General features: G+C 34.6%; 8 protein-coding genes and 1 long non-coding RNA gene across 9 annotated transcripts; 3 read left to right on the plus strand and 6 right to left on the minus strand.

The window, feature by feature from the left end:
- Window positions 1-7,096: 7,096 nt before the first annotated feature.
- LOC129003312 (uncharacterized protein K02A2.6-like) lies at window positions 7,097-11,029 on the minus strand. The gene has a single exon (XM_054431605.1). It carries the CDS (start codon window positions 11,027-11,029, stop codon window positions 7,097-7,099), a length of 3,933 nt encoding a protein of 1,310 aa, XP_054287580.1.
- An 8,258-nt stretch (window positions 11,030-19,287) lies between these two features.
- LOC129003783 (MYCBP-associated protein-like) lies at window positions 19,288-21,604 on the minus strand. Its single transcript, XM_054432082.1, has one exon. It carries the CDS (start codon window positions 21,549-21,551, stop codon window positions 19,530-19,532), a length of 2,022 nt encoding a protein of 673 aa, XP_054288057.1. The 5' UTR covers window positions 21,552-21,604; the 3' UTR covers window positions 19,288-19,529.
- A 4,099-nt stretch (window positions 21,605-25,703) lies between these two features.
- LOC129003784 (uncharacterized) lies at window positions 25,704-26,836 on the minus strand. Its single transcript, XM_054432083.1, has one exon. It carries the CDS (start codon window positions 26,686-26,688, stop codon window positions 25,801-25,803), a length of 888 nt encoding a protein of 295 aa, XP_054288058.1. The 5' UTR covers window positions 26,689-26,836; the 3' UTR covers window positions 25,704-25,800.
- Window positions 26,837-33,836: 7,000 nt separating this feature from the next.
- Window positions 33,837-34,629, minus strand: LOC129004135 (sperm flagellar protein 1-like). The gene has a single exon (XM_054432568.1). It carries the CDS (start codon window positions 34,476-34,478, stop codon window positions 33,864-33,866), a length of 615 nt encoding a protein of 204 aa, XP_054288543.1. The 5' UTR covers window positions 34,479-34,629; the 3' UTR covers window positions 33,837-33,863.
- Window positions 34,630-35,032: 403 nt separating this feature from the next.
- On the plus strand, window positions 35,033-48,808 carry LOC129004089 (dynein regulatory complex protein 11). The gene is made up of 13 exons (XM_054432482.1): window positions 35,033-35,154; window positions 36,146-36,374; window positions 37,333-37,517; window positions 38,200-38,378; window positions 39,319-39,449; window positions 40,037-40,241; window positions 41,338-41,483; window positions 43,570-43,671; window positions 44,417-44,743; window positions 45,496-45,734; window positions 46,732-46,873; window positions 47,780-48,010; window positions 48,570-48,808. The coding sequence occupies exons 1-13, from the start codon at window positions 35,033-35,035 to the stop codon at window positions 48,792-48,794; spliced, it is 2,463 nt and encodes an 820-aa protein (XP_054288457.1). The 3' UTR covers window positions 48,795-48,808.
- A 512-nt stretch (window positions 48,809-49,320) lies between these two features.
- Window positions 49,321-65,535, minus strand: LOC129003043 (cytosolic Fe-S cluster assembly factor NUBP1 homolog). Its single transcript, XM_054431248.1, has 10 exons — window positions 65,320-65,535; window positions 63,256-63,360; window positions 62,045-62,181; window positions 56,377-56,445; window positions 55,425-55,457; window positions 53,146-53,236; window positions 52,464-52,624; window positions 51,660-51,767; window positions 50,907-51,093; window positions 49,321-49,467 (listed from the first exon to the last, which is right to left on the minus strand). The coding sequence occupies exons 1-10, from the start codon at window positions 65,357-65,359 to the stop codon at window positions 49,424-49,426; spliced, it is 975 nt and encodes a 324-aa protein (XP_054287223.1). The 5' UTR covers window positions 65,360-65,535; the 3' UTR covers window positions 49,321-49,423.
- A 263-nt stretch (window positions 65,536-65,798) lies between these two features.
- Window positions 65,799-78,416, plus strand: LOC129003042 (tektin-3-like). Its single transcript, XM_054431247.1, has 9 exons — window positions 65,799-65,983; window positions 67,627-67,781; window positions 68,110-68,361; window positions 70,852-71,084; window positions 71,857-71,966; window positions 72,470-72,618; window positions 73,821-74,043; window positions 74,679-74,833; window positions 76,393-78,416. The coding sequence occupies exons 1-9, from the start codon at window positions 65,960-65,962 to the stop codon at window positions 76,601-76,603; spliced, it is 1,512 nt and encodes a 503-aa protein (XP_054287222.1). The 5' UTR covers window positions 65,799-65,959; the 3' UTR covers window positions 76,604-78,416.
- A 2,612-nt stretch (window positions 78,417-81,028) lies between these two features.
- Window positions 81,029-95,604, minus strand: LOC129004160 (ribosomal RNA-processing protein 7 homolog A). Its single transcript, XM_054432603.1, has 7 exons — window positions 95,457-95,604; window positions 94,250-94,389; window positions 92,839-92,964; window positions 86,794-86,917; window positions 84,208-84,364; window positions 81,929-82,059; window positions 81,029-81,157 (listed from the first exon to the last, which is right to left on the minus strand). Exons 1-7 carry the CDS (start codon window positions 95,485-95,487, stop codon window positions 81,072-81,074), a joined length of 795 nt encoding a protein of 264 aa, XP_054288578.1. The 5' UTR covers window positions 95,488-95,604; the 3' UTR covers window positions 81,029-81,071.
- Window positions 95,605-98,689: 3,085 nt separating this feature from the next.
- On the plus strand, window positions 98,690-103,977 carry LOC129003972 (uncharacterized). Its single transcript, XR_008491664.1, has 3 exons — window positions 98,690-100,256; window positions 101,875-102,134; window positions 103,777-103,977. It is a non-coding gene; the product is annotated as an uncharacterized LOC129003972 (long non-coding RNA).
- The last annotated feature ends 26,208 nt before the right edge of the window (window positions 103,978-130,185 follow it).

The raw sequence follows: 130,185 nt of genomic DNA on the forward strand, positions 1-130,185 counted from the left end.
TATTTATATGGTTTTGGCAGAATTATGGTTAAAATTTGTTATACTGTGTTGTATATGTTTTGAAAATATAGTTTTATAACAATAAAATATGCTATATAAACCCTATAAAACATATTTAAATAATTAATTTATTGTTAACACAAAACAATTTTGTCAGACATTTTGGTCAAAGTATCTAAAAAGTAACAGGAGATTTAAAACGAAACACATATTAGATTGCTACCGTTTGTCAAACTCTTTTCCCTCGTATTAATTTTCCCTTCTTCTCCTCCTTTACATGTCTTTGGACACATTTTACGTTGCTATTTTAATTATTACAAGGAAAGAATTCCCATAAGCATAGGTTTATTACTAACTTGTTTATCAAACAGAATCAATTTAAGAAATATTTATTTATCGTATAAAGTTAAAATTGACAACCTATAAGTAGGCCCTATTATAGATTTAATTTATGACTGCTGCAAACTGTTCCTAATAGGGAAGGTCTAATGAATGCAATCAAATTTCAGTGTTGATAATTTAAACTTGGAGCAAAGATAACACAAGCAATTTAAATTCAATTTGTAAAGGTCGTCTTCCTGTAGGCTGCAGTATGTTATTATCTTATGTTCATATGTATGTGCATAGTTCTGTTTAAGACTGTTACGAACCTCTAACTTCATACCCTGTCCAATCTTCTTAATACGAGTATCTCAACAACTAAATCCATGGCAATAATTACTATAATTCAATTTTTTATAACAAATAAATGTGATATAAATTTTATTTAAATATGTTACGGGACGAGTGTGGTTGTTCCCACAACCGAATATGTGATTATTATTTATACACGAGTACACATATTTAATAACTATTATTTTTGCTACTCTTTGCTCTGTGACTGAACTGGGACGGAGTCGACGTCCTGTAATCCAACTACTAGGGAGGTCACGAATTGTGGATATTTATAGGCATGCACTGTGGATGGGATACTCCCTGGTGTAGATTAACGTCCGCACTAGCGAGTACTACAACTATCCGCAGTACTATCCTGATAATTAGACCAATTCGTTAATACCAAGGCAAAAATGTGGTTCGAATTCCACTATAAAATGTAGGTCCATTAGTTGCCATTAGCTGTATGGGCTATTAATTAATAGCTGTGTCAAAGGAATATGTCGGCCTTAGTCACTAACAAGACTACAAGATTACTAATACTATATTCAAAGTATTACCATTGTAAGACCCTTTCACCTGTAGTGGATGATTTAATAAAAAAACAAACAACGGTAATATTTTTTTTAGTTAAGGAATACAAGGGTAATTTGTTAGAAAAAGTATTTTTTTTATTAAATTGAAAACTACTCATGTTGATTGTTGAACAATATGAGTCGCAACTATATTTCATTTTTCAGTCATTCATTATTTGATGACAAGCCTACGTGTACCTTTTTGTATTAAAGAGTTTGATATAAATATTCATTGTGTTAAACCTGCAGACAAATTTTATTCATTGTCCGACTGTTCCCTTCCAATTCCAACCTTTACATCAGAAGCTAATGTTTACGTTGTGGTTGATTTGTGTTTTTTGTTTTATTAAAGATAAAACAAGAAGATATTATACTAAGCTCTATGATATAGGAGAACCGTAAACTTTTACTTTATTACTTTGAAATGGCGGCCATTTAACCTCATGTTATAATAATAACTAACTAGAGGACCCATGCTGCTCCGCAGCGTTAAAATAATTATAATATCCGTGAAATAATCTAATTTAAGATTTTTAATTGAGTCATCTTAATCACTTAAATAAAAGCCGATATTTCTCTGAAAGTTCTTAGACCAAAATATATAGGATTATATAATAATTATAACTGGTGAAATACATCTTAAATTGATGTAAAAATTCGAAAATTAATCAAATTGTTTTTTAGTCGAGTAATACAGTAGGTAAGTATTCGCTGATATTTGATGTGAAATCTTTGCGTGCATGACTTCAATTTGAGACCTAAATCATGAAAATTGATCAGGTAGAAGAGCCAAACGAACTTGGAAAAGAAAAACAAAATTTAACTCCCATAAGAAATACATGGTCAGCAAAATTCGTTTACGTATAACCAGAGTTGGATCATCGATAAATTTATGCCGATGCTTGATGGCAAATCCGTGCGTACATACCTTCAATTTGAGACCTCAATCGGGAAAATCGGCCGGGTAGAAGAGCCAAACGAACTCGGCAAAGAAAAACCAAATTTAACTCCCATAACAATGCATGGGGAGCAAATTTCGTTTAAGTATAAGCAGAGTGGGATTATAGATAAATTTATGCCGATGCTTGATGGCAAATCTGTGCGTGCATACCTTCAATTTGAGACCTCAATCATGAAAATCGGTCAGGTAGAAGAGCCAATCGAACTCGGCAAAGATAAACCAAATTTAACTCCCATAAGAAATGCATGGGGAGAAAATTTCGTTTAAGTACAAGTAGAGTGGGGTTATTAATAAATATATGCCGATGCTTGATGGCAAATCTGTGCGTGGATACCTTCAATTTGAGACCTCAATCATGAAATTCGGTCTGGTAGAAGAGCCAATCGAACTCGGCAAAGTAAAACCAAATTTAACTCCCATAAGAAATGCATGGGGAGAAAATTTCGTGTGCGTATAAGCAGAGTGGGATTATAGATAAATATATGCCGATGCTTGATGGCAAATATGTGCGTGCATACCTTCAATTTGAGACCTCATTCATGAAAATCGGTCGGGTAGAAGAGCCAAACGAACTCGGAAAAGAAAACCCCAATTTTTTTAATATATAAGATGAGTTTTTTATATGAACTTTAATCCCCGTAAACAGTTGTATGTTACGACAAATTAAGTTATGTGCTGGAAGAATTTAGCTCTGCTTAAATTATTCTAGGCATTATAAGAAAAATGTGTAATTTTGTAAAGACCGAACAAACAGGTTTGTTGGTTTTATCAGGACTGCAAATATCGAGTTAAGACAAATTCATTCTTTGCCATTTTAAAGACATAACATTAAACTGTAAATCACTTAATAACTCTGTTTTAGCATTTCTTATGTAACAACAGTTGAACTAATCATATTATAAAGCAGTAATGTGAACAGGATAACAATAAAATGGAAAATGTACATTCTTATACTGTGGTTTTCCTTAAATTAATTATTCTTACACATAGGGATATAGGATAGGGACATTAAACTCTGTGATCCAGGATAATAGGTTCCGTTATTGCATTTGTTGACATTTGCATTTTTTATAATCACCTAATTGTAGTAACCGTAAATTGAATATCTCCGCCAAATAAAACTCGCAGACTTGGACTAAAAAAAAAATGAACCAAATGTAAATAGCTATGGCATGTAGTATAAGGAATTTTGTATATGTTTTATGTCACTTACTATAATTGACATAACCAATGCATGTAAACTATGTAAATCTGGTTGAATAAATGACTTATGACGAAATGGAGTTTTACTAAATATAAACTATTCCCTTAAACTTGTCAGAATTAATCCCTATTTAAATCTCACTAGATTTATGAACAGCTAGTTTGCTGCTATCATCGCAAATACTGTTCACATATGCTACAACTGTAAGTAATGATAGGATTCTTACTATTTTATCCAGGGACTGTGTGAGTTTTCATGTCCCCTGATGGTGAACTGTCAGTGTTTTAACCAGTGACATGTTTTTGTGTTTGCTATAACCACGACAGGATGACAAATGTCTTGCAAACAACCAGAGGTCCACTGAGGTGTGAATTGACCTAAGGGATCTGAGCTACTGTCACTTGACCATATTTTATATATCCACTCTTACTTCAAACGTAAACATATGTATGTACTTATGTTATTTATATATTATGTAAAATATTTTGAGTTTTAAGAAAACTTAAAACAAACGGTCTATAATTGAATATATACTATATGAATGCACTTCAGTTTCTGAAGAACATGTTTTCCAATAGACTTATCTAATACTGAAGGTTTTATTTTAGACACAAAATATGAGCCTTTGTGTCAGAAAACGAGATGATTTTTTGGTAAAAGTTATTTGTGTCAATACACTGAATACTCTTTTCAAACTTTGCACAGTAATTTAGAGACAATCTATATAAAGAAATAAAAAGAAATTAATTAGGATATTATAAAGTTATTAAATTATATTTATTAAAAATAGTACATAATACTAAAAAATATACGCAGAAAACCCCATAAAATATATTCTTTATAATCTTCTGTACATGCTGTAATGAAATATCCCCATCACATTAAATTTTATCCATCCTAGAATATAAAAGGGTTTTCTTGTTGTAAAAAAGTAAAAAGCATGAAATATTCTAACTCATCATTAATTTTCTCAAATTTGCTATAATATTTTAAAATCCTAAAATATTAGTTAAATAGAGATAGTATATAAAAAGTAAATAAGTACGTTTAATTCAGATGTTTTAAAAACTTTGAATTCTAAACAATGATTTTTTTTAAGATGGTTATGAACTAATTAGAGTAAAACAAGGTAAAATGTAAAAACTTTAATTATAGGAAATCTCAGCAGTACAGTGCTGTATTTGTGTGCTTAACTTTCAAAAGGAAGCACTGCAAACCCATTTAGAATTACCAGTTTGCAGGATCATTTTAGTAGGATTGCTTTTATATTGAGCACCAGCCCTAATGTTGACTTGTGAAGGGGGGGGGGAGAAAGACTGAAATAGAACTAGCTATTTAATTAGCTATCAAATCCCTATCATCTATGGCTGCTTTGCCGTTTATGATACAATTAATAACCTTACATTAGAGTACATTAGAGGTGATTTGTTATTCAGGCAAAAGATTTTATTATTTTTACACTTTTCATTAAAACCTCCAGGGACTTTAGTTTTTATGAATATTACGACTATTGCAGAGGATATTTAAACTAACGAGATACAATTGCCAATATTTTTTTCTAAAGGTAGGAGATTAAGAGCTTTGAAATTGTAGTAGATATAAATGTTTTTATTACTACATCCCTACACAACGTTATAATTAAAATTTTATTAAATATGGGATTGGTTTGGTGCTATAGGAGGCTTTGCAACTTTGTGGTTGAATTGGTTGAATTATCTCACTAATACAACACAATGCCAATAACAAATTCTAATAATTGTTATGTAAATCTTACTAATATTATAAATGTGAAAGTTTGTGTGTTTGTTTGTTTGTTTGTTTGTTTGAAGTTCAATCACGCCTTAACTACTGGACGGATTGGGCTGAAATTTGGCATGATGATAGCTCTCATTCCCGGTTAACATATAGGCATATTTTTATCTCCAAAATCCTTTCGGGCTCCGCCCCAGTGGCTCTGTAGTTACCCATGTTAACCTTATGAGTATTCATATTTAAAGGGAATTAAATAATTTAGTCAGCTGTTTCAACTTAAAAAGTTGGTTCTATGATATGCAAAATCATTAAAAAGTGATAAGATTTACCAACAGGGTGCAGCACTATATTGTAAAGCATTTATGAAAACAGCTAATTTGAACTAAGCAGCAACAAAAAACTGCTATACGCAATGAGAACTAACTGTCAAAGTATGATTGTTTACAGTTATATTTCTGTTGTTAATTTTATGAATAATTTTGAGTTTTTCTAATTTTTGATAATTTATTTATATACATTGTTTAGGTGAAGTGGTAGAGCATTATGGCCATGGTAGATGTGTAATACTATAGAATACTGTAAATTTAAAGAAGCAAATTTTATCAAACTGTGTCCACCCTCATTGCAATTTTATACTTATATGCCAACCCCGTACGAAGGACGGGTACTCTGCTAGTACTATATAATTGGTATAAAATATACCAACACCTTTATAAGGTAGGAAACAGGTGACCCTAAAGGGAGTGGTTATTAAAGGATCTTATTATTACACTATTTAGATATTTTAATTTTGTATACGATTTTACTATGGTAAAAACTGTTTTGATTCGAAATCATGAAAATTAATTAAATTAGCCAGTTTATGTAAAACTATAATATGCGACTTTTATGAGAACAACCTAAATGAAAAGAAACTTATAAAGCAAATAAATTTTATATTATTTATAGGCAGAATTCCTGGTGTAATTTTATGTTCCATCTTTCCACAAATATTTGTGTGTCAAAAAAATATTTTTGTTATAATTTTAAATTATAAATTCCATATTTTATATTTATGTTCTAAATGGCGAATCACACTTTCTGTTGAATAAAAACGCTTATAAATGTATTCTTCAAATCATAGTAATAAAGTTTGGTAGTAAGTATGTTTAATAGTTAAAGTTGAAAATAGTTAATCCTTTTAAACTTAAATTTTCATCCATAGTTACTTTCAGAAAACGTTTTTCCACCAGATAAACTATTTCAAAAGAGATAAAAATATGAATGAATAATGCGGTACAAGAGGGCGAGGTGGAGGATTGTTAACACATGAATAGCAGAGGGATGAGAGACTCTTGCAAATTGAATGTAAATTGCTCGTGTTTTTATTCTTTTATTTGTCTTTTCCCATTCCTAGGGCACTTGAACATTGGCTCTTCATTCAATTTGTTAGTTAAATCTTCCATTCATGAGATTTAGTAATTGTGAGTAATTAGTTTTATTTGATGCATATTTTACCTTACAATAATTATTAGGGATTGTGCCAATATATATAAAAAAAAATAAATAACTAGTTTTAACAAGGTGTATAAATGTTATTTTACGTTGTCACTTGTTAGTGTTTTTCGAATGAGATGTTACAGATATTTCGAGCACAAAATTGAATCCAAGCTGATGCTATTGAAGTATTTATCTTTTTTTATTAAACAACAACTGATATAATGTCTGTTTTGTTGTTTTAGAGGAGGAAAACTTCTGAGAAAATAATTTAAATTAATGCAGTCAAATTTTTTGTGGGAGATGCATCTGTATTATATCCTTGTTACACAGGTTTTGATATCAAAGAAAATCCCTACTGAAATAAAATCAAGAACTAAGTTAAACTCATTTAATCATAGAACAAAACATAACATTATTTGTTTACATGTTCATAATAAACATAAAACCAAATTATCAGCTGATTCCAATATATTACACTTTTCCCTCCTCATCGTCTACCGCACCTTCTCTTCTTCGCAGTTGATCCAAATGTTTTCTTTTTATCACTCCACCACACATGACTTCATACGAGTATAAGCCATTGCGTTTGACTATGGTTCCTGCTATCCAACCAGGGTTATTCTCTTTTTTAATCCATACTTCTTCCCCTTCACTGAATGCTCTTAAGGTTTTCTTTTGAGTTGGATTTTGTTGTTCCTTCCAAATTTTCAGATCTAATTGTTGTCTAAGGTTTGGTTTCATGTTGTCCAACATAGTTGGCATTCTTCGACCAAGAAACAACTCTGCAGGGGCTCGTCCTGTTGTTTTTTGTGGGGCATTTCTGTAACTGAACAACACATTTTGCAATGCCAATGAAGAATCATTAATTTCTTGTTTTGTTGTTCTGTAACGCCTTTTCAAAGTCCCTATTAGACGTTCAACTAAGCCATTACTTCTAGGATGATAAGGAGTAGTTCTTATATGTCGAATTGAATGTCTCTTGAAAAATGCTTCCATTTCAGTAGAGACAAACTGTGGCCCGTTGTCAGTTACTACTTGTGATGGTATCCCATACCTGCTCATCCACGATCTTAATCTTTGAATTATGGCAGTTGAAGTCGTTGTTCTTAAACATTCAACTTCTGCCCACTTAGATAGCGCGTCAATCCCTACTAACCACATTACTCCATCAACTGGTCCAGCTAAATCCAAATGAACTCTTTCCCACACTTTTTCAGGAATGTTCCATGGATAGACCGGGACTTCTTCAATGTTTCCTCTGTTTTCTTGACATGCTTCACAAGTCTTAACATGCATTTCAACGTCTTTGTCAATGTCAGGCCACCATACATAGTATCTGGTAATTGATCTCATAGCTGAAATTCCAGGATGGCCACAGTGCAAAATTCTCAAGATTTTCTTTCTCATATTTGTTGGCACAACAACTCTACCAAACCACATCAAAACACCATCTTCAACTGATAATTCTTCTTTCCTTTGTTTAAATGTTTTAATGTTATCTGGTACCTTCTCTGGCCATGCATTTAGCACATAACTTTGTACTAATTTTATCTCCTTGTCCAAACTGCTGTTATGTTTGAGTTCCTTATAGGACACCAATGTCTCAACTTTATCCATGTTTAAAAACTTTATGTCCCTTACATCGGTAGCTTCTTCTCTGATTCTGATGGGAAGACGGGATAGTGCATCAGCACAAACGTTTTCATCTCCTTTCCTGTACTTGATTTGAAAATTGTACTGATTAAGTTCTAGGGCCCATCTCACCAACCTATTGTTCATTACCTTTGGAAGATTCCGGTTTTCTCCAAATATTCTTTGAAGGGGTTTATGATCGGTGACAAGTGTGAAGCTTCGTCCATATACATATTGGTGAAACTTTCTTACAGCAAATAAAATTGCAAGTGCTTCTCGATCAATATTCGAGTATCTTTTCTCAGCATCTGAAAGAGTTCTGCTAGCATACGCGATTGGTTTTTCCAGACCATATTCACACTTGTGCATTAGGACACTCCCAAGACCGTCTTCTGACGCATCACACACCAACACTAGAGGTTTGGATTCATCATATGGAACAACTGTGTCTTCTTCCGAAAGAATCATTTTGACCTTTGTAAATACTTCATCTTCTTTCTCTGTCCAGATCCATTTCGATCTGTTGCTGGTAAGTCGATGTAACCTTGAGCACAGCGCATGCAACCTAGGGATAAACCTTTCATAATAGTTTATGGATCCTAAAAAAGACCTAAGCTGTTTGACATTTGTAGGTTTAGGTGCCTTTTGTATTGCTTCAATCTTCTCTTTTGTTGGATGGATACCCCGTTCATCGATAATGTGTCCAAGATAGGTGACTGAATTCTGCATGAATCTACATTTTTCTTTCTTCGCTTTTAGCCCTGCGTCACTCATTCGTTTTAATACTTCCTTTAAGTTCATGAGGTGTTCTTCTTTGTTTCGGCCCGTAATGATTACATCATCTAGAAGTACCCCCACTTGTGGTATCCCTTCAAGGAGCTTCTCCATGTATTCCTGAAAGATACCTGGGCTGGAGGTTATACCAAATGGTAGTCTCTTGTATCTATAGTATCCAACGTGCGTGGATATTACCAGATATTTTCTGTCTTCCTCCGATACTTCCATTTGGAGATATGCATCTCTCAAGTCGACAACTGAATACTGCTTCCCTCGAGATACTTTATTCGTCAGTTCCTCAAAAGTTGGCAAAAGTGTTGTATGGGTAATGATGTTTGGGTTTAAGGTTACCCGAAAATCTCCACATATTCTAATTGTGCCATTTTCCTTCTCAACATTTACTGTTGGTGTTGCCCATTCGATAGGAGTTTTGGAAGGATCTACCTTTTCTATAACACCATCACTTACCAGTCTGTTTAGTTCTTGCTCAACTCTACTTCTTAGTGGAAAAGGCACTCTGCGAGCAGGAAAACACCTAGGCTCTGAGTCACTCTTAACATGTATCTTCGCCTGATAGCCTTTAATTGTTCCCAATTCTTTCTTAAATACGTCACTAAACTCTGAAATAACTTGGTTAATTTCCTCTTCGGTTACTGTAGAAGCATTTTCATCTTTATTGGTGTTATCCAACTTACGAATCGTAACACTAGGTGGTAATTTCATGTTGAAGGCAAGCATCCATGGTAATCCAAACAAAGGAGATTCGTTTCCATTTACCACAGCCGCCTTAAGTTTCCTAATCTGTCCATCAACTTTAACATTAACTTCACACTCTCCTAAAACATCCAGGGTATTGTTTCCATAAGCGACAAATTTTGTTTTACATGCCCTCAAATTTGGTGATCCAATTTGTTTCCACAGGGGTGCATCAATCATTGATGCTCTAGCTCCTGAATCAAACTCCATGGTTGTTGGTACTTCATTTAGGGTAACATTAATTTGTGCTCTTGGGATCTTCCTATTAGGTTTAAGTTCAGAAATTCCTAACTGTACCTCTTCTTCCTCAGATTTTATGTCTGTGTCGTTGATTTGGTTCAAATAGGCCTTTTTTGAACGACAATGTCGCGGAAAATGACCCATCTTTCCACAGAAGTGACATTGTTTTGTCTTTTTGGTTCCACATTGTCGTGAGAAATGACCTTGCTTTCCACATGAAAAACACTTAGACTTTTGAGCTGGACAAAATTCTTCACTGTGTACTAGTCCACACTGATTACAATCTTCTGTAGAATGGCTGTATGTTTCTTTTGCCAAAGATCTATTTTTCTTATCATAGTTATGTACCTTGTTAATTACAGGCATAGCTTCTTCTAAAATATTCATTTCCCGCTTAGCTCTATCCATCGCTTCAGCTAAATCTACCAACTCATTTAAAGTTAAACGTGAACCATCTTTATTTATGCCTTCTGGCCACCTTTGCCTGATTTCAACTTCAAACTGTGGAAAGTTAACGCCACCAGCAAATCTATCCCTTACTCTTTCCTCAAAATACCTGTCGTATTTACAGTAGGAGGCTAACTCTTTTAAACGCAAGACGAAATTTGAAAAACTCTCATCATTTCCTCTCACACATTTTTCAAAGTCTAGTCTCGCTGCAAAGATTGTTTTACTAGGTTTATAAACACACCAAAATGTATCAATCAGTTCAGTCATTGGTATGTCATAAATTTGCCTAGGTAAAACGAAGTTAGATACCTTTTTGAGGGGTACAGGTCCAACATATGCTAGAAGAAGATCCCTTCTTGCCTCCTCAGTTTCATTACTGTCATCACCCAATCCCTTTACCTTGCACATCAATTGGAAGTGAGCTTCATAATCCTCCCAGTTCAATTTTTCATCATAGGGTTCTATTGAAAACTTTTCCATTCTCTTTCGCACCTCTTCTTTATTGTTCCAACCAATATCTTCACATCTTTGGGTTCGTTTTTTATTCATCGTCGCCAGTGAAATAAAATCAAGAACTAAGTTAAACTCATTTAATCATAGAACAAAACATAACATTATTTGTTTACATGTTCATAATAAACATAAAACCAAATTATCAGCTGATTCCAATATATTACACCTACAGAGCACGTTTCCTTTCAACTTCTGTGGCACTGTATCACATGAATACATTTGTTGATGAACAGATCTATAAGAAATCATTCTGAAAAAAAAAAAGAATTAAAACTCTATACACAGTTTTGAACTCATAAAGAAAATCAATCAACATTTTAAATGGACTTTTTATAATATTGACTATTTTCTTTATGAATAACTAAACAAAATACGTTGTCTTACCTCTTCCATCTTAAGTAAATATTCTATATTCAAACGTTTTATATAGTTTTGTAAACGTTTAAGCTCACAACAAGTCAAAACGTCAAAATAAACAATTAACCTAAAAATAACATCGCAAAACAAGATGAAATAATACAAATAATGACAGCTGCTATAACCCTATATTATTTGTATGTTTTAGCCTATGTGGTGCAAGCATTTATAATGATGAGCTTACAAATAAGCTAATCAGCACTTAGTTGATGAAATTTTGACAGACGAAATAAGATGATTTTATTATACGTAGTCCAGGTAATGTGGAATGGATTGTATGCGGAAATTATATATCTGTACTTTGTAGTGTATTACAATAATAATGATAAGTATTTATTAATTAAAATTAGATTATTAACAAAAGATGAATATTATTTTGTATTACGTGTATGAGATATCAAGTACTATTAGAAGTATAATATTACAAACCCCGCCAACATTCGCAATGTTCACATACAGATAAAAGGTGTTGAGACACTACAAACAGTTCACGATCTGTTCGTGTAGTGCGGCCATCTGGTTATATTTATGGCAATTGTTTTACATATAAATGACATCAAACTGCCTTGCATGCTACTTTTACAATATGTATTATTACCATTGTAAAATGGTTGTCTAGTTTGTATTGTTAGATGGGAAAGCAAAATACGTTTCAAGTTTTAGTTGCTGTATGCAGTTGTATTCTATGGTTCTTATAGGTAGGTGTTTTGAGTTTTTTAGGATAAAAAATTTAATTTAAGAAATTAAGTTACCTCTTTTTTACAAATAAGTATTTATTCTAATGAAATTTTTTGCTAATTGATTATAAGGCCATGTTATTTTAAAATGAATAATGGAGAAAAAATACCGTTGCTGAATACAGTGTGTAAATTAAATCTTGAAACAAATCTGTATTTTTAAAATCGTAATAGATAGAAATATTATGTTTGTAGCATTGATTCTTAACTGAGATTCCGCAATTTTTTACACCAAAAAATTGTTTAACCCCTTTAACAGGGTAGGAGGTTGGGGTGACTTATTATTTTCAAATATCAACCCCTATTGGGTGACCCCTCATTTTGAAGGGCTTGTCAAAAGAAACACAATGACGCAAACCCGAGTTGAATATCTCACCCTTAGCCAAAAGGGCATGTAGCCTATTCCAAAATGGGTGCTTTTTCACATAAACCAAATTTTGGAATACCCGCCACTTAGGCTAGGGATGAAATATCTACCTCGGGTTTGCGTCGTTGTATTTCTTTTGACACATCCTTCAAAATGAGGAATCACTCAATAGGGGTTGTTATTAAAAAAAAAAATCACCCCCACCCCCTACCCTGTTTGAGGGGTTAAAAAATATTGTTGATGTAAAAAATTGTGGAACCTATGTTAACAATCAATTCCACAAACAGAATATTTCTATCTACTTCGGTTTTAAAAATACAGATTTGTCTACATTTTTGTGAAATTGGTATTGGGGCTTTTTCACATACAGTAAATCAAATTTTGGAATACCTGACATTTTGGCTAGGGGTGAGATATCCACCTTGGGTTTGCGTCATTGTGTTTTTTTTGACAAGCCCTTCAAAATGAGGGGTCACTCAATAGGGGTTGCTATTTTAAAAAAATAAGTCACCCCCTACCCCCTACCCTATTAGGGGGGTTAAAAAATATGTTCATGTACAAAATAACGGAATCTTTGTTAACAATCAATGCCACAAACAGAATATTTCTATATATTTCAGTTTAAAAAATACAGATTTGTTTTAATACTTAATTTAGACACTGTAGGCTATATTAATAATCTTTTTTATACACAAATGTTTTGTTTACTAATAAACAAATTATTTTTGATAATTTTTCTTAAATAAAATTAACATAACAAAACAATTCAATGTAAAATCCATTTAACATTGAACAAATATTCCTTGCAGAGCAGAAAACAATAGCATAATCCATATAATAATAGGCAAGCATGTTTCTTTAAAACATTTTTTCTCAGTTCGTGTACATGGCAGGGAAAATCTACGCATACTGTTGGAAAGATATTTTCCTGTAGATGTGCAGAATCCCTTTGTGAATTAAAATAGGCTCAAAAATAAGCACAAAAAAGGAATTTAAAATTTAAAAAAATATTAACATGGTTCTTATGGGTTGCCATGCTGGTGACGAAATAACAATGAAATATAAACAGAAAATCAAAACAAATGGAGAAAATTCCAATCACATGTTAGTTTACAGCGTGGGGTGAAAATAGAGAAGTTTGCACAATAGATATTTTTGGTCGAGTTTTCAACCACGGGACGACCTCTAGTATAATATTAAAAGGCGCTAATTAAGTCTTGGTTGAAAAGTAGTGACATAGATACTGTAATAAGATCATTTGCTCACAAAAGTATATTAATTAACTGGGAAAATAATAAAGTACCCATGTACATATAATATTTGGACTAGTCTTACGTTTCCACAATATTTACTATCCATTCTTATCAATATGCCACACAGCTTTTTTATAAACAGCCTTCTGAAAAACTTGAACTTGAATATGTTACATTGTTACATATTATAAGTAATAAAATTATCGGAAAAAACACTGCATACATTTATTTTATTTTTATTTAAGAGGCAACCAGGATCTTTTTAGAAACCTTGCTGAAGAAACAGTGGTTTTGTAAGTGAATCCTTGCGAAAGGGCATATTTAATTTACAAAGGCCCAGAATATTCAGTAAACCTATCCTCTTCCTTTGAGCTACATTACACACAGTTGAGCTTTATGGCTTTACTCATCAACCAGTGGATTGTGCGGCTTACTTTTAGATCAAATTGTAATGTTTGCTGAATATTATTACACAATTTTCCAGGTAAGTGGGTTAGTAGGTTAGAAGGTTGAAAGAGTTGTTATAACCCTTTTAGTATAATCCGGTACAGTATAGTATAGTATAGAATAGTTTAGCAGGCAAAATACTGTAGTTCTTTGTTACTACAAGAGAAAGGTACATTTGCTTGCTTGTTTGGTTCTATTATACTGTCTTCTTACAAACACTGGTATGATTCCATTTAAATTTTCTTGACTCTAAAATAAGTTGTTGAGACGTTTAGTTATAGTAGAGACATTAAAGAGAGTTCTAGAGGCATTTTATGTTTTTTAAACTGGCATAAACCTTCAAGATATAAATTCTTAAATTTTAAATTACACCAAGTAGAGTTTTTTTTTAAACGTTGGTCTCTTCTACCTTGACAATAAGTTTCATTAAGACCGGTTAGAACAGTACAAAGATAATGAACGTTACCATGTAAAACACAAAATAATGGCGGATACCTGATTAACAAAGTTATTTTGGAAAAAATTCATTATTGATTTTCTCTAGATTTTTACCCATAGAACCATTTCCTCGGAGTTTAGTTGTTTCCTTAAGGGACTCCCTGTATTACTCAGTTTTTTATCTATTAAACAAATGGGCTATTTTTTCCAAATATGTTTTTATACGGAATAAATATTATGCCAAAAAGTATACCATGTTAATAATCCCTGATAAAGGGTGTCAAAGCCATAGTAACGCTATAAAGGGGTGGGATAGGTAATTAAATCACTAGATCCACTCAAGTGCTCTCTTATCCCATGAGGACTAGTGGCTACAAAAGCAATCATTATAAAATTTTCCTCCCACTGGGAATTTAAATTGCATTTGTGGTGTTCTTTGTCTGTATCTAGTTGAAGTAAAGGTATCCCTGATGTCAATTTATTTTACTGGTGAGTTGAGTGTTCTTTTAGCTAATTTGTAGCAATTACCGTAGATGGCACGGTAAGACCTAGGCGCGGGACCGATGGTCTTCTTTTTGTGAAAAGTGTAAAATACAATGCTACTATAAACTAAACCTATCTAATTGATAAAAAATTATAATAAGATATTTTTAATTTTAAGGCTCATAAACTTTCAACGCCCATTTTTTGAGGTTTTTTATAAGAATTAACAAAAAATGACAAGGTTTTGTATTGATACATCTTAAAACTGTACATATATCATTTTCATAAAGGTGTATGTTGACGACGAGGTAGTGAAGTATCGAGCCAAGGGGAACATGTTTATATAAACCAGGAATGAGCAAAGACAAGTAAAAGAATGAAAACACGAACAATTTACATTCAATTTGCAAGGGTCTCTCATCCCCGAGCTATTCATGTGTTAACAACCCTCAGCTGGGCAACTCTTCTTACCTTTATACGTGGAGGAGAGTTCAGTTATCATCTTTAATCTTGTTGAAAAAATTACTTTTTACCATCCCTATATTATCTAGATGGTCTACCGGACACAATAATATGATAAGACACAAGTCATTCAGATATAAAATAAGTGTTAGAAGTTTCATGTATGCTCTCTACTGCCTGCCATTTGATGATAAATCCATATGTTTTATTAATTGTTTTTTATGATCTATTTATATTACTTGTTTACATTTAATCTTAGTCCCTAGGGAGAAAAATGCTACTTTAGACCGGCAACGCATGCATTAAAAACGGTTGTTTGGTGCAGTGTATAGCAAAAAAAGTGTTCTTTAAATTTTTTCATAAAATTGACCATTTTTTGTAATTTAAATTGTTTCATAAAATGGCCGCAATTTAAAACTTTATATTAGACCAAGGTAATTTTTGTTTATAACATAGGTCTCTTCTACCTTAAAATACTTACCAATTTCCAGAAAGAACAGTCTAAACAATCCAATGATAAAAATATCTACGTAAAAAATACAAAATGGTGAATATCTGGTTGAGAAAAAGATTTTGAAAAAGTTTTATTCTTGATTTTCTGCTTATTTTGCCCCAAGGAATCAATACGTAAATTATGTCCCCACCTTTATTAAACACCCTGTATCTAGATGATAATTCAATGTAATGCTTTTATTATCTTGAGCTAGTGAAAAACACTGAAACTTTTGAGAGAATCCTTTAAACTACCGGTACTTCACTCCAAAGTAAACTACTTTACACTAGAAGGTGTTGAGAAGCTATGAATAGTCAACCTTCATGTAGTAGCGCCATCTAGCTATGTTTATGGCGATTGTTTTACATCCAAATGACATCACAGTACCTTGCATGCTTCTTTTATAGAAGTGTGTCTTATGCTATTCTCAGGTGATTATACCATCTGGTTAAAACTGTGCTGTACTTTTTTGTCTATTTAAATAAAAAGATATTATATGATGGGACCCATGCCCAAATTGTGCATTTCAATGGAGTTCAATTCTGAGGCCAAACAAATTGTGGTAATATTTGTCAGTTAGTTGTTGTATGGCAACCTCGGTTAAAGTAATTCCATTATGTGGAGCGATGAGATGAGGAGGAGGATAATAATAACATGGAAGATTTACATTTCATTACTGTGGTTTGCCTGATATTAATTACAATATTCTTACACATGCTCACTCTGTTCAAGTCATGATTCAATTTAGCAAAATCTTTTGTATGTCATATTTTCAAATTCACAATATGCTTCAATTTCTTTTACACCACACTGAAAAGGTTTCATGTGTTTAGTAGTCTGAACATTTCTGCTACCAATACCAAATGCTACAGAGATTTTTAAAAACATTGCATTTAATTTATGTAACATATTGTGCAGACACAATCACTGTACATTTTAGTGAATTACATAATAATAAATTAGCTTAATATCTTCCCTGGAGTAGCAAACCTAAGTACTCATTAAACCAATTTTTATTTAAGAAAATATCAGCCAGTGTCACTTTGTGACTTCAAAATCAGTGATATATTTGAATAAATTAACAATTTTATATTGCTCTGAGTTAAGTTTAAAATTATCAATATTTACGTGATAATCATTAGGTAACTTATCACTGACTTGTAATTTGTTTAAGCAAACCCTAACTTAACAAGTCCTTGATTTTCACAAAGTCATTTTCTTTTTTACATTTTAAACATATAAATTTCATAATTTGATTTGAATTCACTAAAACATCAATAAAATATTACCATGAAAACACAAAATCCTTACTTATACCTTTAGCAGGGATAATAATTCGGCGAAAAAATAACTTATCTTTTGAAAATAACAACAATCAAAGCAAAGGGACAGTTTTTTTACAAAATATATGGTGTACAGAGATATCTAGTGACCCTAAGATTTATTATTCTTATAGTTTGTTTAAATATTACATTAATTTGTTTACATTTGAGCTTTTCAGGGACTTCTGTCCTTGCAAGCAACTAATTTTACTTGAATTCACTAAAAGATTACAAACTGCAACGATAACCCCATTTTCATATGGATGTAAACAAAATTGTATCATTGCCATCTGTTTTAATGTAAAAAAATTAAACTTCAGTTGATTGACAACAGAATTTAGCACTAACTTATAGGAGGAAGGGCTTTCACGGGATATCATCCAAACCATAGACAAAAAGAATTAAATATAGACTGTCAGCCATACTGTGGTTACCACCAAAAAGGCACATTTTTCTAGAGCATAAGAGCTCTAAATTGATACCCAATATGCCTATAAGAATAAATATTTTGGGATTGATTTGCTAAATACAAAATCCAACAAATTCTTTGAATATTCCTTGATTCCTTAAATTCTTTTTAATCCTTAGGGAATAAATCTTACGTTTAAGGAAATATTTTAGTGAAAATTTAATCAGGCAAATGTAAATTCGCTTAATTAGTCTTCAGGTTTGCTGCGGTGTAGGTATTTTTATTTGTTTTTACAATTCTCTAACAGTTTATTCTCTTTAGATAAATTAGAAAATGTATTTAAGCATTTCATGCTAATGAGTTAGAAACCCATTTAAAGTGTATAGAATACCTCTCTCTCAACTCTCAACCATTTCAATGTTTGAATCAGTATAGTTTTATTAAGTTGATAATAATTATATATGGATTATTAAAATGGTATGACCTATTTTATCACTAAGTATTAAATGGTGAACGTGGGGGTTAATGAGGGTCTTAACTAATTAATATAAAACCATATTTCTCCAATTTGTTAAAAAATCCAACTGTATTAGTTGTGATATTTCATTCATTTGTCACAATGTACAACCTCTCTGATTTTGGAAAACTATTTGTTGAATTGTTCAAATTGTTGAAAATTACTAACAATCAGAACTACACTAAATTACTCAAGTCGCTGAGTTAAAACAGTTTTTAGTTTAAGGCATTGTGTTAATAACACAAACAGATAAATTTTAGAAAGTTTATTCAGAGCATTTTGTTTTATTCAATCCCCTACACAATCTACGTTTCACAATAACAGTTTGCATGCTCTACCAGAAAGAAATCAGCGTTTATTTAATTGCTCACTTTGCATGTGTAACTTATGGACTTAACCACCCGTTGCTGTGCTGATTACCATGATAAGTAGCGATCATTGATTTCTTTTTCTTGGCTACAAGCTGTTTTTGTTTTCCTTTGTAAATTACTCCACTATGTCAACACCTCTTGTACTTATATCATCTTAAAACAGTTTGCAACTTTTAAATGTGATTGTCGACATTTTGCTTGATTCAGAATAAAACCATAAATACTTATGTGCAAACACTTGTGATACTATAAATATACAACCAGCTATTCCACACAAAGATGTAAAACAAAAAGCATTTGGTGGTTATTGGAACGTTTAGGTCTTTTACAAAGCCTATTTTCACACCAATAGCTATTTAAATACGTCCAGCGCTTGTCATAAAAGGTTCCATTCAAAACAATGGTTTCACACTGATGCAAGATACACTGTTCATCCACATTTATTTCAGAGGTTTCAAATATTCTTTTTTATTGGTTAGCGTGTATATATTCATACAGCAAAAGGAATGATAATTATTAAGCTCTGAAGATACGAGTTGATAGAACTGATTTCCGTAAAAAGGTTAACTAGCCTAATTAAGGCTGGTTTATAATATATTGTCAATACAATAACTAATCTATTTAAGGTAGATAGCTAAATTTTATGTTGTGGTTGAAAAGAAGTCTTTTGTAGCACAAACCAGTTAAAACTCTTTCCAAAATAATCCCTTCAAGCAACTTAACTAATTAATTGCATAAAAAATTCAGTATTTTCTATTGTTTAAATGTAATTTTCAGATTTTTATGCTAATATTATGTTCTACACGCTCTCAGGGATAGTCTATAAAGCACCTTTTACCTTATGAGTATCAAATGAGTCAATCACAGCACTTATGCTGTCAATAGTCACAGACAAATGGTGATATGTCTTCATGTACAAAGCGTCCAGATATTCTTGCTTTTTTATTTTCTCTTCAAGTTTTTCTTCTGGCACTCCCGATGCTCTGATATCAAATGTTTCCCTGAACTGAGATTCTCCTTGTAAAGTTTTCTCATCTGTAAAACTTGAAGATGTGTGAGATTTCCTTTTGGTCTTCCTGCCACTTTTGGATTTTAATTTTGAGGAGCGAGGAGTTCTCACTGAAATTTTACTTTCATCTCTTAGACTGAGAGAGCTTGATAGTCTAAGAGGAATTTTCAAAATACACTTAAGACTATCACTTTCTTTTTCCAAAATGTTTATAAAACAGCTTAATAATTCACATACTGATTTGCGTTTTTCATTTGTCAGTGAGAACTTTAATTTAGGTTTCACCAGATTACAAATAGTCGCAGTAAACTCACTGATTGTTTCAGATACATCTTCTTGCAAGGCTTTTTCTGAAAGTCTTTTCCTAAGCGTTTGAACAGAAAAGTCCCAAGGTCCCTCGCTTACTCTTTTGTACAGCTCTCTAAGAGAATATACACTCTTGCTGTCATAATATAAATCAGGATTATTGAATATAAAAATTTGTTCCTCAAAGAACATCCAATCGTAAGGCAACTGTAGAGGCCTCTCGGGACGTGTTCTTTCCAAGATTTCCTTCACAGTTTTGGATACTATGTTATGTCTTGTACAAGATTCTATGTAAGAGTCGATGCGTTTCAAGTTTCCTTCAATCTCAGGTTTTTCAATAGCAACAGCTTGAAGTTCTATTGTTATGCACTCCTCTTCATCAGGTGCTTTACTGAGATAAAGTTTCCACTGTTCACAAAATACCCCAACTCTCCTAGAGTCAAAATAAAAAGATAGTTTTTCGCTTGACTTTGGTAAAATAACTCCATCGTTCTTATCAAAGAAAAATGTTTCTATATTCCTAGCAACTTTTAACGGAAGGGAGCTGTTGATAAAAGATGGCAACACTAGTTCCCAGTAATATCTCACACAGCAATCACTTGAGTTTTCAATGTTCAAAACTTTTTCATACAATTCATTGGTAAGTGAATCTCCAAAATATATGGTCCAGAAGTTTGACCATTTATCCACAATATCATCTCCAATTGAAACAGTAATAATATCTCTTACAGACTCCAAATACTCCATAGAGATATGACTTTCATTGCTACTTGCATCGCTAATCTCCAGTACATTTCCAAGGTCAAAGTTAACTGTGCGAGATTCATTAGGTATCATCTTGCAGCCTACAACCGCAAGTGTTTCTGATTGAGGCATGTGTTCTTGAAACAGATCAAGTTTGGTTCTTAAACTTTCCTTTTTCCTGTTGACATAATATGACGTGTCCCATTTTAGTTTTGGGTGTGGTAGACATTGCTCGCCCAAGAGACCTTTTTCTTTCATGATCACATCTGGAACTCCAACATATTCTACTTCTTTTGGTTGAGAACAACAATTAACTTCTGGCACCGGTCTAGATCGGTCGTATCTTTTCTGGATTGGTCGATAGATCTCCAGCTTCTCCCCATCCCCGTGAGCTCCTCCTTCCATTTCCCAGAAACAAGGATGACCTCTGTGCTTGTCAGAAAACTTAAATTCGGAAGCATCTGTGATCAGTTGTTTTTGCTGGTTAACATAGAGATTGTTCAAGTTCATGTTCATCAGTAAGCACTGCGGAGGCCTTTTCAACGTGTTGCTCAGTTTGTCTTGTTGTTCTTTGTGAATGTCGAGCCATCTCTTCCAATTTGCTAATCGTGAATAAGATTTTAGTTCTGGAGGAAAGTTCTTCTCTTGATTAAAGTTGTCTTCTTTAATTTCTCCTCTGTTTTGTTTAGTGCTGTTTTTAAAACTTATAGTTGAATCTCCTTGATTCCATAGTGATAACCATTCTGAGGGTCTTGCAGAGCTATCAGTTTCTGATATATTCATTTTATAGTCACCACAAGATTGAGCTACATCAGACTATAACGCCAGCTTAAATATTTACCCTAATGATTTGTTATGTTTCATGCTTATAGGTTATAGAGTTTGAATGGAATAACATATGATTGGAATTCAAAACAGAAAACAAAGGAATAAATAATATTTTACTAAAAAACACACTTTATTAGCCTCACTGTAGCAGCAAACTTAGGTACTCAATACACCTAATGTTACCATACTTAAATACTGTAGATTTAATTAAAAGTCAATTCAGGAAATGGAAATTCGCAGTGCAGACTAAGCGACCTGCAGGTTTGCTGCGGCAGTGTATGATTACTTAATGTGTATTATTATGTTGCAACTGACTGACGTTTTGACAAACATCAGCTGTTTAAAAGGTAGAATCTAGTGGAAGAGATTGATTTCTTCCCTTTCCACTGCCTCACTAACGGAGTATAATAACTTGAATAAAATTCAATAATGTAAACTGTACCTTGTGGAAGAACGTAGACCAGGAGCAGCTGAAGCCAGTGAATCATCCCTCACAGGATCATTTCTCCTGGAAAAAACAATTTCTTCATCACTCCATACAGAAGATCAGACAAAAAGGAGCTTGTCTCCATTACATGTGATGTCCAAGAAAACTATCTTTATCAAAACTCTAATTTAAAGAAAGGGAAAATGGATCAGTTATTTTTTTCCTTAGTATATTATCTCTTATCCCAATTTGTGTTTTTTTTTATCATTAACTCATAACGTTTAAAAACTTTAAAAATACACATTAAACATATCTTAGAAATTGACATGATGGCTTTTATATGTGTGAGCCCTTTTTATTAATTAATGAGTGAAAATTTAAAAACGTACGTTTTCATGTCCCTGGCCTTTTACTTCGTAGATACTGGATTTGTAGTTTATTATTATGTGTTTTAATATTTTTTGGGACGGGGGCAACATGTTACACACATTTATTTGGTTTTAAATAGGTTCTAGGTATTTTTTTCGTATTTTTAAAGTCTCGAAATTCACGACCAAGACGTGTCCCTAGGGTACATTTTCCAACTTTCACGCTGTTTTTATACTAATTATTCATGCCGAAATATATAAAGCCATATTTTTATGTCATCAATGGTTATTAAACTTACAAAAAAGGAGCATATTATAATTTTATTGTCATTGCAAACTGACTACCATGACAAAATAAGTCTGTCCCTTGATTTAACATCACGACCATTTGGGAAAAATTTTCAACTTTGGAGCACGACAGTGGCAAGCCTGGCGTCGATGGAGTCAGTTGGTTTTAGAGACTAGTTCGGGGTGTACGTCAGGATTGTAGTGCCGGTCGTTTCGAGTTGAAAGGAGGAATTACAAGATTAATAAAGGAAAGATTGTGTTTTTTGTAATTTTGGTGTGTCCATGACCGTACGTAGTCATTCAATGAAGTAGACATGGTGTTAATTTTTGTTAATAAGATATTTCAATTGCTAGATTAACCTAGAAGTTCACTTTGTATCCTCGAACATGAGGTGCAGGGCTACCGCCAGAACAGATCCAAATAACACGAAATTTCACGACCAAAGTTTCACGACCATCGCGGGTTTTTTCACGACCAATCCAGCCTTATGGATTTTAGTGTGTTTGGTCGTGACAATAACTTGAATATAATTGTAATTTGAACAGTTTAGTTAAATTGAAACACTTATTTTTATTATAACTAACAGTATAATTGAAGGATTGTTTAAAAAGATTTAGATTATTTCAGAAAATTCACGACCGTACCGCTTGTCCCTGACCATCACGTTTATGATTTCTATCATAAAAATTTCAAAAATTAAAATATCGTCATATTTCAATGTTTTATACACAAAAGAAGCACACCTCTATACAAACATAACGATTTTTCGGGTCTCAGGTAAGTTTTTTCGGAGTTATACAAACTTAAAGATTTTATTGGCTTTTTTTCAACTTTTTGAGTTTTTTAATTTTTTTCTAGAAAGACCAAATATACCAAAAGCTCAGTGACCTTTTTATTGTATAATGGTCATAAAAGTAAATTAGTTTATAGCAAAACATAGTTATAAAATAATATTAACTATTTTTAGTATTCATTTAAACGTCTGTTATGGTCGTGACAGGATTTTGTGTTTTTCCACTAAAGATGCTCTTTTAAAAAAAAAATACCAAAGATATTGCGTTACCATGGACATTTTATGAAACTTCAAATGTTAATGAAATAAAAATAATAATAAAAGTTTTGAAAAAAGGAGAAAAAAATGTGCAAAGTGCTTTTCCTGAAAACGTACGTTTTTAAATTTTCACTCTAATATACTTGATCGTAATCTAAAAGCTGTTACAGATTTAATGCAAAGAAAAACTATGTTTTACTCCTTAATATAGTATCATGAGTATTTTTCCTAGTAATGTATGTTGAAAGATCTAAGTATTGTAAGATAACATTTCTCATTGATCAGAAATCCTATATTTAAACAAATGTTTGCTAAAACTGTGTGAAGATTTGTTTGTGTTAAGAATTGTTTTTCAATGCTTATTTAAGAAATTTAATTCATTAACTGTCCTGATTATCGGTAACTTTAAAGAGTTTTAAGTTGACTCATAACAAGTTTATTCTTGAACCAGCATAAACCTTAATTTCATTAATTTAAAAATAGTCCAACAAGAGTTTTTTTCAGTTTTACTTCATTTACCAATCATTAAAAACTAACGAGTAATGTCCAGTGGTCGAAACTCGACCAAAAATATGTAATGTACTCACTTATCTATTTTCACCCCACACTGTAAATAAAACATGTGATTGGAGTTTCCTCCATTTGTTTTGATTTTCTGTTTATATTTCGTTGTTATTTCGTAACCAGCATAGCAACGCATAAGATCCATGTTAATTTTTTCAAATTTTTAAACTCATTTTTTGTGCTTATCTTTGAGCCTATTTAAATTTATAAAGGGATTCTGCACACCTACAGGAAAATAGCTTTCCAACGGTATGCGTAGATTTTCCCTACGATTCACACGAGCTGAGAAAAAAGGTTTTAAAGAAACATGCTTGCCTATTAATATATAGATAGATAGATAACTTTAGCTCTTCTTGCGCGTAATAACAATAATTTTATCAACTGGATAAACTTTGATAGCATTTGTGATATTTGACTGATATTAGAAAAGTAGGGCTTGTAATACAAATGTAGAAACTACAGTTATAAGCTTTGAAGTCATATAATTTGGTATTGACAAAGTAATTTGGAAAATATCAGGAGCCAATATTAAATTAATTTTAGATTAGAATCCTGTACATTAGGGTGGTGAGAAGGGGTGAAAAGCTGATGGGTAGAAAGAGAGGGGGGGTTTATAGAAGGCAACAATGCCACCCCCACCCCTGCAACCTACTGGTCCACTAGTAACATTAGACAATATGAAACCATTTTAACTGAGAACAAAATCCTGTATATTAATAAGCATATTGTTTTGGTAGAGGATCAAAGTGTATAATTTTTCTATACTTAGGTACTGTTAGTTATACTGAAATGGTAATTGATATAAATTTACCAAATTGTCAAAAAGTTAAAATGTGCTTCATACATAAAATCTTGGAAGTTTTAGCGTTAAGTGTAGTTTAGGAATACACAACAGTTTTTATTATTTTTTTCCAATGACGTAAATGAAAAATAGTTTATTTCATAATACAATCATCATTAAAACAGCTATTTTTTTAACTCTACCCAAGGTTTGCACCGAGAAAATTTTGGCAATTTGATTTTATAGCTTAAACTTACATTATGACAATTAAGATCTTTGCAAGTGCAAACTAAATAAGTACCTATCTATTAAGTGGAAGTGCTGCAACTATAAAATAGTTAGCCTAATTGATTGGTAAGTATTAGATTATCTCTTTTTGTTTGAACATTTTTTCTAGCAAAAAAAAACATTAGCCTATAACTTTATACCCAGTGCTCGATTTGCAGGGGAAATCGAGTTCTGATACCTCTCTTTTATAGGAAAGATATTGGCATAAATAGGTAATTATATTAAATGTTAATGTTCCGGCACCTCATCTCTTAAAAATCGAGCACTGTTTATATACCTATACATAAATAAATCTGTTAAATTGTATTATGGAAATTACTCTCGTAGGCCTAGCCCAATCTTCCATTAATATTTAATTATTCATTATCACAGTGACTAAACGGAGAGTTATGAAATAAACATTATTTAACACAAAATTACTGTTTTACAGATATCTTCACCAGTAATCCTCGTCTATATGTACAAATAGAAGCTCACTTGGAGGAAACTCCTTTACCAATTCATACCCGTGACGGGTCATGAAATTTGTAACACCTCTAGAACCCCCTCTAGAGTAAGAAACATTCACGGAAACGAACCCAATGTCAACCCTGTCAAAGGGAATGGTCTCTAAAATTTCCATCTCGTGGCCCGCAACACTCAGGCTGAAATAATCAATTTTCTTAATGTTCATTGCGAGTATGAAAGTGTAAAATGGATAACAAACAACCTGCACCATGTCATCTTTAGTTTCATTTGTAAGAATTTTTCCCTCAAAAGATAACGATGAATTAAAGTGAGCGACGTATGCTGAAGTGTTCAAACTCATACATACAGGAGCGATCCATGCTTTTCGATGAACTGAGATTATATTTTCAAAATGAGCAGGGTCAGCTTCTACCAGTAGACCTTTCCAGAAAAGATTTTTTTCCAGATACAGAGTGTTGGAGAGAGATACCCCATCTCTCGCGCCACACTCGAGGAAAAATCGTTCCGCTTTTGTGCTTGTCAGTTTTCTAATATGTTCGAATTTTCCAATCCCACCTCGCTCATTCTGGTATAGTTTGTATTCCTTAGAGCTTGAACATGGAGGAAGTATTTTAGAGTTCAGATCCTTCACTAATTCCGGGTCTTCTTGGTCATGGTTTGGAAGTTTCACACGGCTTATGACAGGAAAGCTTGATTTTGCTTGAGAAATTCGCTCTTTGATATTAGTGTTGTAATCATTATCTATTTCATACTCACGGAAAGTTTCTTCTAGTATTAGGCCAAAGAAAATAGTACTTGAAACTATAGATGAAATCACAAAAAATGTGCATTTAATAATTTCTAAGGATTTAGCCATTGCATTATATATCCCTTATCTTGACAAAAGTAACTTGATACGGTACAATGTCCTGTTATGTAGGCCAATGAATAACGTTTTCAATATTTTCATATTCTAAATGTGGTTTAGTGGAATGATTGATAAGTTTATTATTAGTATTTATAAATCATCAATATTAATAATTTCAATAAAAAGGTTAACTATTAGCATTTTTATAAACAAAAAATAACATATGAATGTTATAAGCCAGAACACATGTTACCAACTCCAAGTACCGGTACTCATCATACTGTTGTGTTATGCAAACAAGAAAGAAATGTTTTTAACTTGTTAGTGCAGTAGAAATAATCGAAAATATAGCTTAAGGTGGAACTAATTGCAACACAAATGATTCTTGCTGTGAATGGTAGGTAGTATGCTTCTAATCAACATACTAAAAATATACATCCGTACTGTGGCGCAAAACACGTTTTTTGGCCGCCATCTTGAAAAAAGTGTCAAAATTTTAATATTCGTAAAAATAACTTTTTGGGTATCAAATTATAGGAAATTTAATGCTGAAAATGTTATAATAGTGGTTATAAGCACCATTTAGAAATACGATCGTAGTACAAAACACCCCCGCCGCAGCAAACCTGCAGACTAAACGAATTTCCATTTGTCTTAATTGATTTTCAATTAAATCTAGTAATTCAGTTTTAAAAATCTTTGTACAACTAAATCTAGAGTTCTACTGGACCGATTTTATAACCTAATGGGTCATTGGAAAGGAATTCGTGTAGATTTTCAAATAATTATTAAAGTTTGATTTTTTAAGATTTGCTAGGTGAAACCCGTCAATGTCGACAATTAGCTTAGGTACTGTTGAGTTTGCAAGTAAGATCTTTTAACTATAAATCGATGATAGATAACTCCATTTTTAAACAATTTGGGTCGTTTATAATTTAGCAGTGTGCTTTAGGTACGTCCAATCTCAATAATCAATAATTCCAATGGAATCTGGTATTTCACTGAAGATTTTTAGATAAAAACATATAGGATAATGTAACTGCTGGAATACATTTTTAATTGAAGTAAAAATTGAAAAAAATCCAATTTAATTGTTTTCGTAGGGTTATACATTTTATAGATTAATTATGACAAATATGTGCTTGCAAAGCTTTGAGACCAAAATTATGAAAATCGGTCTGGTAGAAGAGCCAAACGAACTCGAAAAAAAAACAAATTTAACTCCCGTAAGTAATGTACAGGGAGGCAGTTTGTGCATAGCTAAAAATATACGTCAAAATGAGTGCTGATGCTTAATAGCAAATCTATGGTGCGTCCATAGCTTAAGTTTAAAGCTGGATTTACACTATGTAGCAAAACCTGCTATATAACTTTTGCTATATAACATTGCTTTATAACTTTTCTGTATGAAAAATTTACAAACAATTTTAGTGATTCTGGTGCTCGTGCTATATATGTTATATGTAGCACAACCTCATTCGCATTCCGTATCGAAATGTGCGCTGAAGAGACATTGTTCGTGGCAGCTATCGTGGTGATCTTGGAAGTCAGAGAGAGAGAGACAGACAGGAGCGAAGATTTTAGCAAGTTTTAGGTTTGACCGCTTCTTGCTTCGAGAAATAAGTACAGTGTAGCAGATTTATTACGGGACCTTAATGATTATGAATACCCTGACAATCCATAATTAAAACGCTAAATAAGGCGACGGTAACTTCAAAAACGTTTTACGTATGATCACAACGCCGGTTGTCCACGGAACAGTTCAATTAAGTTTATAATATCAATAGCCCCGATAATATCATCCCGATCTTAGGCACTGCCACTTTCCGTTTCCAGTCCATCCATTGTAAACAAAGCTCGCTGAGCAAAACCGTTCAGCGCTACATATAGCAGATGCTAGACGAAAAATATATGTATATCATTGCTACATATGGTAATGTTAGATGTAGCACGTATTTCTTTTGATATTTACCGACTCCCGATGGATAGCACAATTTTAGCTATATATAGCAGGATCTGCTACATATAGCAGTGTTATATAGCACTTTTGTAAAGTTACTTTTTCTACTTCTAGCAAATGTTATATAACATTGCTAGATGTTACACAAATCTGCAATGTAGCAGGTTTAGCTACATAGTGTAAACCCGGCTTAAGGCCAAAATTATGAAAATCGGTCTTGTAGAAGAGCTAACCCGACTCTGAAAAGAAAAACCAATCATTTTTATAGATGGCAATAATTGATTTACCAGTATGCATAATCTAACTATACGAAAAATGAGTTGATAATTTAACAGCTTATTGTTATATTGTTATTTAATTAAATTTTCTTTGATTAAATATTGTTGTTAACAATTTGCATTTGTGTTTAAAGTGGGTTTCTAATGTTAAGTGTGTGATTCTAATGTTATGAGCTTAATATGTACCAGATATTAGTGAGTAAAGTGGTGTATGGATTTCATAACCATTATTTTACTAGAGACCGTTGCATTAATTTAACCACAATGGGCTCTGTTGCTAGTCTATTAAATAAATATAACATTAGGTTTAACGAAACTAGTACCAAGGTTTGCTGCTACAAGGAAACCAATTAAGTGTGTTTTAAGTCAAATATTAATTGTTTAGTATAAAATAAATAAATCTTCAAAGTTTTATCAAAATATATCCATAAACAAGGAAACTACAACTTTTTACCATATTCTCCATAAGAATAACATGGGGATTTTAAATTTCCAATTTTTTGAATTTTCCCCGTTACCAATAATCGTACAAAACCCCTTTGATATACTTAACTATTTGTTTTATAAGCTCTTTAAAAAGGTCTAGAGATAAATTGGGAAATTTTACGTTTTAAGGGTCAAAAATGAAAAAAACTAATTTTAAAAGTATAAAATTACTTATAAATAAAAAAACTTTTCAAATGCCACATTTTTAAACGCACCTTTTTTCGCCCATAGTGCATCACCGTTAACAGTATATTTTAAATTCAACCATTATATTCTTTTCCAGCATGAAATGTTCTATAATTTGATACCAAACCAGATTTTTTAACAATAATTTAAAATTTTACACTTTTTTTTAAATGGCGACCAAAAAACCGTATTTTGCGTAACAGTACAAATGTATATTTTTAGTATGTTTTTTAAAAGAGTATTACCTACCATTTCTAACTGGAATAGTTTCTGTTGCAATTAGTTCCACCTCAAACCCTATTTCTACTGCACTATGTCCCACTAAAGTAAACATAGTATATAGACAAAGTGTTGTTTTTGTTTTAATAGTTTGAGTTTTAGGTCCCCTGAACCCAAATTTGTTTCTTGTGAGACAAGTGTGCCTGTGTGTGTGTGGATTGGTACCACAGAGCTAAAGTCCCCTGTGTAGTATGATTTTGATCAAACTTGGTACTGTGTATTATATCTCTAGGCATTTCAGTGAATTTTCCTATAGGGATTTGATTCCTACCAAAATAGTTAGAACGGTTTTGATAAATATTTAGTATGAGTATGTTATGGTACTTTAAATCCAAACAAAGAAGTACAAACCCTAATGCTGTAAAAATTACAGTAAACAAATTATTGAGTTTTTTGTGGTTATCCCTGTAACATACCATAATTACTTTCACTGTTTACCCATGATAAGGATCTGAGAAAATATTTTTCAGTTTGCTAACAACAATTATTATTTTATTTTTAGTTTTAAAATTTTTCATAGGACCTTTTCCTTGTGATCTGTGTTCAAACCTTAACAAAAAAAAAAACTATAAACCACATTCTTCAAGAAGAACTGGTATTGGAATGAATATAAATTTAAAATAAAAACTTTAACAATATTTTCAACATTTTTTATTTCACTATATTTTTAATAATAAAATTAAAAATTTTAAAAATATTGGTGAAGTTTTTTGTTACAAATTTATATAAAATAAATATTTTTGTCCATTCTTGATATTTTTGCCAGCTAAGTTACAAGTAGTAAAGGGTGAATGTTAGTAAAAGTAAAAGCTTGCCTACATAAAACCAGTTTACGATAATGACATTGGAAGTATGTTAAGGTGGAGAATGGATTATCTATTGTTTATGTAAGAGGTTTCATTTACTTGGTTGATTTGATTGAGTTTGACTTATTGTTGACTTAGCCAAGGCAAAGGCTTGTACTTTTCTTGATAAGTGCTAAATCAGCTATTAAAATAATCAAATAAAACAGATCAAGCTGAGCTATTAGTGAACAGTTATTCCATAAACAATTGGCAACTATTGGGGACATCAAAATGAAAAAGGAAAGCTGTCCCAGGTTTAGGATGGTTGTCTTACCATGCCATTTATGGTACATAGCATAGTTTATATGTTAGTCTATGGTAACAGCTACTTCCCTATGGGGAAATTGGCTAGATACATCCTAATCTTTTACAGGTTTATGTGTGTAAAGTAAAGTGAAGTACGGTAATTAAATAAAAGTGAAAAAACCTGTTCAAGGTATATTATATTACTAATCATTAATTTATCGTTCACTATCCAAAAAGTAACAAAACAATTGTTTGAACTAAAAAGTTCATAAAGAGATTTCTTAAAATCCTTTAATGACGCTCAAGTAATAACAAAAATATTTGTGGTGGTATAACACATTTTCACTACGTTCTATAATTCACTTTTTTTAAGGCTGTGTATTTTATTGGATAAGAAATGTTTATTTGTTTAATGATACCTTATGTATTTGTTTTGAAAACAATTTCTATGAAACTAATTTATGTAGCCTATATTATGGTGTAAAAGTTTATAGCCTACTATTTTAAGTAGGGGGTACTAATGAATGATTTTCATGTGCTAAAATCCTTGAAGAATGATAAAAAAATGTTGTTCTTGTTTTATGTTGTTATGTTATTTTCTTGTTTTTATTATTTTTTTATTGCATATAAAATTTTCAGACAACTAAATCTAGGTTTACTTTTACAGATTTAAAAAATGTTTGAATAAAAATTAATACGTACAAATTTATATAATTTAATTTAGAACTATTAATTGTCTTCTTTAAAAAAAAAAACCAATCTAACTTTAAAAATTCTTACAATATAAAAACTGTTTTTTACTTCCTTAAAAATTGTAAATAATATATTAAAGTAGTTATAATACCTAACTATATTAATAAATTAATAAAAATATAAAATGTACAAAATTTAAAATAACATTTTCTAGAGTGATTGTAAATTTGCTCACCATGTGGACTTAACAGACAAATTACATAGTTGTACACTAACACACAGACGGACAAATACTGCTGCAGAGCAATGAGTTGAGTTTACTTGTGTTGGGGTGATAGGGTGGGGGAGGGAGGGTAGTCAGTACCTTGATTTACCACCAGGGCAACACCAATACCCTTTGACAACATTGAACAAACTTCTTTAAAACTTCTTAAACCCTCTTGAGGATTAACTTATTTCACTTGACAGAAGGTAAGTTTAATGATTTAATTAATTTACAATATTTTTTCCAACCATGAATACCTTGTTAAAATCCAAATAGCCTATTATGAGTATACTTTATCTCTGCAGCTCTTTTAAAAATACTGCAGTGGATAAAATATTGGTTAGTATAATTTGTGTATTTTGGCTGTCTAACTTAACTGGGGTTTCTCAGGTGAGGCTTTTTAAGGTATTAAGTCAAATATGTATCGTCCGGGAAATTATTTGAAATGTTTTCAAATAATTAATTAGTATTCTTATCACTTTGTTTATCCTATAAGTGCAAACAGTATATTCAAATGTAAATCGACAGTCAAAAGAACAGGTTTTAAAATTTGTCAAAATACTACAAAATTATTAGTACAGTACATTAAAGTGCTAAGATTTGAGAAGTCGTGTAAAATATTTCCTTGCCCGTGGTCAAAAACTCGAGCAAAAGTATGTATTGTGCAAACTTCTCTATTTTCACCCTACGCTGTAAATAAAACATGTGATTGGAATTTCTTCCATTTGTTTTGATTTTCAGTTTATATTTTGTTGTTATTTCGTCACCAACATGGCAACCCATAAGGCCAATGTTAATTTTTTTTATTCATTTTTTGTGATTATTTTAATTTTAATCTGTTTTCTGTTTTAATTTATAAAGGGATTCTGAACATCTACAGGAAAATATCTTTCAAATTAAAATTGTTTATTCAGTCATTAATCATTACAGTGATAGGCTATGTCTAATACACATAATGTAGTTAAATTTAGATTAATTTTTGATATCTTATACATACAATATATATAAATCTTATATACATAAAATATCAAAAAATATTCTAAATCTATAAAAGAGGAAGTATGTATATATATGTACCCTATGGACTCTGAAATCACTCGATAGATTGCAATGAAACTTTCAGGCATTATTAAGAATTATTAAAGGATGGTTTGTGTGAAGTTTGGTGCAGGTCCGTGAAAAGAGCTCCGCCCCAGTGGCTCTGGAGTATCCCATGTTAGTGTTATGAGTACTCATATTTAAATGGAATTAAAGAATCTTAACAGCCGTTTCAACTAAACAGTTTGATTCATTGTGTTGATCAATAGCAGCTCTGCCTACAAGCTTTCAAAGTTTCCATACTTTTTTCTTGTTTCATTAAATTCTATAATCCACTAACAAGTTAACTACAGTAGGAAAAGAAGTAAATAAGTTAACTCAGAATTCAAAGCAAGTGTTTTTACCTAACCCGCCATGTTAAACCTCCCTATTCCAAGCGTGATGTATACAACTTCTTTACTTCTCAAGTGATGTAAAGTTGAAAAAAACTCACTCGGTGAGGTAATGAAACCCATAACATTGAGTGCTTAACTTAAAAAAATATACCTCTATGGAGCCAAGTTCAACGCTAGAAATCAGCTGTGCGCCTGAATTTTATTGTTATGTTTTGAAGAATTTTCCTAACCTAGCTTTTGTTTGTAAATGAACGTTACTGTTAGAAGATGAGTGAAATGGATAATGAAAAATATTGTTCGTAACCTCCTGTATATTGTCGGGTCAGGTAAAATCTTGTACGTTACACGTTACGCAAGAGCGTGTTTACATCACTTAGGTAAATTATGCAACTCGCTTCCGCTCGTTGCACAACATTCACCTGCGTGATGTAAAAACGCTCTTACTACACTTGTAAGGTAAATAGCTATTAAAATCACCAACAAACAAAACAATAATAAAAAATTTATTCCTGACTATGCGGAAACGGAGCAAAAACTTTCTATTGAATTGTATTTCCTTGCTTTTAACTCATAAACATCAGCTGTCAACTCTTTTAGATACTCATCTTTTATCTCCAGAAGGTTCTCTAGTCGGTGGATCTTTTCTAGCAGTACCGCAACAGTGTTGTTTAATAGGTGAATATCGCTTTTCAGTTGTTTGATCTCTTTCATTATCTCAGTATTTGCCGTTAGTTTTGGCGCTGGTTCACCACTGGCTGACTTTACCCAACGACCTGTGTTACCATTACTTTGGGTCTTGTTCTCTGCCTTCTGTTTGACGGCGAGCAGAACAGACTCCAGCGCCCCAGGTACCCCTGCTGCTATCTGGTGGATCAGGTCTGAAGTTACTTTCATCTGCAGTTTTTTAAACACCTTCATATTGAGTGTTTCCCAGTTTGCTACCTTCCCAGTGTGGCTATTGGCTACAGGGTAGTTGTGCAAATCCACAATTTTTGGAAAAAAGTGCTTACAGACTTCAGCCATCAAAACTCCATCTGCGAAATCCCTTGACAGATTCTTTTTTGGTTTTGAGAGAGGGATACCTTCTATCCACGAGTACAGCTTTTCTATTTCAACAAAAGTTTCCATTGCAGGATTATATTTTGATAAGCTAGTAAATACTTTAATTAATCAATTGGTTTTTATGTCAAAATATTTGACCAAACAGCAAAAAATATTTCGAGAGAAATTAACCAATTAATTTATTAATGAGTAAAATCTTACTCTACTGTAATTTAAGTTAGGCCTAACAGGATTGAGTTAATATGCAGGTAAGTTTCTAGGCAACCAAGATAAGTGGTGAAATACTATTGAAGTATGAAACACCATTATAAAATTGCACACCCAAACAAACAGGCTATATAAATAAATATTATTGAACACAAATAATTAAATAAGACGGTCCCCTTCCAAACTAAAGTATCTAAAATATTTTTCCATTTGAAGTTTTTTTACTATAAACCATACCAAAATCTGATTTCCTCATCAATTTAGATTCAAATATATTTTAAAATAAAATAAAATTTGCTTTATTTGCCATCCATATGTGTCATACGTTAACTGAGAACAGATTTGTCGGAAAGAAGACAAGTTGATTTTCATTTTATACAATTTTTTGTTGATTATTTGAGCAGGTTCCAGTGATGTCGCACGAGACTTACAACAAGTTATGGGCTCAGGCTCAGGAGATCCTAGAAGATGCAACCAGAATCGACGTGGACCAACAATCTGCTAAACCCCTCAAAGACAAGCGGCTTGCTCACAGGTTACTTAAATTACTTTGCAAACTATAATTTTGTACAATATGGTATCTCAAATATTTTAGATTGAACACATAGAAGTAAGAAACAGAGGATACACTTCATGGTACACTCGAGTGGTGTCTAGGGCAAATTCCAACACCGCCCGCGCCCCCCTCGCCCTCTTGTTCTACAGCGATAACGGAGGAAAACCTTGTACACCGTTTCGATAGGAATTTCTGAACATTACTCGCCATTTTGGCTCTTCCTTGCACGTCACAAGTATATTTCCGACACAACATACCAGAGCTGAAAGCTTACGGTTGTCCCATAAGCATGTTTCCTTCTGTACCTTACTTCTCTATAGATTGAGTTAATTATGTCTATTTTTTAATTTTCTTCGTCCGTGAGATTTAAAAGCAATTCAAGGTGTTTTTTTTTTTTTTTTTTTGCAGAAGGTGCTTTATTAAATGGCTTTAGAAATGAAGCTGCAATATTTATTTTAGAAAAATAAGATTTCAATATTTTATGTTAATGTAGTAAATAACTTAATCTAAGAGCTAAAAGGTTTTAAATTTTGGTCCTTTTCCCGGTATCCCACTATTTCTCAAACTTTTGCATCCTACTGGTCCTCGTCACGCCAATCTCACCGGACTGTGTTGTAGTCTACTAATTTTACAATTCTAAAAATTACTTAAAACTACTTTTTAAAAATTTATCAAGGCTTTTTTACTGCCAACAAGCATTGACTTTTGGATAGGTACTAAAGTAGACCTCCCATTTATATAGACCAGAAGGCTTATTTTTTTTATTAAAAGAACATAGTTGAATGAGCCCCTGGCAGACTATTAAACAGAAATCAGTCATTTCCGTCAGCACACCTTGTCAGGGGGCAGTTCAGTTTATTTTTATGTGGGATGGAATGTCTGGTTCTATAAATAGCCAAAGGTACAGTATAAAATAATTTCAGAATTAACTACTATAAATAAAGAGTGAACTAACAGTTTGAAATTACAGAATAGTTGGGGATTTGTTCATCAAGTACACTCGTGCTATCAACCGACTGGACCAGTGCTACGACCAGGTTGTGCAGCCACAGAAACGTCAGCTGTTGAAGCGACTACTTGACCTCAGCCTCGGACGGTATCTGGAGCTCAAGCATGAACTTGTCAACCTTGACTTGTCAGAGTTTAGCTACTTTGACGACCTTCTCACTGAACAAAGAGTTTTGCCTTCTGAAGCACAGGTGACTCATAACTTTTGATTGGTTGAATTTCATGGCTGTAATGAGGAAATGCTGACTATCATGAACCTGGTTTTGTGTTTGATTATACAGTAGACTCCCTCTTATCCGGACTCCTTGGGACCGAGGCCAGTCCGGATAACGGGGTTTCTAGTTAAACCGACGTCCCCAAAAACTCGTTAGAACGGACCGTTTACTGTGATTTATTCAACTTAAATTTAGGAGAGCATTGTATTTAGACACGTGATCACTGTTCTAAAATCTTTCCCACGAGAACAGTCGTTTCAGTACCGCCCACTTCCTTCCAATCTAGTCCGGTTAAACCAATGTGATGATAAAAATTGTCCTGTTAAAGAGATGTCAATTCCGCTGAGTGTAGTCCGGTTAAAAGGTGTCCGGATAAGAGGGAGTCTACTGTAAAGTACTCTGTGCTTAGGCAACAACAGCTAATGAAAAACCAAAGCAGCAAACAATGTAAATTCGGTATAATCCATAGTTAGCACTCTAGGGGAATTTTGTATCTTGGAACTTCTACATTTTTAAAGGATACTATAATTTTTGTGTTGTGTTTAGTTTAATATGAAATTGTTTCTCCTAAAAATTCAGGTTTACTTTGAGACAAGGGCTTAATCTGCTCATTAAGTTTTGTGTATCTTCGTAGGATTAACATTGAAAAATTATTGATTATCGTTCTATAGTACAGTAAACAATAAACATGCCTTCTTAATTAGGTGATAGGTGATGAGAAATTGTTAATATCCAGAATCGTTATAGAATAGTGAGGTAGTAAATACTATTTGGATTCTGAATGGGAATAGAAGGTGCATAGTAGCTTAAGAACAGGCAAATACAAGGTTAAAAGAGGCCTCTTTAAGAATATTATGATTTAATAAAGTCTTGAATATTCTTGAAAGTAATAATAATCTTTAAACAATATTTCAAAAAACTACATCCTCCGCAGGTAAACATTCCTAACTACTATAGGCGTGAACGAGCTCAGGAAATTGCAGATCGCAAGAAAACTATGGACGATATTTTAAAAAAGTTGGGGTTTTACGAGGAAGAATATACAGGCATTGAGATGACGGAAGACGAAGCCATCCGACTGATTCAGATACATGAACGGGCACGTCAGGGACGCCTCAGGTTAGATTTAGGCGTTTTTGTAAAAGTTTTTAAAATTTTCATAGAGAAAAGCATTTAAACTTGACTTAATGCAAATAAATTAATGGTCATACATTGTATGACACATAAATATCACAAAATCGAAACGATCATTACTATTTTAGATGTTTGTGAAATAAAAATTATATAACTTACTACAAGTTATGTAGTAAAAAAAAGACTGTTCTCTGACAGTTGTTCTTAACAGCAATTCACAATCTATTTTTTTTTTTTAATTGTCATTTTGACCTCTTTACAAACATCAATAAAACTCAATTTTGAAATAGAATTTTTTGTGAGTATAGCATACCTGAAGAGAAAAATTGCAATCTGCCACAAGAAACACAAAACTTTACGCTATACACAAAAAATAGACTATTTCACTTTCACTGACAGAATTTTGAACATTTTCTTGACCACTCTTGGGCTTGAAGACAATTTCTCTCCAACTGCTCTCAAAACTTCCTCGGTTAAAAATGCTGTTAGTAACAGAGAAATACTCTAGTTTTTGTGTGTGTAGTTTTCTGTTAAATATGCTAGATTGTACTCTGAACTGTTCATGTAAGAGCCGACTACCCTCATAAACATTTCTAAAAACCTGAACCCTTAAGATGTGTGTTACATCCTTCATCTCATATTTTGACATAGATTTAATCCCCTACAGGTCGCAGTTCATGAAGGAGATCCGCCTGCTGAAAGAGAAGGTGAAGGTAGAGCCACCCCCAGAGGACCAAGAGGAGCTTATCAACCGCCATGCGGCACTGCAGATACAGAAACTCTGGCGCGGCTACGTCACTCGGCGCAGAGTGAGGAAGAGAGTCATAGAGGAGATGCTGCTCATAGGTGCAGAATAGGAATTATATATTTATGTTTTACTAACATACTCATCCTACACTCATCTTCATTCATACTTGGCTTAAAATACCTACATTCGTATGGTCGCATTTCATAACTAAGTATTAAAGTACTGTTGTTCTTTTTCTTTATGTTAATGTAAAATTAAATAGAAAGATAATCCAACCATGTCTTTAATGCAACGTCTTTTTAAATTTTCTGTTGGACTGAATAATATGGTGTTTAATAAATTGTGCCACTATTCAAAAATTGCATGTTAAATAAAAATCAAATATAATGCACCGCATATAAAACATAATCACATAGTAACCGACAAACCAAATTATTAAAGGGTGCCTTTTTTTGAGGAGGTGGGAATCTTGTTATGGACAGAGTATGGTACTCGCAGAAGTCCCACCCACCAAAAATAATATAGCTAAGGTTTATAACTGACAAGCTGAGAGATATAAGTGCTTGCCTGGTAATCACAAGGTCGCTGGTTCAATCCCGAGAGAAGTAAGCAGCTATATGATGGTTCAAAACTGGACCCAGCTGACCTTGATCATTGAGGTTTTAATAAATGATCCTGGATAATGAAACAGCTGTTTTTAGTCAGTAACAAGGCTACACAAGACATCTCACTTCATTCTACACTTATCCTTAAACTCATATTCCGATATGCACCTAGGTAACATCCCCATTTCAGTTGGTAATAATAATGGTAAACCCACCCCTCCAGTTCCTAGGAAACTAGCTTGGAACTTTTCAGCAGAATACTTTTGACTAAGTCTTTAAATTATGCCATTAGAACTTTCACTATAGGATATCTGGTGATATAATACCAATGAAGATTGACCTTTTGCTCCCAATATATGAATCAAACTTAAAGCTAATGCCAACATAGATGTATGCGTAAAAAGATGTGTGGAATACATTTGTGTTACTGTAGGTATGTTGCCGCCATCACAAAACTCTGTGGTGGAACGTCAGAGGGCAGCACATGTCAAAGAGCTACGGCGAGAACTCCAGGAGCAATACCAACAGGACTTCCAGGCGGCCATCTTGGACGACAAAGAAGATGTCAGTAGTTGAACAATGTCAGAAATGTTGATTCTAATTTAATGCTATAATAGTAGTACTAATCTATTGCACTAAACTTTGATAATATCCTTACGTAAGACTATTGCTTTACCAAAATATGCATTAAAGAACAAGACAAAAATACTAAATTGGCTGTGTTTATGAAACAAAAGGATCAATAGAATATGCAGCTAAGTAAGGTCGAAAAAGGTTTTTTGATTTGATTCATACAGAGCTGACAATTCATACCCAGGTTTTTTTGTTTTTTTTTTGTGATATTCACACTAAAAAGCGTGAGAATTGAATGGCTGATGTTAGCTTTCTAACTAACTACAATTAGCTGGTTTTTTAAGCAAAACCATTTTATATAATTATCAAAGAAAAGCTGGGTCTGGTTTCAACAATCTAAATGATACTGACTTTTCTCAAGTGAACTGGCAACCTCATGAGTAGGTGAGCAATATACAATTTGCAGCTAGGTTGATTAAGATTAAAGAAGTATTTATATCTGTTGAAGAACTGAGGTGAGAATGTAATGCACTTTTGCACAGTTTTGAAATAAAGAGAAAAACATTACCGTTTTGCAGTTGAAGAAGAACCGTGGGGCTGTAATGGCGGAAGATATGAAGGATGAGATGCGCGCCTGGGTAATGGCGTACAAGGGCCAGACTGGGAAGTTCCCGGAGTTACCAAGTGAGGAGGCTGGAGGCTCAGCTCTGATCTTCAGCAGACAAGGGGCGGAGAGTGAGCTGGGAAGCAAGTCTACAGCTCCTTCATCCAAGGAGGGCAAAGGTACTGTGTCCCAAAATTGAACACTGAATAGTGTCCCTCAAAAAGGTTTAAATATTTCATTTTATATTACTTGTTACGATTTGTATAGTGTATGTATATTCAAACTGTAAATACATTTTGTTTGTAATTACAGTACTGTAACATAAAATATATATTTTTAATCAATATCTCTTGAAATGTGTAAAATAAATCAGAGAGTTTCAAGAATTGTTCTAAGAAATATTTTTTGTAGATATTGGTGAAACCTAGGGAATGCCAAGATTTCCCTTGGCAAACTTAGCAATATTATAATACTGGCGCAGGTTAATAAACTCAGTACCGACAATAAAAAAAAATAAATAAATAATGACGATTTAACATAACAAGTGGACATTTAGAGTACTGTACATGCATTAACTTCAACAACTATGGAAACCTTTGGTTTCAATAGAAACAATTTCATTTTTGATGTTAGCCTCCGGATTACGTTGAATATATAAATTGGTTTAAATACCTGCTTCTAGTAATCCAATTGTTGCAATTTCTGTCACGCAACTAGTTTCGACTTCATACAGAAGTCATCATCAGGCGTCCAGTTGGATGTCAAAATAATCACTTCATCTGAAGGTGGTCGATTCACACATAGTACATTCACACGCAAACACGCACACGAACACGAACATAGACACATAAAAAAGGTACATTTAGAACGATGATAATACTATAGTACTATAGTAATTATCCATAGCCTAACCAAATTTCAAGATGACTCTTGGTACCATTACTTTTCCCAAGAACCAGTTTAATGTTAAGTTAATCATAGGTTATCAAATAGAACAAAAAAATATTTATATACGGTTAACATCCAATTGCAAAGCATTTGGTTTGGCTTGAAACTGTATACCTATAATAGGTTTGCATGCATATCTGGAAAACTGCACTCTTAATATGCAATCCATCTTTTGATCTGAATATAATGGTTCAACTGACTACAAGATCCCTGTCTATAGAGTGGGCACACAGCTAGTATCGAATAAAGTTTTTTTTTTTTAATACATTAATGTAATTTTCTCCATCTTAATAACTTATATGAAATAGTTTAAACTGTTTTTGACAGGGAAAAAAGAAAAAGGTAAAAAGGGAACAAAAGACAAGGATGACGCCAAGAAGAAAAAATCGGATGAAGATGAGGACCCGGGCTTCAAGATGGGAACATCAAGTTTCCTTTCTGATCTGATGGTAGCGGGGGCAGAGTATGACGAGGTATACTCTAGACTCATCAAACTCTTAATTATGTGGTGATTAATGGAAAAACATTGATTTCTGATCTGTACCTTTTGTCGTCTAATTAATGAAGATACTAACTCAAAACATTGGACTGTGGCCAAGGAGAGCCTGCGTCACAATTGGAGAGGGGCTCCATGAGCTTGAGGGAAAGATTTTTATCAAGCGGAATTAGGTAGCCTAGGGAAACTTCCCTTTTGTTCAAAAATCCTTTTTTCCAAACCTATAATGTGATAAAGGTAATGAGGTAATGAGGCTTCAGGAGTGAGTTTTTTAGGAAGGGGGAGTTAAAATGCTGCGGATAGTGTACAGTAGTAGCAAACAACATAAAGCACTCCCACATGTTCAATAATGAATGTAGGTAAGTTTTAGTTTTGCCAAATTATATATTTTAGTTAAATAATGTGTGATTTCTCTACAGACCAGAAATAACATTGTTGCATAATTTTTTTCTATATTTATAACATCTATTAAAATGGTATGACTCTCGCTTAATATGAGCCAGATAAGAACAAAAGCAAACAGTTTGAGAAACTTTTGTTTCAGAATCATTCAAGGTCCTTAAAATCACACAATTGTTCTAATTGTAAAAAAAAATTCTGAATAATCTTACTAATAATATAAATGTGTTACTAATATCCTTATATATAATACGTGAAGGCGATTTCTACGAAACACTACTCCTCCCTTAATAATGGACGGATTTTTACAAACTATGTGTCAAAATTAAGTATTTTTTGTGTAGACTCCCCCTTTCACCGATTCCTAGAGTAAAAGTCCTCGGGCTTTGCACCACAGGCCATAAAAATCCCAATGTACCTATTTCTTATGATGAAAAGATTTTGTTTACTTAAACAGATGAATAATTTGTATTAATAACAGCTGTTCATAGTAAACACATGATACACACATGAGCGCTAGTTTTAATATAATAAATGTGAAAGTTTTTGTGTTTGTTTGTTTGAAGTTCAATCACACACTGGTCGGATTGGGCTGATATTTGGTATGATGATATCTCATGTTCCCAATTAACATATAGACATATTCTTATCTCAAAAATCCTTTCGGGCTCTGAACAGTGGCTCTGAAGTTTCCCATGTTAACCTTATGAGTAATCATATTTAAAAGGAGTTAAAGAATTTAGTCAGCTGTTTCAAATACACAAGTTGGTTCTATGATATTCAATATCATTATGAAGTTATAAAGTTTACCAACCGGGTGAAGCACTATTATTATTATTTTTTTTTTTTATTTATGGGAACAACTTATTTGAACAAAGCAGCAACAAAAAGCTGTGATATACAATAAGAACTTTACTTTGTCCTATTAGCAAATTTCCTATATAGGGAATAAGCTATTCCCGTAGGTCTCATGGTAAGACCTGGACCCAGGACTGATTTACTTTTTCCTTTTGAGGTCCCCAGAGGCCAAAAACACCATCCGTTCAAATTCATATATACATTTATATATGTGTCCGTTAGCACGATAACTTGAGCAAAAATGATCCAATTTTGATGAAATTTGCTATGAATGTGTACACCTACATTTATTCGAACAAGTTTGTGAATGGGGTAAAAATGGGGTTTTCTCATTTTTCACCCTGAAAACATAAAATTTTGCAATTTCTTTACAAACCATTTTGTAAATACAAATCATTTAGTGTATTGAACGTTGTTGTATGCCTAACGGTTATGGAAAAATTCCCAAAAAAATTTAAATTTAAAATTACCGTTATTTTTATGGAGAATAAATAAACTGTAGCTTGCTTGTCTATGGACATATTTTAATGAAATTTTGTTTACTTCATACTAAGCTATCGATATTTCAATAAAAACTCCTATTTTCTTCCCTGTAGCAGCAAACCTAAATACTCATTAAAATTAATGATATTTAAATAGAAAATAAATCTGACTAATTTTAAGGGATAATTTAGTAGGATTCCCCTCAGTTAGATGGAAATTCTTTCAGGCAGTTGTGGTTATAAGACAACAAATTTGAAAAGAATCTAACAAGTGTTAAAGTGAATTTCTGGGAAGCCATAGTAAGTTCTGTGTGTAATGTGTAGGTATGGCGAGGCAGGGACGAGAGTGTCAACCCCCGGCAGACCTACTACCCTGAGATCATACATGACCAGAACACAGCACACCTAGAGGCTGAAATCAGGAAGGTAAAACTACTGGGGGAGCTTGAGCTTGGTCAGATAGCTTGCTGTCAGTAGCCTACTTATTTCAAAGCAAAGATGAGTAAATTATGAGTGTTGAATGAATTTTAGTGACTTATCATTCATCCTAATCATACCAAGGACAGTTTGCTCCAGTTTCAAATTATCAAATCGTCACAGACTTTTGATGAAACTTCACTTCGTTCACAAAATTTAGGCGGTTTGGGTAAGGGTGATTCCATCCCCTCCCCTCCACTTCACCCTTACAATGAAACAACACCCGATAGCTGATATGTACATAAGCTAAAAAGTGGGGGGGACCCAGGAAACCTTTCACCTAAATTTTGTATAGGGACTATATCAACTTTATGCTTTTAAGTCGAAGACTAATCACTTAGTGAGGTATTAAGATAAATGGATCCAGAGCTTTCTTGTATCCCTAAAGACAATTTTGTTATAGCATCACTGACACACTAATTGACACACTGTAAAACGTTGTTATTTTGGCACCAAATAGTTTATTACAACTCCACATATTTCTCCTTGTTCCAATGCACTAAGTACAAAATAGGTACAATGTATTTAACACTTGGTACATAGGCTAATGGTGGCCAACATCTCCCAACTCTCACATTCAGTGCTATCTCCAGTTGAACCTTGGAACAATAAGGGTTTGTTTACAAAAATATCATGTTATTGCTATACTTAATTTTTTTTTAATAATATAAATAAATTAAATATTTTCTATTAGGTAATTGATGAGGAACTGAGAGCAGAACTTGAATTGTTGCAAGCGGCTTTAGACAGAGATCGAGCTAAGAAAGGCAAGAAAGGAAAAAAAGGAAGTAAGAAAAAGAAGGGAAGACGGACTGGAAAAAAAGGAAAGAAGAAGAAAGAAAAGGATTTAACCCCAGATCGCACTTTGGAATCACTGTTTGAAGAATTGATTACAAATGGAATAATCAAGAAATACCCTGAGACACCTCTGTCATCATTTATAGGGGAGAGATCTTATGCAGCCTCTGAACTGAGATTTCAGGGAAAAGATCCTCTACCATCCCTTGGAGACATTCGTCAGGTAATAAATAATCCAAGGTAGTAGAATGATCAATGTAAGGACCATTTACACAAAGTTTAAATCGTAAATTTAAACAATATAAAATGTCTGCATTTACCAAGAAAGGCTAAAGGCTACTGTTCTCAATGCTAGTTAAACAGAATGTACATAATATACCTTATCAAGGGTAAAAATATTTAACAAATAACATTTAACATGAACAAGAACACCATGACCATGATAACTGATGATCTAAAAACACCTCTACTGTGACACATAGGATAAATTGTTAGGTCGGTACTGCTACCAAGAATTGAGGGGTAGTCTAGAGGTCTGCAGATATGAGGATGAGGAGTAGACCAATTGTCAGGTATGTAGTGATACTTAAATGATCAGAAATTACTGCCAAGTTAAGGTGAATAGCGCCCGCTGGTGTATTTACCCTCTACACAGCATATGACAACATTTTTTAGCTTAAAGTATTTTTTTAAGTTACCAAGTACAATCAGAGGCAACAAAAGGGGTTGTTTCAGCATATCTGCACAATATACAGTCTTACCACATGGAATAGGACATAGTTTCTAGAGTCGGATAAAACAGAAGATGGGATAGCCATAGATTGAACGATAGAGACGGTACTGTATTAGTCCTAATGAAACAAGTTTCTTCAAATACTGATTGAACTTTGGAATCACATATATCTTGTAAAACATAGAAGTTACTTTGCAAATGGATAATTTCTTACATTGCTCACCATTCGATCAATTCCCCAGGTGATGCTGGAGTATTGTATTCTGCCACTTGGTTCCAAGACCATCCACCAGGTGTCTCCCCTGGTAAGGTCTATGCTGATTGCTGGACCGCGGGGGACAGGCAAGGACATGTTGGTGCACGCCGTGTGTACTGAGGCCGGCGCAGTGCTGTTCGACCTCACTGCTGCCAACATCGTGGGTAAATATCCTGGTAAGAGCGGCCTCATCATGCTCATACATCTGGTCAGCAAAGTTTCCAGGTAACTATCTTTCTTAATTAGATTGCCACACAGCATTTAAGATAGTATAGTATTTTGTGCTGGTAAATCCCCCATTACAAACCATTTTTTAGAAAAGTTTGGTGGATTTATTTCAACTAAATTACACCATTTGGGTGATAAATAAATAATCTAATGAAGTAGATACAGTAAAACCCCGATAGCAAGACTCTCATGGGGATTTTTAAATAAAACTTGTTATAAAGGTTGACATCATATCAAGGTTTGCAATAATATGTGATTAAGGGTCAAATAGATTCTAGGGTATTTGAAAATGATATATTGAAGTGTCACTGTATACCCGTCTAAAAGGACCAGCTTTTGCCAATGTTCTACTAAAAATAACTTAATTTAAACCTACTAATCTAATGTGTTGCGGTCTAAATTTATATTTTTCCCCTTTGTTTTTGTTACTGTGACATAAAAGAAGCTATCCTTCACAATAAGTTGTTCGTTCAGTTTGGCAATAGTAAAAGGTTTTGACAGAAATCATTTACATCAGCACACTCTCACATTCAATTCAGTACAATCATTTTTGTTGTAAAACAGGTTACATACTCAACATGAGACTGGGACGTATTAGTTCTGTTCTATCATTAGCAAAAGGAGGATTTCATAAATGTGTTTCAAACATTTGTTGTTGTTGTGCTGTCTACAACTGTTTATTGGTTTCCGACTATAAAAGGAAAATTGTAAACCTAGCTCGACCATTCTTATTTTTCTAAATATTGGCTAACATTAACATACTGTTGAGAAAGGAATAACTTCCTGCTTCCTTACATCATGCAGGATACTCAAAATACAACAAAGTTCAATTGATATTCAACCAAAGATTTTTGACAAACATTTATAATATTTCATAGAAGTTTCACTATTCAAACCACCTATATTTCAAACACCTATTTGAGTATTACCATTTACGGTTCATTCATAAGAGTAGAATATATTGGTATGTAACTAATTGGTAAATAACTTCCAGATTGTTGCAGCCGTCAGTTATATACATGGACGGAGCAGAAAAGCCATTCTTAAAAAAAGTGCCAAAAACTGATAAGACTGACCCAAAAAGGTTGAAGAAAGATTTACCTAAGCTGGTGAAAAGTATTAGTCCCGATGATCAGGTATAACTTAATGATAATATGACTGACAAAGTACAGATTATGTATGTTTCTAATAGCCAACATGAAATTAGTCTTGATGTAAAGGGGATGGAGATGCTATTTCCATTATGTAATAGAATATTTTGACAATTTTTCTATTATTGCATAAATTAGGCCTCATAACAATATATCAGTAAGCTAAATGCCAAATTATGGACTTTGGAACATTCTTAAAAATGGTCCTGATGATCATTTGGCTTTTAAAAAACAGTGCTGTCTAAAGAACCAGTATTACCATTTACGGTTCATTCATAGGAGTAGATAGATTGGTATGTAACAATCTACATTACAACAATATAATTTAATTTAGGTCCAATGTCCTATAAAGTGATAGTGATGTTAACACTCTCAGCAGGATCAGGGGCCCTATTTTTGAAATGGTTGACTGTTGAGTTGAGTGTTGTTGAGTCACTCAATTTCCAATCGTTCGTAGTTTTCAAGGATTGACAGTTAGTAGTTGACTTATCCAACCAAACTTAATCAATTAATTGGTTTTCCTGTATAGGCTTCCATGGTCACTTAATGTATAATCGTGGTCTTCTGGCGACGACCGTGTCAAAAACAATGAAACACTAACACTCACCGACGTTTCGACCTCGACACAGAGTGCCATCTTCAGGACGACTTGACTCTGCACAGATGAAAAATCAAGTGGTTTTTCATATAGGTGGGTTTTTCCACTTGATTTTTCATCTGTGCAGAGTCAAGTCGTCCTGAAGATGGCACTCTGTATCGAGGTTGAAACTTGAAACGTCGGTGAGTGTTATTGTTTCATTGTTTTTGACACGGTCGTTGCCAGAAGACCATGATTCTATAATTAATTGGTTATATAATAATAAAATACATTTAAGCCATTTGTCCTGACAGGTTCTATTACTGGGGGTATCCCATTGTCCATGGGAGTGTGACCAGAAGCTGCTTGCACAGGCCTATCACAAGATGGTGCTGGTGTTGCGGCCCGACTACGCAAGTCTGCAACTTATATGGGCACAGTTGCTGTTCCAGTACAGCGGCGTCAGTCGTCAATTTGACACTGGGGCTCTCACACGCCTCTCTGACGGATACACCGTCGGCACGCTCGTTAACGTTGTCAAAGAGGCGAGTTTTTTATGACAGTACTGTAAAAGTATTTGGTATCTGATAAATGGCCTACTAAATAAAAAGCTGGTCTTAGTAACAAAGTTTTACAGATCACCTCACTTTATTCTATTCCACACTTACTTATCTTGCTTTCATTTTCAGCTTAAAATTCACATCTAGATGGTGTTGTTATTCCAAATACAATGATAATGATGGAAAGTATCAGGCACAAAGTTGAAAAAGAACATTTTGTAACAAAAGTGACCACTCGATTACTAATAAGAATAAGTTACACAATAGTTCAGAATGTACTCAGTGATCCATTACTGACTAATTTTGGTCAAATTGTTGCATAATTTGCATTTTTTGGATACAGGAGGAAAACCTAGTTAGTTTTTGGTCAATAGAAGCTGAGCAAGAGTACCAGGTAAATCACTTGAATGCTGGAAGTAGCATGGCAAGCAGGCAGAATATTGCTAAGTAGTCACTAAAATTATTCACTACCGGCAAAGTAGTTGTTGTCACATTCATCAAGTGGGTCAAATGAGTGATTTCAATAGGAACTTTCTGTCCGTAGGTCATGACATGCAAACGCATTCTACAACTCAGTATACAACCACTAACGTTAGCAGAGATAATCAATGTGTTGGCTCGCTATGAACCGATTTACAAAGAGGAAGAGGAACAGTTTCTGGCTTGGTTCAGCAAAACTCCACTGGGGAGGAGGAAAACACGAGCTCTAGAACTTGAACAGGAACAACAACTTAACAAGGAGAGTGTGAATAAGAATAAAAAGAAATAATCATCGGCAAAAAACGTGCTGAGTATTTATATATCCAAGGAAAATTTCATAAACAATGTTGTTGTGTTCAATTCACATACACGGATGTAATAGCTCAAGTGTACCTTTTTACAATAACTACCAATCAGTCAATAACTACAGTATCAGTCTCTTTGTAAAAGCAAACAATGGCTTGATTTGAAAGTGATTTTATACACTGTCTATGTATTATATTTTTGATTTAAGTTGGTATTTTTCAAATTAGCTTCAACAAAATAATTTGTCAGCTATTTTAACGTTAAGTATTTAAGGATCAAATTAATTTTTTTAACTTTTGTTACAACAAAAATAAAATGTTTTGGGATGGAATAAAAAAATAACATTATTAGTTAATTAATCTGGCAAGTACAATAAACGGTAAATTATAAGTTCAGAATTAAATAATTTAATGTAAAAAAAAATGTATAAGCTTAATCTTACTCAAAACTTTATGGTGCATGTTTGGAAGTTATGACTAAAGCTACTAGGGAAAAAATCACACTTCTTATATTTAATAGTGTATAATTTTCAATAAATGTATAGGCCTATATTACAAAAAATTAATCCCTAAAAAGTAATCTATTACTTGAGCTAGCTGTAGAAAGGAGACTTCACGTTGATATCAATGTTGTCTCTTCACAACTAAGTACCACCTCTGTGACAGACATAAACATTGTGTCAAAACAGAGCAACAACTGATGAACATGCTAAGTAGCTTCAATAAATAGTACTAATTATTCAAGAACAAAATAGTATATTTCGACTCTTTATGACCCGAAGTTAAGTTTTACGATCTAGGCGAAGTCGGGGTTGGAAAATGAGCGAGGGTTAAAAGGTCACTTTTTGCGCGTGTGGTGAACTATACTTTTTGTCATAATGCATCATTAATTAACAAACAAAGCTAGAAAACGAAATAATTTGTAAAGATAACCTCTCAAAATGACTTCCAGCTTGTTTTTAATTCTGCTAATGCAAATAAGCAGCTGTTTAGTAAGTGATTCAATCATTTTGTGTATTCTATTTTGATAATGTTACAGTACATTATACCATCTATATGTCGAGCAATCAACAACAATAGGCTCAAATCTTACCTAATAAATCAATTGATAAATAATTTTGATCAATACAATTGCCGCAGTTAAAATGTACAACAGCTAATTTTTACTCCCTAGACACTAAAAATGCTACTTTAGACCCGCAATGCATGCATTAAAAACGGCTGATTTGCTGCAGTATGATGATAAAGCAATTTTCATAGCTTATAGAATTGTTAATCCTAAAAAGTAAACATTACCATGACAGGTATTTATTTGTTCTATAGTGGTGTGTCAATATACCACAATTTACAAGGAAACAAAATGGATTTTGACACATATTATTAGTCTGAACCCTTGTCAAATACTATTTTCTAAGTTTTCAGTTTTCCTGTTGTTGCAATATAGGTATCAGCATAGATTCCTGGACAGTAAGATTCTTTTCATTAAACAAAATTGCAGACTTAAAAGTTTGCAAATTTTTACTTCAATGCTATATAAACTGTTTTTAATTTTGTAGTATGCGCATCACATGGTTAATGAACGATGTTGAAATTTTAATAAACACTAGGTAATTTTTTAATTAATTTTAGTAAAGAAAAGAATTTTTTAATAAAAATAAATAGATAAACCTTAAAAAACTGGATTTCCAATGACAAAGAAATACACTTAAAATATTCAATAATTTATAACAGCTAAAAACAACACTGATTAATTTAGGTGTTTGCCATCGGCCCATAAATAATTTCTCATTATAGTTAGTGAACTTCTTAAAGTTTCATGTATAATAATTAAAAAAAAAAGGATCAGTCCAAATCATTTAGAGAAAAAACAGTTGAAACCTTTGTTTTTACCATCTAACATCAATCTTTGATAGTACAGCTCATAGCCAAATAACAATGGCATAGTCTATGAGTTGAATATAAAATCTATCTCGCTTGGAATCAGCCTTAAAATTTGAAGATGGATACTATAACCACTTTACTACTAATACGATTTTGAACACTATCACGAATAATTTATTTTTAACACAAGTTGTAATCTAAATAGTGATACTCACTGTTGACGATCTGCTTGAGCGCTGCTACAGCAGGAGATTCAGGCATCTCTGACAGGAAGTCTCGACCCTCGTCACAACACCTGGCCAACATAGGATCTAGTGGCATTTGTCCTAACAAGGGCACTCCTAGGTCTACACACATCTGTGCGGCTCCCCCACTGTCAGCAGGGAATATACTGGAGTGTACCTAAACCATTGCAAACATTGTAGCATCATTGGCACTACAACACACTAGGGTCATTCAAAAAATTCTGAAATTATGATTATGATTTCGGAGCGAAAAGCTAAGAAATTTTTTATTGAAGAAAATTAAACGTGATTGTCCCTTCTAAAATCCGGCTACTCTTTCCTAAGATGTAAGATGTGATGTTTTCAATCTGGTACTCCATCGAAAACGGATTAATCAAAATTATGTATCAATGGGCATTTTTTAAACCAATATTTTATTTTTTTTTTTCAAATAAACTATTCAAATGCCATTGAAAAACCAATTTGAAACCGATGTGTAGAGCAAGTCTTCTTATTTTCTATTGAAAAACAAGGAAAGATTGATAGTTTGAATCTGAACCTAAAAGGGTAATTTATCTACTTTGTTATCTTGTGTTTTAACTAATATTAAAGTATCTTGCCATCAAAACAAATGACAATAACTAAATGCTCTTTCTATACTAGATTCACATATTGGTAAACCTGTTAAATAATAAATATACCGTTTGAATTCACAAAAACAAAATAGCTATTAGATAATATTACCTTGCATTTGGGACAGACAAAGGCACTCATATTTTCCACGACTCCCAACACTGGGATGTTGACTTTTCGGCAAAAGTCGATTTCCTTCCTTACATCTAATAGTGAAACCTGAAATTTAAATCATAATTTATTAGCAAAATAGTGTTATTGCATAATTTTTATGATCAGCAAGGTGCAAATAAATATGTTAAGTACAAGCTTTATTCTTCTGTATTAACATTAAGTAGTAGGTTTTTGTAAAGTATATGGGGTTTCTGTAGGGTTGGGCTCAACTCCTATTGAAATTCATTCCCAGTTGACAAAATGTACACAGATACGTGTTTAGACATAAAAATTGTGCATAGGTGGCTTGGGGAGTTTGCAGAAGGCCATTCACATTTGCACAACAAGGCTGGAAGCAGGTGTACATAAGTTTTGTCAGATGTTGATTAAACATTGCTGATTGTCATGGTAGTCTTATAGAGACCTCCCCTAACAGTTCAGTAATCCCACATCTCCTTTAACTTTAGTCACTAACTTACAAGACTGATGAGTGACCACAGCTAGCATACACTGTGCCAAACATCGTTAAAATATTTATGACCAACTCTAATTCCAACCATCTCTTTAGCATATTTTCTATGTCGTAATACTCCATTCACGTCGTTGGCACCCAAGACCACAGAAATCACATCATAGAACTTGATTCATACTTGGTAAGAGTGTAGAATTTCCTCCACATATAATAAATTGTCACATAGGGGTTGGAACCAGCTAGAGGATGAAGTAAAGGTGTAAGATTTGAGCTAGGTTGCTTGGCTGTACCTCCTGAGGTGTGGTGACTATGATGGCAGCCAGGCCAGGACATGTCTTGAGGTATGTAGCTGCTGACAGGTGTTCATCTGATGTTCCCGGGGGAGTGTCCAGCACTAGGTAGTCCACACTGTCACCCCAGTCCACCTCACTGAGGAACTGTCTGATCATACCTAGAAATTACATCAGACACAAAATTATAATAAAGTATTAAGTATTGTTCACTATTAGACAATATTTACCAAATAAATAACTAGAAGATTACAAAAATATTGTATTTCTTAATCCTAGTATACAAAAAATCATTGTATGAATATTCAACTGTTTCAGCCCTTTTTATTCTGAAGTAGATTCCCACATTGGTTTGAGACCTCACAGTTTATTTGGCAAAAAAAAAACAGAATAATGATTTATTGATCAATAGCTCGAGGATGACATCACCACTTGCGCTGACAATCGTCTGCTTCTACACATCTGTCTAGGCGCTGTCACGTAATAGATTTTATTAGCTCGGGACTGATGACGACGTAATGCTTAGTAGCAAAGTACCAGTACGCTTTTAACAAAGAAAATATGTAAAATCCAGGGTTGAGAGAAGGATCAAACAATACTGTTTACTCATTGTAGTTATACTCAATATCCAAAAGAGTTAATTATCAGTAACAACAATCTTGAATACATTACAGGTCCTCACCATTTTTCTTGGGTCCTCGCCAGATGACAGCGTCGTCTGCCGATGCCAACAAGAAGCCGATAGACATCACACACAAGTTGTCCTCCACAAACTGAAAATCATGATGGCAATTGTTGTAGATAGAATTTACTATCAATGAGTTATTTGTGAACACATTATCACAATATTATAACCTGACTAAAACAGTAAAAATTACTTATTATTTGGCAGACAAATCATTGGAAAAAATATAAACACCTCATCAGAACAACCTGCATTAGGTAACAAATCATGTTCAGAAAAAAACAAGACTCAACACCCATTAGCTCAAGCAGTTCCATTTCATCAGGAATGGTCTACAATTAAATGTAAGAGACAATAATTTATAAATAAAAATACTTTTTAAAAATAACACGTTTTTAAACGCACTAAAAAGTATAAAATAATTTATAAAATGTTGAGAGAATAAATACTTGTAAGATTTAAAACGAAAAACGTGGGGCGCATGCTGATTTACAATTAACTTCACCTATTAATTGAACTATTATGATATATTGCACGCGCCCCACGTTTTTCGTTTTAAATCTTACAAGTATTTATTCTTTCAACATTTTATAAATTATTTTATACTTTTTAGTGCGTTTAAAAACGTGTTATTTTTAAAAAGTATTTTTATTTATAAATTATTATCTTGTTTTTAGTCTTTAATGTGTAAATATGTTAAATCTATTTTATATAGCCTCTTAAAGCATAACCAAAACCCAAAACCTTATTATCTGTAATCAGATGTTTTATCTTTACTTTGAAATGATTGTTTTATATTTTTAGAATATCTCGGGAGCAGAACCTGTACCTCTAAACCTCTGCTCTTCTAACTGTCAAATTTAAGTATTTACAGCTGACTTAAATTAATTTATATGTTTACATTCTTTTAAAATGTAAACATGGAAAATTTGGAAGCCAAAGGGGCGTAGCCCAAGGGAAATATGAAAATTAAATTATATAATATTGCATTGTCATCCATTTGTGAGCTATGTTTCAAGTTTCAAGTCTCTAGCTCATCGGAAACTTCGTTTAAAATTGATATCAAAATTTGCAGGAAAGCGAGCTAATAAAAACAAGCCCTTGGGGCGTAGCCCAAGGGAAATATGAAAATTAAATGATATAATATTGCATCGTCATCCATTTATGAGCTATGTTTCAAATTTCAAGTCTCTAGCTCATCGGGAAGTATCAAAATTTGCAAGAAAGCGATTTAATTAAAACAAGCCCATGGGGCGTAGCCCAAGGGAAATATGAAAATTAAATGATATATCATTGCATTGTCTTCCATTTGTGAGCCATGTTTCAAGTTTCAAGTCTCTAGCTCGTCGGGAAGTTAGTATAAAATTGATTTCAAAATTAGTACCGGACAAGAAAGCGAGCTAATAAAAACGTTTTAAAAACAGTTGTGTTTTGTATATTGGCTTGTATATTCACAGCAGAATCAAATTGTGATAAAATAGGTGCTGGGTGGAAACACACAGCTAGTCAGACAGCAGCTCTCCCACCATAGCAATAATATTAATGCACACATTGCAAACGTTTTCACCATCATCGTTACAAAAAAATGTTAGGCTTCGTCCACAATATTTCTGCAGACCTTTACAATCCTAGCAACATGACTGCAGGAGTAGCAATAGTTTTCAGATCTTGCTTTGGAAGTCCTAAGCCTTCTCAGTGTCTCACCAGGCACTTAGATCTGCAGATGAGTCATAATAGAGCAGAAATATTTTTAAACAAACCACAATATTATTCCTTTACCTATTTTAGTGCTTGAGGATCAGTATTGTTTGAACAGTAACTAACTTAGAGGAAAAATATACATCACTGGTTAAAGTAAACAGTACAGGGAAAGTCTGAAGTTATTGAGTGGTCAGTCACAATCTAATCAACGGTATGATCTTAGTATGGACATGACTTGTGATGCAACTACCTAAATATGGGTGTGACACGCTGATTATTAATCAAACTAGGAGAGAAAATTTAGGTTGGGTGTGGCAAAACAAAATTGTGGTATAATGGGATTAAAAAACAATTGAGTTGCTTAAATCACCTGCATTGACAAGAAAGATACCCATTTAACAGCCTAAATTTATTTGTAATAAATAAAAACGATCTTGCAATGCAGCAGGCTTTTTGCATTTTAATTCTACTAGACTGTAAAAAGCTAATAATTGCTTTATTATAAACTAGGGACATAACATTTGCTTGTTAAATAAAGCAACCAAAGAAAATACAGAAGTATTCTATCTGCTTACCACAGGCGACCATCCAGAGCCACTTTGATGAACCTAAACAAACATTACATCTCTATTATTCAGGTGACTATTACAGCCTTGTATAGATCTCTGTTAGAATAAATGTCTTGTTCTTAAAATTTTGCTGGTGAGCTATAGCAACTGGTATGAACTTAGCCAGCAAGAAAATACAAGGTAGAAAATAGAGTTTTAGTCACTAGCGCATTCTGTGACTGGCTCACACAACTACGTTCTTTTTTAACAATTTAACAAACAATTGGCTACAGCTGGTCCATATAGGTGAGACATCTACTTCAGTATCCAATAGTCAATGATAATACCAAAGAATTAAAAGATATAAATTATAATAAAAAGTTTAGACGTAAACTCAAAACATTTTTGATAGAAAGGCCCATCTACTTTATAGGTGAACTGTTTATGAACGTAAATAGCTATAGATAGTTTTATTTTCTATATTTTTTTTTTAGGTTAAGTATTTGTACATAGTAACTATTAGCTTGACACTATTTATTGTACATCTTGTACATGCTATAAATAAAGATGATTTTAATTTGTCACAAAGACATGCACTCTGTATTTTCTTGTAAAAACGGTGTATCCATTAATAAATAAAGGATCGAAAACAAGTACAGTATAAAGTAATCAAAAGCATTAGTTTATTAATGCTTTACGTTTTTGTTAACAAAACCAGGGGACGAGCTAAAACGAGCTAACGAGGTTAAAAACAAGAAACAAAATGTACACAAGAACACGCCCCTAGCGGCACCGGATGGTGGATGGAACTAATATAAAACTGTCTTCAGCTGATTCATAAGGATGACAAATCACTAAGAGCGTAAATGTTTAATCTACGGTTTTAGTCAGTAGCACTACACATGGGATAGTTGTAATCATCATTGTGTAAGCTGAAGAAATGAAACTTAGTTTATTTAAATTAATGTAAGCTACTCACCTCTTCACCGACGGCTCCCATAATCCGTGGCACCGACGGGCCACACACATCTAAATCTAGCAACGCTACCTGCAGCAATATCACATTTAAATTAGTGAAACTATTTAGATATCAAAATATTCATTATAATAAATCAATTATTAAATTTATGTTTCATGAGGAATTTTGATGAGTTTTAGCAAACTTACCATATATGAAATAAGCTATTACCGTAGGTTAATCATAAGATCTAGATCCAGGACCACATTTTACTTTTTTGTTTTGATAAGTGGACAAAAACATCCGTTCAAATTTATATATCTAGATACGGTAACTCAAACTTGATAGCTCAAATAAAAATCATTGAATTTTGATTAAATTTGGTACAAAAATTTAAATCTACACATATTATCCAATGAATAATTGGAAAGATTGTGTTAATAGTTGTCCAGTTGGGGAGCGAGCTGGTCTAGTGGTTAGAGTGTGAGACTTCGGTTCCTGGGGTCCCGGATTCAAATCCCGTCAAATCACCAATGGATTTTATCTAAGTGATAATGCCGCAACCCCTAGGTCTAGCCTGAAGTAATGTGAAAAACAATCCCAGGCTCGTGCCTAGCATTCTAGGACAAAAAAAAATTGTCAGTTAAAATAAATACAAATAAAGTACAGAAAAACTTGCTAATGATTCAAATAAAAAATAACATGAATTAAAAAATTAACATGATCAACATAGAGGATAAGGACTTGCAAGCATAAGTTGTACAGGCTACAAAAGTTTTGACAGAAAGATTACAAATTACTTGTGACAGAGGGGGAGCCCTTATTGTTTTTGCTCGGCAAAACCCGTTACAAGATTGATAGGGGTAGGAGTTGCGTGAGAACTATCAATGGTATAGCCTTCCAGATCTCTGGGAACCTTCACAACGTCATATGCCTGCATGACTTCTGCCAAAAACATTCTGTAGGCTACATGTTTAAATGTGCTAAATAAATATTTAACAACATCTTTGGGTGAGAAAATCTAATGCATTAATAACAAAGATATTGTATTAATTATTGTACAAATATATTAACACAATAATTGTCAAAATACAAAGAGCAGTATTGAACAATAACCACCGAAAAACATTGTTCAACTAGGTTTTATTTTAATTTATCCAACATATTATATAATATAATTATGTAAAATTGTGTATTTTTGTTTATAAGGTTAATTCAACGGTGACAAATTAAATCACATTGTTTGTTCTTTTCAAACAATTACAATAGACCTGATGCTATGAATATTGTATGAAATATTGAAATGAAACACATCCTCCTAAACTAAATGTATTTGAAAAATCTGAGTATTCACTTAAAACATAGCTTGTGTTAGTTTTGAAATCTGTTCCTGTCTTTTAAAGTGTCCCATTTTTTAATACAGACATTTAAAACCAACTAAGCTAATCAGACAACAGTATTTTTTTAAGTTTGTGTTCATTATTCTTACTTAGCACTTTCAACTAACTAACGATAGACTTTTCTATAGGAGATATCTTTTGCTAAAAAGAGTCAATACACTCGTCAGGATGAAATTATTTTCAATAACAACAAGGCCCAAACATGTTTTTCTCCATCGTAAATGTTTAGAAAACCATCAATAGTTTTCTGCTTGGAGCAAATTTTTCAAAATACTTTTTTACAACTTATATACAGGGTGTCCCGGAACTCTCTACCAATATTTTAGGACATTGTTCCTTGGTAGTTAACATACCTAAATATCATATTTAAATTGTCCGGAAGTCCTTAGTTACTCACACAGCCGCCATTTTGTTTTTTTAAGTTATTAATTTTGTTCTAAGGAATGGTGAAACATACGAAATTGAAACTTTGCACAAATATTTATGACAACTAGACAAAGCTACCAAAAAATTATGACGATTTTTGAAATTCATAAAACAAAATGGCGGCCATTTTAAATTTTGTTTCTTAAATAACTTGAAAACCGTTGATTTTACAAAAACTTTACAAGAATAACTTTTTTAAGGCAATTTTATTACAAATCGATTGACACCTTAATTTTGAAGATTGGACAAGTATTAACTGAGATATGGTAGTTTTAGTGATACGTAACCACTGGAGGTTAGTTGCAGCGCATGCTGAAAGCGGTCACGTATCACTAAAACTACCATATCTCAGTTAATACTTGTCCAATCTTCAAAATTAAGGTGTCAATCGATTTGTAATAAAATTGTTTTAAAAAAGTTATTCTTGTAAAATTTTTGTAAAATCAACGGTTTTCGAGTTATTTAAGAAACAAAATTTAAAATGGCCGCCATTTTGTTTTATGAATTTCAAAAATCTTCATAATTTTTTGGTAGCTTTGTCTAGTTGTCATAAATGTTTGTGCAAAGTTTCAATTTCGTATTTTTTACCATTCCCTAGAAAAAAATTAATAACTTAAAAAAACAAAATGGCGGCTGTGTGAGTAACTAAGGACTTCCGGACAATTTAAATATGATATTTAGGTATGTTAACTACCCAGGAACAATGCCCTAAAATATTGGTAGAGAGTTCCGGGACACCCTGTATATAAATAAATTCAGTCATGTGAACCAAATTTAAACTTTTTACTGAACAGATTTATTATAGGCCTAGTACTGAAAAAATCTCACTTAATCTCATTTCAACTTAAGCATTTTCCCAACTTTTGCCTACTTTGCATCACAAAAAGAGAGATGTATGATTCTGCGGCATGGGAGGGGAATTAGCAATTCAGAAGGACAAGGTAGGCTTACAGAATGATCAATACGGAGTCTTGGCACGGGTAGGCACTGTACCTCTGACTCTGTCACACTACTCCACATCTTACTTACGCCAACTTCACCTACTACAACTGCTGTGGTTGGTACTAGGCTACCTTTAGAAATAAATAACTTGCACCTACACAATTCAGATAATACAGGATGTATTACTCTCAAAAATTTTCTTTTATAAGTTAATTGTTTAAAATTTGTTATTTAAATTACCAGAGGCCTAAATATTATATAAACAAACTTTCACTGTTTAAAAGATATTTTTTGCAACTAAAAGTTACAGGGTATTTAAGAAAGAGATATATAAAAGATTAGAAATACTAACGTTTGATTGTCAATGATAACAGAAATAATAAAAATAGGCCTACTTAAATACTAAATTGGTTTCACTCAGTAAAGGATGTTTATGAAGCTTAAATATATCAAATCAAATTATTTTTCTACAAAAATGGCTGTATCTAGCTAGCCTTATATATAACAGTTTAAACATTCTAAAATTATAACTGACTACAGTAAAGTTTTGTTTACATGTGTGATAGGTTCAAATGTTACACAACTTAGAGCAAAATGCATACCGTATGCATATTATTTTAATATTAAATAGGAGTATTACCAACTTAACACTGTATGCCATTTTTCATTTAGTTATAGCCTATAGATGCAAAAACGATAATTTTGCTTTTTAGGATAAGCCTGATTATTGGTATGAAAGTTGATTTATGTTTGATTAGTTATTGTGTTTTAGTACTCATCTGAATATTGTGGAAGCGATAACACTTCACAAGTGCATTTGCTCTATCCTGTACCATTGACTATATACGCTACATAAGTAGGCAAAATATTGTTTATGGAAGAATGAAACCGGTATAAGAGGTGTGATTTATATAAACTTACCCATTTATCAAATAATGCTTTGTGTCACAACCTATTATAGCTTTCTGTATGGTACTCATTTTTTTTTTTTTTTTTTTTTTTTAATTGGTCATCATTTGTTTTAAATTGGTGACAGAGCCAAGTTTTCAACGGTTCAAAAAATAACAACAATACGTTTCAATCTATCTGAATACCTGTGTCAATTAAAACAGCATGTTGAAAATAGAATATAGTTTACATTTAAGTCAATTGCATATTTAAATATTGTTGATTTTACAAGGTAGGCTACCTGTATTTTTTTAGTCTAATTAGGCCTACTCTCAAATAGTGTTTTTAGTAATTTATCTCCATAACATCTTCTACCTTAGAAAATGTTGCTTTATTTACAGGATATATACTTCACTTTTTGTAAGAAATTGCTTAAACAGTTTAAAAGTTCTTTATTGACAGTCTTTTATAGGAAGTAGTCCAAACCAATTAGCTAAAAAAAAATGTTAATTTAAAAATCTTTCAACAGTGTACTTTCAATAACTGTAGGCCTACTTGTTACTTTTAATGGTCACAATGCAAAAAACAAGTTCAATAAAATTAATTCTGCAAGTTTATTTTAAACTACGCCTATCATAAAAAATAGCAGCTTGACTTATGTTTATGTAAAACTAGTGGCTTGTAGGGGCCATAGCCCCTAATTTAGACTAAAATAAAAAACCATATATAAAAATACAAATAATCGAAATATGTTTTTAAAATTATCAATTGTATGTTACTTAAAATTAACAGTGTTTATTGTTTTATATCTTGGGTTTCCTTCCGTTGGAGTAGTATATTAGTTGCTTCTGATGTGTCAATGAAATACAAAAGTAAAATAATGATTAAATCAATAACACAACATATTAACAAATGGAAACGTGCACACGGTTTAGCCTGAGCCCGGAGAACGACGAATCAGAGCTGAAATCATACAGCCAAACATTGCACATCTTTTCTAGTTTAAAATTGAAGATTTGTTTTGTAATCCTACGAATTCTGTTATAGTTTCCATTTTGAGAACCAAATGTAAAGTTTAATATTATTATTAATTATTATGAGGGCAACTCTTCCATTTCGCGGTAGTAAGTCTGAAATATATCTATGAATTTGTCCCTGAATTTTAAGACAGTAAGGCCCATTTCCTGGAATATCTTTTTGTGTAGCGGAAAGCGACGCAAAAGCCATTGCACTGTTGTAAAGCCTTATTATTATTATTATTATTAGCCTCATGTTTTTTATGAAGTTCGAATCATGTAAAAACAGTTCATTTAGTTCGTCCTTTAATTGTGGTTGTGGCATGTCCATTATGGCAACATGCGTTGAAATGTCCATTTGTGGCCTCCTCTGCGAAGTGAAATGCGCCACAATGCATGCAAGTGCTTTAGGAGGACCTAGATTGTGAGAAGCAACACTCAACTCATTTTCCAGCGTTCTTCTAAAGACAGGTTGTAAAACAGCTTCTGGATTTCTTTCACAGTTAGGCCCTACATGACGTTCTCTTTTGCATTTCTTAAGTCTGTTTAATTCCTGGACACTCTTCCACGTCTTGCATGTCTTTCCCTACCCTGTCTAGTTAGTTCACTCATTATAAAAACGAAAAACAAAAAATTAAACACAATTCATTTTGAAACATTGTTTACCAACATTGACTTTCGGAATCAATGTAAACATTGCAAATAAATAAGTAACAGCTGATAGAATGCAGACGTTTTTCAGTCCCCATGCATTTCTTATGGTGGATATTTTACGTTATATCTTGTTTTCTGGCAACTTTATGGGAATTCTGCTATTTTTCCCGAGTCCCTGGGGTCAAGACCTTTAATTTAAGACCGCTCCCACTTTTCTGCGACTTACCAGACGTCCACAATTTTCTGGTAAAAATTTGGTCTTACAGAATTATATATATAGATTCATGAGTTGGTGATACCAAACGTTATGGTTTGAGTAGGCCTATCATATAAGTAATGTACAATCACACAGGAACCACTCACATTTCTGTCGGGGTCGTTGGCAGCAAGACATCGAGTGAGTAGGGAGGAGAAGGTGCTTTTGCCAACACCTCCCTTGCCAGACAACACTAGCAGCTTGTACCTGACTGAGGCGAGCCGAGCCTTCACCAACTCTGCCCCTTCAACCACCAACATATACACGGTTAGTTAGTTATCATACAAGACTACCATGTATTAATTGGCTAACTGAGTCGGTATTTATAAATAAGATTTTCTCTTAAGGTAAGACTATTTTAAGTTACTCATCATTAATTCATATATTAACCAAACATTTTGTGGAGCATTGGTATTAACTTAGTAGGCTACTGGTAGGGATATAATAAGGCTTCCCCAGATAAAACTATTTTTTTATCATCACCATAACCCACAATCATTTAAACAAGTTAAGTTAATAGGTACCTACTTTAATACTTCAATTTGAAATAATGGTCATACGAAGGTAGGTATTTTAAGCTAAGTATGAATGGAGATGAGTGTAGGACGAGTGGCGCCATCTTGTAGTTTTGTTAGTGACTAAGGCCGACATGTTCCTTAGACAAGGCTGTTAATTAATAGCCCATACAGCCAATGGAAAATAAGGGACCTACAGTTATACATAGTCAGTTAACCATAAGGTAGGTTAGGGTAAGTCTCATTGAGTTCCGACGACGATGTCTCCGTGATTGCTGTTAAATCTCTGGAAGTTGGAACAGATCCCTTCACTAATTAATAAATGCAAATTTATGTTGATGCTTATTTTACCAAGTCACTCTGTACTTTTTTTCATGAGTTATGAGTGAAGTGAAAAGAACTTTTATTTTGATTTTGCAGCCAAACAAGGACTCTTTTATCACGTACAGGTCACTGTGAACCATATGTTATTTTTATTAATTATATGTATTGATGAAAAAATTTAATTCATTCAAAGTACAATGTACAGAGTCAGGTGTAAATAGATGAACATGCTATACTAATAAACTAATAATACTGGTTTTTATACAAAAGTATTTGAGATGTATTGATGATACTGTTTATAGTCAAGCAAACAAGTTGGGTAAATGCCTATATTAAAATAATTAGGGCTAAAATTGGCAGTGAGATGGCAGTAAAATTGGAGTTAAACACCATAGTCCATTTACCATATCATTCTCAATCAAAACTTATTAAGATTTAATCATTACATAGAAGTCCCAAAAAATAAAATATAATATTACCTGGATCAGGCCCTTTAGGAACGCCGGACGAGCAAATTGACTGATTGGGACAACCTTGACAAGCAGATGCCTTTCCAGCTGATTCACTTTGGGTTCCAGGACAGTCTGAAAATTAATTAGAAATTCATTTCCTATTCCTGGAACGTCAAATGTCAATTAGTGTTTGATTTTGCCTCTGAGTTAGCTGGTAAAAAACATGACATAAGATTACCAACATTTTCCAAATTTAAAAATTTATGTAAGTTTATAGCCTAATACAAAATTATTTTCACCAACACACTGAAAATGCGTGTACTTAAAACAATTTTAAAAATAAAAGAAATTTTTATACCTTGTGGGTTAACCCACTAAGTTATTCTAATAGCAAAAAAACAGTATGGATGTAGGGCCTAACATAAATAAACAACACGGTTCCCTTTCCTACAATTTACCTTCCTAATCCAACATTTAACTTCAATTACATGATTACAGTGATTATGTAACTTCATAAGTTACAGCCACGAGTTTGCATAGAGCCCAACCTGCCATCCTCACATGCTTAAATAAAATCAATGCTTAATTAATTGTTGATTTTGGATGAGTTTGCAATTAATTCATAACATTTGCAATCTGGGTACAATTTTGAAGATACCAGATGAGAAATACTTTTGCCCGCCAAATCCCCTCCACGTAGGCCAAGGTCAGGTCGTTGACCAGAGTGCGCGCATCACCTGTCACCTCGCCTGTATCTGGGCCAGTGTCCTGAGTGATGACTTAGGTATCTGGTATCGTTCGATTCACAACATTATTTATGATAACCCAACCTAAAATAACCGCCGCAGCGTGCTGTATACTTACTTGGCGGAGTACATGTGCTCGCCGATATCGCTGTCTTCTGGGAGGCACAACTAAAAGGCCGCTAATTGTAATTATGTCAAATTTGGACATTTAGCCTAATTTAATTAAAGTATTTTCTTATCAATTATGTCAATTAAGTAATTTTTAGTCTCCGTTAAAAAAAAAATCCTTCTAAAATAAGTGGCCTCCGTATTACTAAAATACAAAAGTAGGTAGGCCTACTATTTTTTTTGCTGACACATATTAAGTTCAAGGGTTAAAGTTTAGGCTAGATCAGTTTAGTTTATGATAATTAGGCCTACTACAGTAACAAAATATAATTTACAAAGTAGGCCCTAGCTTACCTTTTTATAGAGTCATAACTTAAAAAAGAGGACCCAGTAACCTAACTTACAAAATTGCCGTCTTTAAGTACGTACAACAAAAAGTGCAAAGTACAAAGTTTAAGTGTTTATCAAATCCCACAACAAAAAGTTAAACTTTTATTTCAATGAATGTAGCTTATTTGTTAAGTAGGCTATTATCATATGGGTACAGTTTCTTAACTGGGCTATGCTAATATCGATTGAAACTATCGAATTGAAAATATTGATTAATAATCGATATTTTTAAATATATTTATTATCAAATTAAACTATCTTAACCTAACCTAACCTTGAACCAAACTTGCTGATGGTGAAAAAATCGCATGAAGGTTTACTAATCGAATCGATAGTTTCAATCGATATTAGCATAGCCCAGTTAAGAAACTGTACCCCTATCATACAGCTACTAAACAAAGTTAACTTAAGTTGCCCAACTGAACTAAACTAAATAGGCCTAAACTAAACTAACCTAGCCACCGCAGAACATTGTAAAAGATTTCTCTTTGGATAGGGTAAGTTATAAGACGCTAACTTATTGCTTATAATGTACATATTCAGATACATAACTTACAATTGATATTATATCTCGTGAAAACAATATCTGATAGGATAGATATGTAGATAAGTTAGTCTAGGTTAGGTTATGACAATTTAATTTTATATTTGATATAACTTAGTTAATAATATTGATTATCCCTCCGAGTGTCCCTTGTTTTGGCCTTAATGTCTGCCTATTTAGTCTAGGATTGGCTAGACCTATGTTAAGTTACGGTATTTAAAATAGGCATAGGGCCTAGGGCCTATCTCTAAAGCTAGCCTAATTTATATACATAGTTAACTGTTTTGATAAGGTTATACATACGTTCAGGAGCATTTGAAGGTTGACTTTCTAATGATGACATAATTGTAAAATATCAAATTAATCTTAATGTTACCCTATAAGTTTAATATAGATTTGGACTAACTGGAATGGCATTGAGGTTAGTTCAGTAGTGTTGTGCAATGTGTAAATAACTGAAACTGAATAATAAGAAAGAGAGGTTAGGGTTAGGATTGTGTGAAATTGTGAGAATAGAGAGAAAGGAGAAGAGAACCTGGAGAACACAAACAAAGAGTAAACAGACCACAGACCAGACAACTGATCGATATCTTTGCGTTATCATTTCTGTTCTGCTTCTCGCTGCTTGGTATTACTCTATGCAGCAGCAGGAAATCAAATCAGCTGTTTATTTTTGGTTTGGGTAAAGTAAAATACTACAGCTGCCTCTAAATAGATAAACCGGCATGTCTGCCAGATTTTAAATTGTTTATTATTCAGTGTTGTTTATTTCAATAATTTTGTGTTTGTAATTATTAAACTCTTTGGTGTGCAATTCCAATACATCCAGTAACAATTTTGCTAAAATATATTACCGTACATTTAAAGAAGCAGTTAGTTTATCTTATTTAAAATTTATATGCTTTAAAATTATTTTTGAATATAAGTTAAGTTATTTGGAAAAATGGCAAAAACAGTCATGTACTCAGTAAGTAAATAAATAGGTAGTTTAGAATGTAAAATAAAACATATCATTGCTAACTAACTCTGTTATTAGTACAAATAATGTATAAACTGTGAGCGAAATTGGAGAATCATTAAGTACTTATACTTTATACTTTTTCATTGAAATGGGACCACCCAAAGTAGGTATTTTAAAACTTCAATGCGATTAGTATCCTGACTAAAAAATATGTAAATTAAAAAGTTGATGATAACTTTTGTCTTTTACCACTGTTTTGAAAGGGGAATGGTAGTCCAAATAGGTACTTGCTTACTTGCATGCTTGATTCCTTCTTCCTTGATCTGAACTAATCAAACATATTTACACACAAAAGAACATTTGTATTTACAGAATACATGTTAGGCCTATGCCTATATTTTTTTAACATTTGGTGGATGTGCCTTTGAGGGAAAAATTATGGAGGGTTGTTTAGTTCCTCCAGAGACTATACAGTAATAGATTAACAAGAGATTTAGTAAGAGATTTACGGTAGACTTAAACTTGGTCATGTCCAACTCCTGCACATCTGATGGGAAGGTGTAAAAAATTTAGATTGATGTGTACTTATGCTATTTAGAGCTTCAGGAGTGCTACAACGTGCAACCTATACATCTCAGAAGAAAGCTGCTCAAAATGCTTTTCCTGTTCAAACTGGTCCATGATGAGATTGATTCTGCCAACCTACTGGAGGGAATTCATTTCCGACAGAGAGAAAAACAATCTTCGGATACCTTCACTCACTTGTACTTACCCAACTAAACTTGGCCTAAACTTACTCTCTCTCCAATTGTGGATTGGCCAGATTGCAGCATTTTGGAAACAAAGTCAGATCGCACGAGTTGACTTCTTTAACAAACAGTTGTCATCATTCAGAAGGAAATCCTCTAACGTTATTCATGCCTGTTTTATAGCTTGAAAAAGCAATTTGTTTCTTTTTGTCCCTAAAATCTCTTTTACTCCTGCCATTCCTATATGGATTTATTGCTGTTACCGTATTGTCTTTTGTAGAACTTATTGATCATATACCGGTAGTTTATTATAGTTAAATCTTGAGGAAATATTTGTTGTTGTTGATTTCAAAATCTATTTTCTGAACTCCAAATAATTATTAAATATTTTAATATTATATTATCTGTACAATATGCTTTATTAATGTTATTATCTGTTATTGTTATAATACGTTGATGTCTTGTTGTTATTTTTTGTTGTGATGCTGTTTTGTTTAATGGTTGTATGTAACTTTTGTTATTTTCAATGCAATTGTTATCTTTTCTTTCTGCTCACGTGCTTAAAACATGGTATTATTTTATAAATGGTGTATCTGTTGATATAAATAAATAAATATATAACTAAATTAACTAGGTAACTTTGACCTAACTTTGTTGCATCGACTATAAACTCTACTTTACTAGGCCTACTGTTAAATGGGTCAGGAGAATACTTTTGAACTAAAAATTAATAAAAACAGTTTTAAACAATATTTTTTAACTCTGAACCAGGTTATTGTGCATATTTATAAAATATGTTTATGTATGCTACACACATATATCGTCTTTGAGGAGGAAGTTTGCTGTTGATTTCTGTTGAATATTTAAACTGATCTTGTGTTAATAATGATTCTGTTGTAGCAACTGCACCCATGGAGTTCTGCGGGGGCGCCACCCTGCATGGACCAGGTGTCGGGGCCATTGGTGCCCCTTCGAGTCAGCAACTACTACAAGACCCCTCGCCCCCACCCTTGGAGACCCACCATGGGCTACGAGAATGTCGAGGTCGTCCCCCTGTAAGTTTTTATTTTTGCCTCCAACAGTTTACAACCATATACTGTCATGATTATTATATTTACTATAATATTGTAGATATTTTAATGGCTGTGGGTTGTGTGCAAGTGTGACTGTATAGCTGAAGTTTTGATCTTAATTACTATTCTACCTAGTAAAGTATGCAATATGATTTATTTTTAGCAGTAAACTGTATGAGTTTTAAAAACTGGACACAGATTCTGTTTTTGATCATTGATTTGGGAATTGTTTAAACAATATTCCCTATGTAAATTTACAACATAATAATTGTTATTAAAATTACAAGATATATTTGACGTGTCTATCCAGGCCATCTCAGCCAGTGACCAATGCACTGGTCGACTCTTCATGTAGCCCAAGTGGGATGGCGACTGAGCCACTGAGATTCCCCAACCTGGTGACTGGGACTGAGCGTAACCCGGCACATGCTGCTCGTGCCGCTCTTTACACTCGGTACACACCTTATGAGTGGACACAGAACTCGCTCAACCACTACAATGAGAGCGACACCAACCGGAACTTCTCAGAGAGGTTGCGCTCAGATGCTGTGCGAGTTATGAGGTGGGTGTAGAAACAAGCAGAGATACTAGAGTGTAAGATAAGTTGAGAGTGAATTTATCTTAATCAAATAACTATGACAGTGATGCACATGTAGGTTGGATGATGACCTGTGTAGCTTCCTTACTGATTAAGACAACTGACCTTAAGCAAGGACCATCAATCTGAGCTCAAAGACATTAAATTAAATGAAGACATGCAGATGTATTTGCATCTCATATCACAGGCTCTCTGTGGTATGATAAGTTTCTTATTTATAAAATTATATTTAAAAAATATATATATTTTAAATTACTTTCGTTTTGACAATAATGCTTTGCGTTGCCAGAAACGAGGGCCGAAACACTCTAACCACATCACTAAGCTAACTTGCAGATGGTTCAAAACTAAATCCAGCTGTCTTTGGATCAAATAAATTATCGATCCAAGTCAGTAACACAGTAACAAAGGAACACAGCTCATATTATGCCATTCTACACTTAACCTTTATTCATATAGGGTTAAAATACACCTAGTTCACATTTGCGTCTCTGTTTTGATTTTGGTAATAGTTAGTTTTTTTAGTCACAAGTAATGTTCCTTATTATACCTATTTTTAAAAACTTCATAAGTTTGTTTTTTATATATTCTATATCAAAATAATGTGTTGAGTTGAATGGTATGCCGGTAAGCCTTTTTGTCTTCATATATGAGTGAAAATTTAAAAACATACGTTTTCAGGAAAAGCACTTTGCAAATTTTTCCCCCTTTTTTCAAAACTTTTATTATTTTATTTATTTCATTAACATTTGAAGTTTAATAAGATGTCCATGGTAACACAATATCTTTGGTAGTTTTTTTTTTAAAGAGCATCTTTAGTGGAAAAACACAAAATCCTGTCACGACCATAAAGGACGTTTAAATGAATATTAAAAATGGTTAATATTATTTTTATAACTATGTTTTGCTATAAACTAATTTACTTTTATGACTATTATACAATAAAAAGGTCGCTGAGCTTTTGGTATATTTAGTCTTTCTAGAAAAAAATAAAAAACTCAAAAAATTGAAAATAAGCCAATAAAATCTTTTTAAGTTTGTGTAACGCCAAAAAAAACTTACCTGAGACCGGAAAAATCGTTATGTTTGTATAGAGGTGTGCATCTTTTGTGTATAAAACATTGAAATATGACAATATTTTAATTTTTGAAATTTTTATGATAGAAATCATAAACGTGATGGTCAGGGACAAGCGGTACGGTCGTGAATTGTCTGGAGTAATCTAAATCTTTCTAAACAATCCTTCAATTATACTGTTAGTTATAATAAAAATATGTGTTTCAATTGAACTAAACTGTTCAATTTATAATTATATTAAAGTTATTGTCACGACCAAACACACTATAATCCATAAGGCTGGATTGGTCGTGAAAAAACCCGCGATGGTCGTGAAACTTTGGTCGTGAAATTATGTGTTATTTGGCTCTGTTCTGGCGGTAGCCCTGCACCTCATGTTCGAGGATACAAAGTGGACTTCTATGTTAATCTAGCAATTGAAATATCTAATAAACGAAAATTAAGACCATGTCTACTTCATCGAATTACTACGTACGGTCATGGACACACCAAAATTAAAAAAAACACAATCTTTCCTCTACTAATCTTGTAATTCCTCCATTCAACTCGAAACGACCGGCACTACAATCCTGACGTACACCCCTAACTACGGTAGTCTCTAAAACCAACTGACTCCATCGACGCCAGGCTTGCCACTGTCGTGCTCCAAAGTTGAAAATTTTTCCCAAATGGTCGTGACGCCAAATCGAGGGACAGACTTATTTTGTCATGGTAGTCAGTTTGCAATGACAATAAAATTATAATATGCTCCTTTTATGTAAATTTAATAACCATTGATGACATAAAAATATGGCTTTATATATTTCGGCATGAATAATTAGTCTAAAAACAGCGTGAAAGTTGGAAAATGTACCCTAGGGACACGTCATGGTCGTGAATTTCGAGACTTTAAAAATACAAAAAAAAATACCTAGAACCTATTTAAAACCAAATGAATGTATGTAACATGTTGCCCCCGTCCCAAAAAATATTAAAACACATAATAATAAACTACAAATCCAGTATCTACGTAGTATAAGGCCAGGGAAATGAAAACGTACGTTTCTAAATTTTCACTCATATAAAGTGTTTGTAACAATCATTCACCTCACCATGATAGACAACACACTTATATACTTAAATACTTTCTTATGAAATGGCGACTATACAAAATGTAGGTATTTTAAGCCAAGTATGAATGGAGATGAGAGTAGGATGAGTGGTGCGATCTTGTAGTCTTGTTAGTGACTAAGGCCGACATGTTACTGATGAACCTCTGTAATGGAAGAGCACAGTGTGAATGGACTGAAGCTGTGGTCTTTCTTTTTGTTAAAACGTTCACAAATGTTCAATTAGGCCTAAATTGTAAAATATAAACCTTTAAGTGTTTTCTGTTAGAGAGACAGATGAGAAGACACAGGTGGGCCAGAGAGACGCTGGTCGACGGCTGGGTGAGCGCATCACAGACATCACGTTCTGGCGTAACGAGCTGGCCACGGAGTTGGAGCGGATGATTGCGGAGAGCAACTTGCTTCAAGACACACGGCGAGCCCTGGAGAAGGCTCGCCAGGACTGTGAACCACCGCTGCATATTGCTCAGGAGTGTCTGTACCATCGGGAGAATCGGCACGGTACACTATATTTGTTTATATTATATATAAGAAATCAACAATAAATATAACCCTGTAGATGAAAATTTTGCGTATTCTAAATATTTAAAGTATCAGTTTGTTTCACTAACAGCCGCATTTTTTTTGTACTGGTGCATGTTTCAAGCTAAATATAAATAAAAGTTTCAAAACACTTGTTTCACTTTGCTGATCTGAGCTTTCGCTGATCTTGTTCATGACTTACCAGATCTGTCGGGACTCCCGTACACCACTAGTTTTAAAATTTGGCCAAATGCTTGTCTTGGTGATGTCTCTTCTCAACTTTGGATATAAGGGAGTATCTTTTTTGACTTGGTATTATACTTCAAATAAACTAAATGATTTTGAACCCGTAGTCTCTTAAACACAAAAAAGGATCATTTACAGGACAAGAGGCATTGTTGATCTTGTTTATGATCCAGAGGCCTGAAATTTTGAATAGAAATTCAGTGGTGTGATGAAGTGGCGAGTTGTTAAGCTTATCACAATAATTGTTAAGTTGTCACTGAATAAGATCAGCTGTTTGCCACCAGGACTATTTATTGTTCAATGATATGACTGTATTATGTTCAATGAACAAGAACAGCTGGGCCAAATTTAAACCATTTTGATTCAAATCTGACTTCTGAGGATCAAAACCAGCAACCTAAGAGAGCGCTGTACTCATTTTTAATGTGCTAAACTGTTAAAAGCATTATTACCTCTTAAAAACCATGCACTTCAAAGTATGATTGCCATGTCTTTGATATTTTAGGTATTGACCTGGTCCATGATCAAGCAGAGCAAGCAATACTAAAAGAGGTTGAAAATCTACGGAAATGTGAAGAGAGACTTTCTCTCTTGCATTCAAAAGTTGTAGAACAGGTAGGAATGTTTTACAAAATGAATGTGACACTTAATTATTCTGTATAGAAAATTAATTTAACTATAGTAAAATTGTTTGATTTTTTGTTAATTTAACTAAGTTTTTAACTTTTAGTTTTTTATTGTCTTATTGTTTGTATAAATTATTGACAATGTTTTGTAAAAGATAAAATTATAGCTTGGTTATGTAGCTCACAGTTTTCCACAACTAAACAAAAAGAGATAAACAAATATACTCCATTCCAAATGCTCTTTTTCTGTTTGAAATTATTCCTAGTTATTTACTTTATTTTAGTGCATTAATGCTAATGACCTAATGGCATAGCCACATATATATGAGGATATGATGACTTTGAGGCATTTTCCTAATTAACTTAAGTAAACAGTTCATGAATTGTATTTTTTATTTTTTATAATTCCTAGAATGTGCATGGACAAATTTTTGTTAAGTTATTTCATCCAAAAACAGCAAAATACCCATAGTACCTATTTTATTTCGACAGTTGAGACAGAACCGAGCAAGTCAGCATGAGTTGGAGACAGACGTAAAAAGCAAAGAGTCTGCAATCGGCATCGACTCAATGTGCCATCAACTCAACAACTACTCCAGAGGCATCAACTACTACGGAGGCATCGAGAAATACGACCCAACGTGAGTTTCTGAACATATTCTATGCATCAATCACAGCACATTTCATGCTTTACAATGTGATTAGTTTTTTCACTGTTATTTAGCTCCCAAGTTCAAATAATCTGTTCAGGTATGAACCCATTATGCCTCCATATAAATATTTGATTAATTTCATTCAAAAGTAGGCCTATCCATTATACGCAAAATTTTAATGATGTAGGCCTACAACGTGCTCGATTTGTAAAAAGTTAGGTGCCAAAACTGTAAACTATTTAACCCTTTGAGTGCCACACAACGATATATCGTTTTGCACAACACATCTGAAAAATACTTCACAACGATATATCGTCGTCGGTAGTCTTACCGAAAAATACATTGCAATGATATATCGGGCCGGTGCGACTTTTGATCATGTGAGTTTTAATGGGCATATCGGTTGTTATTATAAAACAACGATGATTTCAATAGATTTCTCTGATATATCGTTCCATAGCACTTTTGGGATGAAAACTTATACTTTTGCCGATTTTTATTCTTGCGCACTACGCTTCACTCCCACGGAAAGCCTGGCACCTTTCAGACATACCTAGTAAAAAAACTCTGGCACTTTTCGGAAAGTACCAAAATAAATTTCTGGCATCCAAAGGGTTTTAATGTGATAACTGCTCTAATTCGCATAAATATTGAAATATCAGACAATGATGAATTAAATATATATAAAAATTGGTAATCCCCATATGTTAAACATTTTCCACCAATTGACAAAGAAAAAAACATTTTAAACATCTATTACAGTATTTGGTTTAAGGCTTTGGAGTTTTTATGGAAAGGGATGGAGTTCAGCTATAGCTTTACTTTAAAAAAAATATTATTTTGTTAATAATATTGTTTAGTAATGTCTATAATCTACTCTCATAAAGTCTCATGTTAGGACAAAATTTAAACTTTTTGTGTACCTGTACTTACAATAATTTTTTGTAACGAGCTCTGATACTCGCATATAAATTGACTGCTGAACTCTTTTTGTTACAAAGAATTATTGTAAGTAGTGTTTTAGAATTTGGTTAACGAACTATGATACTCGCATATAAATTTACTACACTCTTTTCGTTAAAAAAGTTCCAATTGCCACTAGGTTTTCCTTAAACATTTTTATGGGTTTCACCACATTGACCTCAATTGTATTGTTGTTATTTGTAAAACTGACAAACATAATACTACAGTGTGAATGTGCCGGAGACATGGTCCGAACACTCTAACCGTATCATCCAGAGATCCCAAGGAGAGCGTGCAAAGTCGGCACAGCTGCGCACAGACGCAGACAACCTGATCAATGAGTGTGCAAACAACATCTGGAACAGCTGGAATACAACTAACAGTGCACTCTCACGACGCGCCACCGAGACACTTGAGGCCAAGAACAAGCTGCAGATGCATCTACACAAGGTACCACTGCTGCTTGTGCTTGCAAGTATATATTTGTTGTTGTTCTTTATTATGGCCTCCCTTCACATCCTAGGATGCTAGGCTCTTAGCCTGGAACTGTTTCACACATTACCTTAGGCTAAGCCCAGAGGGCTGGATTATCTCATGGCCAAAGCCATTGATTTGCCGAATTTTAACTCAGGACTTTAGCGAACTAGGTGAGTAAGAGTCTCAGTCAGTAGCGCCAAGGCAGCGATGTGGTGGGTATGGAACCTGGTACCTGCCACTACTTTTTATCTGACACAGTTCTCTGGGCTCTATAGGTTTCTGGGTCTAGTACAATACTGCTCTTAGTCCATATTTAAATAAACCATATTGTATAGAAAATAAAGTCTTAATTTAAAGAGTATGTCCTTATCTTGTTATCAGGTAGTTTCTTACCTGAGGACAGGATACAAATTCCAGATCCTAAAACGTTTTGAAAAACTTGTTTTTTACCTATCATGAAGGGAAATGTGTTCAATTATCTCTTAAATAACAAAATAGTATGTGCGATGTATGAGCGATGACATAGTTTTGCAATGAGGGTCAAGTTTCAGGGTTTGAAACTAAGCTAAGCTAATTTTTGCTTGTATTAATTTTATGTGTCATTGCAGGTACAACAGGAAATCTTTGACGTAGAGAAGAGTATAGAGCTGATACGCAAGGCTATCATGGACAAGAGTAACCCTCTGAAAGTAGCTCAGACGAGACTAGAGGCTCGGGCTCACCGGCGCGACGTGGAACTGTGTAGGGATGGCGCACACACAAGGTAAGCTTCCTTCTATTGATTTGATACTTTGCATTTTACTTAGGTCTTGAATCCTATTTTCTTGTGGAGTATGTGTTTCTTTCAGACCATCATCAGCTCCCCATCTCACTAGATACGTACATACCACTCTACATGAAAACAAGATTGAAGTTTTTCGAGTAATTGGTTTGGTGATAAGCCTACAGATGCATGTATAGTTGGAGACATTTTCTGCTACAAAAGTCGCATGTATTCTCTGGAAACTCCTCTATCAAAAGATATTTCTCTTGTTGCTGTTAAAGTTCTTAATTAATTATTTTGGAAAGACTTATCGAGTGGAGGAAATACAAAGGGAGAGCTGATATTAGTAAGTGAACGCCACTAATATGACGAAGTGAACCACTTCCACGATGTAGGAAGTGGTGAAGGAAGTAGTCAAGGCGAGCAGTCCGGAATGTGGGAACCCTTTGTGACAGTTAGATTTATGTATCTGCAATAATAAAATGCTAAGGTCCATGACGTAGGAAGTGGTGAAGGAAGTGGTCGAGGCGAGCAGTTCGGAGTGTGGGAACCTTTTGTGACAGTTAGATTAATGTAACTGCAATTCTAAAATGCGATGGGAAGGGAGGGAAAAACAGGTCCACGAAAAAGGAACTGGCGAAGGAAGTAGTCAAGGCGAGGAGTCCGGAGTGTGGGAACCCTCTGTGGCAGTTAGATGAATGTATCTGCAGTACTAAAATGCTATGGGAAGGGAGAGAAACAGGTCCACATTGTGTTCACCAGTGACACCGGTAAGTAGGCTAGGTGCGGGTGGACTCTTCCATTGTTGCGTTCATAGTTTTGCAATGAGGGTCCATTTTTTTAAACCAGTAATCTTCTGATTCTTAGGAAAGCACTATAACCATCAGCTACTCAGCCCCCCCCCCCCCCCCCCCCGCTTCAACACAAAAACTAAGCAAATTTTTGCTTGTATTAATTTCAATCGATTTTTTTGCAATCACTTTATTTACCCTTTAAATTGGTCAATCAAAAAACGAGCATACTTTTGAGGGAATCCTAATTTTAAGGAAAGCTAAATGGGTGAAAAATAATGTTTATAAAGTAGTAAGAGTTTAACTAATAGCTTATCTGAGAATATTAAGAGTTTAAGGCCTAAGATATCCATAGGTCACAAAGTATAACACTGTTATTTCGTCATAATATAGGACTTCTTCAGAGATTAGATTGAGAAAATCCTTTAGTATCATTTTTTAAATAACTTCTTGATCAGCATTCTAAGTATTATTCAATTTACGGAAAAACGTCTTATAACACCTAAAACATATATTTACGCTTATACTGTTACTCACAAGACAGTAAATATACAACAAAAAATTCAAAACCGATGATTTTCACCTATTGGGTCTGATGATGATTGGAGTGTCCAATCGAAATCGATCACCACTTACCATCTTTTTTGTATATTTACCGTCTTGTGAGTAACAGTATAAACATAAATATATGTTTTAGGTGTTATAAGACGTTTCTTTTATTTACATCCGTATACTTTTTTACATGAAAATTTTACCATTGTTTGACAGGCTAGTGCAGGAGGTACAGGAGCTAGGGGACAGTGTGGAGTTTCTCCACCGCAAGCTACAAGAGGCTGAAGCCCAACATCAGCAGTTGCTAAGGACTCGTAGTAACCTGGAGCAGGACCTCCACATCAAGGTCAACTCTCTGTTTATCGACCGAGAGAAGTGCCTCGGCATGCGACGCAGCTTCCCCATCTCTGCCACCATCAAGTACTGAACTGAGACGTGCGGATGTTAAAATTGTCTGTAAATATGTTAGCTACAGTAAATAAATATGTTTATGGTTTTACCATCACCAAAAACAGTACCGTTTATATATTGTTATCTATCTTGGACAACGAACTAGACATTCAATTCCCTCTGAGTAGTAAACAATAGAGGCAAGTGTTGTAGCCAGTTTTAGAATAAATTAACACAAGTGAACTGAGCCATTGACAGATCTGTACAGCCATAGACAGGCTTGTATAAAACAAGTTGTATACAGAGCCCATACGAAAGACAACTTAGGGGTCGGTAACACACCAGACAAGAAGTCCATGACAGAGAGAGTTTGCATATTTGTATCCGCCATTAAATTGAATCAATACAGTTCACTCCTGTACTAACAGGCTCACCCCTTGCTTTGCTGGAAATTTTTGAGAGAAAGGCCTATCTGCAAGGAGGCTGCCAACCTTTAAAAAAACTTATAGCATCTAGTATGGCACATCAACTTAAAATTAAGAGAGAAAATGGACCGTACGCTGTTACACACTCTGAAAGTGGCTCGTTCAATTCTTATTTTTATTTTTGTTATAACAAATTGGCTACTGTTGGTCCATGTAGATAGGAGTCTACTTCAGGATCCGAATGATAAAGCTGTTATACAACTTTAGTTACCATTCACCATTTATTTTATTTCACATTCAGACATTTTAGATCTTGTGCCACATGTATGGAGATAGTATGCATCTCCTGTTGATTATTCCTATGGAAAAAAATATTTCTTAAATGTGCTGCATTTGTAAAAGTTGTTTTATTCTATGCTGTATAAAATACAGGCTTTTAATTTGAGAGGTTAACATGTTATTCACGCCAAAACCGTTTTTGTGAAAGCTAAGTTTATTCTTCCGTTTTATTTTGTAAAACGGATAAAAATGTACTAGCGTCGGCAATTTATTTCTTTGTATACAAAATGTAAATAATATATTAGTTTTAACTAATATTTACCAAAAATCATAAACCATCCCACTTGTAGAGTAGCTGGTTTAAGCCTTTACATAAATAAAGTAGACAGTTAAGTTACCCAAACTAATTGGAACAGAAGTGGTTTTTGGATTATCAAATTAATTGATTTTCATTTAAAAGGCCAAGGTTTTAGTAGGTACAGCAAACGAACGTCACCAACTTAATTGAAAATAAATCACTACCACTTACTTAACTAGTTATTTTTAACGACTTTTTTCACTTAACACAGAAATTCTAGTAGCCTACCATTACCTAAATATTAGTGATGGGACAATCCCAAGATTGCTTGATTCCGATTCCTAAACTAAAATTTTTCTTCCATTCTAAATCCTTATTTGAAACCAAATTAAGTTAAATAAACAAGTGGTATTAATAGATGGAGAAGGAAAATTTATGATATTAGTTAAATTAAATAATATAAATAAACCTATCTTTTAAATTAGGTACAAACTTTAATGAGTTTTTTAGTAGGGTAAATTGAGATAAAAATAGCTACTTCCCTAAAGGTGAATTCGCTAATAAAAAAATTAGTTCCTTTTTTGTTTGTGTGATTGGAATATTGACATATTATTGAGATGTGAATCTAGCTTATCCATGCTCAAAGAAGATGTATGCAATGTTTGTGCAATCAAAATTTCACAGTATCATGGTGATCACAAAAGATGTTTTTGATGTTACTGTAAACTCCAGATTTTTTGGAACTAACGATTCTTTTGATACCACTGAAACTGAAGTCAACATTATGTGTACAAAAATTCCAATATGAAGTACAAGTTGCATAATATGATATTGAAATTATAACAAGTTACAACAAAGGTAACATTATACATCTTTTTTAGCGAATTTCCCTATAGGGAAGTAGCTATTACCGTAGGTGGCACGGTAAGACCTAGACCCGGGACCGATTTACTTTTTCATTTTGATGTCCCCAGAGGCCAAAAACACCATTCGTTCAAATTCTTATATATATATATATATACGTCCGTGAACGCGATAACTTGAATAATTTTTGTCCGATTTTAATGAAATTTGGTTTAAAGGTGTAAAGCGGGATAAACTTGAATGAGTTCGCGAACCAGCACGATCGGACCATGAGAACGGGGCTTTACGGGGGGTTTTATGGGGTAAAAATTGGTTTTTCTCACTTTTGACCCTCAAAACACAAAATTTCCCGATTTCTCTTTAGACCTTTTTAAAGAGCTTAAAAAAACAAATAATTAAGTATATAAAAGTATTTTTGTTCGATTATTGGTAACGGAGAAAATTAAAGAAATTGTAAATTTAAAATTCCCATGTTATTCTTATGGAGAATATTGTCAAATGTTGTAGTTTGCTTGTTTATGGATATATTTTGATCAAACTTGGCAAATTTATTTATTTTGTACTAAGCTATCAATATTTTACTCAAAAACACACTTTATTAGTTTCCTTGTAGCAGCAAACCTAGGTACTCGTTAAACCTAATGTTATTAAAATATATATTTAACTGAAAATCAATTCAGACAAATGGAAATTCGCTTAGTCGGCAGGTTTGCTGCGGCGGGGGTATTTTTCATTTATTAGCATCTCCTCACTATGATAATGCTGTAAATATTTTTTTGAATCATAGGTAGAGAATTCCTTTATCATGTAGCTACAATCATCCTGTGAGGATTCACACACCTAACGTGCTCATTATCACTGCCAAGATACTTTATTGACCAAAAGAAAAATTAGTAACTTAGTCTTACTGTTAAAACTTATTGTAATGTTGTAGTTACGTAGTTACCTAGTTCTACCAAATATTATAGAAAGTTTACTTCAAATATTTCAGTTTGAACATTATAAACATTATAAATGTTATATTTAGAAAGAATAAATAAACGTTTAGTAAAACCTTACTAGGTGGTTTTAATTTCTCCCTCGGGTGACTTAAAGCCTTATTGCACGAGGTAGCCTGGGGACGTCACCAGTGACAGTAGCCAAACCGATTAGCCAGTTCAGTAGCCAGAATTTTTCTAGTTGTATAGCCAGTGGTGACCGTTTTGGCGACGGGACTCGGTAGCCAGTCAGTCACCAAAGTGTGGCTACGTCGCTGGCGACCTTCGTGTAATAACGGACAAGCCTTTTTTAAGGCTTATGCAGTTTTGTATTAAAAATTCATTGTATATGTGCTGTACCAAGTAACAAATAAAATAAATAAATGTTATTACTTACATCCATAAAGGATCAATGCCCCATGACAGACTGAGTAGCCAGTTCTGTAGCTGGCGACGTCGCCAGGCTACCTCGTGTAATAAGGGCCTGCGGAAAACCAACAGTGATATGTTGTAGATACTTTGTACACTACAATAAATAGCAAAACCTATATCCACCTCTTGGAATATTTACATAAAAAAAAAATTCACTGATGCATCATACAAGATTGAAAAATAATCCAGTTTATCTATCAATAGGTTTATTTAAAATTTGTGGACATTTACAAAATAGTTGTATACATAGTGGGCTCTTGGAGAAGTAAAACAAGATTTTTAATTTAAATACTGTTAACCGTCATGTTAACATGTTCACTACCGAGCAACGCACATTTGCGTCGGTCCGGTCACTCCTACAGACCAAAAGGAATGATCATGACGTTGCTTACAGACCAAGTGATATAGGAATAACATTGCCGATAGACCAAAAGAGAAATATTGTTTAATTGGACTAATTGACTTCATATTAACCTTAAGTGAATTAGTAAGCAATAAATATTGTTTTTATTTATTGTTTTCAGAAAATTTTAAAACGCCGCATATATGCGTTGGTCAGTCTAGTTGATGAAATCCAGTTAAAAAGATTATATTTTCGTTTCAATAGACCAGGCGATGCACGTAAGCGTCGTTGTAAATTTGGTTGTTTCAAGCTTTTATACAAACAAATAAAGAAACTCCACTAAACACTAGCCAAAACTGAAAAGGTTATAACGTTTACATCTGTTCTGTGATGTCGCGGAATACACAATGTAAACAACAATGTTGCCAACTGTTGTGTGACGTAACCAATTCTCATATCCACAGACCAAGCGACGCACATTTGCGGCAGATATCCCTCTAGACTGATGCGATAAAATCAGGGCTTTAAAATAGACCGTTGCTAAGAAATACCCTGATTAATAACATTGAACACCGACGCAACTGTGCGTCGTTAGTCTATTTCAATGTGACCAGCTGACGCAAATATGCGTCGGTGGTCTATTGTGAGAAACGAGTCGACGCACAATTGCGTCGCTGGTCTGTGCGAACGTAAATTCCATATAATTGTGGTAGCGAACGTGTTAAGACATATGGTATGGTGAGAAACTGCCAGTTAATTTGGACAAGATTCAACATTTCCTGCAAACTTAATATTAGATGTAAATTAAAACATTAGTTTAGTATAGTATGTAATAAAAACAACATTTATAAAATACTAAAAAAGTGTATTAACAGTATAGATTATAACTAAAATGGTTTAAACTTTCTTGTTTGCTTGAGTAAGGCTATTTTCTTCTTGTCTTCTTCAAACTTTTGCCTTAAGCCCATGAGATCTGTAAAACAAAATCCAACATAAATGTCTCATAATTATAGATCATATCAAGTTTTTAATTTGATCACAACACTGAAAAATTAAAATACATAGTGGATGGATTTGCAAATATTGATAAATTAGTTGCTAAAGAAGACCGTACAACAATTGTATCATGGAGTTTTAATTTCTATGCTCTAAAAATATACAGTTTAAATTTTCCAAATCAACTCTCTTCGAAGAATTTTCATACAGTTTACTCTAGTGGCTGAACACAACGATTTTTTATGTTTTAATAAGTACTAGGTGAAACCTGCCGAAATCGACGTTTACTTTCAAGGCTTACACTAATTCATCTAACTGCGATAAATAGAGTGAAATTATCAACAGTTTGAACATTTAAGTTTGTTTAATGAGTTTTAAGTAATTGAAAAAACAATAATGACTATTGCGTATGTTACAAGATATCGTTGATTATGCAATGTATAAAATGATCCGAGTAAGTCATCGGAGTTATGTATACCGTGTTAACTGATTTCATCTTCTTTTTTAAGAACCCCAGGAATTTGAGGCAGAGCCCCAAAGGAATTTACCTCGTTTCTCCTTTGATGGCTCATCTACAGACCAAGACCTTTCTTTAGACACCTCTACCGAGTTTCTACGCCCAGCCGTTCTCTCAAATTAGTGGAGACAAAGAAAAACAGTTTCAAATTATGTTATTATTATAGATACACAGGAGTTTCATAGGATAAATTATTGGTTAGAAAGAAGAAAGTTAAAACATTCTACTCACGGTTCATTTTTGACTCCTTAATCTGGAATCTGTAGAAGTTGAGGAGTTGTTTCTTGGACCTTTTCTTCTGTTCTTTATCCATTATCCTGTTTGCTACACTCTCTTTCCTTGCAAATCCGGGGTTTCTTCCACTGACAATATAATAGTTTATATTAATATAATCATATCTTACTAATATTATAAATGTGAAAGTTTGTGTGTTTGTTTGAAGTTCAATCACGTATTAAATACCGTACTGGTCGGATTGGGCTGAAATTTGGTATGATGATAGCTCCCATTTCCGATTAACATATAGACATATTCTTATCTAAAAATCCTTTCGGGCTCTGCCCCAGTGGCTCTGAAGTTTCAATGTTAACCTCATGAGTATCTATATTTTAATAGGCAAGCATGTTTCTTTAAAACCTTTGTTCTCAACTCGTGATCATCGCAGGGAAAATCTACGCATACTGTCAGAAAGATATTTTCCTGTAGATGTGCAGAAGCCCTTTAAAAGCTTCTTCTTTATAAGCTTAATAAGCTCAAAAACTAAGCACAAAAAATGAATTTTAAATTTGAAAAAAAAATTACACCTGGGCCTAATGGGTTGCCATGCTGGTAACGAAATAACAATGAAATTTAAACAGAAAATCAAAATAAATAAAAAAAATCTAATCACATCACATGGTTTATTTACAGTGTGGGGTGAAAATAGAGTCTGTACATTACATATTTTTGGTTGAGTTTTCGACCACTGGACGACTTCTAGTACATATTTAAAAGGAATTAAAGAATTTAGTCAGCTACTTGAACTGCTCAAGTTTGTTCTATGATATTCAATGGCATTATAAAGTTATACAGTTTTGAGTTTACCAACAGGGAGCAGCACTATTATTTTTTTAATTTATGATAACAGCTAATTTGAACCGAGCAGCAACAAAAAGCTTTGATAGGCCTACACAATGAGAACTTTACCTTTTTCTATTGTTTAGGTGCAGTGGTAGAACATTATAGCTATGGTAGATGTGCTATACTATAGTATACTGTAAATTAGAAGAACCAAATTTTCATAAACCGTGTCCTCTCCTATTGCAAACGCAAAGCACGAGTATAACTGCAATAATAATTTTATACTTATACACCAACCCTGTACAAAGGACGGGTACTCTGCTAGTATTAATATAACAATACAGTCGAGTCCCGCAAACTCGGCTCTCGATAACCCGGCAGTCTGGATAACTCGGCCATCACCTGGCTCAGAAAATTAGTGATGTTTTGAGTCCGAATTAAACCTGGACTCAAGCCAGATCAAGTCAAATCATTTGCAGCTCGTACCAAGGATATGTTGTGCTATATCTGATGACTTAATACTAACTTGTAACATAAATATTAATAAAAGAGGCAGTTAAAAAGCTTAAAAATTGTATTGTTCTTATTTTTAACCCTAGTTCCCGAAAACCCGGCATTTCACAAACTCGGCACCCTTCCAGTCCACATTACGCCGAGATTGCGGGACTCTACTGTACAGCTTTAATTAAGTTGTACTTTAAATAACAAATAGAAGCCTATTTAGTAACAACAATTGAAATCTTGCATTAAGAAGGCACCAATGCTAAATGTGTAAGTGTGCCAACAAGTCCAACACTTAGTTCTAGCACTGTTTTAGTTTTACACCTCAACTTGATTAAACATGTGGAAATAAGGCTACATCACATTGTATTATGAAATCTACTAATTTTCTCTGCTTTTGCATCTCCTTCTGCTCACTGTTAAAGGTAATTTTTAACTAGAAAGAAGAAGTTTTGTAAAAATCTTGCATAGTAGGTTGTTTTTACAAAAATGTCAGGCTAAATTTTACGAGATTATCAAACTTAATGTATCTACTTAAAGATCTGTGTTTGACCCAGGTGTTAATATTGTAAGGGAATTGCAAACAGGCATTTGCAATACATACAGACTTATCAGCTATGCCAATTCGTGCAGTTGGCTCAAATGGGATGATAAACAAAATAAAAACTAAGACTAAATATATACTAAACTAACTAAACATAGAAAATGTTTTACAAATATTCTGTAGAGCAAACATATACTGAGGCAAACAAGTGCATTAGCACATGCATTAGGAGATCACATGTAAAAAAACCAACATATTTGACAAATCATTTTTAAAAGCATTTATGGACATTATAGAAACCACATTTGCGAGTTTAGTAATGAAATATGCCAATGGTTTCACTTAGGATAACCCCCACACCTGTAGAAAGTCAATAAGTGTGATTGAAATGTTTTGATGAATTTACCGTTTAGTGACTGTGACCCAGCCGTCTTCATCCTCAGTCTGTTTTTCTGATTCTAGTCTTTCTGCCTCGGCTTGGTCAAATGTTGCCATGTAACTGTCCACCTCAGTCTGCAAAGCCGACGCATCCACTACTCTACTGTTGTATTCGGCTGCCCACTCTAAGCATACAAAACTTTACATCAACTGTCTGATGTTATAGGCTTAGTGCTTGCATATAATTATGAAGGTTGCATTCCAAGCGTGATTGATTCTGGTTGTCATTTTTTGTCATTGGGCTGAAAGTTAAAGATAATACAAAAATCCACTTAAGATAGTAACAAGTCCAGGGTCTTGACTGTTTCCTAATGACCACAAAATTGAGGATGATGTAGATGAATACAGAATAAAAACAAGTAAACAATCTTGATAGCTAGTGAGTAGGTATTGTATGAACCATCTTCATAAGCCAAATACCACTCGATACTTCCTTGATCACTATTTTTAAAGTAAATTACATTTTTTTGGCAAAGATGGCTTTAGGCCAAGGTTTTAATGATTTTGTAATGAATAGTTTAAACAGCAGGCTTACCTTACTAATGAAAATGTAAAAATAAACACATACATAACGTTTCTGAACTACCAGCACCTTCTTCAGAAGTAGAGTCTTTGTTCTTGTACTCGTATGTAAAGTGTTTTGATTGTGGAGGGAGAAAGATAAATTTACCGGTACTGTCCAGTGTCCAGTCTATGGTTTTTGGTCACCATCACCAAGTCTTACACAATTAAATTATACTATAAAAACATATTCTATATTTACAAAAGGTGTTGGGGTAGAATTATTATGTGAGGTTTAGGTTGGGTGGTTCTCTGGATTTTGATATTTAGAGGTGGCAAAGTTCCTATCTTCTCAATTCTGAGGGGTTGCTAAATGGGGGAAGGGCTTAGTGACTTAAGTAGTGAAACTGCTGTTGAAATATTTGTTGTTCTGAATTAATTTTCACATTTGTATCCACTCGTCCTAGTATGTAGGCTGCTGGAAGTTAGCCCTTCATAATGAGCAGGGCACAGTTTACTTTGTAAGTGGTGAATCACAATTACAGTACTACATGATTGATTTTTTTTAGTTTTGGTTAGTAACTGAGCTGATGAATGTGGTGGAAATAATATGAATTTAAAATATTTGATATTTATTGTTTTTACAGGGGTTAGAACCATTACAAGGTTTGGAGGGTTTTTTGACTGTTTGGGAATCTGGAATTTTTCCATTCATAATTGGCTTAAAATACCATTGGCTTGTATATAATTGGCTTGTATGATCGCCATTTCAATAAAGAGTATTAAAGTATTTGTATTAAGACTTTGGTTGGTCACGATTTTAGTAGACCAATTGTGTGGGCGGAGGTTTGAAGAATTTTGAAACCATGGACTATTTATTGGTCGTGGTGGTGTTTGGTTAGGACCTCTTTGACTTCTGGATTAGATTTACGTCGGTTGAAGATCCGAGGGTATTCTGATTTTATCTTATTGATGTACAGAAAGTCAAGAAATTTCTTCTATAGGAACAAGATGGAATGATATAATTAATTATGTACAGAACAAGATGTGATAGGATATCTATTGGAATATACTATTCCAAAATATGTCAACCAACACTCTTAACTGAAAACATTTACATAAATATATAAAATAAATGAATGATAATCGGCTACAATCGCAATTGTATTTGACCAATCATAACAGTCATCATCACTCATCAGCCCCGATCTTTTCATCCAATTAATAAAAAAACACCATACTTAGAGTCGGGACCACGTAAGTTTGCAGTTAGTGCCCAAGACAAGGCTAGTGCAACGTTGCCACATCGCACTAATAAAATATACTAAGCAATATTTTCAAATCAGCTGGTATTATTAGATTTGGCAACACCACACGGTTCTCATTGGTTCATTCAAACCCATATGGTAAATAGGCTCCTCCCTCAACTGCAAACTTATGTGGTCCCGACTCTAGTTAAGTTGCTGGCTAAATTACTGAGGTAAAATTACCAGTTCTGATTAATTCTCATAGCCTATAGTTTTTTCTATACTCATCATCACTCATCAGCCCCGATCTTTTCATCCAATTAATAAAAAAAACACCATACTTAGTTAAGTTGCTGGCTAAATTACTGAGGTAAAATTACCAGTTTTGACTAATTCTCATATAGTTTTTTTTGTACTTTTGCAAACAAATTATATATTTCTGGGGAATTATTTGTATGTGTTTATTAGAAAAATAACAATTATATTTGAACCTTATAGTTGGAAAAGTGTACTTTTCTTCCTAAATTAAGGGTTTAATATTTTGACAAAAACCATTGTCCAAAGTAATAGCTCACTTTTTATCTTTTCAAAATGTTTGCCTCCAAAACATCAGTTTTTTTAAGGACCATAATAACTTAAAGATGTAGTTTTGACATGTTTTCTGTAGGTTTGGGACTACAATTGACAGCCCTACTTTAGCTAATAAAACAATACGCTAAGTACTCTTGACCCATAATAAAAATGCCTTGAGGGTTAACAGATTTCGATTTGGTAATAATAACTAGGTACTGTACATAAAGACTTACTCCTCAGTCCGGTGACTAAAGGGTGGGACTGTGTAGACAGAATGAGAGGTTCTAAACTGTCTAACCTGAGGGCTGACTCCAGACCGGAGCACTTCTCAAACACAACATAAGCTACTCTGAACCCCTGCAACATATGTGTGTCAAGTTAAACCCCGCAATGACAACTAACTGTTCTATAAAGGCTGTGTAATAAATTAAGAGGCTAATAATTACAAGAGGTGTTTTTTCAGCAAGGGCGTTTTTTCTTTTAACTCCATAGCTACTATATAGCCCTTCAAGTTATTACTGAAGGCACAAATCGATGCTTTATGCATTTTAATTCCTTTTACTAGTTTAAATTCTAAAGAAATGTTGTTTTCAGAGCAAAATAGTCTCCCATTAAAACTTTAGTTAGGTACCGGTACCTACAAAACCAGTAGTTACCGTGGTTTTATCTTCTGATACTTGTTAGCTTCACTAACTCTTCAAGGCAGTTTGACATGCCTTCCTTGTCACGGGATTTTAAATACGATTTTACGATACGTTCTTGACATGACACAACTCGTTACATGGTGGAATCTGACAACAAATCAGTAACTGTTTCGAATTAGGAATGTATACAGCACATTGTCCAAAAATTGGTACTACAGAAGGTTATGAACCTTTTAAAGAATCATTTAGTTGTGAATCTTATGGGCCTACATAAAATTACAGTTAATACCTACTTAGGTATTTTTAGCGAATTTCCCATATAGGGAATAAGCTATTACCGTAGTACTCATGGTAAGACCTGGACGCGGGACCGATTTTTTTTTTTGTTTTGAGGTCCCTAGAGGCCAAAAACACCATCCGTTCAAATTCATATATATATATATATATTTATATATTTATATATATAAGGTAAGTGCCCCAAATACCGACAATGTACTAAATACCGACACAGCCACATTTCATAACAAAACATAATGTCCTTGTCGTCTCTACCGGCTATATTGTAAGCCAGATGCGTTTGCGATGTTTTTTTCTACAAGTAAGAAGAAGAAGATATGAGTTCCCTCCTTTTCTGAGTTCGTTATGACAAGTTTCGTCTGCCGGTGCACGACTACGGTGATTTCAGGTAAGAATCTTACAGGTTTTCACTACGAACATTGGGATTTGCTTTAGCGAATAAGTAATTTGTCATATATGTGTTAGTATTAACTTTAATATTTATGTGAATCTAGATACTTAGGTTTTTAAATGTGTAATTCAAATCTTGCTTTTAACGGTTTCTTGTAATTTTTTGGCCGGTGTCGGTATTCAGAGCAAGTTTTCGTCATTTTGCCAAATACCGACATGGCGTTGTCGGTATTATTTTCATGAATAATTTACGAAAAAAAATACCGACACTTGACTTTAAAACATGTTTTGCTATCGTATTTCATATTTATAATCATGTATAGCATTTTAATATGCTGTGGTCTTAGTCGTTTTTGTCCTTTTTCTAATCACGTTTTATTTTTATTTTTTAGAATGCCTCCAGCGAAAACGCCACCCCCGAAAAAAAGGAAGCAATATGCAGACGAGGACATGCAAAATGCCATTCTGGCTGTAAGAAGTGGTGTGGAGACAACTTCGTCGGCGGCCAAACGTTTCGGTGTTCCTCGAGTGACCCTTCTTGACAAGATCAACGGCCGCTATGAAGAGAAGTGCAAGCTGGGGAGAAAACCTCTTCTGTCAGACGTCGAAGAGGAAGTTTTGGTCCAATGGGTTCTGGCTTGTAAAACAAAAGGCTTTCCAGTCACTAAAGAGCAACTTATATTCAGTGCTGGTCGCATGCTTGCCAAATCAGGAAAGCCGAACCCATTTGTCAATCAAAAGCCTGGTAGACGTTGGTACGAATTGTTTATGGGCCGCCACAAGAATCTGGCAGTCCGGGAGTGCCAGACTCTGACAACTTCCAGAGCTGCCATCACTCAAGAAAGTGTGGCCTCTTGGTGTGCCGAAGTGAAGACCTACTGCCAAGAAAACGATTTGATGGACATATTCCAAGACCTTCGTCGGGTTTTTAACTGCGACGAAACTGCATTCTTTTTAAGTCCCAAAACGGGGAAAGTTATTGCAGCCAGAGGGGACCGAAGTGTGTACAACATATCTGGAAACACAGACAAGGAAAACGTCACAGTTCTAATGACTGTGAGAGCAGATGGGGAGGTAGCACCACCAATGATTCTATACGCTTACGAGAGAATCCCTTTGCAAGTAGGGATGGCTGTGCCAGATGGGTGGGGTTTGGGGAAGAGTGAATCAGGTTGGATGACATCTGAAGCTTTTTTTGAATACATGGCCAACACATTTGAACCTTACCTAACTGCAAATAATATTCCGAGACCTGTGATAATGTTCATGGATGGCCACGTATCACATCTGTCTCTTGAGCTTAGTGAGTTTTGTACCTCAAAGAAGATTGAACTTGTCGCCCTTTTGCCCAATGCTACACATCTGCTGCAGCCTCTAGACGTCGCGGTTTTCCACCCACTGAAAAATGCGTGGAAAAAAGCAGTGTCCCAATGGAGGTTTGACCACTCCTCACAAAAGCTAAAGAAAGAAGACTTTCCTCCGATGCTGCAGTCAGTGATTGAAAGGACAATCAAGCCAGAAACCATTCAGAATGGTTTTAAAACATGCGGTCTAGTTACGTTAGATGTCAATGACATTGACATGACCAAAATTGTAGGTAACTTGGCCCAAAACCCAAAACCCCTAACACAACAGTCTAATGTAGAAACCGAGAGAGTAAACATCTGCCTCGCTCATCTTGAGAAGAAAATAGGCCATGACAGGTTAAAGGCGTTTAGACATGGTGGACCTATAAAGCGTCGTGATGAATCGCTGTATGAAGTGTGGAGGAGCATTCGGCAAGACCTTAAAACAAGCATTGACCAAAGTAATTGTAGTGATTCTAACAAAACTACAAACTCTGTTGAGGAACATCGACCTCTTGATTTTGTAAATAGTACCCGCATGGATATGGAAGAGGTTGTCTGCAACGACCCAGACGACCCAGATGATCCAGATCCAATGATGCCCACAACAATCCAACAAGAGCCAAACGTCCTCATCGATTGTTCATCAAATATTGAATTAGAGGAAGAAATATTTGTGGACGAGGGACTTTTTGAAGATCTAGGATTGGATGTATCAATGGGTTTGGAACTCGATCTCCCTGTTACCGTGGTGTCCGAACCTGTTCAACAAATCCCTGCCAACATTGGATCGACCCCACCTGTAACATGTGCCAGGGCAGTTACCCCTACATCTCGGCCATCGACATCTGTTCAAGAAGACGCCCAGCCATCTACATCTGCTGTCCAAGAGGACACAAGCAGTATTCCGTCGCCCTTCAAAGACTGCGTATTTTGGCCTGGGCCCAAAAAGGAATCTGGGATTAAAAGGAGGACAAAAACGGCAAAAGTCCCTTCAGTAATAACATGTATAAAATGGAAGGAGTACCGAAAGACATTGGTGGCTGAAAAAGAAAAAAAAGAAAAGGAAATGGAAGAAAGAAGACAAAAAAGAAGAGAAAAACAAGAAATGAAAAAAGTGGCCATGAAAATTAAAAAAGAAAAGGTCAGTGGGCCTAGAAAAAAGACTGAAAAGGAAGATGTTTCCCCACTTTCGTCCGACTCCGAAGATCTAGGATTGGATGTATCAATGGCACCAAGTGCATTCAACATCGACAAGGTGCCTGTGAATCCGAAGCTCTGCTTCGAGGACTTTAGTGTTGGGAAGTGGGTGATTGTTCCATATAAAGTCCTGAACAATCAAGGCACCAAGCGGTACATAGGCCAGCTACTTGATGTCAACGGCGAGGAGAAGACTGGCAATATACAATTTCTTGCCCAAGTAGGAGATACATTCGTTTGGCCAGAGAATGACGACGTCGACGAGGTTCCTCTCGACGAAATTGTCACAATTTTAAGTGAACCAATTTTTGATCGGCGTGGACATTATAGATTTCAGTTGTAAGAGATAGAGAGTGTGTGTGTTTGCTTGAGTATTTTAACATTTGTACAATATTTTAAAGCATTCTAAGATCTGTGTGTGTGTGTGCGTGTTTTATTTTTATATTTTCTATTTGTATTTGTTCTTCTATTTGTCTGTGTATATTTCTGTAACTGTACTTCTGTAGCTGTATTTCTGTATATGTATGTATTTGTATTTTCTGTATGTTTTTGTAAATAATATCTTAATACTAAGGGTAGGCCAATCCAAAATGTAAACTTAAATACGTCAATGGTTTTAAGTTACTTTTTCATGTTTCATTAAATACTTACTTGTTCCAGTTTTATTGGAATTATATTTTACCAAAGAAGTCATACAGTACTATAATTGAATAAGTTAAACACAGAAACTTGCGTAACAGCTTATCAAGTAGGCAGCTCCAGCTGTAGACAACATTGCCAGCGTCAGTCGCGTCGGCTGCTGCTGCTGCTCTTACATCGTAGTGAATTTTCATCAGATGTCGATATATGTTTACAATTTCGCACATAATTAATACAGAGACTACTTAATTTACATTTGCCAAACATAAACAAATTTTTACGTACTTTGTCTAAGTGGTTTTCAATAAAATTGGGAAGTAAGTTACCATAGTTACCGTAAGTTGGAGAATGTTCAAGTCTTAACTTTTACTTTTTGGGATGGATAGGGACAAAATATTGAAATAAAGTTGTGGAATAGGTTAAATGAATACACAAACTTCAATAAAAATACTTTATTATGATGATAATGTTCCTGTTCTCTCTTAAATTGGTGTTAAAATGATAATGTTGGTATTTAGGACATGAGGTGTCGGTATTTTGTTTCATTGCTGTCGGTATTTCCAGAAAAGTACAAAGAGTGTTTCCCCAACTTTAAGATGCTTAAAAACTGTTAATTGGATGTTTTTCTTTTATCTATTTATGTAATCTGAGAGTTTATATCATGGCAAAATTATTAACTCCATAATACTCAAGCTTAACATAACCTATAATTATTTATTTGCAGATGTAAACTTGAATTGAGTCTTAGGGTGTTGGTATTTGGGGCATTTACCTTATATATGTGTCCGTTAGCACGATAACTCGAGCAAGAATGATCCGATTTTGATGAAATTTGGTACAAACGTGTAAACCTACGTTTATTCGAACGAGTTTGCAATCCAGCATGATCGGACCATGGGAACGGGGGTTTACGGGGGGTTTTATGGGGTAAAAATAGGTTTTTCCTATTTTTTACCCAAAAAACATAAAATTTAGCAATTTCTTTTCAAACCATTTTGTAGAGCTTAAAAAAACAAATAATTTAGTATATTGAAGCGTTATTATGCGCCTAATGGTTACGGAGAAAATTCCAAAAAATTGTAAATTTAAAATTCCAATGTTATTCTTATGGAGAATAAGTAAACTGTTGTAGTTTGCTTGTTTATGAACATATTTTGATCAATTTTGAAAAATATTTTTATTTCTTACTAACTATTAACATTTTACAAAAAAAGAACAGTTTTACCCTCCCTGATGCAGCAAACCTAAGTACTTGTTAAACTAATTCTATTTAAATAGGGAATAAATGTTATATTTTTAAGTAGACATTTCAGTGTAAATCCAATCAGTCAAATGGAAATTCGCTTAGTCTGCAGGTTTGCTGCAGCGGGGGTATTTAATTCTGTTTTGATGATGAAATTAAGAATTTCACCGTGACTAGCACAGATCATGGCATTGACTTATGCCGGACAGAATAGGGCAAATAAGGGATGGTTTGGCGTGATTTTGGGAAAAAAACACCGTAGCAAGGTCTGGCATATATATTTTTATCATGCCTTTAAGGGTTATACAGAAAAAAAACATAAGTTAAAAGAAAACATCTTACTTCATTGAATTACTTTGGTGATTTTGAATTAAATCCAATTACATCAACGACAATAAATTTAAATTCTAGCCTGTCCACATTGACAAACACTTAGCAATAACACACAGTTAGGCCTATTGATTTTTTAAGGATCAGTTAAAATAGAGTGTAGGTATTGGTTTATGAAGTTTAACTTACTTTGATAAGAGTGTGTCTAGGAAATAGTTCAGAAAAGTCTGCCGGAGGAGCAGAAGACGAAGGTTTGGTTTGCAGATGGACATTTACAATGACCCCACACTTGCAAAAGGCATTCTTCAGAGCTTCCTAAAAAAAAATCGTACACCACCTTTTTAAATAGGTATCAATGTACATAAAAACTAAAAACATGTTTTAAACCCTAAATTAATTTTACTTGATACCAGTAACTGTTACATAGCTGAAATATTAGTAATGTTTTCAATGTTAGTTAATTATACCATAGATAAAACATAATCCCTTGTTTTGCTTAGTCTATGATTATAATACATTTCATTTAACCAACACTTTTTCCACATAAAACCAGAAAGATTGTCACGAATAGCATTTACAAATTTTGTTTTTGTAGTTTCATGTTCTTTTATATTTTGATAAAATTTGACCAATTTATTTAGGCTATTTCGTATGGAAGGCCTACTAAGTTATTAATATTTCATAAAAAAAACTTGTTTCCCTTCCTTGTTAAATCTAAATTAGATATTTAAATGGGAAATTAAAAAATGTGATTTGATGATGGATATTTTAATTATATAATCCCAATCAGACAAATTTAAAATTGCTTTGTCTTAAGATTTGACTGTGGGGGAGCGAGCTGGTCTAGTGGCTAGAGCGCGGGACTCCGGTTCCTGGGGTCCCGGGTTCAAATCCCGCCAAATCACCAATTTTTTTTAATAGGACGCTAGGCACGAGCCTGGGATTGTGGATTTTATATAAGTGATAATGCCGTAACCCCTAGGTCTAGCCTGAAGTAATGTGAAAAACAATTACAGGCTCGTGCCTAGCGGCCTAGGAAAAAAAAGATTTGACTGTGATGTGTACTATTTAAAGATAACAGCCGTGAATAATCCGACACTAAATATTTCTTCTTTACATTTAGCAAACCAAAATTTATACACATGCTGAATTCATTTCAACTTGCATTCACTAATACATAAATAGCCCAAATCTCAACAATCTCTATTAAATATTCCATGACCGTAGCCATACGCTAACATCTCATTTGATATTTCACTGACATCGGTTTTGATACATTGACATCTGAGGTCTAAAATGGACTAGAATGCCCTTGAAAGGGCTTCTAGTATAGTTGAAAATATATTTTGTATAGTTTACTATTTGATAATCAGAAAGAAAGCTACAGAAGGCTCTTTTAATACTTTTCAATGAAAAGTATTATACTACCTACGACTCACAATCGATTCAACACAAATTTGTTAATTCATGATTGGATTAAAATATTCCTAGTCGAGTCCACGTCTCAAATGCACAAGTGATTGGTAGGTAGTCAATAGCTTACCCTATACTCAAGCCAATAATCTCACACCAATGCAGAGGTGATCTTTTTTCAACTTACCGCAGTACAATAAGGTGGAACGCCAATGATAAATAGTGTTCTGTCAGATGGCTTTTCAAGGCACTTCTCCCGCACTTTGTGTTCTTTGATATATACATAGTGTTGTGCACTGCTGTCTGGCTTGAACTTTAGTGGTACAACTGGAACACAACAGACTAAGTAATCTGTATCTTAAATACTTCCAGGATGGCCTTATTGAACTTGGCAAAATATGTATAGCCTACCTACTGAGCAGAACTTTGATATACAACCTTTACTTGAAATAAAGCAGCTGGTACATGTGCCTAACTTAGCTTAGATAGATAGGATTTAAGGTTCAATACCTTTTGTAAATATGATAGGATCGGACAGCAAAATTAGCCACCTACTATAGCTTATTTAATAACTAACTCCAGGTTGAATACAGCATTATGTAGAACCAGAATAAATTACCAGGATACAGTTCCTGTTGCCATTTGGAGAATCGGCTGCACTTTAGTATCCGTCCTACACTCATTCAAATGAATAAGTAGGCCTATATAGCCTAGACTATTTCATTCAATATACTTCTGAAGTTTGGTCAGTTAGGTTACACTCATTCAAATGAATAAGTAGGCCTATATAGCCTAGACTATTTCATTCAATATACTTCTGAAGTTTGGTCAGTTAGGTTAACCAAACTGTGTATACATGCTAGAAACTAGTTATAGTTTCTCAACGGTAAAAAGTCAGTCTTGGAGTTTATATAATCATTATTATAATCTTAACTGATTGTATTATTGTAAATGGCATTGCCGTGGAAAATAAAAATAACCTAACCTAACTAACCTAATGAAATGATCGATATATCGAATAATCTATATATCGATATTTTTCATTCGAATGAGTGTAGTACGGACTACGCTAACTAAAGTGCAGTTGGAGAAACTGTTTAAAACATAACCTTGCTTATGTTCCATGGTATTTTCGGAAATAACTTAAGTTTGAATCAGGATTTGAAGCCTGCGGCGTGGTTTAAAATAATAATGATTTAAAGTGAGGTAGTTTCTATTACAACTTGTGACTTCTAAACCTTAAATGCGAACTTATTCCTAGATTAGAGCCACGATTACTAGAAAAATACATTAGAGCCTATTCCATTTTAGCAGTCAAAGAAAAAACATGAACAAAATAATTTTAAAACATTACTAACTAAGAATAGGTACCTGGTTTTAAAGACTTAAGTTACCTTTGCAACCACCAATATCTTGAACTGACATGATGATGAATTAAATTAAATCTTCTCAATTTAAAGTTGTAAATATTTAACTCGATCAGGACTCGTTTGTTTTGATCGGAGTAAAATCATGCTGTTACAAATTACAATTGGTTACTGTCGCTGTCGTAGTGATGGGAACTATCCGATAGAAACAAACGATTCATCCGGTTGTTGCGCGCCAACCGATTCATCCGATGGTTACTTAAATATTCATCCGGATGAACTATCCATTCTATCACATGTGAATCAGCCGAGTCAACTATCTCATCTGTCTACCCGTTCCACGCTTTCATCCAATTGTAAAACTATCTGTCCCGCATTTTAATTCGTTTAAACTACGAATTAGTTATTTGACAACTGAAACTGTTCTTTAAATTATTGAATGGTGAAATGAATATTCGTTTATTTGCACGATGAATTAATTTGTTTACCTTTTAATTATCTACACAGCGGTATTAAATGGGTTATTTATTCATCCATTCTCAAGTGAATCATCGCTGCTCATGGTCAGCACAACAGTAACTTAAATGCATTCGAGCAGATATTAATTATTAATTACGTAGTTATTATGAATAATTTGTACAAACAGCCTTGATACCTTTTGGGCGTAAAATTATTACGTGAGTAATAAATATCGAAAGATGAAATAATTAAGTTTAGATAACCAAGCAACTTAAAAAATGGGAATTGTCTCCTTAAATAGCAAATAACAAACCTTAAGCAGGAATTAATTATTTATTTTAAATAATTTTGAACGAATAAAAAATAAACAAATAAATAAATGTATTATAAAAATAAAACATAGAAGACGGAAGTAATTTTCTCACAGTACATTTTAGTTCTTTAATCATGCAAAACAAGTATTTTTCTGTTTATTCATGCACGGATAAATTCTCCAAAACATGGCGCTGGATAGGAACGCCAAACGCCACAATAACAAAACTATCTCTGATCAGGCGCGCGAACAGATGGTTTATCGGATCCATTCTACCTCTAGTCGGATCGGATAGTTTTATCTGTCTCCGGAAGCAGCACGGACGATCCCCACCCCACTACACTAAAAACCATCGGATGAATCATCCATCTGAAGACTATCGGATGAAAGCAAAACCATCGGATGAAACATCGGATAGTTGAAATCAGTCGTTTGTCCCATCACTACGCTGTCGCTGTTCTTTGCGTTGCGTCTTTGCGTGTTCACTGTCGGCTGTCGTCGTCGTCTGATCACCATGATCATGAAGGTAGTTTGTTCTCTGCTGACGCTACTTACTGTGACACTATAAGAAAAACTAAAACTACAATGATGAAACAAAGTATACATAAGTTTACTTCATCAAATTATTATAAATTTAGTGAAATTTATTCCTAAGATAATCCTAAGAGTGTTGCTACAAGCACTTCCTATTACCATAGATAAAACATACTTGTTTTATCTATGCTATTACTATATGAAATTAAATTAAATGAAAATGCTTCTTTATTGAGGCGAACTTAGGACCTTATGGTCCTTTCTTACAGATAACCTCTAAAAAACGAATAACAACAACAAAATAATAACAAAAATACAATAAAGTTTGTAACATCTTCCCTAACATACAGTCACACACACATATCTATCTACCCCCTCTGCTGCATCTAGGCAAGGACCCACTAGACTTAACCACGGCCATCCGGTCAAGGTAATATTTTTTCAGCGCCACCATCAGTCGGGATCGGTTTTATATTAGCACCGAGATCCGAGATGATGGTGGGTTGATGGGAAGAGGTATTGAGTTCCATAGGCGGCATACTGTTACTAAAAATGATTTGTTATAAACAGGGGCCCTATTTTTGAAATGGTTGACAGTTGAGTCAATCGTCAGCACTCAACTCAACCAACAACATGATTTGGTATTTTTGAAACCCAACAGTTGGGAAGCGAGTTGGGGATCACTAGTTGAGAGACTCGTGGTGGAAATGTAGAGCATACGACCGTCAAAAATTCAGATGACGTCATTTTGAACCAATCACAATGCAGAGTTCTTGCGGACTTCGATTTAACGCGAGCGTTTCAGGGCAGGAATTGGACTAGCCTACTGCGCATGCGCCAGAAAGAATCAATTCAGTTGTATTTGGTCTTCAACGAGTCGACTCAGGAGTCATAACTTACTAGTTCAGTTCAGTTTCAGTTCTGTTCTGCTGTTAGCTACCTCCGTTCCATGACGATTGACGACTTGAGTCAGTCATCTCTGTCACCCCCATCATCCGTTGCATTTTAAGTACCTATTCGGTACTTTAATACTAACTATGGGAATGGACTAAAAATTGAGTTTTCCCATTTTTTACCCTAAAAACATTGTTTTTTGTATTTTTCAAGTTATTTTGTGATATTTGACAAAATTAATAATTTAAACTTAATATGTTCAGATACCATGAATATTTCAGAGTACTTTTCCAGAATATTCTGAGAATGTTCTTCAGATTTCTAGGCAATATAAAAATTTTCTTTGAATATTTTTTATGAATGATCCAAGTATATTCAAGGAAATTGCCTGGGATGTTGAGAATGATCTCAAACATTTTAGAAAAATTCCAGGAAATCCTATTATTTTTCATGTTGTATTTAAATGTTATACGGTATATACAAGTGAGTTAACAAATTTTTAGATTTTCTCGAATTTGATGTTGGCAGATATTGATTGCAGTCCATGCCCTGGAATTTGAGTGGAGCAGAATCATTGCAACTATAAAATAAATTGAAATACCATCCAGAGAAAATATAGGAAATAAGGTCAACGATATTTGGTATCAAATTAAACTTACCAAATTCAAAATAACTTAAGAGTTTTTGGAATTGTTTACATACTTCAACCTCCTTTGTTTGAATAATCTTTATGTTAGTCTGGAATTTTCAGATTTTATTTTAGTTCCTTTATACATTTAAACAGACCAATGCATCTGCAACTACGCATGCAACTTAACGATGTACAACTTGGTCAATGGCAATAAACTTTCTTATTCTTATTCTTATTCTTATTGCAATAGGATAGTGCTGGGTTCACAACAGACCAACCGTATGATTCGGTTGTGTGTCGAAGAATATCGAACATGTTGTAAGTCGTATCTGTAATCGCATTGCATCACATCGCACTCGCACAGGCTAACATTAGGATTGGATTGGAGTGCTGTCGTCGTGTCGTCTGCCGCTCAATTGCAAATGTGAAATAATTGATTGACGTTACTCAGGTTATGTTTTTATCTATGTTGAGGAATTTCAATAAACTTAGTTTATTTAGTTATTCCCAATTTTAAGTGAGTTTGAAAACGCTTTGCCCTATTAGAGTCAAACTATTAATAGCTTAACTGAATCAGCAAAATAAAAATATCAAATCAATTGCGCAAACTATGATGTCTTTTAGAAAACCAATTTAGGCCTTTTACTTATGGTTTCTGAAGTTCAAATATAAAAAACCAAATATTATTACTCCAGAATTATTATTCTAGGTTCCAATTATTGTTTGGGGAGGAGGGGGATTTATTTACATACAATTCCCCCATTGATAATTATATTAGGATGTAGCCTATTTAAGTTAATACAAATAAAATTAAAAGTATGCTGGTCATTTAAAAGAATGAAACTGACACAATAAGTTAAGATAGGTAAGTCATATAGTATGTTGGAAACAGAGCATATTTTAAGGGATTTCCACTGGGCAACAGAGGCGCCGGACTTACCGGGTGTTTATGTGATACCTGGGGTCGGAGGGTTCCCCCGGAAATTTTTGCTTAGCTTAAATTAAAGTGAAAAGAACACATATTTCTACGCATCTTCTAATGAATTTTTCGATTATACTTATTCGCTTGTAAATAGTCCATATAATCTCACTTAATTATGTACCGGAATCCTAGAATGTCATAACAGGCCAAGGCTCCCTTCACAACCTCTTGGGCCAAAATCATAGCTCAATAGCCTACTCTAAAATATTTACATATTTTTTTTTTTATTCGTATACATTTCAAATGTGAATTATTAAAAAAAATATGCTGGCACCACCCATAGTCACTGGCCGACAAAATCTCAGCACTGTGTCACCCATTTAACATGTTATTTTATATGCCCTGTGTTGGAATGTAAAATAAAATAAGGCCCTAAATAAAAGCTTGCTTCAGCCTGAAACTTAAGTGTGTTGGTTAGGTAAAATTTTAAAATTTAACAAATTTTACCTTCAAATTAACTCATAGAACACATCTTTTTAACAGGCCCTCTGGTGAGTGGTGAAAAAACAGTAACACTTTACTCTTTGCATGCATCTTTACTAATCAAATTCATTCAATACTTACCTACTAGAAATAATTATTTTAATAAGTCTGGTTAAGTTAGTTATTTTTTTCTGTATACAAATGTTACAGCTTTATTTGTTTTAATCTACTTATGGATTGTAGGCTACTGTAACTTAAAATTGACTAAAATACAGCCACAATTTTAACTAGAAATGTTGGCATTCATTCTTATAATCCCACCAAGATGCCTTAACCTATTAAGGATAACTTAGACTATCTGGGTGAGGTTTTAATTACCTTAATTACCACTGTGTTGCCGATGACAGATGATTTGGATAGGGGTCCTCCAAACAATTGACCTTTAATGAACGACAAGATATCTTATTGTAATTATGTTTATCTTAATTATGTGAGTGTGAGTCAATTAAGCAAATTTGGTTAGATATTGTATTGAATTTGGATGCAAAGAAACGTAGCCTACAATAAAGGAAATGGGATCCACTTTTACAAGTAAGTTTTAAATAATTACTTACTGTATCAAGAAATGTTGTCGCTAACTTAAGCCGGGTCTTTCCTAGGCGCGGAAGTGGAGAGCGGAGAGAGGAACGCGGAGAGCGGACTCCACTTGTCTTAGGTAATTTAATGTTACTGTTTTCCTAGAAACAGAGCGGAACACCATGTTAATCTCTTTTCCGCTCTCCGCGTTCCTCTCTCCGCTCTCCGCTTCCGCGCCTAGGAAAACCCAGCTTTATGCCTAGACTGGTTAGGGCTTCAGATAACTTCTTACTGTTTAAAATCAGAAGTGCATTTTAATTTGAACTATTAATTAACTGAATAAAATAAATTCTTGTATTTTTATTTTGGTAATCATACCTACTAGCATGCTACTACAGTACTGTAAGCGCACGACTTGTTTGCGAGCCGGGTGCGCGGGGGGAGAGCGGTACCAATCTCCCACCACGCAGCCAAAGTTTCTGTAGCATTGGTCGGACTACGCTTTCTAAAAACATTCGACTAGCGCTGTTCGCGTTGTTTTCCTTTTTTGCGTAAATTTTTTTAAAATTTAAATTTGAATTTGACAAATACTAAGGGTTCTATATTATTGTTTTGTTACTGTAGTAGAGTATTTTATTTTGATATAACTATTTTTTTACTTATTTAAATGTACACCAAACGGTAAAATCATATTAGGCCTATATTCCAATTTAATCGTAAAGTTTGACTTTTTAGGTGTAAATTTTTAACGTTTATAGGTGGTATCTTCAGATATAGATATAGATATAGATGTATGTAAAAACACATACAGATATATCTATAAACAGAAAACCACAAGGCTTAGTACATAAAATTATGGAAACTTTTGCTTATTTTCATATTATGTACAATAAATAACACCTTAAAATATCGGACAGGTTTTCCGAACACCCTTTAAAACGGTTAATGACTTGCAGTTATTTATTTTATATCCCTAAGTTGATAAAACGAAAGTCGGTCTCTTAATGTCGTACGTAAAGTATTTTATGACATTTTATGATTTTATTATCCTATTTTATGACCAGAAGAGTATTGTATTCTATCGTGTTCTATCAACTGTCAGTTTATTGGACTGTGCTGTTTAGATGAGTAGTGCGGTTGAGTAATTATTGAGTGATTGTTAAGCCGTGGGTTAAAAAAGTGTCAGGCTAGGCTAACATAGATTAATATTATGGCAACCACCCGTAAAAAGGGCAAACCATTCACAGAGAAGCGATGGAAATATTATAAGATCAACAGGTGCCATGTGTTGGTGTTACGCATCCGCTGGGAGTAGAAGCAGTATAGACAACATTTTTAGGGCGACTAGTAGCAGATTGGCCAAGAGCCGGGCAGTGGTGGGGGCCCCTCCTGGCTAAGGAGGCGGTGGAGGGGCCACGCGCAAACAAGTCGTGCGCTTAGAGTAGCCTATACTCGCACCTATACTGACAAGTAGTAGCGTCAGCTCTATTTATCAATCATAGGCCCTTCATAGCTATTATGCTATTATTTACATTTCCAGGTATAGGTGTTGAACTACAATGTATGTGGATTTATGGAAACTAGGCCTAAAGGTTACTGTGAATTAAGTTTAACTATTTTTTAACAATTTCAGATTTCTATTAACTCGCCCAAAGCTGTTGAAATCCTGGGAAAAGGCTGTCAAAAGAAAAAAATCTGAAAGAAACTGTTTAGTATTGATTCTTTGCAGTAAACATTTATCTGATGATGAAGTTTAAGTTAGATAAGACTTGGAGCACTTGTCAAGCTCCTTAAAGATGACGCTGAACTCACCGATTATGTAGGTACAGCAGTTCAGAAAAAAAAAAACACCGCCGTGGACAACTTTTCTATGGGTAGCCTGATATTGTTGAGGTAAGATAAGTTATGCTTTTACATCTTAATTATATATTAAGTTAAGGTTTTATCATAATAACATAATGATCATAATAAACCTAACCTAACTCTGCAAAGCGCTGTACAGTGACATTTCAGGGGGTTACAGAAAAACTAAGGCCTAGGTTGTTTGACAGTGACTGACTGACCATTTGAAATGTAATCGTTTGCCGGTGGTCGTGCCCCCGTCTGGTATTACTCCACCAGAGAAGCAGTCCATCTTTAAAATACCGGTACAGTACCTTAAAATGAAAGTCTTCTGTGCCTTAGAAAAATGTTAAGGTTGTTTTCATGTATTATAAGATCGTAGGAATAGGCCTACTTAGTTTTAGGAAAAAATAAGCTGGCATAGCAAAATTTCACAGTCACAGAAATCGGTGTTTATCAGCTAACTTATAACTTATGATAATATTTTGGCCTTAAAACTCAAGCAGACATATAACCCTATCAGAACTACAATACTGTACTACCTACTATAATATTCAGAAATAATTAGGCTGTTGTCCTATTAAAGAATACAATTTAGCCTACAGTGTCAACATTTTCAGGTGCTAAGTGTCTTTATCGTTATTCATGCAATGTTTTAAAGTCCTCAGATTACCCTAAATTTTTCCTTTCGGATCGATATCTGCCATATGAATCTGGTGACAACCTTACTTAACATAGGCCTAACTGCCACAGTGAGAGTAATAGTGACACTAACTTATTACTCTCACTGTGGCAGTTAATAGTGGCTGTAATTTTGATGAAATCCCTGTAAAAAAAAAAAAAAACAATAAATTGTATTAGCTAATTTTGGTTGCACTTCCATATAAGGCCTGTGGCACAGCTACATGGAAGTATTTAGTGTAAAGTAATTTTGTTATCTAACGGGGTAATTCTGAGCAATTACTTGGTCAACCCCAATTTTTTTCATATTTTACTACGGTCATCAGGAGGTTCTCAGAAAGCAAGAAACATATAATTCAAGGCCCGCAAGGCCATCGTACAGGTTGCCGAGCGATAAGAAGGTTCAAAGTCCAAGCGATAACAGTGGCTTGCGGGAGACGCGCGGAAGGCCAGTTGTGACAGTACCGTTATGGCTATGGCTAGTGGTTCCTCCGACAATCCTTTTCTATGTGACGGGTGTGAAAACACGTTACTTACTTATGTTTTTTTTAGTCTCAAATACATCTCTAAGGCCAATTGTAACAGTACCGTTACGTTAGGTTAGGTTAATTAATAACCTAACTTAACCTAACCTAACCTAACCTAACTTAACCTTGCGGGGCTTGAATTATATGTTTCTTGCTTTCTGAGAACCTCCTGATGACCGTAGTAAAATATGAAAAAAATTGGGGTTGACCAAGTAATTGCTCAGAATTACCTCTAACGGAACTTTAAAACCTAACTATACCTGATTTAGTATACTATTATTTTTACTTTTATTACTTTTACCTGGTGTCAGCGCAAGTGTAGCTTTGATTTTTTAATTTTTACAGCTCATTTCAGTAGAAGCGAATTATTATCTCACACTCACAGTTTTGTCTAGTTTGGTTTAATCTTGATTAAAGTAAGGACCACCTCTTACTTTTGTAATCGAGTAATGTTTTAAAAAAAACTAAGGCCTTATTTGTTTCAGACTCCAATTGAACCCATGGAGATTAAGACTCCAAGACAAAGCACAGGGAAAATCAAACGGAAATCAACCAAATCCACCACAGCAAACACACTCAAATTGATAGTTCAGTTTCTCCAATGAAAAAACTCCAAATGTAATGACCTAAGACTTGGACAAAAGAAGAATCACTTTGTTTTTGTGAAATGTTTAAATACACTGTATTTGGACTAATTAATTTTTTTTATTTACTAAACCTCAACTTCCTCATCAATAAAATTTCTATTGTGCCTATTGGGGTTTCAAAATTAGTTAAGTTACTCTTGCAAAATATATTTTGTTTTATTTCACAGTCATTGTTTTTTAATATTTTAATTCTTGTAATTTTGAACTTTAAGTTATTCAAAATACTTAACTGTCCTTCAGCATTGGAATTGTGCAATGTCAATGTTTCACAATAATTATAATTGCCTAATGAAGATCTCAACTTATAGCGAAGACAGTCAAATGGTAACAGTGGTAAAAAAAGTATGATTTTTAGCCAGGATATATACTCTCTAGTTATAAAACAAAGGAATGCTTGCCATACTAGAAGCTTGATTATAAATTTGTTTAGAATTTTATTTTGGGCCCCAAGAACTGAATATGCAATGAAAACCTACTCACAGTTCAGATGTTCAAATGCAATTTATCATGTAGATATATTACATGTATCTCTGAATTTTCGGCTATGTCAGGTAATTGTAAATAAGTAGTATTAACAGAAATGTTATCACCACAAAACGCATTTATTTAACTTTTTTCAAGTAAGAACTCGAGGGTTGAACATGCGCTAACAGCCCATTTATTAGCATGCAATTTTAAATTTCGCGCCAACTCCGGCCTCACGCAAATGACGGGCGTATGATTCGGTGGTGGGAGAAGGCGCTGATGGGTGGTGTTACGAGAGACAAGGGTTCGTGAAAATGAAACAAGGTAGGCAACCATATTTATTTCACTTCACTCTCGCTCGTAACGTAACTTACGATAACAACATCGGTTCGATTCTCTACGATTACGATTTCGACTTTCAGTTGATAACAATCGAAACACAACCGAATCATACGGTTGGTCTGTTGTGAACCCAGCACTATCCATTGCAATACAAAAACGCCAATAAATAATAACAATGGTATATAAAAAGCTGTTGTGTTTACTATTTTATATTTTTGAAAGTGCATATTATGCAAATATTGACTACATCAGAACTTATGTTTAGAAACAAAGTAAAAAATAATTAAAAGAAGTATAAAAAAAATTATTACAGCTGGAAATAGTGGCATTGTAAATGATCATTCAATTTTAATAGTTTATGTAGAACATTTATTTTAAAACATATAAAGTAAATCATAAACAGTAGTAATTTATCACAACAGTCCGTACTATCACACCTCACACTAATGACAAAACATTTTTAAGTCTTCAATCAGTTCACCAGCACCTCAATCAATGACTCTGTAACAAAACAACTCTGTTTTAGGTTAATTTAATAAACATGGGCAACACATTCAATGTGAAGCGGTGAAGCCTACAGCGTAGTTCACACTAGTAAACATATTGTATGTGGTACTATGGGGTTATTGCATGAAGTTTTGGCTTTTATTTTTTTATTCGTGTCACTATAACATAGTAAAATGTACAGTAGCCTACAATAGACTCCCTCTTATCCAGACTCTCGGGACCGAGGTCAGTCCGGATAATGGGTTTTCTCGTTAAACTGACGTCCCACAAACTCATTAAAACTGACCGTTTAAATGTATACTGTATATACAGTATTTGACTAAAATGTAGTAGAGCATAATCACTGTTCTCATATCCTTAACACAAGAACAGTCGTTTCAGTAACGCTTACCTCCCACTTCCTGCCGACCTAGTCCGGTTAAACCGATGTGCTGATAAAAATTGCCCGGTTAAAGGCCTATTTTGCTTGGAGCGATTGCAGTGATAGACGCGTGGCGATAATCGCTCCGCGATAGTAGCCGGGCACTGCTCTGACGGAGTTTGCGTTGTCCTGTTTTGCTTGGAGCGACTATCGCAAGAGTCGCTAGCTACAGTCGCGGACCACTGCCCCAGGGACCAGTCTGAGCGATAATCACGCCGCGACTGATGCGCAGAACCTCAAAACAGTGCAATTCACTCAGTAGGCACATAATAGGGGTTAAATTAACCATAATTTTCTTTATTGTTCACATTAATTTTTCTATTCATGTGCTGTTACGATTCTACTGTTTTGGTTATATTTCATTACACATTAATTTCATTTTCTAAATTAAATTTTAGTAGAAACAGGCGACTTGTTTAAATTTGTTAAGATAATTTACGTCTATTCAAATTTATTAAATATAAAATGCTTGACTGTTCCAAGTTGTTATGTGTTATTTACGTAGTGTGGGCGTTAATACTGTGTCAGTTTTTGTGAATATTTTTTACAATTTTTATTTAGACTCCAGGTTTTATTTTCCGACATTCATGTACTCTTATTGATATCACTATTTTTTTTTATTTATATAAATAATATTTTTTCATTGATATCACTACAGTTTTCTATTTATGTCCTAGTGATACGTATCCGTCCCTAATCCTAAGTATCACTATGTATTTTCAATCGATCGTCCATTGATACTTCCACTAGGGTCGAGTGGAGCCTCGTCTCCTAAATCCTCACCGAGGAGACGCTTTAATGAATTACAATTCACACTCATGACTTCACCATTGTGAGTGCTGATATTTAACTAACTATGAAAAATCGCTGTGCGATCGAAAATCAAACGCTCTAAGCAAAACGGCCGCCTTGTCAGCTATAGTAGCTGAGTGATAATCGCTGTGCGACTATCGCTACAGTCGCTCCAAGCAAAATAGGCCTTAAGAGATGTAATTTCCACCGAGTGTTGTCTGGTTTAACCGATGTCAGGTTAAAAGGTGTCCAAATAAGAGGGAGTCTACTGTACCTTATCATGGCTATTAAACATAGTAATAATGTTCCCTAATATGCAGCAAGGAAAATAAATTTTACTTAGCCTAAATACAAAGCGAAGAAGACTGATTCTGAAAATTACATTGCACTGCAACAGCAATGTTATGGGGTAAAGTTCGGCAGAGAAACTTTAATGTATTATACTATCCTATCAAATTTTCAGTTTCTATAAATTAATAGGCCTACTGACAATAGCTTCAAATTTATATAAAATATATTGATTAAGAAATAGGCCTGCTTATTAATCTGTTAGCCTATGGTCTTTTTAAAAAGAGGACCACCCGCCAATCTTTTACAGACCATTGCGGCGTTTAGGTTATGTTAGCTTATAGGCCTACCACATAGAAAAAACCACGCACCTGTATGAGTCGAGCATGCAGGACAGCAGGAGAGTCAGAGTGGTGGGGAAAGACACCTCGCCCCAACGACTTATCCCCACCACTGCTCCAGGCCCTTCCCCACCATCACCCTTCACCCCTACATGCGCGAGACAGCCATGGTTCTGCGCAGGTTCTTTTGAAAGTGGTAGGCCTATAGTTTATAAACAAACAAGGTATCATTAACAAAACGTTTAGCTTTTTTCTATAAGCTAAGTTACTCATGAAATGACACGACTAGGTATAATTTGGCGCTTTTGACAATCAGTTTTGATAGAAAACTGTACAACACTAACCCAACCCAATGATGATACTATTGGAACAATTTGTAGGCTATTTATTTAGGTGTTATCTGGTTTTTATTAACATAAACTAAACCAAACTGAACTAACCTTGTTTAACCACCACAGCACAGTGTGAAAGTCTATTTGAAAAGAATCTATGGCTTTAAATATTCATATCACGATACAGTAACTTTAATACTCAAAACAAAAATCGGAATTTATATCGCAGGGAATAATATAAAATACTATTTGTATAACGAACTGATATTTCACCCAATATATAAGTTATTAAAGGTATTGAAGGTACTGATATTGCAGGTTGTCTAAAGGACTTTAGTGCAGTTCTTAATAGCCTACATTGTTTATAGTAAAACATTCTAGCATAAAATGAAGACTGTAAATGTATTGTTATTTGTTTCATCAAAATTACCCCAACTAAAGAATAAATTGTAGGCCTAGTTATTTTGATCTTAATAATAATATTATAATTAGTAAGATGACCATAACAACCTGTATAATGATTTTTACATCACTAAGTAGAGGACAGATTGTTTATTCCTAAAAGTAGGTAACGGGACAACAGTTTTTGGCCGCTACAAATTAATAGCCTACAATTTAATCGTTTATAAAACTTAACATATATTTTCCTGTCGTTGGAGTTTCAAATAGCATGTTTCTCATGGCCATGTTACTCTAAATAACTTCAAACAAACCGCTATTTAAATTAAACAAACGATGTTTTAATATTCTGACTATTACAACAGCGCGAGAAAATGCCTCTTTCAAAAGGTTACAGCATTCTTATTAAGTTAGAGACTATATGTGTGTATGAGTAGCAAGTATAATCATAGACAAAAAGAATTATATACAGACTACCAGCCGTGCTGCGGTTGCCATGGTTACCATAGGTTCCGGCGCACACCGCTGTAGTTTACGTAGCGCGTACGCCGTAACTACCGTGGTGCTCAAGCGGTGTGCGCCAGAACCTATGGTAACCGCAGCACAGCTGACGGTCTATATTTAATTCTTTTTGTCTATGGTATAATGTAAAGAATGGGTACTTTCCTGTTAAAGGGAACATTTATTACAGTATATGTAGATAATTTCTTTTTGAATATCAAAATTTTATTTTTCTGTCCGTTAAACAGCCATTCTCCATTCCTTTTCTGTTATTAAACGGAATTTTGAAACGGTAACATAGCCTATACAGCAAGTTTGGTTAGTTATGTTATAACTTAGGTTAGATTAGCTTAGTTTGATTTTATAATCCAATAAAATAGGCTATTTAATGTTTGCCTAAACAAGGTTCGGCCTACTTCTAAATTAGTAGATAATTTAAATGTGTTTGAAGATAACAGAAGGAATAAGTTATGAATCATGAAGTAAAACAAAAATATTGATAAGCTTATATCGAAAAGAAATCATCGATAATAATGAATGTTCCCTTTAACAGGAAACTGCCAAAGAGTGAGAGACCCAATATAATAACCTAATAGGGTACTATAGTGTAGGCCTGTCTATCGATAGCGGAACCTAGCCTTGCCCTACGCCAACGATCGTGAAGACAGCTATCGCCAGCTAACGGCGGGCGGAGAATTCCATACCCCCACCACCCATTCTGTGTACAGTCTAATAAAACGGAAATAGACCTCAAATTTATTAAAAATTTTAAAACCTTTTTTTAACAATATAACACATAATGTAGCGTTTTCCAGCACATATTAACGATTTAAATGGGGGAAATACTTGAATGCATAAAAAATTAAAAAAATATATAAATAAAATGTTAGTTATTTTGAGCTAGAAGTCCAGCTAACGAATTGGCGCTTAGCGTACAGACAACCTTCGACGGATAATAAAATTATGTTCCTTATCAATTCCAAACTTTTTATTGCTGAAATTACTAGAGGTAAATGTAACCTTAAAGTGGACACATGTTAAAAGAAAATAAAAATGGTGGAAATTAGGTTAAAGTTCCCCTAACCATTTACTTACCACTCAATCTGTAGACACATCTACATTTTTACATTTTACATATTTACATGTTACATTTTAACATTTTTTATGATCAAGTCTTTCCCTTGCAACTGACCTGGTAGCCTCGTCTAGTATGAGGATGGATGGGATTTTCAGTAGAGCGCGGGCGATAGCTATCCTCTGTTTCTGGCCCCCAGACACGGTAACTCCTCTCTCCCCCAGAATGGTACTGTAGCCATCAGGGAACTGTCGGATAAAACTGTCAGCATTGGCCAGCCCAGCAGCCTCGTACACCTGTGACAACTTTTACTCATACCAGTACTCATAACGTTTTTAATATGTTACATTTTAACAAGTTACCTTTAAGCATGTTACCTCGTACACCTGTGACAAAGATGAATTAAATTAGTAATACCAAACTAGTGACGGGTAATACAAACAAAGTAACATAGAATCAAACTAGCTACCTTCTGAATACAGCAGTACTATAATCACTCAACCACCAAGCTGACATAAAAAACTTTTACTCATACCAGTACTCATAACGTTTTTAATATGTTACATTTTAACAAGTTACCTTTAAGCATGTTACATTTTAAAAGGTTACAATTTTACATGTTACATTTTTACATGTTACATTTTAATATGTTACATTTTAACACGTTACATTTAAGCATGTTACATTTTAACATGTTACATTTTAACACGTTACATTTTAACATGTTACATTTTAACTTCTTATATTTCCACATGTTACATTTTTACATGTTACATTTTAACATGTTTTACGATCAAGTCATTCCCTTGCAACTGACCTGGTAGCCTCGTCTAGTATGAGGATGGATGGGATTTTCAGTAGAGCGCGGGCGATAGCTATCCTCTGTTTCTGGCCCCCAGACACGGTAACTCCTCTCTCCCCCAGAATGGTACTGTAGCCATCAGGGAACTGTCGGATAAAACTGTCAGCATTGGCCAGCCCAGCAGCCTCGTACACCTGTGACAAAGATTAATTAAATTAGTAATACCAAACTAGTGACGGGTAGTACAAACAAAGTAACATAGAATCAAACTAGCTACCTTCTGAATACAGCAGTACTATAATCACTCAACCACCAAGCTGACATAAAAAACTTTTACTCATACCAGTACTCATAACGTTTTTAATATGTTACATTTTAACAAGTTACCTTTAAGCATGTTACATTTTAAAAGGTTACAATTTTACATGTTACATTTTTACATGTTACATTTTAATATGTTACATTTTAACACGTTACATTTAAGCATGTTACATTTTAAAATGTTACATTTTAACACGTTACATTTTAACATGTTACATTTTAACTTCTTATATTTCCACATGTTACATTTTTACATGTTACATTTTAACATGTTTTACGATCAAGTCATTCCCTTGCAACTGACCTGGTAGCCTCGTCTAGTATGAGGATGGATGGGATTTTCAGTAGAGCGCGGGCGATAGCTATCCTCTGTTTCTGGCCCCCAGACACGGTAACTCCTCTCTCCCCCAGAATGGTACTGTAGCCATCAGGGAACTGTCGGATAAAACTGTCAGCATTGGCCAGCCCAGCAGCCTCGTACACCTGTGACAAAGATTAATTAAATTAGTAATACCAAACTAGTGACAGGTAATACAAACAAAGTAACATAGAATCAAACCAGCTACCTTCTAATTACAAGGCGAGTAAAGCAGTACTATAATCACTCAACCACCAAGCTGACATAATAACTTTTACTCATACCAGTACTCATAACGTTTTTAATGTGTTACATTTTAACAAGTTACCTTTAAGCAAGTTACATTTTAAAAGGTTACAATTTTACATGTTACATTTTTACATGTTACATTTTAATATGTTACATTTTAACAAGTTACATTTAAGCATGTTACATTTTAACACGTTACATTTTAACATGTTACATTTTAACTTCTTATATTTCCACATGTTACATTTTTACATGTTACATTTTAACATGTTTTACGATCAAGTCATTCCCTTGCAACTGACTTGGTAGCCTCGTCTAGTATGAGGATGGATGGGATTTTGACAGGTAATACAAACAAAGTAACATAGAATCAAACCGTCGTCGTCGTCGTCGTCGTCGTCGTCGTCGTCGTCGTCGTCGTCGTCGTCGTCGTCGTCGTCGTCGTCGTCGTCGTCGTCGTCGTCGTCGTCGTCGTCGTCGTCGTCGTCGTCGTCGTCGTCGTCGTCGTCGTCGTCGTCGTCGTCGTCGTCGTCGTCGTCGTCGTCGTCGTCGTCGTCGTCGTCGTCGTCGTCGTCGTCGTCGTCGTCGTCGTCGTCGTCGTCGTCGTCGTCGTCGTCGTCGTCGTCGTCGTCGTCGTCGTCGTCGTCGTCGTCGTCGTCGTCGTCGTCGTCGTCGTCGTCGTCGTCGTCGTCGTCGTCGTCGTCGTCGTCGTCGTCGTCTACATTTTTACATTTTACATATTTACATGTTACATTTTAACATTTTTTATGATCAAGTCTTTCCCTTGCAACTGACCTGGTAGCCTCGTCTAGTATGAGGATGGATGGGATTTTCAGTAGAGCGCGGGCGATAGCTATCCTCTGTTTCTGGCCCCCAGACACGGTAACTCCTCTCTCCCCCAGAATGGTACTGTAGCCATCAGGGAACTGTCGGATAAAACTGTCAGCATTGGCCAGCCCAGCAGCCTCGTACACCTGTGACAAAGATTAATTAAATTAGTAATACCAAACTAGTGACGGGTAATACAAACAAAGTAACATAGAATCAAACTAGCTACCTTCTGAATACAGCAGTACTATAATCACTCAACCACCAAGCTGACATAAAAAACTTTTACTCATACCAGTACTCATAACGTTTTTAATATGTTACATTTTAACAAGTTACCTTTAAGCAAGTTACATTTTAAAAGGTTACAATTTTACATGTTACATTTTTACATGTTACATTTTAATATGTTACATTTTAACAAGTTACATTTAAGCATGTTACATTTTAACACGTTACATTTTAACATGTTACATTTTAACTTCTTATATTTCCACATGTTACATTTTTACATGTTACATTTTAACATGTTTTACGATCAAGTCATTCCCTTGCAACTGACTTGGTAGCCTCGTCTAGTATGAGGATGGATGGGATTTTGACAGGTAATACAAACAAAGTAACATAGAATCAAACCGTCGTCGTCGTCGTCGTCGTCGTCGTCGTCGTCGTCGTCGTCGTCGTCGTCGTCGTCGTCGTCGTCGTCGTCGTCGTCGTCGTCGTCGTCGTCGTCGTCGTCGTCGTCGTCGTCGTCGTCGTCGTCGTCGTCGTCGTCGTCGTCGTCGTCGTCGTCGTCGTCGTCGTCGTCGTCGTCGTCGTCGTCGTCGTCGTCGTCGTCGTCGTCGTCGTCGTCGTCGTCGTCGTCGTCGTCGTCGTCGTCGTCGTCGTCGTCGTCGTCGTCGTCGTCGTCGTCGTCGTCGTCGTCGTCGTCGTCGTCGTCGTCGTCGTCGTCGTCGTCGTCGTCGTCGTCGTCTACATTTTTACATTTTACATATTTACATGTTACATTTTAACATTTTTTATGATCAAGTCTTTCCCTTGCAACTGACCTGGTAGCCTCGTCTAGTATGAGGATGGATGGGATTTTCAGTAGAGCGCGGGCGATAGCTATCCTCTGTTTCTGGCCCCCAGACACGGTAACTCCTCTCTCCCCCAGAATGGTACTGTAGCCATCGCCATCAGGGAACTGTCGGATAAAACTGTCAGCATTGGCCAGCCCAGCAGCCTCGTACACCTGTGACAAAGATTAATTAAATTAGTAATACCAAACTAGTGACGGGTAATACAAACAAAGTAACATAGAATCAAACTAGCTACCTTCTGAATACAGCAGTACTATAATCACTCAACCACCAAGCTGACATAAAAAACTTTTACTCATACCAGTACTCATAACGTTTTTAATATGTTACATTTTAACAAGTTACCTTTAAGCAAGTTACATTTTAAAAGGTTACAATTTTACATGTTACATTTTTACATGTTACATTTTAATATGTTACATTTTAACAAGTTACATTTAAGCATGTTACATTTTAACACGTTACATTTTAACATGTTACATTTTAACTTCTTATATTTCCACATGTTACATTTTTACATGTTACATTTTAACATGTTTTACGATCAAGTCATTCCCTTGCAACTGACTTGGTAGCCTCGTCTAGTATGAGGATGGATGGGATTTTGACAGGTAATACAAACAAAGTAACATAGAATCAAACCGTCGTCGTCGTCGTCGTCGTCGTCGTCGTCGTCGTCGTCGTCGTCGTCGTCGTCGTCGTCGTCGTCGTCGTCGTCGTCGTCGTCGTCGTCGTCGTCGTCGTCGTCGTCGTCGTCGTCGTCGTCGTCGTCGTCGTCGTCGTCGTCGTCGTCGTCGTCGTCGTCGTCGTCGTCGTCGTCGTCGTCGTCGTCGTCGTCGTCGTCGTCGTCGTCGTCGTCGTCGTCGTCGTCGTCGTCGTCGTCGTCGTCGTCGTCGTCGTCGTCGTCGTCGTCGTCGTCGTCGTCGTCGTCGTCGTCGTCGTCGTCGTCGTCGTCGTCGTCGTCGTCGTCGTCGTCGTCGTCGTCGTCGTCGTCGTCGTCGTCGTCGTCGTCGTCGTCGTCGTCGTCGTCGTCGTCGTCGTCGTCGTCGTCGTCGTCGTCGTCGTCGTCGTCGTCGTCGTCGTCGTCGTCGTCGTCGTCGTCGTCGTCGTCGTCGTCGTCGTCGTCGTCGTCGTCGTCGTCGTCGTCGTCGTCTACATTTTTACATTTTACATATTTACATGTTACATTTTAACATTTTTTATGATCAAGTCTTTCCCTTGCAACTGACCTGGTAGCCTCGTCTAGTATGAGGATGGATGGGATTTTCAGTAGAGCGCGGGCGATAGCTATCCTCTGTTTCTGGCCCCCAGACACGGTAACTCCTCTCTCCCCCAGAATGGTACTGTAGCCATCAGGGAACTGTCGGATAAAACTGTCAGCATTGGCCAGCCCAGCAGCCTCGTACACCTGTGACAAAGATTAATTAAATTAGTAATACCAAACTAGTGACGGGTAATACAAACAAAGTAACATAGAATCAAACTAGCTACCTTCTGAATACAGCAGTACTATAATCACTCAACCACCAAGCTGACATAAAAAACTTTTACTCATACCAGTACTCATAACGTTTTTAATATGTTACATTTTAACAAGTTACCTTTAAGCATGTTACCTCGTACACCTGTGACAAAGATTAATTAAATTAGTAATACAAACAAAGTAACATAGAATCAAACTAGCTACCTTCTGAATACAGCAGTACTATAATCACTCAACCACCAAGCTGACATAAAAAACTTTTACTCATACCAGTACTCATAACGTTTTTAATAAGTTACATTTTAACAAGTTACCTTTAAGCATGTTACATTTTAAAAGGTTACAATTTTACATGTTACATTTTTACATGTTACATTTTAATATGTTACATTTTAACACGTTACATTTAAGCATGTTACATTTTAACATGTTACATTTTAACACGTTACATTTTAACATGTTACATTTTAACTTCTTATATTTCCACATGTTACATTTTTACATGTTACATTTTAACATGTTTTACGATCAAGTCATTCCCTTGCAACTGACCTGGTAGCCTCGTCTAGTATGAGGATGGATGGGATTTTCAGTAGAGCGCGGGCGATAGCTATCCTCTGTTTCTGGCCCCCAGACACGGTAACTCCTCTCTCCCCCAGAATGGTACTGTAGCCATCAGGGAACTGTCGGATAAAACTGTCAGCATTGGCCAGCCCAGCAGCCTCGTACACCTGTGACAAAGATTAATTAAATTAGTAATACCAAACTAGTGACGGGTAGTACAAACAAAGTAACATAGAATCAAACTAGCTACCTTCTGAATACAGCAGTACTATAATCACTCAACCACCAAGCTGACATAAAAAACTTTTACTCATACCAGTACTCATAACGTTTTTAATATGTTACATTTTAACAAGTTACCTTTAAGCATGTTACATTTTAAAAGGTTACAATTTTACATGTTACATTTTTACATGTTACATTTTAATATGTTACATTTTAACACGTTACATTTAAGCATGTTACATTTTAAAATGTTACATTTTAACACGTTAAATTTTAACATGTTACATTTTAACTTCTTATATTTCCACATGTTACAATTTTACATGTTACATTTTAACATGTTTTACGATCAAGTCATTCCCTTGCAACTGACCTGGTAGCCTCATCTAGTATGAGGATGGATGGGATTTTCAGTAGAGCGCGGGCGATAGCTATCCTCTGTTTCTGGCCCCCAGACACGGTAACTCCTCTCTCCCCCAGAATGGTACTGTAGCCATCAGGGAACTGTCGGATAAAACTGTCAGCATTGGCCAGCCCAGCAGCCTCGTACACCTGTGACAAAGATTAATTAAATTAGTAATACCAAACTAGTGACGGGTAGTACAAACAAAGTAACATAGAATCAAACTAGCTACCTTCTGAATACAGCAGTACTATAATCACTCAACCACCAAGCTGACATAAAAAACTTTTACTCATACCAGTACTCATAACGTTTTTAATATGTTACATTTTAACAAGTTACCTTTAAGCATGTTACATTTTAAAAGGTTACAATTTTACATGTTACATTTTTACATGTTACATTTTAATATGTTACATTTTAACACGTTACATTTAAGCATGTTACATTTTAAAATGTTACATTTTAACACGTTACATTTTAACATGTTACATTTTAACTTCTTATATTTCCACATGTTACATTTTTACATGTTACATTTTAACATGTTTTACGATCAAGTCATTCCCTTGCAACTGACCTGGTAGCCTCGTCTAGTATGAGGATGGATGGGATTTTCAGTAGAGCGCGGGCGATAGCTATCCTCTGTTTCTGGCCCCCAGACACGGTAACTCCTCTCTCCCCCAGAATGGTACTGTAGCCATCAGGGAACTGTCGGATAAAACTGTCAGCATTGGCCAGCCCAGCAGCCTCGTACACCTGTGACAAAGATTAATTAAATTAGTAATACCAAACTAGTGACAGGTAATACAAACAAAGTAACATAGAATCAAACCAGCTACCTTCTAATTACAAGGCGAGTAAAGCAGTACTATAATCACTCAACCACCAAGCTGACATAATAACTTTTACTCATACCAGTACTCATAACGTTTTTAATGTGTTACATTTTAACAAGTTACCTTTAAGCAAGTTACATTTTAAAAGGTTACAATTTTACATGTTACATTTTTACATGTTACATTTTAATATGTTACATTTTAACAAGTTACATTTAAGCATGTTACATTTTAACACGTTACATTTTAACATGTTACATTTTAACTTCTTATATTTCCACATGTTACATTTTTACATGTTACATTTTAACATGTTTTACGATCAAGTCATTCCCTTGCAACTGACTTGGTAGCCTCGTCTAGTATGAGGATGGATGGGATTTTGACAGGTAATACAAACAAAGTAACATAGAATCAAACCGTCGTCGTCGTCGTCGTCGTCGTCGTCGTCGTCGTCGTCGTCGTCGTCGTCGTCGTCGTCGTCGTCGTCGTCGTCGTCGTCGTCGTCGTCGTCGTCGTCGTCGTCGTCGTCGTCGTCGTCGTCGTCGTCGTCGTCGTCGTCGTCGTCGTCGTCGTCGTCGTCGTCGTCGTCGTCGTCGTCGTCGTCGTCGTCGTCGTCGTCGTCTACATTTTTACATTTTACATATTTACATGTTACATTTTAACATTTTTTATGATCAAGTCTTTCCCTTGCAACTGACCTGGTAGCCTCGTCTAGTATGAGGATGGATGGGATTTTCAGTAGAGCGCGGGCGATAGCTATCCTCTGTTTCTGGCCCCCAGACACGGTAACTCCTCTCTCCCCCAGAATGGTACTGTAGCCATCAGGGAACTGTCGGATAAAACTGTCAGCATTGGCCAGCCCAGCAGCCTCGTACACCTGTGACAAAGATTAATTAAATTAGTAATACCAAACTAGTGACGGGTAATACAAACAAAGTAACATAGAATCAAACTAGCTACCTTCTGAATACAGCAGTACTATAATCACTCAACCACCAAGCTGACATAAAAAACTTTTACTCATACCAGTACTCATAACGTTTTTAATATGTTACATTTTAACAAGTTACCTTTAAGCATGTTACATTTTAAAAGGTTACAATTTTACATGTTACATTTTTACATGTTACATTTTAATATGTTACATTTTAACACAAACAAAGTAACATAGAATCAAACTAGCTACCTTCTGAATACAGCAGTACTATAATCACTAAACCACCAAGCTGACATAAAAAACTTTTACTCATACCAGTACTCATAACGTTTTTAATAAGTTACATTTTAACAAGTTACCTTTAAGCATGTTACATTTTAAAAGGTTACAATTTTACATGTTACATTTTTACATGTTACATTTTAATATGTTACATTTTAACACGTTACATTTAAGCATGTTACATTTTAACATGTTACATTTTAACACGTTACATTTTAACATGTTACATTTTAACTTCTTATATTTCCACATGTTACATTTTTACATGTTACATTTTAACATGTTTTACGATCAAGTCATTCCCTTGCAACTGACCTGGTAGCCTCGTCTAGTATGAGGATGGATGGGATTTTCAGTAGAGCGCGGGCGATAGCTATCCTCTGTTTCTGGCCCCCAGACACGGTAACTCCTCTCTCCCCCAGAATGGTACTGTAGCCATCAGGGAACTGTCGGATAAAACTGTCAGCATTGGCCAGCCCAGCAGCCTCGTACACCTGTGACAAAGATTAATTAAATTAGTAATACCAAACTAGTGACGGGTAGTACAAACAAAGTAACATAGAATCAAACTAGCTACCTTCTGAATACAGCAGTACTATAATCACTCAACCACCAAGCTGACATAAAAAACTTTTACTCATACCAGTACTCATAACGTTTTTAATATGTTACATTTTAACAAGTTACCTTTAAGCATGTTACATTTTAAAAGGTTACAATTTTACATGTTACATTTTTACATGTTACATTTTAATATGTTACATTTTAACACGTTACATTTAAGCATGTTACATTTTAAAATGTTACATTTTAACACGTTAAATTTTAACATGTTACATTTTAACTTCTTATATTTCCAGATGTTACAATTTTACATGTTACATTTTAACATGTTTTACGATCAAGTCATTCCCTTGCAACTGACCTGGTAGCCTCATCTAGTATGAGGATGGATGGGATTTTCAGTAGAGCGCGGGCGATAGCTATCCTCTGTTTCTGGCCCCCAGACACGGTAACTCCTCTCTCCCCCAGAATGGTACTGTAGCCATCAGGGAACTGTCGGATAAAACTGTCAGCATTGGCCAGCCCAGCAGCCTCGTACACCTGTGACAAAGATTAATTAAATTAGTAATACCAAACTAGTGACGGGTAGTACAAACAAAGTAACATAGAATCAAACTAGCTACCTTCTGAATACAGCAGTACTATAATCACTCAACCACCAAGCTGACATAAAAAACTTTTACTCATACCAGTACTCATAACGTTTTTAATATGTTACATTTTAACAAGTTACCTTTAAGCATGTTACATTTTAAAAGGTTACAATTTTACATGTTACATTTTAATATGTTACATTTTAACACGTTACATTTAAGCATGTTACATTTTAAAATGTTACATTTTAACACGTTACATTTTAACATGTTACATTTTAACTTCTTATATTTCCACATGTTACATTTTTACATGTTACATTTTAACATGTTTTACGATCAAGTCATTCCCTTGCAACTGACTTGGTAGCCTCGTCTAGTATGAGGATGGATGGGATTTTGACAGGTAATACAAACAAAGTAACATAGAATCAAACCGTCGTCGTCGTCGTCGTCGTCGTCGTCGTCGTCGTCGTCGTCGTCGTCGTCGTCGTCGTCGTCGTCGTCGTCGTCGTCGTCGTCGTCGTCGTCGTCGTCGTCGTCGTCGTCGTCGTCGTCGTCGTCGTCGTCGTCGTCGTCGTCGTCGTCGTCGTCGTCGTCGTCGTCGTCGTCGTCGTCGTCGTCGTCGTCGTCGTCGTCGTCGTCGTCGTCGTCGTCGTCGTCGTCGTCGTCGTCGTCGTCGTCGTCGTCGTCGTCGTCGTCGTCGTCGTCGTCGTCGTCGTCGTCGTCGTCGTCGTCGTCGTCGTCGTCGTCGTCGTCGTCGTCGTCGTCTACATTTTTACATTTTACATATTTACATGTTACATTTTAACATTTTTTATGATCAAGTCTTTCCCTTGCAACTGACCTGGTAGCCTCGTCTAGTATGAGGATGGATGGGATTTTCAGTAGAGCGCGGGCGATAGCTATCCTCTGTTTCTGGCCCCCAGACACGGTAACTCCTCTCTCCCCCAGAATGGTACTGTAGCCATCAGGGAACTGTCGGATAAAACTGTCAGCATTGGCCAGCCCAGCAGCCTCGTACACCTGTGACAAAGATTAATTAAATTAGTAATACCAAACTAGTGACGGGTAATACAAACAAAGTAACATAGAATCAAACTAGCTACCTTCTGAATACAGCAGTACTATAATCACTCAACCACCAAGCTGACATAAAAAACTTTTACTCATACCAGTACTCATAACGTTTTTAATATGTTACATTTTAACAAGTTACCTTTAAGCATGTTACCTCGTACACCTGTGACAAAGATTAATTAAATTAGTAATACCAAACTAGTGACAGGTAATACAAACAAAGTAACATAGAATCAAACTAGCTACCTTCTGAATACAGCAGTACTATAATCACTCAACCACCAAGCTGACATAAAAAACTTTTACTCATACCAGTACTCATAACGTTTTTAATAAGTTACATTTTAACAAGTTACCTTTAAGCATGTTACATTTTAAAAGGTTACAATTTTACATGTTACATTTTTACATGTTACATTTTAATATGTTACATTTTAACACGTTACATTTAAGCATGTTACATTTTAACATGTTACATTTTAACACGTTACATTTTAACATGTTACATTTTAACTTCTTATATTTCCACATGTTACATTTTTACATGTTACATTTTAACATGTTTTACGATCAAGTCATTCCCTTGCAACTGACCTGGTAGCCTCGTCTAGTATGAGGATGGATGGGATTTTCAGTAGAGCGCGGGCGATAGCTATCCTCTGTTTCTGGCCCCCAGACACGGTAACTCCTCTCTCCCCCAGAATGGTACTGTAGCCATCAGGGAACTGTCGGATAAAACTGTCAGCATTGGCCAGCCCAGCAGCCTCGTACACCTGTGACAAAGATTAATTAAATTAGTAATACCAAACTAGTGACGGGTAGTACAAACAAAGTAACATAGAATCAAACTAGCTACCTTCTGAATACAGCAGTACTATAATCACTCAACCACCAAGCTGACATAAAAAACTTTTACTCATACCAGTACTCATAACGTTTTTAATATGTTACATTTTAACAAGTTACCTTTAAGCATGTTACATTTTAAAAGGTTACAATTTTACATGTTACATTTTTACATGTTACATTTTAATATGTTACATTTTAACACGTTACATTTAAGCATGTTACATTTTAAAATGTTACATTTTAACACGTTAAATTTTAACATGTTACATTTTAACTTCTTATATTTCCACATGTTACAATTTTACATGTTACATTTTAACATGTTTTACGATCAAGTCATTCCCTTGCAACTGACCTGGTAGCCTCATCTAGTATGAGGATGGATGGGATTTTCAGTAGAGCGCGGGCGATAGCTATCCTCTGTTTCTGGCCCCCAGACACGGTAACTCCTCTCTCCCCCAGAATGGTACTGTAGCCATCAGGGAACTGTCGGATAAAACTGTCAGCATTGGCCAGCCCAGCAGCCTCGTACACCTGTGACAAAGATTAATTAAATTAGTAATACCAAACTAGTGACGGGTAGTACAAACAAAGTAACATAGAATCAAACTAGCTACCTTCTGAATACAGCAGTACTATAATCACTCAACCACCAAGCTGACATAAAAAACTTTTACTCATACCAGTACTCATAACGTTTTTAATATGTTACATTTTAACAAGTTACCTTTAAGCATGTTACATTTTAAAAGGTTACAATTTTACATGTTACATTTTTACATGTTACATTTTAATATGTTACATTTTAACACGTTACATTTAAGCATGTTACATTTTAAAATGTTACATTTTAACACGTTACATTTTAACATGTTACATTTTAACTTCTTATATTTCCACATGTTACATTTTTACATGTTACATTTTAACATGTTTTACGATCAAGTCATTCCCTTGCAACTGACCTGGTAGCCTCGTCTAGTATGAGGATGGATGGGATTTTCAGTAGAGCGCGGGCGATAGCTATCCTCTGTTTCTGGCCCCCAGACACGGTAACTCCTCTCTCCCCCAGAATGGTACTGTAGCCATCAGGGAACTGTCGGATAAAACTGTCAGCATTGGCCAGCCCAGCAGCCTCGTACACCTGTGACAAAGATTAATTAAATTAGTAATACCAAACTAGTGACAGGTAATACAAACAAAGTAACATAGAATCAAACCAGCTACCTTCTAATTACAAGGCGAGTAAAGCAGTACTATAATCACTCAACCACCAAGCTGACATAATAACTTTTACTCATACCAGTACTCATAACGTTTTTAATGTGTTACATTTTAACAAGTTACCTTTAAGCAAGTTACATTTTAAAAGGTTACAATTTTACATGTTACATTTTTACATGTTACATTTTAATATGTTACATTTTAACAAGTTACATTTAAGCATGTTACATTTTAACACGTTACATTTTAACATGTTACATTTTAACTTCTTATATTTCCACATGTTACATTTTTACATGTTACATTTTAACATGTTTTACGATCAAGTCATTCCCTTGCAACTGACTTGGTAGCCTCGTCTAGTATGAGGATGGATGGGATTTTGACAGGTAATACAAACAAAGTAACATAGAATCAAACCGTCGTCGTCGTCGTCGTCGTCGTCGTCGTCGTCGTCGTCGTCGTCGTCGTCGTCGTCGTCGTCGTCGTCGTCGTCGTCGTCGTCGTCGTCGTCGTCGTCGTCGTCGTCGTCGTCGTCGTCGTCGTCGTCTACATTTTTACATTTTACATATTTACATGTTACATTTTAACATTTTTTATGATCAAGTCTTTCCCTTGCAACTGACCTGGTAGCCTCGTCTAGTATGAGGATGGATGGGATTTTCAGTAGAGCGCGGGCGATAGCTATCCTCTGTTTCTGGCCCCCAGACACGGTAACTCCTCTCTCCCCCAGAATGGTACTGTAGCCATCAGGGAACTGTCGGATAAAACTGTCAGCATTGGCCAGCCCAGCAGCCTCGTACACCTGTGACAAAGATTAATTAAATTAGTAATACCAAACTAGTGACGGGTAATACAAACAAAGTAACATAGAATCAAACTAGCTACCTTCTGAATACAGCAGTACTATAATCACTCAACCACCAAGCTGACATAAAAAACTTTTACTCATACCAGTACTCATAACGTTTTTAATATGTTACATTTTAACAAGTTACCTTTAAGCATGTTACCTCGTACACCTGTGACAAAGATTAATTAAATTAGTAATACCAAACTAGTGACGGGTAATACAAACAAAGTAACATAGAATCAAACTAGCTACCTTCTGAATACAGCAGTACTATAATCACTAAACCACCAAGCTGACATAAAAAACTTTTACTCATACCAGTACTCATAACGTTTTTAATAAGTTACATTTTAACAAGTTACCTTTAAGCATGTTACATTTTAAAAGGTTACAATTTTACATGTTACATTTTTACATGTTACATTTTAATATGTTACATTTTAACACGTTACATTTAAGCATGTTACATTTTAACATGTTACATTTTAACACGTTACATTTTAACATGTTACATTTTAACTTCTTATATTTCCACATGTTACATTTTTACATGTTACATTTTAACATGTTTTACGATCAAGTCATTCCCTTGCAACTGACCTGGTAGCCTCGTCTAGTATGAGGATGGATGGGATTTTCAGTAGAGCGCGGGCGATAGCTATCCTCTGTTTCTGGCCCCCAGACACGGTAACTCCTCTCTCCCCCAGAATGGTACTGTAGCCATCAGGGAACTGTCGGATAAAACTGTCAGCATTGGCCAGCCCAGCAGCCTCGTACACCTGTGACAAAGATTAATTAAATTAGTAATACCAAACTAGTGACGGGTAGTACAAACAAAGTAACATAGAATCAAACTAGCTACCTTCTGAATACAGCAGTACTATAATCACTCAACCACCAAGCTGACATAAAAAACTTTTACTCATACCAGTACTCATAACGTTTTTAATATGTTACATTTTAACAAGTTACCTTTAAGCATGTTACATTTTAAAAGGTTACAATTTTACATGTTACATTTTTACATGTTACATTTTAATATGTTACATTTTAACACGTTACATTTAAGCATGTTACATTTTAAAATGTTACATTTTAACACGTTAAATTTTAACATGTTACATTTTAACTTCTTATATTTCCACATGTTACAATTTTACATGTTACATTTTAACATGTTTTACGATCAAGTCATTCCCTTGCAACTGACCTGGTAGCCTCATCTAGTATGAGGATGGATGGGATTTTCAGTAGAGCGCGGGCGATAGCTATCCTCTGTTTCTGGCCCCCAGACACGGTAACTCCTCTCTCCCCCAGAATGGTACTGTAGCCATCAGGGAACTGTCGGATAAAACTGTCAGCATTGGCCAGCCCAGCAGCCTCGTACACCTGTGACAAAGATTAATTAAATTAGTAATACCAAACTAGTGACGGGTAGTACAAACAAAGTAACATAGAATCAAACTAGCTACCTTCTGAATACAGCAGTACTATAATCACTCAACCACCAAGCTGACATAAAAAACTTTTACTCATACCAGTACTCATAACGTTTTTAATATGTTACATTTTAACAAGTTACCTTTAAGCATGTTACATTTTAAAAGGTTACAATTTTACATGTTACATTTTAATATGTTACATTTTAACACGTTACATTTAAGCATGTTACATTTTAAAATGTTACATTTTAACACGTTACATTTTAACATGTTACATTTTAACTTCTTATATTTCCACATGTTACATTTTTACATGTTACATTTTAACATGTTTTACGATCAAGTCATTCCCTTGCAACTGACCTGGTAGCCTCGTCTAGTATGAGGATGGATGGGATTTTCAGTAGAGCGCGGGCGATAGCTATCCTCTGTTTCTGGCCCCCAGACACGGTAACTCCTCTCTCCCCCAGAATGGTACTGTAGCCATCAGGGAACTGTCGGATAAAACTGTCAGCATTGGCCAGCCCAGCAGCCTCGTACACCTGTGACAAAGATTAATTAAATTAGTAATACCAAACTAGTGACAGGTAATACAAACAAAGTAACATAGAATCAAACCAGCTACCTTCTAATTACAAGGCGAGTAAAGCAGTACTATAATCACTCAACCACCAAGCTGACATAATAACTTTTACTCATACCAGTACTCATAACGTTTTTAATGTGTTACATTTTAACAAGTTACCTTTAAGCAAGTTACATTTTAAAAGGTTACAATTTTACATGTTACATTTTTACATGTTACATTTTAATATGTTACATTTTAACAAGTTACATTTAAGCATGTTACATTTTAACACGTTACATTTTAACATGTTACATTTTAACTTCTTATATTTCCACATGTTACATTTTTACATGTTACATTTTAACATGTTTTACGATCAAGTCATTCCCTTGCAACTGACCTGGTAGCCTCGTCTAGTATGAGGATGGATGGGATTTTCAGTAGAGCGCGGGCGATAGCTATCCTCTGTTTCTGGCCCCCAGACACGGTAACTCCTCTCTCCCCCAGAATGGTACTGTAGCCATCAGGGAACTGTCGGATAAAACTGTCAGCATTGGCCAGCCCAGCAGCCTCGTACACCTGTGACAAAGATTAATTAAATTAGTAATACCAAACTAGTGACAGGTAATACAAACAAAGTAACATAGAATCAAACCAGCTACCTTCTAATTACAAGGCGAGTAAAGCAGTACTATAATCACTCAACCACCAAGCTGACATAATAACTTTTACTCATACCAGTACTCATAACGTTTTTAATGTGTTACATTTTAACAAGTTACCTTTAAGCAAGTTACATTTTAAAAGGTTACAATTTTACATGTTACATTTTTACATGTTACATTTTAATATGTTACATTTTAACAAGTTACATTTAAGCATGTTACATTTTAACACGTTACATTTTAACATGTTACATTTTAACTTCTTATATTTCCACATGTTACATTTTTACATGTTACATTTTAACATGTTTTACGATCAAGTCATTCCCTTGCAACTGACTTGGTAGCCTCGTCTAGTATGAGGATGGATGGGATTTTGACAGGTAATACAAACAAAGTAACATAGAATCAAACCGTCGTCGTCGTCGTCGTCGTCGTCGTCGTCGTCGTCGTCGTCGTCGTCGTCGTCGTCGTCGTCGTCGTCGTCGTCGTCGTCGTCGTCGTCGTCGTCGTCGTCGTCGTCGTCGTCGTCGTCGTCGTCGTCGTCGTCGTCGTCTACATTTTTACATTTTACATATTTACATGTTACATTTTAACATTTTTTATGATCAAGTCTTTCCCTTGCAACTGACCTGGTAGCCTCGTCTAGTATGAGGATGGATGGGATTTTCAGTAGAGCGCGGGCGATAGCTATCCTCTGTTTCTGGCCCCCAGACACGGTAACTCCTCTCTCCCCCAGAATGGTACTGTAGCCATCAGGGAACTGTCGGATAAAACTGTCAGCATTGGCCAGCCCAGCAGCCTCGTACACCTGTGACAAAGATTAATTAAATTAGTAATACCAAACTAGTGACGGGTAATACAAACAAAGTAACATAGAATCAAACTAGCTACCTTCTGAATACAGCAGTACTATAATCACTCAACCACCAAGCTGACATAAAAAACTTTTACTCATACCAGTACTCATAACGTTTTTAATATGTTACATTTTAACAAGTTACCTTTAAGCATGTTACCTCGTACACCTGTGACAAAGATTAATTAAATTAGTAATACCAAACTAGTGACGGGTAATACAAACAAAGTAACATAGAATCAAACTAGCTACCTTCTGAATACAGCAGTACTATAATCACTAAACCACCAAGCTGACATAAAAAACTTTTACTCATACCAGTACTCATAACGTTTTTAATAAGTTACATTTTAACAAGTTACCTTTAAGCATGTTACATTTTAAAAGGTTACAATTTTACATGTTACATTTTTACATGTTACATTTTAATATGTTACATTTTAACACGTTACATTTAAGCATGTTACATTTTAACATGTTACATTTTAACACGTTACATTTTAACATGTTACATTTTAACTTCTTATATTTCCACATGTTACATTTTTACATGTTACATTTTAACATGTTTTACGATCAAGTCATTCCCTTGCAACTGACCTGGTAGCCTCGTCTAGTATGAGGATGGATGGGATTTTCAGTAGAGCGCGGGCGATAGCTATCCTCTGTTTCTGGCCCCCAGACACGGTAACTCCTCTCTCCCCCAGAATGGTACTGTAGCCATCAGGGAACTGTCGGATAAAACTGTCAGCATTGGCCAGCCCAGCAGCCTCGTACACCTGTGACAAAGATTAATTAAATTAGTAATACCAAACTAGTGACGGGTAGTACAAACAAAGTAACATAGAATCAAACTAGCTACCTTCTGAATACAGCAGTACTATAATCACTCAACCACCAAGCTGACATAAAAAACTTTTACTCATACCAGTACTCATAACGTTTTTAATATGTTACATTTTAACAAGTTACCTTTAAGCATGTTACATTTTAAAAGGTTACAATTTTACATGTTACATTTTTACATGTTACATTTTAATATGTTACATTTTAACACGTTACATTTAAGCATGTTACATTTTAAAATGTTACATTTTAACACGTTAAATTTTAACATGTTACATTTTAACTTCTTATATTTCCACATGTTACAATTTTACATGTTACATTTTAACATGTTTTACGATCAAGTCATTCCCTTGCAACTGACCTGGTAGCCTCATCTAGTATGAGGATGGATGGGATTTTCAGTAGAGCGCGGGCGATAGCTATCCTCTGTTTCTGGCCCCCAGACACGGTAACTCCTCTCTCCCCCAGAATGGTACTGTAGCCATCAGGGAACTGTCGGATAAAACTGTCAGCATTGGCCAGCCCAGCAGCCTCGTACACCTGTGACAAAGATTAATTAAATTAGTAATACCAAACTAGTGACGGGTAGTACAAACAAAGTAACATAGAATCAAACTAGCTACCTTCTGAATACAGCAGTACTATAATCACTCAACCACCAAGCTGACATAAAAAACTTTTACTCATACCAGTACTCATAACGTTTTTAATATGTTACATTTTAACAAGTTACCTTTAAGCATGTTACATTTTAAAAGGTTACAATTTTACATGTTACATTTTAATATGTTACATTTTAACACGTTACATTTAAGCATGTTACATTTTAAAATGTTACATTTTAACACGTTACATTTTAACATGTTACATTTTAACTTCTTATATTTCCACATGTTACATTTTTACATGTTACATTTTAACATGTTTTACGATCAAGTCATTCCCTTGCAACTGACCTGGTAGCCTCGTCTAGTATGAGGATGGATGGGATTATCAGTAGAGCGCGGGCGATAGCTATCCTCTGTTTCTGGCCCCCAGACACGGTAACTCCTCTCTCCCCCAGAATGGTACTGTAGCCATCAGGGAACTGTCGGATAAAACTGTCAGCATTGGCCAGCCCAGCAGCCTCGTACACCTGTGACAAAGATTAATTAAATTAGTAATACCAAACTAGTGACAGGTAATACAAACAAAGTAACATAGAATCAAACCAGCTACCTTCTAATTACAAGGCGAGTAAAGCAGTACTATAATCACTCAACCACCAAGCTGACATAAAAACTTTTACTCATACCAGTACTCATAACGTTTTTAATGTGTTACATTTTAACAAGTTACCTTTAAGCAAGTTACATTTTAAAAGGTTACAATTTTACATGTTACATTTTTACATGTTACATTTTAATATGTTACATTTTAACAAGTTACATTTAAGCATGTTACATTTTAACACGTTACATTTTAACATGTTACATTTTAACTTCTTATATTTCCACATGTTACATTTTTACATGTTACATTTTAACATGTTTTACGATCAAGTCATTCCCTTGCAACTGACTTGGTAGCCTCGTCTAGTATGAGGATGGATGGGATTTTGACAGGTAATACAAACAAAGTAACATAGAATCAAACCGTCGTCGTCGTCGTCGTCGTCGTCGTCGTCGTCGTCGTCGTCGTCGTCGTCGTCGTCGTCGTCGTCGTCGTCGTCGTCGTCGTCGTCGTCGTCGTCGTAGTCGTCGTCGTCGTCGTCGTCGTCGTCGTCGTCGTCGTCGTCGTCGTCGTCGTCGTCGTCGTCGTCGTCGTCGTCGTCGTCGTCGTCGTCGTCGTCGTCGTCGTCGTCGTCGTCGTCGTCGTCGTCGTCGTCGTCGTCGTCGTCGTCGTCGTCGTCGTCGTCGTCGTCGTCGTCGTCGTCGTCGTCGTCGTCGTCGTCGTCGTCGTCGTCGTCGTCGTCGTCGTCGTCGTCGTCGTCGTCGTCGTCGTCGTCGTCGTCGTCGTCTACATTTTTACATTTTACATATTTACATGTTACATTTTAACATTTTTTATGATCAAGTCTTTCCCTTGCAACTGACCTGGTAGCCTCGTCTAGTATGAGGATGGATGGGATTTTCAGTAGAGCGCGGGCGATAGCTATCCTCTGTTTCTGGCCCCCAGACACGGTAACTCCTCTCTCCCCCAGAATGGTACTGTAGCCATCAGGGAACTGTCGGATAAAACTGTCAGCATTGGCCAGCCCAGCAGCCTCGTACACCTGTGACAAAGATTAATTAAATTAGTAATACCAAACTAGTGACGGGTAATACAAACAAAGTAACATAGAATCAAACTAGCTACCTTCTGAATACAGCAGTACTATAATCACTCAACCACCAAGCTGACATAAAAAACTTTTACTCATACCAGTACTCATAACGTTTTTAATATGTTACATTTTAACCCTTTAAGCATGTTACCTCGTACACCTGTGACAAAGATTAATTAAATTAGTAATACCAAACTAGTGACGGGTAATACAAACAAAGTAACATAGAATCAAACTAGCTACCTTCTGAATACAGCAGTACTATAATCACTCAACCACCAAGCTGACATAAAAAACTTTTACTCATACCAGTACTCATAACGTTTTTAATAAGTTACATTTTAACAAGTTACCTTTAAGCATGTTACATTTTAAAAGGTTACAATTTTACATGTTACATTTTTACATGTTACATTTTAATATGTTACATTTTAACACGTTACATTTAAGCATGTTACATTTTAACATGTTACATTTTAACACGTTACATTTTAACATGTTACATTTTAACTTCTTATATTTCCACATGTTACATTTTTACATGTTACATTTTAACA

Source organism: Macrosteles quadrilineatus, unplaced genomic scaffold, assembly GCF_028750875.1.
Source record: "Macrosteles quadrilineatus isolate MER2022 unplaced genomic scaffold, UCM_ALF_1.0 Scaffold_9__3_contigs__length_116548681, whole genome shotgun sequence".
NCBI classification, from domain to species: domain Eukaryota; kingdom Metazoa; phylum Arthropoda; class Insecta; order Hemiptera; family Cicadellidae; genus Macrosteles; species Macrosteles quadrilineatus.

Excerpts from the sequence above, each read along its gene's own strand:
- LOC129004089 (XM_054432482.1), top strand. The coding sequence starts at position 35,033 with ATGTCGCACGAGACTTACAACAAGTTATGGGCTCAGGCTCAGGAGATC. Across the intron at positions 38,379-39,318 it reads AGAGGAGATGCTGCTCATAG|GTATGTTGCCGCCATCACAA; the intron begins GTGCAGAATAGG and ends GTGTTACTGTAG. Across the intron at positions 41,484-43,569 it reads CGGGGGCAGAGTATGACGAG|GTATGGCGAGGCAGGGACGA; the intron begins GTATACTCTAGA and ends TGTAATGTGTAG.
- LOC129003042 (XM_054431247.1), top strand. The coding sequence starts at position 65,960 with ATGGCAAAAACAGTCATGTACTCA. Across the intron at positions 65,984-67,626 it reads CAAAAACAGTCATGTACTCA|CAACTGCACCCATGGAGTTC; the intron begins GTAAGTAAATAA and ends ATTCTGTTGTAG. Across the intron at positions 74,044-74,678 it reads TGCAGATGCATCTACACAAG|GTACAACAGGAAATCTTTGA; the intron begins GTACCACTGCTG and ends GTGTCATTGCAG.
- LOC129003784 (XM_054432083.1), bottom strand. The coding sequence starts at position 26,688 with ATGGCTAAATCCTTAGAAATTATTAAATGCACATTTTTTGTGATTTCA.
- LOC129004135 (XM_054432568.1), bottom strand. The coding sequence starts at position 34,478 with ATGGAAACTTTTGTTGAAATAGAAAAGCTGTACTCGTGGATAGAAGGT.
- LOC129004160 (XM_054432603.1), bottom strand. The coding sequence starts at position 95,487 with ATGTCAGTTCAAGATATTGGTGGTTGCAAAG. Across the intron at positions 92,965-94,249 it reads TTCCACCTTATTGTACTGCG|GAAGCTCTGAAGAATGCCTT; the intron begins GTAAGTTGAAAA and ends ATTTTTTTTTAG. Across the intron at positions 84,365-86,793 it reads TTTAGTCACCGGACTGAGGA|AGTGGGCAGCCGAATACAAC; the intron begins GTAAGTCTTTAT and ends TTGTATGCTTAG.
- LOC129003043 (XM_054431248.1), bottom strand. The coding sequence starts at position 65,359 with ATGTCATCATTAGAAAGTCAACCTTCAAATGCTCCTGAAC. Across the intron at positions 56,446-62,044 it reads CCAACGACCCCGACAGAAAT|GTAGCGTTGCTAGATTTAGA; the intron begins GTGAGTGGTTCC and ends ATATTGCTGCAG. Across the intron at positions 51,094-51,659 it reads TTGTCTGTCCCAAATGCAAG|GTACACTCCAGTATATTCCC; the intron begins GTAATATTATCT and ends GCAATGGTTTAG.
- LOC129003312 (XM_054431605.1), bottom strand. The coding sequence starts at position 11,029 with ATGAATAAAAAACGAACCCAAAGATGTGAAGATATTGGTTGGAACAAT.
- LOC129003783 (XM_054432082.1), bottom strand. The coding sequence starts at position 21,551 with ATGAATATATCAGAAACTGATAGCTCTGCAAGACCCTCAGAATGGTTA.